We start from the raw sequence: 138,035 nt of genomic DNA on the forward strand, positions 1-138,035 counted from the left end.
TACATTTATGTGCTGTTCTTGTATTTATTAATTAACTAAAGCTTTAAGGTTACTCTTTACTTAAGGCGGCTCTAAACGATTGGATTTTTCATGTATTTAGACCAATATGCTGGCGAAAAATAAGCATACTTCTAATAGTCCAATTTAAATTTTGAATACTAATTTGAATTCGTTAGATTCTTTTACATGATCTGTAGGAAAAACTTTTTCATTTTTTTGTCTTTTTATCACTTTAAAGTACAAGTTAATTATGAGAAATTAAGTAAAGTAATTTAGAACTGTACCACGTAAAATATCCAAAATTTCTAAAATCTGTTTACTACAAATCACAGAAAAGAAGCTGACGAATTCAAATAATTTTTCAAAATTGAAATTGGATTATTAGAAGTATGTTAATTTTTCGCCAGCTTATTAGCGTTATTCATTGTCGGGAGTATCCGAAAATATTTTTCGAAATTGCACATGTTGACTTGTGCATGCGCGTACGTGTGCTATGGAACATGGTCGAGACGTTCGCCTGCGTTCGGGCGATATGAAATCTATTGTTATCGAGTTTGAATTTCTTCGAAATTCTAATTTCATATCTTACATATTAAATTTAGTAATAGTATTGATTATAAATACTAGTATTTATGTGGAAAATAAATTTAAAAACAAATGATAATTACTATTATCTAATACAAGGACAACTACACATAACACAACGATATTACTGTTATTTCGTCGTGTGGTCATCCAAAGGTACGAAATTATGCTTATAGTTTTATAGCCTTATAGGTATCCCGTCAAAATGTTGCGTAGAATTAATATTTTATTTTTTGAAGAATGAGTTAATGTTGTTGAACGTAAATGATAGTTAGTATACTGCAATATTATTGTAGGTATAAGGTATTTTTTATTACAATCGGGTAACGATATTTGCGATTCCAAGTGAAATAATATTTTGTACCAAGTATTCTGAAGTAGCTAATAACTACGTGAACATTTCAAGCTACAGTTATTCATTTTTTAATTACAATCTACAACATTATTAATACATTATTGCCGTCACATTTTGTTGAGGATTTTGTTTTATGCGCAATATTGTTTGATTTAATAAATATTTCATTTATTGTTCTCATTTACGTTTTCAGGCATGTTGTACCAAAAGATTTTAAGAGATGACGTTTTTTTCGAACAACGAGTGCAGCAACAATTAATTTCATTTTACCATGACCATATGTTACTTGAAATATTAGATTCTTGTTTTAGTCGTGGTTTACCTATCAGGGATTAGTTTTTAGCTTTTTTTGTAGCTATAATTTGCTGAAAAAAATGTGATTTTAAATATTCAAATTTTTAAAATGTTTAACTCTACATAGGTATTTCTATTTCTTGTATTACCCGGTACGTATATATAATAAAAAATATAAACTAAATATATAAATCATAATTGATCCCAATATAAATTATTATCTGGTAAATTATAATTGTAAAATTCCAACAATGGTTTTACAATAATGACGCGATAGCGACACCCGTAGTACCTGTACTATCTGATAATGGAGCGGAAGGTGGAGGTGTACATATTGAACCTCACTCACACTAATAATCATTTACGACTAACACAAACAGTACGTGCGGTGACAACAAGATTAGATATTGCCTAAATGTTTCCCCTTAAATAATAGCCACTTAGAGCCTCCTTAAAAGACAAATTCTGATTTTTTATTACACTTTTTTAGATATTTGCCTCCAAATATGATTTATGTGTGTTTGTAAGTCAACTGTGAAATATTTCTCGATAAAATCATGATAGTTAGTATCAAATAAGCTGAATTTAGTACGAAATATCTTCGAATTAAATTTGCTTCAGTTCCACGAAATCTATTGCCTTTCTATAACAATAATAATAATATAATTTACAATTTAAAAAATACAATTCTTAATGTGTATCCAAGTACCTAAAATTCTTCTTAGTTATTGAAAATTAATCTTGAATGTTATAGATTATATTCATAATTATATTAATAAATAAATATTTGCTTGTTTAATTTCCTAGCTTCTAAATATAAACCCAGTATTGAGCAATCATCATACAATTATATGGGAAATGTATATATTATGTAAACATTAAATTCAGAGAGAGAATTTTATTCATTCAATTTATCAAAAGATTCTGTCCAAATTTAATTTGGGGTATTATATCCCCAATTTTATAATCATTTTTCAAATACATGAATACCCATACATAATATTGGACACAATTAATGGAATTCCGCCAGACATTGAGGTTAGAGCACTAAGGTTTGTGCCCAAAATTGGTAAATGAAAAGAGAGTGGTCAATAGTATGATAAACAAAGATGACATATCTAGCTACTAAGTTTATAGCTGATTGAGGCAAAGAATGACTCTAATTCTAATAAATATAATGATAACCAGACGCAATAAAAATATTGCATTTATAAAATATACTTTAAATTATGCTGAACAAATGTTAAATTTATTTAAAATATATTATTGACAAAATAAATAGGTGGTTACAATATAAAATAAATAATTAATGATTAGTTCTTATATTTATCTATCACTATTATTTAAATTAACCTATGTGTTTACTGATTATAAAATGTAATAAATGTATTAATTAATCAATCAACTACGCCTACCATTGGGTAAGAACAAGATTAAAATAGGCAATAGGCAATAGCTAGACCACCCAGGTATCTTAAACCTGTGGCCTAGCTAGTTTGTCATTATTTGCGGCCCGTGACGTATTGATCGAAAATTTGTAGTGACTCAACACAAAAACACTGAAAAACATAAACTAACGACTATTAGGAAAAACGAAAAAACACAAATTCTGAAATTCAACAGCTAGTAACTAATACTCCAAAAAAGTGTTTACTCTCGTCTCTCACACAATTTGTGTAAGACATTATTGTCAGTAAACATACTGCTTAACAAAATAAGTCATCCTCAATTAAAATCATTATTAGAAAAGTATACACCAAGAGAAATTCTTAGTGACTCGGCACTACGCAAAACTGATTATTATTATTATTATTAATTAATTTACGGAATAAAATTTCCTTATTTAGTACAGCACACAACAATAATCATTAATTTAACATAATTAATATATACAAAGGGCTATGGCCCAAAAATACAGCAAAATTACAGGTACAATAAATATAAATTATAATAATTAGGACACAAGTAAAATTACATACACGATATAACAAAATAATAAAAAAGATACTACAAGATCAATATAACATAAAATTAAGGTGAACTAAGAAAGGTTGGGTCCTCGTTACCGTTACCCAACCACATCATGCGGTAAATTGGCTTGTTTCTACCGTAATTGGTGCAATGGAAAGGTATAGTAAAAGGAACTCGAGACCTTGTGGTACAATGCGGAACTTTAAAGTTTGCTTGCGCGAGCAGTGAAGAGGCATTTATAGAACCATCGATTAACTTTTCCAAAAAGCCTAGATTAGCTTTAACGGGTCTGTCTGCTAAGAATGTAAGGTTAAGTGCGTGCAATACTGGAGTATAGTCATGAGGATGATGGACAATTTTTAGCACGTAAGCTGTGGACGACAAAAGCGCCTTTGAACTCGCTCTAAGTGGCATGAATCAATTACCACAAATGAGTCCTAGAGCACAGACGCATACTATAGTAAGCTTCGGACTAAGAAGCAATAGACAATCTTGAGAGATCTAGACAGCTTGAACTCTTCCGTGGATGTCAACGATATGACGATATATACAAAGTAACTATGAAAAATATAAGAGAAAAAATTTAAGGAAATAAAATATGGGTGTCGATCGACTCTAAGTGAAGATATTTAGCTAACGTTATAATGAGAACTTTAAATACTGACGTATCGGGAAAAACTTATTTGCTAACAACCGAAGTTCTGGAAAACCCAAATTATTCAATGATAGTAAAACTTTTTGATCATTCAATATTCGTTATCTGGCCAAACGGAATTTGTCATGATGACGTCTTATTGTTTGTGACTGAGAGCGGCACAGCACATGTATGACACAATACATGGTGAAAGCTTGGCAAACACTTCAATCTCTGTACTCTAAAATAATACACTTAACACTTAACATGTCTAACACGCGATATCCAAAGAGTAGCCACAAATATAAGGGAAAAGTTTAAGAAAGTTTATAAACTTATCTCCAGGGTTAAACAGGTGTTCTTAAAGGCTCCTTCATGTGTTTTAGTATTTAAAAGTGAAGCCCAACCATAAAACTTCCGCCAGAGCCAATATTAACTAGATGGGGTACATTGATAATGGCAGCTTCATATTACTGCAAATATTACAAGGATCTACGTAGAGTATTTGTAAAGAAGCTCAACAACTAATTCATGAACCCGAAATGGAATGTTACCAGTGATAACCTAACAATCACAGATTCACCAGTAAGAGCAGAGTATTGTATGCAAGTCTTGTAGTCCTTTACCAACATCTAGAGGTTTTGTCCGATGAAGTAGATGGAAGCTCTTAGGTAATAGAGTAATTGACATCAGATCCAACCCAAGGATTTATAATCGCTGAAAATAAACATATACGGATAGTTCCGAGAGAAAAACAAGATAATTGTTAAAAAGGTGTATAACATGAAAGAACGTGTATTTTTTTGAACCAAGTATATCCTACAGTGACTTAAACTAATAGAATTTGTGTAGAAAAAGGTTTTGCGCAGAATTTTCTTAGACTATCGCAGTTTCAACCCGCAGACGGAATCGAACGCTCATCTAATGCCGGATCTCCATGCATTGCCCAATCTATTCCACCCCAAAATTGGTAATTATATAGTGACACATAGTGATTGGTCACTAAAATGTACATTACCTAAAGTCACATGTGTCTTACCCAGAAGATACGTCCACTGCTGTCGTTTAGGGCCCAAAGAAAAATATTTTAGTTTAAGATATGCCTTTTTTTACTTAGAAATGAATCACCGGTAAGTACACTTTTATTTACTTTGACTTACCCATACTACCCCCATCACACCTCTCGTTCTGAAACTTGCAAAAAAAAAATCCCCGTGGTTTGCACGTGTTTCGCAGGCTATAACGGAAAATCTGGCGTTACGTGACATAGCCTTGAAGTAAGCAACGACGTTTTCCACGCTGCACGACTTACGGACGCACTTACTTCACCACGCGCGACGCTCCACCACACACACCTATGTGGAACAATAGTCTACGCTAATACCGTACGATGAAGTACGCGCAGTGAGATACTCATCGCTACCGAAGTCCCACGGAACCACACCCGAGGATCCGATACGGTTTATACACAAGACAGAATCAGTATTGAACCAAACACTCATAGAGAGGCTGGCATGGATGAATATTATCGACCAGCATCTAAAGGATGCAGCCGGTACATGGTGGAACGCCATCAAACTACTGCACCTCAACTGGAATGAGTTCCGCATCGAATTTTTGGAAAAATTCGACAACGCGGACATACAATCATGGCTGGGATCCGAGATAGTATCCATCCGACAGACACTTACACAGTCGCTAATGGAGTTTGTTATTTAAAAAAACCAATTTGGCACACTCCACCACGGCAACCCACCCACGTACGAATGGCGGATGGACACACCACAATAACAGGCGGTACCGCCACATTCGAATAGGAGACTTGACGGTCACTTTCATCGCAGCCATTCTGGAAAACTTATACTGCGACATGCTCCTAGGGCACGACTTCCTCGTAGACAACGAAGTCACCTGGGACTACACCACGAGCACAATACACCTAGGTTCACATAGAAGAACAACGACATGCTGGAAGGGACGGACTTCCAACCCTCGCCCCAAACCAAATATCGATATTTTGGTAATACACGGCGACCCACACACGTGCGCGCAAAAATCACCAAAGTAATTCACAACTATCCGGACGTTTTCAACGGATTCTGTAGGTCGCACCAGATTAATAGAACATGACATACTCCTTAAGAACCAAAAATCAATAGCACTCACACCTTGAATGTTGTATTGTTTGTTCTGACATAGTTTTTTATACTAGACCATGCGAGCTTAATAGGATTGAGCTCACAATGATACGGTGGTAATCGAAGTACATCTTTATTATAAGTCTCGACCATTCCATCTATCACATATTTATTGAACATTGGCTTCAATCTATTGACAACTGGGATTAGTTCTCAAATAACCATTGAAGGATCTATAATCTCTCTTTTGCTCTCGGCTTTCTTTAAATTTGTAGTTTGGGCCTTGTCCTGTTTTACGGAGTGACAAGGAGCGTTATCCATAACAATCACCGCATTGTCTTTGAGTCTAGGCAAAACACTTTCCAACCATTCACGAAAACATTCACCATTCTTTTCATCATCATAGTTTTGAGTATTTTTTTTTTTTACTCAAAGCACAACAAACTGTCAGGGACGAATCCATATTTTGGAACCTATATGATGAACGATAAGACATTTCCCCTTACTGATTGGTTTTACTGCACCAGTTAAATTAATTAATTTTATTGATTTTATTAATTAAATTAATTAACTTTCCTTCGAAGTCACATCTCTATCTGATTTAACCGATTTATCACACCAAACTTTGTGTGGAACGTCACCAGCATTGACCCAAGTTTTATCCAAATAATTAATAGGCCGACCCTCGTCTCGATATCGACGTATTGCCCTTAAATATCTCCTCCACCATCTAATTATTTTCATTTTTTTCTACTAAAGCGATATTACGACCTTGTTTTACATATTCAAATTCTATAGATTTTCATATACCTACGAGTACGAGAGAAATAGGGTATGTCATCATCTTCATTAACAACTTGGAGTTTTTGTCTAACGTTGGATACTTACAGTCATGCCAAAACCTTCCGTCTTATTATATATTTATCAAAATTATCTACCTTCTCCTTCACATTTTTTAAATTTCTTGGTTCCATTAGGAGATGAAATTGTTTTGGACCGTTTGTACTCTAAGACCGTTTGATATAAATAGTTCCAACTACAATCCCCAGTTCTTCTGACAACTTTTTTTAAGGTGAACCATTTGAGCCTCAGGGTTTCGAATAAGATGGTGTTTGGATACATTTATATCCTGTTTTTTTAGTTATACGACACAAGCTGAAATTATAAAAAGTGGGTAACTAATAGTATATTTCTAAAATTGTATTTATTATTAAAATTAATAAAACATGATAAAAATATGCAAGCAAATGTCAATTATTCACATAACAAAATCTTACAATATTAATGAAAGTATTTATATTTTTTTTAATAGACAGAATATAATTGTATACCTTTTTTTAAATTTCCATTGAATATGCAATATATTTTAAATTTTTTAAAATAAGCAAAAATATGCAAAAAAAATCATTAATAACTTCGAGCTATTATGTTTTGAAATAATTACTGACAAAAAATAAAAAATCTGAGAAGGAAAATAATATGTACAATCGCATAGGAACCCGAGCTCTACTTGTAATAAATGTTATATTATATTTTAAAGTTTTTTGACAGAGCAAACATTTTTTCTTTGAAATTAATTAAAAATAGCTAATGAAAATCGAAAATGTCATAATATACTTATTTACTTTATTACATATTCTTTCCTGTCATTATTAAGATAGTCATATTTAACTATTTCATTGTACAAATTACATATTCACTATAAAAGGGCTCCTGTCCGTTTATTTAATAAAAATAAAACAGAATATAAATAGTTTAAAATGAGAGCATATTTTGAAAATTGAGTATAGAAAATGCTAAGATGACAAAAAATTAAAAATCTTAAAAATAAAAAAATTTTAATAGCGTGAGAAAAAAAAACAAGGAAAAACAGGAATTTTGACTAAAAATTAGTTCGAAATTTTCAACATATGTTTATATTATATACATGGTTTAACTCAAAATATTTTATGAAGGTATTTTTAAATTATTTACACAGTTAACATTTTCAATTTTTTTCTATAAATATCGATAAATACAATTATCAAAATATTTTGAAAATTTAATAGAAAATTGTATTATTAGTAGTGTTCGCACTAGAACACTATTATTATTATTATTATTCTGATATTATATTTGATATTAGGTTGGTGGCAGTGAGAATTGTCAGCAATATCTGTTCGGGCACCTCAGTCTAGAAACACGGCCTACGTTCCTTGGCCGTCTGTTCATTTTTATATTTTGTTTCTATTTTATTGCAACTACCAAAAAGTCAATACTCAACACGCATACTTTCAAACTTTTTGAAGCTGTATCTTTTGTACTTCGTCGCAGCCGAGTCTGGAAAAAGCACATGGTTTTTTTTTTGTACTTTTGTTAATTTCTTTTCACAGCCGAGTCTGGGCAAGCCTCATTTGTTCTTTATATTATATTTACTGGTTGCGTCCACTGAAAAAACATCTGGTAACATTGTTCCATTATACCTTCATGTTATATATTTGTATTTATATTATTTTTCCTAATTAGGACACTTATTATTGTTGGTGCATGGTTGTTAAGAGTAGAGCACAGCATTCAATTGGAATTAGTGATATTGGGTTTTGATCTCAGAGTGTGTCTAGTTGTTGTGTGGTTAGCGGTGTTGAAGCACATGTGCGGGATCACATCTGTTTTTCTTGGGTGCCAATTAAAATCGCGAAAAAAACCGCGAAAGTAAAAATCGCGAAAATAAAAATCGCGAAATGTTTTAACAGCGAAAACATAAATAGCGAAAAGTAAGAAATTATTTTCGTTAGTGGGTAGGTATACCTTTATAATATAATAAGTAATAATAATACTAGATAATCAATAATGTTAGAAACACTTATTTTCTACTTTGAGGATACATGAATCGGTCGTCCAAATAGACAAAGGAGAAGGAACCCCAGATTTCCTATTTCACTGTGGAACTGCTTTACGTCTACTATAACTGGTTTATCTAGAACAAATAATTATGTTGAAGAGTGGCATAGAGGCTTTAATAATTTATTGAGTTCATGTCATCCAACAATATGGAAATTTATTGAAGCAATTCAAAAGGAACAGAGTTTAAACGACATGAAAATAAATCAATACATAGCGGGTACGATCGAACCATTCAGAAAACGAAAAAGGGATACACTTAAACAATTAGTCAATTACTACGAAAATAGGGACAGACTTGAATACCTAAGAGGTGTTGCCTATAATTTATCATATCAAATTTAAATTTAATTGTGTATAGTATTTTGTTTTTAATGTTTTTAATTTAATTTTTCAATTTTTTTTTCCTATTGCGAACATAGCATTTTAATTTATACAGTATTTTGATTTTATTTGTATTTTAATGTTTATTATTACTTATTAATTATTATATTATAAAGGTATACCCACTAACAAAAATAATTTCTTACTTTTCGCTATTTATGCTTTCGCTGTTAAACATTTCGCGATTTTTATTTTCGCGATTTTTACTTTCGCGTTTTCTTTTTCGCGATTTTCACATGGACTCGTTTTTCTTATATTGTATAATAATTGTTCAACTTGAACTGCGGATCCCGACATTGCTCAACCCATAACTATACCTAGGTAGGTGGTACACCACTATTATTTACTAATATATATTATATTTATTATTTATTAATTTGTATTGTTACCTATATGGTTAAATTTATGTTAGTTGCATCTACTAAATTATTTTATATTATTCATAGCAGATATCTAACTAAAATGTGTAGTTGGTTATATGTCAAAGGTTTTGCAGCAATGTAAACCAATAGTGTGGGACGAATGTACGATGGCGCATAAAAAATCTTTAGAGGCTTTAGATAGAACCTTAAAAAATCTACGGAACAACCAAAACAATTTTGGTGGCGCAATGATTTTATTATCTAGTGATTTTCACCAAACATTGCCAGTGGTTCCACATTCAATGCAAGCTGATGATCTGAATGCATGTTTAAAGTTCTCCAATTGTGGAAACATTTCGAGATATTACATTTAAGCAGGCCCGTAGCCAGACCAAGTTTTCAGGAGGGGCAAAGCAATTTATTTTTTTTCGGGGGGGGGGGGGGGGGATTACGTATATATAAAAACAATATTAATACAATTTTTAATTTATTTACATTTTGCACTGACATCTCATTAAATTAACACAACTATAATTTTCCATCTAATATAGTAATATCCATTTATAATAGAATATTTTGGGAATTTACAAAGAAACATTTATTTTAAAAATACAAAACGAATAATAATAAATAATAAAAATTAAAATTAAATTAAAGTTTACGTAGATAATTATAATATTCATAATATTCACTGATCATATTTGCATATGGTTAAATGTGGAACATTTTAATATTAATTAATACAGCTTCAATTTTCTATTCTTCTGCTTGTTGAAGTTCATTAATAATAAGTCCAAGTTTCAGTTTTTTGTCCGTTTGGACTCAAATGCCAATAAAGTTAAGTTGGAAAGCCGGTTATGTGACATTTATTGCCTTTGATGATTGTCAACTCTGGTTAAGCAGGAAAATGTCGATTCACAAACTGCTGAGCTACATCCAAATACTTCAACAGCTGCTATCATTTCATATGTAGGTAGCTTTAAATGCTACATGCTTTATCAACAACGTACAGCATTTAAAGCTACCTACATATGAAATGATAGCCTCTATTAGCTCTCTTTTCCGTTAATTGATGACCTAATAATTAAAGCTAGAAACTGTAAATATTTTACATCACTGGACATCAATTCAGCATTTTGGTCAATACCATTACGAATAGAAGATAGAAGTAAAACAGGCTTTATAACTCAAAAAGGACATTACCAATGGACTTGTCTACCATTAGGTCTAAAAACAGCACCAGCAATTTTTCAAAGAATTTTATCTAGTATACTAAGAAAAAATAATCTTAAAAACTTCACAGAAAATTATATAGATGACATATTAATATTTTCAGAAACTTTTGAAGATCATATCAGTCATATAAAACAAGTCTTAGAGGCCATAATAAAAGAAGGTTTTAGATTGAAATTAAGAAAATGCATGTTCGCAACCGAGTCAATCAAATATCTTAGACATATAATAGAAAATAATACAGTAAAACCAACCAAGGACAACTTGGTATCAATATACAATTTTCCTACCCCGAAAACACAAAAGAATATCAGACAGTTTCTAGGTAAAATAAACTTTTATCACGAATACATTCCGAAAATCTCAACAGTACTAGAACCATTATATAGACTGTTGAGAAAAGATATAAAATTTAATTGGTCTCTGGATTGTGAAAAATCATTTACAGAAATTAAAAAACTATTATGTTCTCAACCAGTGCTACAAATATTTGATAAATATTTACCAATTAAGATATTTACAGATGCTTCAATAGAAGGTATGGGTGCAATACTAAAACAGACACAACAAAATGGAGAGGAAAAACCAGTGGCTTATTTTTCAAGAAAATTAAACGAGACACACCCAAAAAAAAAAGCTATTTATTTAGAATGTCTAGCAATAAAAGAAGCGGTTAAATATTGGGAATACTGGTTAATTGGAAGAAAATTCGAAGTGTATTCAGACCATAAGCCTTTAGAAAATCTAAACATAAAAGCTAGAACAGACGAAGAGTTAGGAGACCTAACATATTACCTATCCCAATTTGATTTCAATATTAAATACATACCAGGTAAACTCAATACTGAAGCAGACTGTCTTAGTAGGAACCCAGTATTGGAATCAGTAGATAATACTGAAGAAACATTAAGGATAGTAAATACAATCAGAATTCAAGGAATAAAAAAAAAACCAAGATGAAAATATTGCATTAAAAGAACTTGAGAAAAAAATAATAGACAGACATGGTATAATTTATATAGATATGTTTATTATAGATAAACTAAAACAATGTAGCAATTAGCCAATTACTTAATTTTATGAATTAGGTTACCTAATATTGATCGTCTCCATGGCAATGTAATCACTGATCAAGAACATCATCTATGGGGGTCGATTTTTTGTGAGCTCTCTGTTAATGAACGATTAAAATTATAATGATTTGGTAGATGAACAATTTACAATGCCATTACATTTTTTATTCATTATTCGGGTATGTATATTGTTTAAAGACGTACCTACATTTTTACTAAAAAAGTTGAAAATTGAAACATCAACAAACTGTTTATACGACGAAGCAGTTTAGATAAAAAAACCCGAAACGCTACAAACCAAGGTAATTACCGATCTAACCAAAGTGCACAAGAACGTGACGACCGAAAAGAACGTGAAAGAATTCGGATACCTATCACAAACGTGAGAAGTGCGAGCGCGACATTCAACTAATAATCGCGCAAGTTTGAATCGAGCTGCTTTCAGTTACGATGTGTCAATTGTCTACCTACAGTAACTACGACTGTGTTGTTATTGGTTCTATGAACTCGGTTTGCTCATATTGTAAGGCTCTGAAATACAAAAACGAAGCCAATGGATTGGGTTGCGCAAATGGTAAAGTGAAATTGACACCATTGGATCTACCACCAGAGCCATTGTACTCATTGGTTTCAGGAATAGGAACAGATTCCATACACTTTTTGACAAATATCCAACAATAATATTAATCTGGAAAACCCATGTTTCTCACATGGTCAATATTGTATGTGCCTGTTCCCGTGTTGGGAAACCATCAGATTTGATTGTCTATGCGTTAGGTAATCAAACAAAAAACATCATATATCACAAAGCACTATACAATGAAAATAAAACTGATTTTTGTTAATAATTATGATTGACATGAGTAACAATAAAGCGATTACTTGCTTTTAAATGCTTATATATGTTTTATTTAATTATTTTTTATTCACAACGCCCTATCACCAGGGTGACGGTTCTGTTCAGGAAAATGTTTTGCCACGACAGAACGAGTACGGTGACGGGGAGGTGATACATGCAAATTAAAATAAATAACAAATAACAAATAAAATTGAATAAAGTTTGAGTTATATGGAGATGGTACATTTAACAGGCAACGAAGTGCACGGGATCAGCTAGTTATATAATAAAACTAATATTCAAGGCATATTTTACACTGCCTAATATAGAATATTCACCATAAAAACGGCCAACACAATTTAATCATACATCACTCATAGCACACAATTATATTCAAATGTTAACCCCCCAAGGTTGGCCAGACTGCTGTCGGTAACATTTGGCCCTGTACGGTGACAGGCCTGCTAGTTAGTTACTAGTTATAAAAGTTGTGAGCCAGACGTTGTCTGTGCTGTGCGTCTCTCTGTCGGTTGTGCGAAGTGCGAGGCCGAAGAGTGACCATTATTTTAATAAAAGTTATTAATTCCAGATGAAGAGTGTTGTTCTTATTTATTTAACTAGTAAGTGTTTGGCGATTGAAGAAGAGGCGATAACACGTGAGACTCGATCCTAGGTCAGCATATCGTAGGAGGTGGCAAATTGTTGAATGTTATTTTAATTTTATGAACAAAAATAAAAGAAAAAGATAATGGCATTCAAATGGCTACTTGTTTCTTGTTATAACTTGCATTATTACACAATAAGCAGCCGCTAAATAAGAACAAGGCAATTAATATAAACTGATCGACATAGGCGATTCCGCGAGTAAATATAAATAAATTTATCCGTGGAAATGTTTGAATGTTTGACGAAAAGATAAGATTATTTTCAACCCGTATTATACATTATACATATTCTGTACTTGACACGGCGACGGTCGTAATCGTTACGACATTATTTGGGTTTATTATTATGACTATTAATTCATTAAGTGTTAAAAGGTTAAAACACAGCTAAAAGTACCCATCATATTATTTTTCAATTTATTTTACTGTGAACGTAGTAACAAGGACAACATTACTTCGTCGAGATCCATTAAATTATTCGTAAGTATAAAATATTATAATGCTATTGTAATTAACCTATATTGTATTGTATTATATTTTATACCAATTAGATACCTTTAACTTTTAAGTAATAATTAAAATAAAATATAGGTAAATTATAAAAATAATGATGTATACTATATTTTACTGTATATTTATACGTAGGAAGTGGCATACAATGGGGGAGGGGTTTGGGATAAATCATATATAAAATATATTATCCAGTTTTGAAATGGTTAGAATAATAGAATTAAAAATGTATAGGTACACGTCATGAAAATAATACATTTTATACAATTTGTGAGTGAATATGGCTTTTTACTTAAAATAATTGATTTTTCTTACATTATGAAACTATAATTTTACTTATAGTTTTACGCGTATAATTTTACATTTACATAACGAATTTCTTAGTAAGAAAATGAAAATAAAACAATATAAGTTTTGGAGGATAATGAAAATTGCCTTCTTGTGGTTTCGGCTCGGTAGTGCTAAATGGTACTCAAAAATATTATAAGAAAATTATTAATTAGATACAAGAAGATCTTGGCATAATATTTTTATTGGGCCTAGGTAAGTTTATCATTTTTACCTGAAAAAAACCGGGCCGAGTTGTGCACATCAATAAGTATTGAAAAAAAACAAGGCCTAGTTTACAATAGACCTTATGAAATTTCTTTTACAATTGCCCATAAACATATTATGTATATAATTTAATCTCCCCCACAAAAAAAAAATTGAATGTATGCCACTATACGTAGATATAAGCATAATAAATGTTTTAATTTTAAAATTTATATTATTTTTAATTTGCATACATACACCTTATTTTGTTGTGTATTATATTTTTGTTCTTTTGAAAAAATGACCAACTTCAAATTTAAGTTCTGAATCCACGCCTGGTTGTGAATTTTTTTTTTAAAAGAGTAGGTAATATTCCAACTACTCAAAAAAATTACGTGACGCTGTGTACCGAAAAGAAGCGAAAGAAGAAGAAGTTTTCAAATTATGATTTTTGGATAGTATTAAACAAAGGGGGGGTGGTAAACACTGAGCGTGCCTATGGGCGCCGAGAAGGTTAATCCGCCACTGGCTACAGCACGTAAATATGGATGCTTGGTTTCGAACTGGGTCTTATCGTAAGACGAAGATGTCAAATAATGAAGGAACTAGTAGTAATGCAACTACTGGTAGTGAGATTGTTGATGTATCAAGTTTGAATATAACAAAGAAAACTAAAATATATTTTCGTAAGTATAATCCTGACTTTTTAAAAATCATGTTTGTATTTTTTGGTACTGAGGAGCCTATGCCGCAGTGTGTGATTTTTTTCGAAACGCTATTCAACAAATGTATAAAATTTGAAGAGGAAATCCAATGGATCAGAAATCCTTTTCATGAATAATACTTGAAAAAATTTAAAATATCAGCAAGTGAAGAAGATTCGTTGATTGAAATGTCATGTGATCAGACTTTAAAATCATACTCTAAAAGAACACAATTAGTGCCATTCTAGTTAAATGTTCGGAAAGACCATCAGCAATCGCTAAAATTGCACTGACAAACTTAATGGGCTTTTCGACAACTTATCTATGTGAACGTGCTTTTTCTACTTTAATTTATTTAAAAAATAAATATAGGTGTAAACTGAATGTTGAGAGTGATTTAAGACTAATTTTTTTTTTCCAGCAAGTTATGATACTGAGTTGTGGATGAAGGTAAATTGTATGAACATACAATATACATAAATACGATAGGTGATATTTCTATAGAAATAAGTGCACTAGGTATTGTATTTAATTCCTTTTAAATAATATTTGATATTAGAAATACTTATAATATACAACTTATTGAAAATTGGTAAAGATGGTTTTACAAACAATTATAGATTGGTTTGACAAAGTTTACTTAATGTCTATTATACCAAAATACAACAATAATTATAAAAATACTAATAATAAATAAATTTAGATCAATGTTTAATTTGCATTTTTTTTTTTTGTGTGTGTGTAAAATACTTCACTAAAAACATTTTGAACACATTATAATAGTATAATATTTTATTATATATACAAATACACACACACACACATACATATATATATTAGTATATGTAATTCAGTTTAACATTTATACTAAATCTTAAAATAATATTTATACACTTTGCACTAATGAAATAGAGAATTGTTTTGATTTTATACGCTTGAAGTCATCAAAATGCTAGATTAAGTATACAAGTACAGATAAATGCAACAATATAACTTTTTCATATGGACACATAATTAATCAGATACAAGTTAGTGAGATCTAAGAGATTTTAATATAACTAAGATAAGTACAGTATTTTAACAGTCAAATTTTACTGCGATGGTTATTTAAAGAAGAATAATTTTTTTTTATAATAAAACATACTAAAATTTTTTTTTCAACAATATGTCATAAATCAATATCAGAAACATATAAAAAAGTTATACCTCTAAGATAAAATTATTGTGGAACTGTTAAAATACTGTACATGCATTATTGATTACTAATCGACAGCAATGTGAGGGAAAATATGAAATTATACCATCAGTGTACAATAATCAGACCATAAATACATTTAATAGAAAAAGTTGTTATCTAAAATAAATATAATACAAGTATAAATACAATGTAAAATTATTGGAAAACAATTATAAAAAAGCTAGATTTTGACAACATACATGAATTAAATGAAGCAACAAAAGCAGAACAATATGAATTGAATGGAAACTGAACTTATTTAACACAACCGGCTAAACATTGACAATAATATAAAAAAAAAATATACATATACTTAACTTAAATAAATTTAATCAGAAATAATAAGTAGTAACTTAAAAATAACAAGTTTATGTTAATTAATATAAAAATTCAATCATAGACAGCAAAGACAATTTGCTCATTATGATTTGATGTATTTAATAAAACAACTTCTTTTAGAATATAATCTTTTTAGTTAAATGTTTTTGCACTGTTTTTGACATGTTTATCAGGACGGAATTAGAGAAAAAAAACTATTAAAATTTCATGTAAAATCTATTTGACCACGCAAAAACATATTTTAACTTTATTATTAAAAAATTATTTAGTTTATATTAGTAGTACAAAAGTAAAAACAAAAATTATCATAGTGTTTTACTAAAGAATAATAATAGCAAAAATATTAGTTATAATAACAATATTGTGTACACCAATTTGTACTTCTCTCATTTAGAATTTGTCTTCTATTAAATAAATCAAAATGTACGAAAAACTTGAGATTATAAAACGAAAAATTCAGATTTAGTAATAACAGTGTTATATGATATAAAAAGAAAATATGTATTAACCTCAAAATAATTTGATTTAAGTGTCAATGTAATATATAGCATTTATTTGAAATATTAAAATAATCATGATTATAACTAACAAAAGTAACACACATATAGTAAAATTTTCTAAAAAAAATAAGGGAATATTAAAAAAGAAGTTGTGTTATCTAATTTATCAGCCTAAAAATTCAAAAATGTATATAAGCCAAGGTCGGTTCCTAGTGTCTTAGTGAAAAAAATTCTTTTGATCAGCTCAACAATAAAATAACTAAAATATTAATTTAACAACCTAGAAAGTATTAAGTCGTAAATATTTTGGTGGTCAATCGTAACTTAAGTTTTCCTAATATAGCAAGTAATATTAAAAACATTATGTGTCTATATATAATATATGTATACTGTATATAAATATTATTAAAAAAGTCAATATAATTTCTACATAATCTGTACACATTAAAACATCTTTATCACAGGATAGAGTCGCAAGTAAATAATCAGTCTACTGTCAGCATATGGCCGCTTCATCACCTTCAAGTGTCCCAGCCACCTTATTTAACTTATGACTGAGATTAATCTTTTGACAATAAGGATCCATTTCTAATGAATCTAAAATCTAGATAACAAAATAATAAATTAATAACATTGTTATAGTTTACTTTTTCCACAAAAGTATGTTTGTAGTAAATTAATGTAAATAATAGAGCACACAACCCAATATTTAATTAATTGAAATGATATGTTTTCAATTATTGTTGTTAAAAAAATGTACATACCATCAGTATTATCTATAAAAACAGCATTAAATTATAATTAATTATAATTTAAAATAAAAAATTATAACGAAATATCAGGTAATATACAACATAGAAATTGGACACCAAGTATATATGTTTAAATAAATCAAACAAGATTTAATATAATGACCTATTTTTAAGTTTCTTGGCTATTTTTATAGATAATACCTATTACACTTTAATTTTATAGAAGCGTAAATAATTTATTTCTTATATGAAATAGGGTACTTATTATTCTTAATTTAAGGTTGAATAATAATTTATTAGACCTGAAAACCTATAGACAAGTTAATGACTGTAACATATTGAAATGAAGCAATTATTTTAATAAAACTTACTGCATCATTATATTTAGAAGCATAAATATACAGTTCTTTCAAAGCAGAAACTATGTGGAATTGGCCAAAATGTGAAACAGATAGCTGTTGCATAGTTGTGCTTAGTTCTTGATCAGTTATTTGAGGTAATTTTTGAATGTCACTATAAAATCTGAAAACAAAACAATAATAATAATGACACTAACATTTAGTGTAAAATATAAAGAAGGCGTTAGTATTAAAAATAAGTAAAATAAGTTAAAGATAACATAACTAATAACATAATACATAATCTACGTACAATTATAATTTATAATATCATTTAGTTTATATTTTCAAAAATTATTTGTACATAATATAATAATAAAAAAAATTATACACACCTTAAAACAGTCTCTCTGTACTGGGGTATATCTTTTGCAAACAGAAGTTTGTTTGATGGCGAATCTTTGCCTAATCTATGATCAGATGTTGAACATGAATCCATAAATGTTTGAGCAATAACAGACAAACAAGAGTCTACAGTAGGAGTTTTGTCAATATCAAATATGAAATCTGGGTTTTTTATGAAATTCACCCAAAACCTCAATGGAAGACTGTAAATTTGACATTTAACAAAAAAATCATATAAATTAAATCAAATTAAAATTACAAAAATTCACATTGCTTTCAAACAAAAATGATATTGTTTAAAAAACTATCAAACAGTTAAAAAACTATTATTACCTATTGGACTTCCAAGAATGAACAACTTCTGGATCAATTATATTATATTTTTTTGCAGCATCATCAAACAAATCAAACAACCACTTGACAGCTGGCGGAAGAGTTTCATTGGCTGCTAAAATTGTTGAGAAAAAATCATCAACAAATTTCTGTATTGTTCCTTTTGTTGATAATAATCTAGTTAAAAATATCTCTGGAATTGCTTTATGGGTTCTTTCAGGCATTTTATTTGTATGATATTGTTGCTGTGTATCAGTGGATCTAACTAAATGATACACAGTACCATTGGAACTAGAATCGGTTTCAATGCCTCCATTAGTTGTTGATATTATGGCACCAGAATAATAACCAGATGTACCTAAATGACAATTATTTTAATACGTTTTAAAATTATAATCAGACTATATCTAATTAATTACAATTATGGCATGATTGCATACAAGATTTATTGTATGTGTCATGTTGGCGTGGAATAAGCGTCATTACAGCTGTTTCTTTTACACCATAATGTGCAAGAGTGTTTAACTTTTTCCATCCACACAAGTTTTTAGTAGTAACATCATAATCTTGAAGAGTAAGGTGACCTCCCCTCCCATGACGCCATTCTAAAAATAACATATAATATTATTAATAAAACAGTAAGTAAACATCAAATTTAAATTATTCTCACCTAAATCAACGCCATAAACAGATGGTCTAAGAGAGAATGCTGTATTTTTATAGACAGCATCAAGAATTTTAGATTTCACTTGACTAATTGTATCACAATCTAAAACTTTACATTGCACTTTATCATCTAATTCATCTTGCATAACATATAAATTCTGGAATAAAAATGTAAGTTATTTATTCAGTTATAATAAATAATTGAATAAATCAAAAAAAAAAAGAAAAAGATTATTTAAGTTGTACTCACAACAACACGATGATCTATTTGTTCTCGAAGTAAACGATCTTCAGACAAACTATACCTAGCATCATATGTCAATGCATCAACTGGGCCTTTTTCCACTTGATGTTTAATGGCTTTATAAAGTAAAAACAAAGATGACCCTGCATAATCTTTAAGATATTTATACATGTTGAGTGCCATCCAGTTGGTTAACATTTTTTCAACAACAGATTCAGTTCTTCGTAACATTAAATGTGGATGCTTTGACATAACTGATTTATCAATTAGTCTAAGCAATAAACTCCTTAAAATATCAGTCGCATATTCCATTTTGTTCATTAAAACAACCATAAGTAAAGAAGCAACATTGACTCTAAAAATGAAAAATTTAAATTAAGTTAAAAACAAAAATGTGTAGGTAAGAAAATATAAAACTAAAACACTCACTTATCACGAATGCTAAAAGTTTTTTGAGATTCAAGAGTATCAATAAATGATAATACAAAATGTTTATTATTTATTAGCTGCTCAAATTGCATCATGGCAGCATCATAATTTGTTGTTGATCCAGCAATAACAACCTATAATAATTATACAACAGATTAATAATAAAATATATTTTTTAATACTTATAAGAATGTTTTTTATTCTCCTACCTTTGATTCATTTAAAATTGGATGATCTCGAACTCCAGGGAAAAACACTTTCAAAATATATTCATTGTGATCTAATGTTGGTATACCAGAAGATTCTAAATCTGCAGTTAAATCAGTCATATCGGTTTGCAATTCAGCAAAAGCTAAAATTTAAATAATACAATCATAAAATAAAAAAACTTTTTTCGATTAAAACCAATTACATGCAAAATTCTTATTTATATTTTGGAAAATAAAATTAAAACAAATATGGAAATGTGATAGAACCTTGTTTACACTCAGACCGGACATTGCTTTCTAATGTATCCATTTGAATTTGAATACGTTTATACTCTCTTTCAGCTTGTGTAGATTTTCTTCGGTATAAAAATAATATAATGAAAAAAATTATAATTATACATAAGGCACTAGTTACAGCACCAGCAATTGCCTCAGGTGAAAATGAATATGTCGATAACACATCATATTGTAAGTATCCCACATTGAATCTTAGTTTTTTACCCACACGAACCTATATATAAAATAAAAATATATTAGTACATGTTTTAGTGAAAATAATAAGGCTACACAGATTAATGTTAATAATTTTATACTTATGAGTAAAAAGTTATTGTATTATATAAATTATACATTTTTATTAAAGCTAAGTCAGAGCTAAGAATATCAATTTTTTATATAATTGTTTATATATGTATATCATTCAAAATTTTATATAAATTAAATATTTAGAATTTGATATGTATAAACAGTCTATGAGTTTCAAAACAGGTATTTATTAACATGATGTTTCCAAATTTATATGGTACTTTGATAATACATTAAGATTCTGAACTCTAACCATAATACAAAAATTAATTTAAAATTAAACTCACCACAACTAAAGGTAATCCTGTTTTGGTAGGTGAACCAAAATCATCAATAGATTGTGGTTGATATTGAGGGGGAATACAAACTAGTTGTGTATTAGCCAATGAAGTAACATTGCATACTTCCATTCCAATAGTTACATTAACATCAGATTCATCACAAGCCAAATTCAAGTTTTCACCCTAATTATTAATGATAACAAATTATAAACATATTTACATAAGATAAGAAATTAAATTTCAGTAAAATAGATAAGAAACAAAAAATAGCAGATAATTCAATTTTATAAAAATGATTTGGTATAGATGCTAAAATACACCCCACAAGAATAAAGGAAATAAAGAATATAGATATGCGTATTATTATAATTTTATCAGATGATATTATTTCTATAATAATATATGTTTACTAACCTCTATAACTAATGTATCACCTTTATATGACTTAATAGTATTCGAGAATTGGAAATATTTTGGATCTTGCACATATACAATTTGAGACTGTAAGACTTTCAAATGTTTTTCTAAATCTTTTACAGCAGCAACATTGTCCATGATAAAACCAATTTTCAAAGTTAAATAAGAATCTAAGTATTTTCCATTGGTAGCATGTCTTCTTCTCTTTCGATAACTTTTAATATTTTTTAAGAACTGACCGTTAGCAGAAGGCGACGGACATTCCATTTGAGCTGAATTAAGGACTATACATTCCTGAAAAAAAATCGAAGAACATCAATAAGTACATACTTTTATAATTGTATATAATTATTAATAAAATATACTCACAGTTTTATTAATGGGATGCATGAAATCAGAATCAACATAGATGACCATTTCTGGCTTTTGGATAATGTCAAAATTAGTACCATGAACTGTTATCATTCTTCCTCCAGATAAAAAGCTAATTAGTGGTTTAATTTCAGCAACAGTTGGATCACTTCTATAGGTGAAAGGTTTAGCCAATGTCCTATTGGAACCATCAATGATTAAATGCATTGAATTTACAGTCAGGGGTCTATTCGCAGCCGAAGTCACACAAGTAAGTCTTGTGCTTGAAGCATGAGTTGTATTGACTGTACATGGAAAATTATCGAGAAATGCAGTCACTGAGCTTCCAATGTTTAAATTATGTCCACTAATGGCTAACAGTGTACCACCACTCTGAGGTCCCATGCTAGGTGTCACTTTATCAAGCTTAACACTCTGTAAAATATATGTAATAAGTATTGTTCAAATTAATATAAATTATATTTATTAAGTACTATACCTTATAACTGAAATGCACAGATGATTCAGTAAGGCCAGCATTATTTCCAACCACAATAGAAGCAAACTTTTCAACATTTGAAGGTCCAGTTTTACAAACTATCTTAACAGATACTTCATAATCAACCAGATGACACAAAATACCACCTATATGGATTTTTCCCCAAACATCTTCTCTATTTAGACCTAAATTACTTCCTTCAATAGTGACCATAGTACCACCTTCAATTGGTCCACTAAGAGGTTTTATCTAAAAAATAATTTAACAATTAAACACATTTTATAAATAATTCTACAATTTTTATACCATGTCTATTCTCGGTTTTGGACATTCATTGCTAGATGCTTCTGAGCAGGTTTCTGAATACACACAAGTACTTAAGCACCAAGTACAGTGATATTTGCGATTTCGAGTAACACATAATGAACAATCAGGGTGTTCTCTATGAGACCCAAGAATATCACACTTATATAATGTCACATTTATTGTATCAACATGATGGTTTCTGTTCCAAACCATACTGACCATTGCATCATATTCTCCTGAATTAGTTTCATATGAGTACTGGATAATACAACATAAATAATAAATATTGTTAATAAATTTCATATAAAAACAATATCTTAAATAATAAATAAGATATAAATTTACAGTAGTTTTATCACAGACGATATACTTTTCTTCTACCCTCGCGGGGACCATAAGTTTGGCTCCTTCAATGTTAATTATACATTGAAAACCTGTATGTCCAACTTGAGGGTTAGGTAAATTTTCTACTTGTAAAACTATTTCTTTAGGAACACCATTAGGTAATAATATTTTTTGAGCTGGTTGAACAAACCGTGGACAAAACATCGCACCATGGCTTTTAAGACGAGTAGGGTTCTAAAACAAAAAATGTGGGTAATTAGTAAAAAATAAATAAATCAAATGTTGAAGATTTTAACTTACATTTTCACCACTGATAATAATACGCTGGCAACTGGATACATTATTTGTACATTTATTCTCGTAGACACACCAATTACAGGCCCATTGGGATTTAACACACTCCATACATCTGGTATGAGCTGAACAATCATAGTAAGCAAAATTCCTGCTTACAAAGTCTTTATTTGTTTCAGAGGACCTCACTGATAAAGAAACATAAATATGATCTTGGTTTTTTGGAATTTTTGGACGTGATTGAATGGAAGGAGTTGAGCACTGCAATCCAAATTGAGTAACAACTGCATCTAATGGATCACTTTTGCCAAAAACACAACGATATTTTGCTCCAACAGGTAATTCTGGTAATGTTTTGATTACAAGTTGTAACTGCAAAGAATAACATAAAATAAACAATTAACACATTTTATCATACAATATATTTATATCATTATTAAAATAATGAAAACACTTATTAAATTTAATATTTTATTTTTAATCAACAAGAAATAGATAATACCTTTGACATTTGATGAATTGGAATTCGATCAGGGTTTATTTGTTCGAAATCAATACATTGTTGACCAGTACCAAGAGATAACCATCTAGGTGAACTATGGCTAGCTTTTTGACAAGTACTTCTAACAGTACACCTAATAGTTTAATTCATAAAATATAAATAAATAATTGAATTAGTTAGGGTTAATAATACTATTTAAAATTATTGGACTGTGCTTGTGATCATGGGCTCAAGTCAGTTTTGTAAAAATGTTATACTATATTTTTGTTTTGTAGATAATGTAATGCCGGATTAACTGATGGCACTGAAATATGGATATCTTAATAGACAATATTATTAATAATGAAATACCTAAATATAAATGTCACCAGTCGATATGATGTAAAATTATATATTAGATATTATAAAATATACATACATAAAACCAACTTAATGATAATTGTATTGTGTGTATATAATTTTTTAGTTTTTTCAAATAGTAGTAAAATAATGAACATTATAATTTTTCTTTTATGAATTAAGCTATACATATAATATAAAATTATAGTAATTATTCATGCACTTTTCTTTAATAAGGGTCAGGTTCTCAAACCACAAATTTAATACTAATACAACTTTTTATATTTAAAAAAAACATTACTATACCTTCTTTCAAGTGAACACCAACCACAGTAAGGGTCATTTGCTTCCAAACATGAAGAACAATTATTAAAACTGTAACAATGCTCTACTCTTACTTTCAATACCTTAAAATCAACAATAAGAATAAAACTTCTGTTAAACTTTTTAGAATTTTTTTAATTCAAAACTTACATTGCTTCGTGTTAACACATATAAATGTTCTCCATTAGTAGAAAGTGATGTATCTGGTAATATGGCATTTCCATTGTCCAAGATCAATTCTTCATAATTTACAGCATGCGTTGCAGATGATAATAACACCTTTTAAATATTATTTATTGAACAATTAATTTGAACAATTTAATATAGGTACCTAAGTCCCATAGATGGTTAATTTTTAAATAAAAATAATTTGATTATACCTTTTTAAGAATTCCTGTCGAAGTTCCCAAAAAAATAATGGTGTTTTTTTCTGTTGTTGCTAAAGTTATTGAAGTTATAAGATGATCTGGAAAATTAATTGCTGCTTGCGTAGTAATTGGTTCTGTTCCCGATATTTTTAAGCCAATTTCACAAAAGTTTAATATATTTCCAGTCGACTAAAAAAAATTTAATAATGTAAACATATAATAAATATAAGATAGAATTAATTTGTATAAACATTATACATATTCATGACTACTCACCCCTGCAGTAGGACAATTTCCTTGTAATATTAGACCAGAAACATATGGCATATTACGATATTTAATCGTGCCATTAAAACACATATGAATGTTTTCATTAAACTTAGATTCAATATATTGCATACTAAATGCACAAATAGCTGATTTTGGCATTGGTTCATTAGTAATGCCTTGACTTGGTGAAAAAGATCCAACTAAAACTTGGTCATCAGTATCAATACCAAGACTAGCTGCTAAGTCTTCACCAGCATTACTTAACTTTAGATCTTGAGCTAGTTTATAATTCACTAAATCATCAGAGTTTGATGTTTCTTTTACCATGCATTGCAATGTAACTTCAGTATAACTATCATAATTGGCATCATCTATACAAACTCGGGCTAATCTAGTAACATATCCTAGTTCTTCCTGTCCTGGCAACGGTGAATGTTTTTGAACAACAACGAAATATGCATAATCACTAGAGTTGAATCCATATATATATTTAACAAGGAAACGATCACGATAATTTACGTTAATGTTAAGCGAAGATTGTTTTAAAAATGAAGTTTCCGCTAAATTTAAATTATAAAGGCTACGACTTGAAATTGCTGGTACAGCATGTCTATAATCTCCATTGTTAGTAAAAGTGGTTCCAACATACAATACATTTGAATAACCCCAATTATTATAGTGTTCTGGTCCAATAAAAGCATATGTAGAAGCTTGTTCTGTATTGGCAGCAATACTCATAGGAATAAATTGTGCTGGTAATGACACATTTGACATCTTATATTTGTTACAAGCCCCTTGAAAAATAGAACCACATACTATTAACATTCGAGATTCTAGGTCAATGATAAGAATTTTGTTGTAGTTATCAGTTAATGATGTTTCAATAGGTGGAGATGTTGGACAACCACTTGCAGGACATTGTGGACTATCTGAGAGTGGACCGGTGTTGGCACATGTTTCCACAGTTAAATTAGACCCTTCTAGTTGTATTAGTTTGTTTACTGCACCAATGTAAACTCGACCCCCTAAACTCTTGTCCACAGCCATGTGAAGAAGATGGTTTGAAAAACATTCTGACTGTATATTCTGTGGGTATTTAGCTATAACTGACATTGCTGAACTGCATTTTAATGTTGTAGTTATTAGCAATAATACCAACACAAAACATAGTTTGGATTTCGGCATCACCAACTTTCCTAAGATAATATAATTATAATACATTTATTATTTAATATAGGTGCTTACAATTCCATAACTGTATTCAACCAAATTATTTGTTACTTACCCACAGTAATAAATTTCCAATCCATTTAAATGATATCGGCATTTTCAAGAAATCAAAAATATTAATTTTATGTTTGTAAACATGGTCTTATATAAAGAGCATTCATTTATCTATTAGTAGAAGATCCATATTGTTTGTATTTATACATTCTATAACAAAAAAATAAATATTTCCATTAGACAATAACAAAACCTATATAAAATATATGAACTATCTAGTTTACTAGCCGTACAACCAGACTTTGCCTGGGAAAAATAATTAATATAATTAGGCAGTGTTGGGTAAGTTACTTTTTAAAAGCAACAAAGTTACATTACAAGTTACAAAATAAAATAGGTAACTAGATTACTTAGACACTCAAGTACAAAATTATAGCGTAACATTACATTTTTTACTCAAAAACTATATACTAAACTAGTTACAATGACGTTAATCTTATGTTATTAAGTTTCATAAAAGAAGTCATTGAATACCCAACGTTGGCTTTGGTAAAGCGTTGATCTACTGGGCATTTAAAGGTTTAATGTGTGATCTAACGAGAAAACAGTAAATAACTAGTTAAATACCTAAAAATTATGAATAAATATGTAATATTATGTAACAAAAATGTAATTCAATTAAAAAAATTACTTTACATAATATATTTAAGTTTTTTGTGTCTACAAAATGAATGATACAATTAGTATTAGTCAACATTTTTATGAAACAAAACTTTTTCTACATCTTCCAAAAAATGTATGAATAAATAATTCTGATTCTTTATTGAGCGATACCAACATTCAATTAAATGGCATGGTAATAGATTTTCATTAGTCTTGCACATTTTTCTTAGTATTTTAGATTAATTAATAGTAGATCATGGCAAATCCGGTAGATCACACTCTTTCTCAATGCCCCCAATGTCATATAATTGAAAAGAAATTACATAAATATCTATAAATGGCACAAAAAATACAGAAATATTTTAAAAATGTTTTCATGTTTAGTACCTATTTATATAAATTAATATTTGATAATAACTTCAAATATCCACAATTTGATATTTATTTTTGAGTAAAAAAAAACCAAAAAAAATGATTTTAGCAGACTGGTGTACGTAGAATTCAAACTTTTTCCAAATTGTTTTCCTGATTCTTCTTAAAATATAAATAAATAATTATAGATTCAATTTGCTACAAAGAAGTATTGAAATAGGAGTGTTAACTTTCACTAGAGCAATTACCAACAGCCAATTTACTGAGACACCTACCACCTTGAGTAAACTTAAATTTAATTATTTATACCTATGTTTAGACCAGTGGTGGTCTAAACAAAATTATCAATGTGCTAGGTATTTTCTTATATATAGATGGTTCACAAGAAAAACACAATTTTTTTACTCATCCTAATACTAAATCCAAAATAAATAAAATATGAAGAAAACATATATTATTTCTTTTACTATTCATAGGTAATCATAAGGGCTCGGATTTTAAAGCAAATGCTTCTTTTAATATAATGTATATAAGATAAAAATCTAATTTTTATATATAAATTTGTTTCACGTCATTCTGATTCTAAATAAACGGATTTATTTTGGCTTTTTTGCTTTTTTATAGCTTTTTATAGTTCTTCTAGCTGTGGAACTTTTATGTTTCTTATGCTATAATAATAAAATTATGTTTATTTAATTAATAAGAAATATGAAAACCTGCAATAATAATTTATAATATATTATATTTATATATAATGGAGATATTGCAACTGCAATTTCAGGTAAGCTAAATCATGGTCTTTTGAAAAACAAAGGCTAGAAACAATTATTGCACATAAATACTATACAGTACTATACTGTGTGGTGTTCATCAAACGAAATTAATTATCATGAGTTTGATCTAAACCAGGGGTCTTCAACCCGCAGCCCGCCCTATCATAATATGTGGCCCGATCACATTTTAAATTTAGCATATTGTACATTTTCTAGTTAAATAAAATTATAACAGTTAAGCTATCGCTAGCGGAAATATGCGATAAGATAAATTGAATTACCTACCAAGATATAATTAATATTGTCTATTAGTTTGTAATCGATTGTGGAACAAGCACAATATTCGCATTTATGTGTAAAAGTTTCAATTTCATACTTTTTCTTCATAATATTTGTACAATATGTCGGTGAGTAAAAACGTAAAATCTCGGATGAAAGTCGCGTTTTTCAAGAAAAATGGTTCAATAGCTACTTTTTTATTCGAGTTAAAGAAAAGGCAATATGTTTGATTTGTCAAGAATCGATTGCAGTGATGAAAGAGTACAATTTAAAACGACATTATACTACCAAGCATGCAGCAAAATATGATATGATACAAGGAGAACTTCAAATTGATAAACTTGCATTATTAATGAAAAATATACAAGGTCAGTCTTCAAGTATAAAGAAATGTCATAAAGACTCAGAAGCCAGTGTCAAAGCTAGTTAAATCATAGCCCCACAAATTGCAGCTTAATCAAACCCGTTCACTGATGGTGAATTTATAAAAGAGTGTATGGAGGCCGCCTCTGAAATTTTTATGGCCAGCACAAAAACAACTTTTTTCCAAATAGAGTTAGAATAATCCAAATAGAGTATAGAAGAACTAGGAACTGATTAAAGAACATATTTCTAAATTTATTTTTTATTCGCTGGCCCTTGACAAAAGTACAGACTTGACAGATACTGTGCAATTAAAAATTTTTATTCGAGGTATCGATTTTAATTTTAATATCACTGAAGAATTAGCCGCGCTTTTTCCAATGAAAGGCACTACAAAAAGTTGTGATATTTTTAATGCATTAAATTTGACACTTAACCGTTATGACGTTAAATTAAATAACCTTTCTGGAGTTAACAGAGCCCCACATCAATGGTTGGAAAAAATGAAGGGATCGGAGCGCTAATTAAAAAAGAAATGAGTACATGTGGTGCTATACAACTGATGCAATATCACTGCATTATCCACCAAGAAAATGTATGTGCAAAATCTGTTGGTTTTCAAACTATTATGAAAGATGTTGTAAAACTAGAAAATTTTATCAGATCAAGAGCATTGAATCATAGAGAATTTAAAAAAATTTTAAGTGAAATAGATGTTGAACAAGGTGATGTAATCTATTTTACAGATGTCCGTTGGCTCAGCTGAGGTAAAGTATTGAAAAGGGTTTTTGATTTTAAAAACGAAATTTTTGAATTTGCTGCAAGTAAAGGAAAAAAATTTGGACGACTTAATGATTCAGAATGGAAAACTGATTTTGTCTATCTCACAGATATTACATGGCACTTGAATATGAACTGAATTTACACTTACAGCGTCAAAACCAATTAATACATAATTTATTTGACCATATTAAATCTTTTGAAAATAAACTTCTGCTGTGGGAAATCCTGCTAAGAAAAAATAACACTACTCACTTCCCATGTTTGTGTAAGTACAATGTTACTTCAACGGAAAAATACGCAGAAGCAATTTCTGATTTAAAAATCCAATTTGATTTGAGATTTTAAAGCTAATGAAAAATTGTTTAATTTGTTTTCAATTCCATTTTCATTATCAGTTGAAGACGTCCCAGAAAATATGCAAATGGAGATCATTGATTTACAGAACAATACAATATTAAAAGAAAAGTACAATAATGTTGAACTTTCAATTTTTTATTCGAATTATATTGACACGGAGACATATCCTAATCTTCGAAACAATGCATTAAGAATGATGTATCTTTTTGGTAGTACTTACACTTGTGAACACATTTTTTCATGAATGAAAATTGTCAAATCTAAAACTAGAGCTCAATTAACTAACAATCACATGGAAAATTCAATCAGAATCGGCATCGTCTCAGATCCAACCAAATATTGAAAAATTAGTTAGTGAAAAACATTGTCAGTTTTCACATTAAAAATAAAATAAAAAATTTGTAATTAAAAAAAAAATATTTATCTATATATGTTTTAATAATAATAATAATTTGTAATTTTGTAATGATAAAACTGAATTTTTATATAAAATACATGTTTTTACTACGAATTTACTACGGCCAGCAAGATTTAAAACAAATAATAATATGTGGCCCGCTGCATAAAAAGGTTAAAGACCCCTGATCTAAACAAAACCTCTTGCATGAAATATGCACTTATTACTTCAGTGGATGTAGAGTGTTCGTTTTTATGTATAAAAAATTAATTTCTTAATTCAGTTTTATAAAATGATAACTAATTAATGTTAATTTTTAATCATGCTTTTTTTTTTTTAAATAAAAATGCTTTTTTTTTGATTTTTTACAAAAATTTTGTGCTTTTTTTGTTATTTATTAACCTCTAAAATCCAAACCCTAGTAATCATTATTCATTATATTATTAAATTCAATAGTTACCAGGTATATTTTGTTTAATGATCATCTGTTTTTATTTTTAAAATGTATGAATAAATAAGTCTATCATTAGCATGTTGGAACAAATAGTTTAAACTATGTTTTTTAAACGGTATTCTAGGATTATCTTTGAGTAGTGGGTAACGTTAATCAGAATTAAGAGTTAGATGTCAAAATGTATCTGTTTATAATTTAAGACCTTAAATTATAAGTTATCGGCTCAAAACAAATATTATCTATATTATTTATCAGGGGCGTGCCTAAAAAATTTTTAGGAGTGGGGACACTCCCCCCCCCCCTGTAGGCATGCTCCAGTTGTACATCATTATTTATACTTCAATGCAATTATTATTTTTATTATAATTAAATAGTTAAAGTGCTCTATCATGAAAATATTGCTACTCTCAAGGGGTCATCTAGGGGGAAATGGGCTTTAGGCGGCAGTGGCAGCAAAACATTAAATGGCAGCAAAAAAAGTCAATGATATTGTTTGTAATATAATAAAAACAAAATATTTAATAGAATACATATTAATTATTTTAGTTACTAGTCAGAATATCTAATCTATTCTGTGTAATGCCTATATGTTATTTTTAGTATTATCACTACATATATTGACATATTAAAGTAGCCCCGCTGCCTGTATACAATATTACTAAGCAGGTACCTACTGGCTACTAACTTCTACTACGGGGTATTGACCAACTGTCCCCCACGGCTAGGTTAGGTTATTGGAATTTTAAAAATATTTACCAGTTACCCTCAACCAAATGTACCAGTTGCCCCCAACCGAATGTACCAATTGCCCTCCATGTTACTACACATATACACAATTACAATATATGTATAGCCTGTAAAATCGGGGAGGTAAATATACAAATAATTAATGAAAATAAAGTAAAATAGTATAAAATGGTAGAATCAAATTTTGATATTTGCAATTATACATGATATTGTATTTTGTTAGAAATTGGAAAATGGCTTCACTTAATTTTCAGTATCTCATTATTACCATCTAGTGAAGTAGATGGTTGTTTTGTCGAATATCTAATGTCAATTCACCCTTTATCAGAAAAATTAGTAAAATTTTCTGACTATTTAGTTGACACATGGTTTATTTTTTTTTTACATTTTCTTAAAGTTGACTTTTCGTCCTACACTGTGGGCTATGAATTTAATTGATTCAGAGAAAACTACCAATGCATGCAAATTATTTAAATCGTAATTTTTGAAGAACTTCAGTAGTGCACATCCTGATATTTTTATTTTTGTAAATGTTAGTACAAACAAATACATACATTGCTATAATAAATACAAAAGCAAAAATATAAGTAGATTAGATTTTGTAAAATCTGTTAGCAATTATTGTATCAAAACATTATACGGAAGAAAATCCACAAAAAAAAACCAATGGAAAAAAAATCTACCTAAATGATAATTTTATCAGATAATTAAATATTAATATAATCTATTTGCTGTTATCAATATTACAAATTATAGTATGTCTCACGAAAGAACGGGACCGTTTCGTGCATGTAGAAAGAGCTCACCGTTTACTCCTCACCACGACCGCCGACAACCACCAGCGACGACCGTCGTCGTCGTTGTAGTGCTGTGGTGCGGTGCGGCGTGGGGATGCGCAAGAATGACCGATTTTGGTCGAGACACGGTCCCGTTCTTTCGTGAGACAGAGTATATGTATATAGATTTATTATGCCTAAATTTAAATATAATACAATTATACAGAGTGTAACACAACTATTTGAAAAATATAGTAATATTTGTAATGGAAATTTGTTAAATAGTCCTGTTACACTTCATATATTATTTTTTTTGTCCAATTTATTACAATTATATTTATTTTTCCAATTTATAAAGCTAATAGAGGTTTTATAATATTATATATAATTAAAGGAATATTATAAGATCATATAAAAATACACTGCCTGTTGTAGATCATTATGCTCACTGTGACTTTACTACATTACATTCTTATGTTTTGATTCTTACAAAGTTCTAAATTTAATATATTATAATGGAAATTGTTAAATCAAATAAGGGTTCAGATAAAATTTATCACAAAGGTTAAATGTATACTTTAACAAATATGGAGATGTACCTAAAAAAGTTCACTCAATTTTCCTGCTATTCAGAGAACTTAAATTCTTTAAACTAATCCTGTGGTTACAACTTCACAATATGAGCATCTAGCTGAACCATTACAAGTAAAAGTGACTAAATTTATTGCTCAAATTTAAATTAAAGCTGCTCATTCGAGTGAGATCCGTCTCAGATTTATGTATAAATTATATTCCGTGATTAAACATTATCATTTTGGTTTTTTTTTTAAGGATTCCATATAATACTCGTACATACCTAATAATATTATATTTAGTATATATTGTTTTTGTAAGAAAGATATTTGTTCGAACATAATGTTTTATAATTTTATCCAATATCCAAAAAATATCATTATACCTATGGGTAACACTTTCTTTTTTTTAAGACCCCTTTTTGGTTTGAAAAATTATATCTATATAAAAGTAAGCTTATTAGGTATTTAGGTACCTAGTTTTAATAAACAATTTTATAGAAAAAGATGAGCTGGAAAAATAAATGTACTTAAAGAATGTCAGTGTACAATATCCCTATAAACCTTAAATGTATAATTATTTGTTTTAATTATTATTAAAATTTTATTTTTGAGCTCTTTTTTATTAAAACACATTCGAGACGATCTGTATTTAAATATAAATTAAGTTCAAGACAAACCACGTGTCTGGCGCGTTACAATATTTTACTCATGAAAGACAAATCATACGTCTTGCATGTAATATGTCTTCTATCGATTTTCAAAAATTGATATAAAATCATATATTGATTCTATCTTTTTTGTAATTATTTCAATCGATAGAAAATGTTGTATCGATTATTTACATACAGGGTGATTGATTTATCATAAAACAATCATTATATCAAAAAGTATTGACTTTTTTCAAAATATTTTTTACATGGTTTTAAGTTGTTAAAAAACCAATGTTTTTATTAAAAAATTATATTTTTAAATATTTTTATCCTTATCATTTTTAAGTTTTTACTTTTTTGAATGACAAAATAGAGTTTTAATTTCATATTCCAAAGCAGAATATTTTTCTAAGTATTTTGATACATAGAAATCGAATTTGAGGTTAGTAGTTTATGAGTTATAAGTATTTAAAGTTAGAAAAATATTCTGCTTTGGAATATGAATTAATTAAAACTATGTTGTCATTCAAAAAAGTAAAAAACTTAAAAAATTATAAGGATAAAAAATATTTAAAAAATATAATTTTTTAATAAAAACATTGGTTTTTTAACAACTTGAAACCAAGTCAAAAAATATTTTGAAAAAGTCAATACTTTTTGAAATAATGAGTGTTTTATGATAAATCAATCATCCTGTATAAAATATAAATATTATGCTCTGCGAATTATTTGTAGCGCCCATTGATTTTATATTGTAAACAATACGGAAATATTTTTCTCAAGATTGTTGTAAAAACAAGCTATTTTCCACTCGTATTTATCATTTTCTTGGATTTTCGCCTTTCATTTTGACGTTGTTTGCTGTTGATGGATAAAGGTAATAATATAATGTTATTATTATTTTTATATTTCCCCACTGTGTCGTTATAGTTTTATCGTATCTTCAACCATTTTTTAGCAAGTAAGAAAAATGGGTAATATAAATTTATTTTATAAAAATTATTTTCGTATCAAAAGAAAATGCAAATTCTAAATTATAGAATGTCACAAAAATCGGTCAGATTACCTATACAATTTTTATAATTTAATGAAAAATAGTAAAAACCGCTAGCCCGTAGAGTAATAATAAAGTGAAAATATTCAGTCTTCTATAATTAATATGGTATCATGCTATAACACATGATTCGTATCAAATGTGTTAATTAATGATTTTTTTTTTACTATACTATATATTGTAATTATTCTTCATTTAGCTGTTTACTATTACTAGGGCACAGATGTTTATGTATTTAAAACTACTGTAATATGCCTGCAATAATGCACTAAAAAATTACAATTTATGCAACCAAAATATGTGCAAAAAATTATAAAATATGCATTTTTAGCCAATAAAAACACAAAAATATGTACAAAAAAATTATTATAATTCATAAAACATAAATATTTTATTTTTATTTATTATTTCATTTTAATACAATTTAAAATTTATATATAATACATGTTTTGACCAACACGACAATTTAAGTCATACCAATATGTTGTCCAGTTGTTGCCATATACAAAATTCTATTCTATTCTATTTTATTATTATATATATTAGATATCTAATAAAGTAGGTACCGTAATCCGGAACAAACACAATGAAACGTTTATATTTTACGTGAATGTGTGGTAGATTGTAGTTAGATATACAAATTGTGAAATTAATTATATAGTTTTTTAATTTAAATTGTGTTTTAAAAAGAATGAATTGAAATAGAAATTTATATTTTTAAAATCTCAAAATATACAATTAAAATAGAAAACCATTAAATACGCAAAATAAAAATAGCATTACATATTTGATTCAGTTGAACATTAATTAAATTTGTACCTATCAAGGTTAGCATTAAATTGGATAAATAGAAAAAAATATACAATTTCATAAACATCCGAGCCCTAACTATTACCATTTGTACTACTAATTTTTTACTTTGTTTTTGTATCCAAAATTTGTTAAAAGATAAGAACAGTACCTATGAATTTTCAAATTGCTAAAACGTATGCCCGTTTGTTATACATAAATAAGTAAAATCTAATTAATATCTTAGTAAGCTACCCTGTAAACTATGAGTAACGAGATGAGCAAGCAATGAAATTAATATTACTCATTGTAAAAAGTAAAAATCATTTCAATAGCATAGTCATACAATATTGAATTCCAAAGGTTCATGATGTAGCTTATACAATGCAATGCATATTGGAATTTTCAGAATCAACTGCACGATTATTAGCTTAAATTTATATGCAAATTTATTATATATTTTTTTTAATTTAAGAAAGTATTTTAAGTATGTTTTAATTGGGTTTTAATATTTTTATTTAAAAAAACCTACAATTTATTAGGTAAAATGAGGATTGATAAGTGACAAATAAAAATAAATAACATGAATCGTGATTAGGGAGGATACCCAGTGGTAACACCCTATAAAGCAGTGGTCCTCACAAGGATTTTAGAAAGGGCCAAATATAATTTTTGAAAATCACTTGTAGGCTGTTTACATTTTTTATTTTTTCATTATTAATATTTTTATACTAAGCACAATACCTAGATGAAGGGATACATGAGAAGGCTTGGTTGGCTTGATTGAAAAAAACTATTCAATAATTGTAGTGATGGTACTTAATTTATTTTACATTTTTAATGATAAGAATTATCAATATAAAAATGTACAACTGCAGTTCATTGAATTTAGTGAATAATTTTAAAAAAAAAACAATAATAAAATAAGACAGGATATTTTGTGTTGTAAATGCAAAGAACCCCTGGTCACTTATTATATGTAAAATGTATGTTATTGCTTTATTAGTATACTCCACACCACGAGAGAAGGAACCAGTTTCGCGCATGCAGACTGACGAACTAGTGGTATTGGACTCAGTTTCCCCACTTTGTCCTCTACAGTTGGTGCTGTGGCTAGCATACATACACGAATTTGATCGCGTTTTGGTCTGGATACTGGTTCCTTCTCTCATGGCACGGAGAATAGTAGTAGTATTGTACACTATCGCTGGACTAAACGGAATGTGCTGAGCAAATCCTTATGGCCGGACAGTGCCAGGACTCGCTGTGTTATAACTTATAACACATGTGAGTCAGTTTTTGTTTATAGTCAGGGCCTTATGATTGTCAGAACCTTTCATAACAGTCGGAACATTTTATATAAATTATATTAATTTCTAAGCATCTGTCGTATTTCAAACATTTCATAAACTACTTTCTTTTCAATTTGTGTTGTGGCTAAATTTATTTGTGACTTAAAACCTAAGTGTGTGCAGAACATTTGTTAGGAGAAGGTATTGTGGGTAAAGTTTATGAATGACAAAAACGTTTTTCTGGGACTTGGGATTTTATATTTTAGAATGTACAATTTAATTTTAGTGCAGACCATATTAAATTTGTTAAAAGACAGCATGTGGCCGCTGGACCACGTAGTGAGACCACTGCTATAAAGTGACAGTAATAACAATGATGATTTTAAAATTTTGAAAGGTGTTATCTGGTAGCAACATCCACCACTTAGTTAGCATGTTTAGTGAAGAATAAGATCTCTACACCATTCCTAAGTCTATGGCGTGGATTACCAGGCAGTGTGTGCGTTGATAATTTAGAGATTAGTGGATTTGTGTGTTGTTGAAAATTATTATGGAATCTGGTGTAATACAATTTGGAGATTTGGTTAATATTTTGTATTTTAAGATATTTATGGATATTTTTGTTGGTTAGGTACCAAGGTGCAAATGAAACTAGCCGAAGACATATTGACGTTTTTCTGGGACTTGGGATTTTATATTTTAGAATGTACAATTTAATTTTAGTGCAGACCATATTAAATTTGTTAAAAGACAGCATGTGACTCCTGGACCACATAGTGAAGACCACTGCTATAAAGTGACAGTAATAACAATGATAATTTTAAAATTTTGAAAGGTGTTATCTGGTAGCAACATCCACCACTTATTTAGCATGTTTAGTGAAGAATAAGATCTCTACACCATTCCTAAGTCTATGGCGTGGGTTACCAGGCAGTGTGTTCGTTGATAATTTAGAGATTAGTGGATTTGTGTGTTGTTGAAAATTATTATGGAATCAACATTAAAATGTTGTTGTTTTGGCGAAAATAAAGATAGCAACATGTCAATTTACATAGTATCAACTAGCGACTGCCGAGTAACAGGCATTTCACGACGCACACGATATCATATGCAAATCTATAATATTTTGTTATGGTGTTGGTGTGCCTACCTGAAACACGGGGTGGTGGTGTCGGCGATCATAACGATGTTGTGCGTATCCAGCGACGTACGACTGCGAATCAGACGAGTGGGCTGAGTAGCCAACGTACAAAATCAGCGGCGGGCGAACGGGTCGGCGTCGGTTGAGTTTCGCCGCCACAACAAGAACCTTGCGGGTTCAGCCAACTTTGTCCTATGTGCCGAGTGCACTGTGTAACGGTGCACACCGATAATCGTTGTCCGTCCGTCGTCGGCGGCAGCGGCAAAGCGGTTTCGACAAGACGGCGGCGGACGTTGTATAACCGACGGGCGGGCGGGCGGGCGGACGGAGTTTCGTGTGACGAACGGAAAATCAAACACAAAAACAATACATTTTCTATACCATTATGTTGTGTGCGAGTGAAATATTGTTAAGAATTTATGTTATTATCAATTGTATCAAACAAATTTCGATTTTGTTAGACACGGAGGGAGCGTTTGGCTTCCATCTTGGAACCTTAGACGCGGTCAGTTTTACGAGATGACCGTACCGAGGCTCCTCCTACCCGTCGGCCGTCGGTTGCGGCAATCCCGTGGATAAGTGGTAACTGGCAATTAATCTCGACATCCTGCCGCGCCGCTACTGCTATATTTTTTTCGGCTTTCAGCGCACTTTTTTCTTCTTTTTTTCGGACATTTCCGAAATGTGTTTATCTTTATAATTTAAGGAACGTACTGAGTTATACTGGTGTTATATATAAAGAAATATGCGATTCTAACAATAATAGCCTACCTGTCTACTGGTGGCCAGTACACATAGGTACATACCAGTTGCGTTTGAAGGTTTTTTAATAGGTTTGCCAAAATTAAAGCGCTCCTGTCTCTGACGTTACGTAACTCTACCTTACCTCCATAAATATGTATTATAACTTGGATACCTACTGGAGTTAGAATGAAAAATCTATTTAAGGTGTGAAGTGGTTAGTATTCTAGCGTCAACAACAGTGGACACAACTAGAGCAAAAATATTCTGGGGCTGTAACCCTCAACTGATATTACATGAAAAGTAACCCATGAATGTGTTGCCTCCACACCCCTATCTACATCCAGTATATTCAATTAAAAACATACAAAAATTATACGAAAAAAAAATATTAATTTACTTAGGTTTCATTGTTTACAATTATAAAAAAAAATACTATCTATACATAATACATATATTCTAGTTCAGTGCATATACTATATAATTATGTGTAATAATTGTACATTAGTGCCCATAAAATAAATCGTTTCCTTAAAAACAAATACAGGCATACAGCTCATATTAATTATCATATTTATCATAGGAATTATAAATTAATAATTATACACTTTAAATATCAATTAAATAATACTATTCTTTTATTAGAATTAACTTAAAAAAAAATTTTAAAAATGATTTATTAATTTTTATCCATTTTTAAAGATCAAATTAAAAAAATTATCGAAGTTTAATTATAATTTATTGAGTTAGAACTGGTTGTAATTTTGGGAAAAAATATTATTTTCATGAAAACAAAAATTAAACATTCTCAAACTTTTTTAGTTCAATCTTTACTAATTGATATACGAGTATATATATATATATATTTTTTTTTAAAAGGTTAATATAATATTTTTTTCAAATTTTCAAAAGTTAATTTTTGAATTTTTGAAAAAAAAAATAAAGTCAGTCATTAAAATTCTAATTTGGTAATTTGATAGATATTTAGCGTAATACAGGGCAAATAATAATTTATAATACATCTATAATACTCACAGTAGATTTTTAAATGTTAAAAAAATAGTGAACATAAACTTTTAACTTAGATTTATCTAATATAATATAATCGCCATGATATTAGCACCAGAACAAAATTACTAAAAGTAGAGGAGCTGAAAATTCAGATTCTTCGAATAAATATACGGAGCATTGTAGTTGGATACAAGTGCTCCAGCACTTCCGAGACAATAATTTAAATCACATAATTTTTGGCAAGATTGTTGAGTATGTTCTATGCTTGCCTCGAATGCACCAGTCGAACGAATTTTTTCACTGATAAACAACTTATGGACAGCCGATAAAACTAAAAACACAGATGCAAGTTCCAGTTGTAAAATCAATGTTGTTAACAAAAGTTAACTTTCAAATGCCGTGCCCTGAATTTTATTCTTTCCTAAAGTCATCGCCAGAATTATTAAAACAAATTTGTTCGAGTGAAAAATATACAAGTAAATAATTTTTCTTTATAAATTATTCTTAAATGAAAAAATTTTGTTTATTATAAAAATAAGTTACTTATTAATAAATGTAAAATAAATTAAATTTGTTTGTATTCTATAAATAAAACATTACATAATTTTTCTAATGATTAATACATTTAAAAAAGTTTGTTATAATAAAAATAATAATAATTTGAATTTTTTTTGTCCCGTTCTGAATAAAAAAATATATGGTCACCTTATTTATACCAGATGGCAGATACTATCACGATTAATCACGGAAATTATACATAATTATGTAAATTTATTAAAAAGTTAATAAATATATTAAATAATAATTTGAACAAAACATAGCCTATGCCCTATTGCATCCTGGAGTCTAGGAAATAGGAATATTTAAAAGAAAAATTCATCAAAATCCGATGGATAACAACAAAGTTAAACCCGTTATAATACCCAACAACTTGGTTTGTACCGACTACCGGATGCGCCTCGGGAAGTCGGGACCATCGGCCAGCAACTACACTACTATTACAGCCCAGCCCAGTCAGCCCACAACTTACTAGTTAGTACTTAGTAGTTACTATACACTACAACAGTGGCCGGGCGGCGCAACGTGAATTCATAACCAGTAACCGCGTCTAGGCGGATTTATAGGTAACGACAAAAATCAGGGGAACCATGAAAAGTGCGTCACGGACCACCGTGAGCGATACAATCGATTGTCAACGGCAGCTCTGCGCAAACCACACTGTGTGTAATACCATAGACAAGTAAGAGCGAAGGCCGAAGGTCACTTAAAAGCGGAAGTATGCATACACACCAACACACCATAGGCCATAGGGTAATATAGTAATTGGTAATAACTAATATTACTCTTTGCCCTTTGGTGCAAACGAGCGTCGTTTCCGTCTATCACATAATACCCATTATGTGGTTACGATTAATACGAACAATAGACCGAACAGTGAACAATGAACATGGGTATATCACTTGCCCCTCGTCACCAGCTGACCATTCATTTGACGTCCATGGAAATGGTCTGTTATCATGTCACCGTCGACCTTATCAGTCCACACACAATATTTTTTATCAACTGGGATTATCAGTTCTCTTCGAACACAAATAAGTAAAAAAAAATATTATTTTAATGTATTCACTACAATATATTATTATTTGCACAATACACATACGACATACTACATGGCCGTATTAGTACCACCTACGTTTAACATTATTTGTGTGTCGTTCAACAGTCGGTAGTCATCGCAATATATTAATATATTAATATTGTAATCGTTTTAGATTAACATATTTTATTGTTTTGAATTGCGTATCTATTTGTTATCCAATCTCGACACTCCGTCACTTACCTAGTCAAGTTCACCACGGTTTTAATATTCGAAATTGTTAATTTTTTCCCGTCAATTGATTGAGTGTTTTTTCATTATTTTTTTTACCAATATATTATATACCTATATTGATTTCAACATGACGGTTTTATCGAAAAAAAAGGCTCAAGCTCTATCAGAAGAATGTGAACCTTCGTCGAGTGCACACAGTCATGCCTTACCTCTTTCTACAACCCAAGCTCATTCTCAGGTAAACAATAATTTGAGGAGTTATATTGATGAGAAATTCATTTTTCTGCTTAGTAACAAAATAAAATGGTTTGTCTAATAGGTATTACCGTACCTACTGAATTTATATTTTAATTTAGCTCCATTAGTTAGTTATCATAGGCAGTCAGATTAAAAAAGGTACCTACATTGTATGTATAAAAAGATGTGAAAAAAAACAAATAGGTAGTATAGACAAATTTTGAATAGTAGGTACTTTAATATTAAAAACATTGTGATACTCAAATTTAGTTGCATACAATTAAGTTCAGGTTTTTTCAATTTTGTAAAAATATATTTAGAACTAGAAGGTTATGGTTAGATTTGGTTGGCACATACATTCTTGAAACAAATCACATTTCTATTTGATTTTAAAATTCAAAAGTTGATAACTTATTTGTGGTTTTGTAAATATTTTTATAATGCCTTTAAGAAAATTATATCTAAAATTTTTTGGACTATTTTTAAAGTGTAAAATTCATATAGGAACTTTATTAAATAATAAATAATTATCAAGAAAAAATAAGCTGCATGAATTTTTTTATACACTGCTGATTTATTTTTATGAACAATTATGTTATTAAATTGATTTGAAATTAAGTACTTAATTGTATTTTATTGAAACTATTCAGTTATATATAGCTAATTTCCCATATTGTTATTGGTACTTAAAACTCTTTACATGTGCATGTAAGCAGTAAGAACCTACCTACTACTATTTTTATTTATTTATCTACTTAGCTTGGATTATACCTACATAATATACTTTATAAGTAGAATGGGGGCTTATATTCATTTGCATATTTATTTTAATTTATTGTATGATATTCTAAGTGAGCATAACATTTGATTTATGGCATAAAAATTTAAAGAATGAAGTACCTATAATATAGTTTTGCGTATTTTAACATTTACATATTCATTTTTTTTTTTATTTAAAGGCTTTTTTTACGATTTTAATTGTATATTTAATTTTTGGTGTATATTTTAATGTTTTTTTTAGAAAATTTTTAAATATTATATACTATTGTAAAAACTATAAGAAAAAAATATTATATTTTTTTTATAATTACAATTAATATCAAAATAAATTAATATGTATAAACTATTTTCCCAAAACTCTTAGACCTTAGATCAGTGGTTCTTAACTTTTTTCAAATTACGGAACACTTAACTTTTTATAAGATTTTCCCAGAACATAGCCGTAAAATACAACAAATGTTATACATCTTTAAAATTTTATAATATATTATAATTATAAAATTAAAATATATAGACTGGAGTATTTAGATGAAAATTGCCGTTTTAATTTCTTTGATGCCTCTGGTACTATTAGAAAGCTTTCCTCTCAAACCAAGCGAGGGAGAATTTTACAGTCATTTTCTTTTAACATTTAAATAGTTATTGCCGAGATTATTGCAATATTGTTTACTTTATCAACTCCAATATTATGTTTTTGTTTAGAAATGTATCAATTTTGTTATTAAAAAAAACCGCTACATATCTTGTAGATACACCATAAAAGTCAGTGTTTAAACAATGAAACTTATTTTTTGAATCTTTTCCCACTGATTTTAAAATTATGATGGAGCAATTATACTCAATTATACCAAGTCTATGGAAAATCTGTGTTCCGCGGAATACTGGTTAAGAACCACTGCCTTAGATCAATAATCGGTGAAATAACATACTTATACCAAGATTAGAAAATATTGATTAGGGTTATTCATCATGAACATTATTTCAGAAAAATATGTAGAAAAATATTCATGGTAGGGTTCTATAATTTAAAAAATTTTGTTCTAATTTATTTTTCATGTATATTTCAACATTTTAGTGCTTATATGCTTTACATATTTTAGATTTTTAGAGCATATTTGATTGGTTTTTAACGCATATAAATCCACACTCTACTTATTAGTTTATTAGCTTACATTTTGTTAATGAATCATCTACTGACAGAAATGTATTTAGTATTTACCTACTTTCTAGATTTTTGCTTTATAGTTATTTATATAATTTTTCTATTTTATGCCATTTTGTAACATATAATATGTATACTTTCATTTCATTATTTATATTTTATATCACATTGTATAATATAAAAAATGGTAAGTACAAGTACATTTATTTTAAATTGAAAAATAGTTTTGAATTTTAATATTGGCTTACAATAATAGATAATTAAAAATTAACAGTTATATTGTATAGACTATAGTAATACGCTATGCTTGATTTGGAAAAAATTTAGAAGGGGAACCGGGAGGGGAACTCTGCGGATGTTTGATGTACAACCATTTCACACAAAACTGTCGCATTACTGTGGGGGCTTTGTCTCCACGCCTTCCTCTAGCAACAACCGCGCCAAAACAAATAAATTTTTTCTACAGATATTTATTTAATAAAGTAGAAAATCATTTATATTTATGAATTATTTTGAAAAAAAAAAACATAAAATTAGTCAATTAATAATAAATTATGCATTAAAACAATGACTATAAATATTGATATGAACTATCTTGCATAATACAATTTCTTATTGCTGTATTATGTATTTTATAGTTATAAGAAATTTTAACAATTAATATTTTAATTGTTAGTTACTACATTTAATGATGAGAAATTACATATGATGGCGTTGAAATAGTTTGAAATTAAATCGGTTTTAAATTCTTAAACTACATAGTGCGAGCGTTTCAGCCCCATCATATAAATGTAGTATTTTATATAAATTATAGTATAATATAATATTTGTGTTCTCTATTTAAAATAAGAAACGCTTGCGGCGGCCAGCTACTGTGCATGGGCATGGCAGTACAACACTTATAGTTGACTGGGTTAGGTGACAAGGGGGTTGTTGCCTGACCGCCTCCTGATGCAATTTGGTTGCCACCGCAGGCGTTTCTTATTTTGAACAAAGTATAGGTACAATGTAAAAAAATTAAAGCTATTATATTTTGTATCAGAAAAATTTACAGTTTACTAGTTCACTACTAAATGTTGTGTTCCTAGCATTCAAAAGAATAGCAGGGATATGCTTAAAAAAAAATATGGACCCCACCTATCTGTATTCCCACTCAAATTAAGTACTCCTAATAAGTCTTATATAAATATAACTTTGTTTTGAGAACTCCTATAAAGATCAGATACTGATGTGTTATAAATTGCAATAGTGTAGCCACTTCAGGCAATAGTAAATAATATAAATAAAAATTAAGTATACTAAACAAACAAAGTTGTAAACTTTTTTTTTGAAACCACAATTAATTATTGCACTAATAATTATGAACAAAGTTCGAGCAGTTTGCCAGGTTCCTGCACTAAATTACAACATATATTTATTCTTAAATAGTTAAAAAATTTGTAAATTAATTTATTACTAATTAACTTTTTTATATTTTAGATAAACACATTAGATGATCGAATCAAGTCTCCACAAAGATGGTCCGTAGAAAATATTGAAAATGTTTTAGGTTCAAAACAAGCCAAACGCAGGATTCACCGTAGTCCTCACAGGTACTTTTATTTCAGTAGTACATATTTATGTAAAACAAGAAAGTTCTATGTTGTGAAAAATATTTGTATTGCATATCTTGTCCATTATTGCATGTTTATAGCTTAAATTATTGTACCTGATTATAATATTTAATATCCACAATACCTTCTTTCTTAAGTGTTGTTTTAATAAGTTGTTTACAATTTTAAGAAATACAAGAAATAGTAAAGGACGTGATAGAGACAATAGATCATCTCAAATTTCTGGTACTTGTCAGTGTGGAGCCACTGACTTGAATGGTCACTGTAGTTCAGATAAATGTGGATATAATAGTGAAGATGAATACGGCGAAATTCCAAAGCAATTTAATGATATGGAATGGGCTGAAGTAATTATAAATTAATTTAATATTTTAAATAGAAATAAATATAACTTATTTACAAGCATTAATTATGTTCTATATTTAGTTATAATATATTTATATTATGGATTATGAATACTTAAATATATTTTACATATATATATTTTTGATTTACACATTAAACATTATTACCATAAACCAAATTAATTATTTATGCAGAGTTAGGTATCTACTATAATATTCCCGCATAAGTTGTAAAATTACATTTAGTATAGTCTTACTTAATTATAAAAATGTCCTAAAGGTTTCTGTGTGAATGTTTTCTCTAAATTTTCAATCAAAATTTAGTGACGGTTTAATTTGTGAATACTTAACAACATACATTTTATAAATTTCAGCAAGATCGTATTTTTGAGAAAAAGTTGAAAAAATGTGATCTTATTTTAAAACAAATGAAAGATGATGGTGCATGTCTTTTTAGAGCTGTATCAGATCAATTATATGGTGACCAAGATATGCACGATATAGTTCGCAAACAATGCATGGATTATGTTGTGAGTAATTTGTATAGTTGAACAAATATGTTTTACTTATTTATTGATTTTGTTGTATTAAATTAATTAAATTCTTTTGAATTTAATTTTTTGTATTTTTCATACTGATTGTATAATTTCAATTTTATTTTTGAAAATTTCATCACCATGAGATTTTTTATCATAAATATTCTGCTTGATTAAGAAATTAAATTAGTCATCTTCAATTATTTTTAATCTCTTGAATTCAGTTTTTAAATTCAATTAAAATCTATATCTCCTATTTGTTTAACATACATTTAATTGTACTTAAAAACTATATCTAATTAATGTTAAATATTTTTTAGTCAAGCAATAAAGATTACTATATGCAGTATGTTACTGAAGATTTCAATACATATATTGCTCGAAAAAGACTAGAAGGAACTCATGGAAACCATGTTGAAATACATGCTATGTCTGAGTTATATAACCGTCCAATTGAAGTTTATTGTTATGATATTGGTAAATTAATTTAACTTTAAAATTTTAAAATTTATGTTTTAAATATTATTTTAATTTTTTTAGAACCAATAAACATTTTTAATAGTGGTAATATATCAGAGTCTTCTAATCCACCAATAAGATTATCTTATCAAAGAGGAAGTCATTATAATAGTATTGTAGATCCACATAAGGCAACAATTGGTATAGGATTAGGATTACCAAGTTTTTCCCCTGGTTCAGCTGATAAAAAATTGTTAACTGATGCTGTTCGTCAAAGTGAAGATTACATGTTAGAACAGGTATATTGTACATAAAAATTTACAGATATAAGTAGTGATAGGAATAATCAAATGATTCGACTATTTAAAAAATCAATACAATAATAAAAAGTAATGATTTACATGAATATTATATTATTATGTATTATGTGATGTATACAGGGTGATTTTTTTTATCATGAACCACTAATTATGTTTCCATAATATGTTTTTCATATCAATGTTTTTGAAAATATTTTTTTACAAAGTTTCATGTTGTTAAAAAACAACGTTTTTATGAAAAAATTATGTTTTTAAATATTTTTTATCCTTATAATTTTTTTTTAAGTTTTTACTTTTTTGAATGACAACCTAGAGTTTTAATTTCATATTCCAAAGCAGAATATTTTTCTAAGTATTTTGATACGTAAAAATTGAATTTTGGACGAGTAGTTTATGAGTTATAAGTATTTAAAGTTTAGATTGGTAGAGTGGAGTGGTACGGGGTTACCCCGCAAAATGTTTTTCCACTACTACACTTCTCTAAACTTTAAATACTTATAACTCATAAACTACTCGTCCAAAATTCAATTTTTACGTATCAAAATACTTAGAAAAATATTCTGCTTTGGAATATGAAATTAAAACTCTAGGTTGTCATTCAAAAAAGTAAAAAACTTAAAAAAAATATAAGGATAAAAAATATTAAAAACATAATTTTTTAATAAAAACGTCGTTTTTTAACAACATAAAATTTTGTAAAAAAATATTTTTAAAAACATTGATACTTTTTGAAATAATGAGTGGTTCATGATAAAAAAAATCACCCTGTATAAGTATGTTGTACTGTATGTTAAAATTTAAAATGTATAGTATTACAATTATTAATATATGCAAATTAAACAAAAGTTATAAAACCAAATTTACTTTATAATTAAAATTCAATATTTGTGTTACTGTTTAAAAAAATAATAAAATTCAAGTTTTTTGGGTAAAGTCTATTCCTACAGTTGTTAGTTATTTGACTTGCCTTAGAAAACAAGTGTTCTGATTGAACAGATGTTGTGGGAAACTGGGAACACTTAAGTATTTCATTTGCAATCTATATATAATTCTAGAAAAGTATTTTTGTCGTTTTTCCTAAAATCCAGTGGAGTTTGTTTACGGTTTAAATATGTAAATATGGCATTTCTAAATACAGTAGAACCTAGATTATCCGTCCCTCTATTAACCATTTTCGAGTTTAATTGTCAGGCGCCACACTTGCATAGACTACTTGCACATTGTAATAAATATTATCTCTTTGTGTCTGAGTAGGTTTCCCAAATTTTTCCGGCAATATCCTCTAGATAAGCGATAGGTACATATGTATTTTATATACATTTTATGGGTGAGATAAAAACAGTTAATTTCGACAGTTATCGTATTTTGTTTTTGAAAATGTTTGTAATTATTGTAAATAATAAAAAATTTTAATAAATTAAAAAATTATAATAATAATGTACCGATGAGTAATAGTACCTACCTAATTATATCAATATGCATGTTATAATTATTAAAAAATAATAATAAATAATATTATAATATGTATGTTTAGACGCAGACTGGTAAAAAAATGGCAAGGATGCTATATAATTTAAAAGGCAAATAAAAAAAATTGTTTGGGGCAAATTTAAAATATGTAGTTATTTATAAAACATTAAAATATTTTATTTTAATTTAATAAATCATTAAATACATAAAAACTTAAAACGGTACTAAGTTACAAGAAACATTCAAACAAAATTGTACAATATAAAATTAAAAACAAATCAGATCAAATATACTTTAGAACAAGGGATGAGGGATGAGTATCTGAGATGATGAGTAGATGAGCATCCCAGCCAGTCCGTGCCTGAATATGGATTCGTAATTCTGTTTAGCTTATGAAAATCAAAATAATTCAATAATGAAATTTAATTCATTGAAAACTATTTCAGTTTATTCAATACACGCGTATCATCATTCGAATATTTGATTATATTTTTTTCGATTACTAATTGTTCTATTATTCTCATCATTAAATATAAGTATTTCAAATGTATACTATAGACAGTACTTGTTAGCAACTAATAATTATGCCAAAAATGTCCAAATAAAAAATATATATAATTATTCATTAACTAGTGTTACTATTAGGTAATAAATTGAGAAGCATGAAAAAAAGTATTAATATATTTTAATGATTATTTATGCGACCTAGCATTAATGTCTTGCATATTAAAAGTTGTAATAATATATATATATAGTTTATTTCATTATGGTAGTTTTTATTTAATTTTAACTAATTATATAGTAATTTCAATTAATTACTGTTAAAGTGTTTATGGTTTTAAATAATGGTTATTAATTACTAAGATTTTTTCAATAAATGCTTATAAATATTTATTTATTTTTCATGAAGAAGCCTTATGTTTCTACATTATTGTATGGTCATGCAATAATAATATAATTTTGATATGTACAGACAATGTTAGAAGATAAACTCAGAGCTACAGATTGGGAAGCCACAAATGATACAATTGAAGAACAAATAGCACGTGAAAGTTATTTACAATTTTTAAAAGATAATGAAAAACGAAATAAAGTAAGTTTTCAAATTTAAATGTTGATTATGGTTAATATTAAAAATTAATACTAAAAAAAAAAAACAAAAATATGTACAATATACTTATATTATTATAACTTTTAATAATTACAGAATGATAAAGAGTCATCAGCCACATCAACTGCCACTTCTGCATCTATCATTAAATCATATCAATCTCGAACTTCGCCTCAAAGATATTCAGTAGGACCTAAAACCCCACCTAATTTATCTCCTCGTAAGGATCGTTCAGAAATAGAAAATCAATCATTTGTCACATTACCTCCACATCTTTTTGGTAAATATATTTTAATTGCAAAAATTATTACTTTATCTTAAAATTTATCTTTATCACTAAGGAATGTCAAAATGGGAAGACTTTGATATCCTAACAAAAGTGTTGGCCACTTCACAACAAGAGTATCTTGACAATTTAAAAAGACAACGCGATGAACACAAAGAAGAAGGAGATAAGAAATATTTATATGATACAGAAAAACCATCTACTTCTCAATGAAATTAAAAAATAATGATGAAGTTGATAAGATACACATTATCATCAAAATTAACAATTTTTTTCTTGCCATTTCTTTTTTTCTTATAATTTTTATTTTAATCTACCATGAGCTTTAATATTTTGCCTGGATGGCCTCAAGCAGTATTTCATTGTTCACTTATTTTTCATTCAATCAAATTTGTATATTTATAAATCAAAATAATTTTTTTAATTTTAATTGTTTAGGTACTTGTTTGTGATTATATACTCCTAACTGCTTACAATTTATCATTCTGTCATTTGTAAACTTTATGTCAGGTTAGATTAGGTTAAACTTGAATAACTTTTTTTGTTGCTCTGGGCGTATGTAATTTGCGCCAAAATCAACCAAAAAAAAAAAAAATATATGTAATTTGCGCCACATCCAAAAATGTATTTTGGTAATTTGCGCCTAATAAAATTAAATAAAAAGGAATTATGTAATCTGTTCCCTAGAGTATACCTACTAAAATTGTAATTTGCGCCATTGTTCATCTTATTAAAATTGTAATTTGCGCCAGTTATATTATAATAATATAAATAACTCCATGTTTATTAAATATGTAAATTATCGTTAAGTAATAAAACCAGGGGCGTCATTTCAGGTTTTTTTTCGGGTGTGCGAAGTTTCAAGCAGGCCATTTTGAAATTTAACCAGGCCATATAAAAATAGATTAGATATACATACGTATATGTATATTATCCTGCCTTCAATTATTTCCATACATTATAGACCAGTTATTACAATTTGATTTTAATCATAAAAATGATTGTGCATTCGTGGCTCGCGCATTATTTTAGGCTTCAGCAAGGCGCAGGCCAATTGTAACATTCTAAAAGTAAGGGGTGCAACTGCACACCCTGCCGCCCCCAAATGACGCCCCTGAATAAAACATATTATAAAAATCAGTCATATTCAACTCGTAATTATAAATAAATGTATATAAAAAATCAAACTCCATGCATATTAAACATCTAAATTGTCGTTAATTAATAAAACATATAAAAATCAGTCATAATTAAAAATAATTCGACAATATTGAGACGATATTATGTGACACGCGTCGGACGCATCGGTACGCATCGGTACGTATTATTGTATATTCTATGCGATATCACTAAATTTATCTGCTAGTAAATTCCAACTGCTATTAAAGTTGAAAGTGTGGCGCAAATTACATATTCTATTTAGTTTTCTTTAGTGGCGCAAAATACATGTTATATTTTTATATTTTGGCGCAAATTACATACGTACTTAAATGTACCTATTCGTGGCGCAAATTACAAGTAATAAAAATGGCGCAAAATACCATCTCCCGTTGCTCTGATATCAACAAAAATATCAATGATATTTCTCATCCAAAATTCTGCTTTTTATGTGGTGGAAATTTCGTTTCTTAGTTATGTCTGTAGCCTTCTGGTTTCTTTTTCACGTAAAACATTCTATAGGAAATATTCAAATTTTCAATGTTTATTTATATTTAATATTTGGAATATTATTTATTAATTATATCACTATTAATCTTATACATTTTATTATGGTTATTTACTTTTAATTAAAAGTTGTGTAACATAAATATAAAAAAAAAATGTTATAGTGATAGATAAATTGTGTAGGTGACAAATTTTATAATGTGTGGTGGTAGGAAATAGCAAACAAGTACCATTGTTTAGGAAAAATTTAAATGATATATTCAATTGAAAATTGTTTAATCATTTTTATTAAGCTAAATTTCAGACTAATAATTGAATAAGAATAAATTTTAAAGAACTTGTGATTAACGATAACTAACAAACACATAATTTTCATTTATTATATAGACCAGGGGTGGCCAACAGGTCAACTACAAAATTATTTTGAGTTGATCGTGAGTCCCTTCATTCATTAAATATAAATTAATAAATTACTTTCATTTTTCATTTGTTATTTATTAAATCCTGGTAAATCAATGTTAATTGCAACAAACCAGAAAACTCAAGTATTATTACAAGTCCATTTAAGGTGGCCACCCTAAGTATAATAATAATATTGTAAAGTTATATTATTGTTATGATATAATATTACGTTTCATTGTTATTAATTGTCTAAATTAATGAAAATCAAATATTAAATGAAAGTTGCTCATGGTAGGTTAAAATATGTAGTCTTATTTAATTTAATTCATTTTTATCCACCTAAGTTATATAGTTTTTATTTTCTGCATTTTTAAAACATTTGCTGTACTTGATGACAAATAGTGCATAAGATAAATTAATTGAGGGTGGACTATAGCCATTTAGATTTTAGTAAAGTAAGATGTATTTAAGTTACATTATAATATTTAAATTTATTGATTTAAAATTAATTCTATTTAATACTTTATGAATAAGGCCCTCATTTTTGTGCATCAAATCTTTGAACTACCTACAGTTAAAATGTTAAAAGGAGCAGAATTAGGAAAGAGCAATTTTTTCAGTCTAGATATTTCAAATTATATTTCCATTCCTATTTACTTTATACTAGCTAACCCTGATCTGTGCACGTCATCAACATTGCAAAAAAAATAATAAATAATTGATTTTAAATTGGTGGATAGTAATAACTAGGGCATAGAACTTGGAACTCTAAATATGCCAGCACTTATGCACTTAAAAATTTTTTTAGTGAATTTATTTAAAATTATTAATAAAATTAATACCATGTAAAACAAATCAAAAAAAATACATAATTTAAATATATATTGTACCATAGCCATATGAACTAAATACATTTTTCTTCATTTTATATTTCTTCTTCTGTCACTAAAAAGAAAAAAAAATAATTAGGATAGTTTAATAAAAATCATTTCCCTCTGCAAGTGCTTCTAGGAAAAACGTGTGCCCGCGGAAAGGCAAAAACCATATTATGGGTACAATAAAAATTAAAAATAAACAATTTTTTTATCCTAACATTTCGATTGTATTTTTTGAAATAAAAACGCCAGTGTGGAAAATTTGATTTAAGTTAAATATGTCTTTAAAAGTGAAAAATTGCCTATAAAAGTGTAAAATATATCCTAAAAACAAAAATTACTCAAAATATGCATTTATATCCAAAATAAAATTTCAAAACTAGCTGAGTAAAAAAAGCTTGAAACGTTTTTGTTTAAATAAATATGGAAATGCTTCAAGTCCTCTGCCCTAGTTACTACTAATAAGTAACCCTTTTTTCCTACAGGTTGCCAACATAAATAAATAGGATTTATGTATGGTTTTAATAGAGCTGTCAAGCTAAAATAATTGATTTAATCTATTATCCAAAACAGAGATTAACAAATTATTTCTTTTGAGTACCCCTCGTGCTTATTTTTGATCTGTTATAAATATTCAAAATATCAATACATATTTACTTACAATAATGTATAAAACTAATAATTTAGTTGTATTTAATAGCATATTTAGTACCTATTCACAAGGCTGGGTACGTTCACTATTCTTTTTAAACTCCTTAAATGAATATAGAAAAATTTAAGTTAAGTTTAATGTTATAAGTTACTTTTCTTTTTTTTTAACTTGTAGAAGTTACAAGTTAATTACAAAATAAGACTTACTAGCTACTACTACTACTAACTTAACTTAGTTCTAAATTACTTTTAGATTCTGAGCGGAACAATAAATGTATTGATTTTAGAATGGAGTTTTTAAATAAAATAAAATTAAGGAAGTGAGAATTTTTAAGCAAAATTGGTTTTTGAGAACAACAATTTTAGATATTGGTATAACCTCTAAAAATATTTACTGCAGATACATGAAATTTCACTGAATGTTTAAACTGGCATTTCTATATTTAATTCAATTTTGAAATTACATATTTTAAATCTTTTTAAGTTATTTATAAACATTTGAAATGTTCATTTTTTTTTCTAAAAATGTCTGAAAACAAATTTTACTCGTTAAGTGAAAATGCTTCAAAATTTAAGACAAGGCTCCTAATTTTTGTTTCAGTGGTAGTTAAAAAATATTAAAAATACATTGGCATGTTTTTTTTATAACCGCTTAAAATGTTCAAATTTTGACAAAATTTACAAAATTGTAATTTACAGTTAATTTTTACTTGTAGTTGTTAAAAATGTATAAACCATTTAACTTTAATAGCTAAGGATTGAAAATGTAAAATAAAGTTTTACACTAGTAGTTAATTCTACAAAAAAAAATCTAAAAACTATGATATGAACACAGTTTTTTTCAGTTCAAATTTGGATGAAATTACATATTAAATAACCAAGAACAAAAATTTAAGTAATAATGCTATAATTTAAAAATATTATTTATTGGTACTTGAAATTTCTATAGTATACTTTTTATTCTAATTTTAATAGTTAATGTTGTTAATGACTTAAATTAATACTTTATTATAAATTTTATATATTATGAATAACTAAATGAGTTGGGCACATCATAAATTGATTAATTTGGAATTTATTTTATACCTATCTTTTTTTTTTTTCAAATAATAATATAATGAATATAGTATCATATATCCTAGACCAGCGGTTCCTAACCTTTTTGAGACTATTACCCATAAGTCAAGTTAGATATTAACAAATACCCCCGACCCAAAAAAAAGTATTGAGTAAAAAAAAAAAACAAAACAAAATATATATTAATACAATTTCATTTACAGTCATAATACACATGTGTAAATGTATAATAAGTACTTAAAATACAAATAAATAGTTTAACTTTCACCCCCCAAAAATTGTGTTTTTACCCCTTAGGGGGTATTTACCCCCAGGTTGGGAACCGCTGTCCTAGACTGACAAACCATCTCCATTCAGAATCGTTTTTCATATTATACAATGATGTTATATCATTGAATTCAAATTTAATATTATTAATTGCAGTAACCCACTTGTAACCTACTGTACAGTAGAATGATATACACGTATCCTTGTTTTTTCATATAAAAGTAAAATGTATACCTTTTTTTAATGCTAACATAACTTAGTAATTTATAGAGGTCTTACAGTTTTAAATAATTGTATTTATTAAAATGATTTGCTGTAAGTACATAATATTATATACTTAGATACTTTAATCAATTAAAATCCAATAAATTAATTATTTTTATGTATTTGTTTACCTATAGGTCACAACTACCTATACTAAATTGCAATTACCTAATTAATTATTATAATATAATTGTAATACTCATATATTGGCATATTGCCTACTTTTAAGTCTTAATATCAAATATTATTCAGCTCAGTTGTAATTCCATGAATGAATACAAATGTAATAAATATTAACCATTAATAATATAGTCTAAACGTCTAAAGAATATACAAACATGTATAAGATATTGATTAAATATTTAAATTGATATATTTTAATTTTCTTAATGAAGCATATATTCTACTAACATACTTCTAAATAAAAAGTAATTTGCTATGTAACTTATTTAAAAGTAACTTAACTCATCAAAATCCAGCCTTGCCTATTGACATAAAATAATAATAAAATAAATATAATTTGTTTCTAACTGCCTATCTATCGAAAGTACAGCCGGCACATCTTTGTCATCTTTTTTTGATTCATATTATGTTAAATTCCAATGGTATTGATAAAATAACACTAAAATTTTTATATCTATTATATCTGTAATAACTAGTAACTATTTATTAGAAAACTTAATAATCTCAATGAAATAAAATTGAAAATGTGCATGCTATTCAGTCTCCAAACGTGCAATTTTAATATAAATATAAATTTGTGTAAATTAATGTAATTCACCTTTTCACTTGATTTAAATTTTTAAGTTTCAGAAAGTGCACTAAAAAACAACAGTAATTTATAATATATGCAACTAAAATTGCTGTATTATAAATTCATTAAACTGCTCAAATATACAATAAAAAATCTTAAATTTTATAATAAAAACATATTTGTCAATAACCATTATTTTTATCGTCTTACTTTTTTATAAGATTTAGCCATATTGATAATTTTATAAAACTTAAAAATGAAACTTTTAAACTTTCAAATAACTTTTATTTTTGTCAACAAAAAAATTTGGTAGGTACTTCATAATTAACAAAAATTTAAGACTCTTGTTTATTCTAAAATATGCAATAATATAAAAAATAATATCCTATTACCATGTTGAACACTTTCAAAGAAGTGTTATTGAAGTTGAATAAATTATTTATTGCTTATTCATTTGATAATTTTATCACTTTATTCACCCACAAGAATTGTTTCACAGAGATATAAAAATCACTTATTTTAATTTCTGGTTGTAAATATCTTTTTAATGTACATTGTTTTTATGTGATTAAAATTTCAACAGTTTAAGCTATGTATGTACAATAACATTAGTATGCAGTGAATGTAAAATTGTAGCAATTTTACCGACAATGTGTTCACGTGGTTATGATTTAATCATATTACTATCAAGTAAATATAATTTTATATGTCGGGTCACATGAATAATTACTTATTAATTATTTATTATTCAATGCACCAATGAGCTAAGGGTCCCTTAAACATAAAACATGATTAAATCACTTAATAGCCCATATTCATTTTAGTAAAGCATTAATCTATTTTTTCTATTACTTGACATTAATGTATTTAATAAGAATGTAAATCTTATATTTGACACGTTTTCAATTTTGTGATATAAATTACACTTTATCATAGTATTAGAAATATTGTACAGATTATGCTATTATTTGTTCATCTGAAATGTATGAAACACAGTCATATTTCTATAATATTAAAAAAAAAATTATAATTTAGTACCTATTGTGATTGTAATAATTATTTGATTATAATATAAGTTAGTTTAATTGATACATTTTTATAGAGCACGTATTTTTGATAAATTTAATTTAACTCTTGTTTTATCATGCAATTATTGAGATATTTGTGTTGTGTTGATAGTTTGTGTATAATACTGAACATCACATTATTAACTATTATCAATTATACTTACAAATATACAATAGTATTTATATTTTTTAGTTAAATATTATATTTCTGCCCACATTGTATATGACATGCATTTATTATATGACCTGTACAAGAGTTCTTTAAGAACCTTTGCTATAGCCTTATAGGCTATAATTAGATCTGTGATTGACAAGTAGGTGTATTGCACTTGTACTGTATAGAAAAACTAAGGAAGAAAAGTATTTTTAAAAACTTTATTTTATTTTTTTGAATAAATGAATCACAAATATTAAAATATTTTTCATTATTATAAATTACAATATACTGTAAATTACATTAAGTCTCTGGCAGTATTTTATAAATTATTTGATCTGCTATATTTTAGGTATGTACAAAATATATAAATATGTATCAAAATAAACATTTGAAATAACAATTCAAAATGAAGTGTTTTTAAATAAACAATCAAGACTTGTGTTTCAGGTTGATTTATCCATTACCTACTAAAAATGTTTTTTCATAATTTTTACCTAACTACTAAGTACTAAGATGTAGAATTTAGTTCAATTTGAGTACATTTTTTATATAAAGATGTGCAGATGTGCCTACTAGTTATCTACAAATTAATTTTGTTTTTTTTTTTTTTTGTGAAATTTGAATATATTAATTTCAAATTCTGAGTGTCATGATAATAATATATTATGTATTTATTTTACAAATTTACAAAGAATAAAGTTTTTTTTTTGTCTGTTATCACCCTTTAGAATAATATAAATGCATAGATTTTCTATTAAAATATCTTTTCTGGTAGGATACTGAATATAGTAGTTGTTACATAGAATGGAGTTAAAAATAAAAATTACCTACATCTTATTAATGGCAAAAATTGGGATGATCGTAACATTTTTAAGCAAAAACCTATTGATCAAATTGATTTTCTTATTTTCTAGTAGTCACAAATAACTTGAAATACTAGGAATTTCCATAAAACGCTTGTATTAGCATTTTCTATGTATAGTATTATAATTTTAAAATTGGCCGGTTTGAATCTTTGAACAAGGTAATCGGTTATAATATATTTATATCTAAGTATATTATGTATGGGAAATTTGAAATTTTAGATTTTTTTTTTTACAAATACTAATTAAACAATTTCTGAATAATCAAAAAGTATGACAATTTAATACATATTTCTTCGTAAGTTGTTATTGCTGGAATAAAAAAAAAGTTGACGTAAATCCATAATTTATTTTTAATAGAGCGAAGTTCAAGTGTTGACAGGATTTGTCAAAATCATAACATATTAGAAACACTATTGTACTTAAAAATGGCAAAATATTCAATTTTTAAGTTTAATATCCTATTAAGTGCCTTATCTATATGTCTTAGGTACTGAAACTTAAAACTCAAATAAATATATAGGTAAGTATATTTTTTTTTCAGTTATTTGAATTTTAAATTTTGACCAAGTTGAATATAGAATGAAAGATAAACAGTTTTAATTATTTTGTAGTATTCTAATATAGGTTCAATGTTCTGAAATAGTTTCAAAATTCATGGAAGTTTTGAAATGTTAACACATTACATATATTATATTTTACTATACCTACATAATGTTATTTTTAAAATATTTAGATAAATTGTAAGCTATTTCTTATTTATTATAATGTAAACCGTATTATTGATAGTAAAATTCCCTAATTTCTATAACAGTTGATACCTTGAGTCCTAGATATCAAGGCAATAGCATTATATCAATATAAATATATAAAAATATTGACTGATATACCTCAATACTAATCACGGAAAAAAAAACTTGCTTTTAAATCGATAATAACTTATTTATTAGGTATCGTTTATTACTTACCTATTTTTTACTTGCAAAAATTACATTCGGCCTGTTAGTTAATAAAATTTACTAGCCACTGACATACTAGGTAAGCGTCCGAGCACTGGGGACCATAGTCATTTTAAAGTGATGTTATTTTTAATCATTACAATAATATTTAGTTAATAGTTAATAGTTACTTACTACTTAGTACTTTCTATATATATATCGATATCTACTAGGTATTTATTAATTATTATATATTATCTATATATGCATATGCATTATGCTAATACACTATAGCAAAATAGGTAGCTTTATGACTATTGACTGTAAGTAATAAATTCAGTATATTCAAGATCAAAGGTTTTTGGTATTAAGAAAAAAAGAATAGCAAACAATATTTTAAAAATTTGATAATAATATAATTAAAATAGAACAGGTAGGTATTTTATAAATTAATTTTAGTATTTAACAATAGCATTATTGTTGCTTATTAAAATATAAATATAGTTAGACTGTTAGAGTGCAGATAGGTACCTACTGTTTACTTACTCACTAAAATGAATAAACTGAAACTTGAATTGAATTTAAACATTTTGAATTGAAACTACAGTTCGTAGGTACCTACTAGCATTTACCTACATATCTTCGTAGCTTGCTTTAGTTATATCACGCATAGAATTACCAATATAATATGATGGACAAACTGCATGAAGTTTATAGGTAATAAATTAGCATGTACATAATATAATAAATATTTTAACTTTTATATTATTCAATTCAATAATTTATATTTGAAGCAAATTAAGCTTTATTAATTTTTGAACTAAAAGCGTCTCGCCAATAATCAGCCGATTTCTGAGGCACAATCCTGAAAAAAAATTATTTATTTATTTTTAATATTTTGTAATTTTGTATAGAGCATATTTGCCTATTATGTGGTCTAATAAAATTCGTAATATGTTAAGTTAGATATTTAAATACTTACAAGATAACATGTTTTTTATCAAATTTCATTAATGGCGATATATTACAAAATTTAAAAGTGGCTTGGTGTGGGCCGGGGTCTATACTCAGTAAAGTTGCGTACGCGCTCTGTGTGTACCTACTCATCGGCCGGAGTTGCTAGTTTCTGGATAGGTGACCACCCGGGATTTTAAGCGACAAAATCCTTGCCACACATAAAATACGTCTTCCAAATTATTAACACACAGTTTGAGATATTGAGAGGTAGGCTCTTTGATCGGCTACGAAGTGCACGCCGCACGGGTTCAGCTAGCATATATGTATATAAAATATTTAAATTGTTGATAGTATACTTATAGAACTCGTACTTAGTGTTTGAAGTATGAAATATTTAACAAAAACGTGAAACATTGAGACCCAATCACTTAAGAAACCCATCACTAATGAGTGATTTTTTCCTTAATATTATAAAATTGAAAAGATAAGTTATGACAATTATACACAAAAATATAAATTTTTTAAATATAAATTTTATATTTAAATAGTTATTATAATAATAATAATAACAAATTTAAATAGATATACATACCTATTACAATATAGGTACTGAAATATTTCACTAAATGTTTTATAATTTTAAACTTTGTGAAATTTTAAAACATTACCGCTTACCGAATGGTAGTTATTTTAATTAGTTTTTAATAAATAATATAATTTATAGATTAAGATGGTATATTTTAGTTTAGTTCCCCCTCGCCAATTTGAATTTGTTTATCTGAACTCAACGAATTAATAACGATGATGCAATTAAAATTTGTGTCTCGGACTTCGTATCGAAGTTAAAACGAATTGAAGTACCCATATAAGGATTTTGTGATTTTACATATATGTTGCGAATAGCATGATATATATCATGAATTTTAAGGGTCTTTTTTTAATCATATCTTTATTTTACGTTGAATTTGATGGAGCAATCAGATTTTGACAATCGTTTCAACTTTTTTAGTTTATTGACAAAATTGAAAAAAATTAAGTCTGAATAAAAAATAAATCATCCAATTGAAAGATACGCAGGACCTTTGGTTACTTATTATTTTTATAACTTATAATGTTGAAGAAATTCATGTTTTTAAAGCGACGTCGTAGTTCAAAGTTAGGGTCAATAATTAAATTTTTTAAACAAGCTTGGCGTTTGTATAATTTTTCAGCAATAGGTAATCAACGTAAAAAACAATGTCAAAGCTACTAACTCTTAGTTTTTCATTGTATTACAAATGACATTATGTGTTTAGCAGTAATTGATAATATGTTTATTCAATAATTATTCTGAATCATTTTTCCTATAATTTCTTAAGTAATAATAGTATATAAACTCTGAAAAAATTAAAAAATTTACATTTAATATTTTTAAACTAAAGCACCTATCAACACAGTTTTTTTGACAAATTCAAAATTAGTCAGTTTTTTCGCAATAGCTTCAAAACTAAATCCGAAAGAAAAATCTGATTGTGCCATTTCTCTTAACTCGACGAGTTACAATTGTTCCAATAAAAAAATTCGAAATGGTGAAGGACAAATAAACTGAAATTATGACATTAAGATAATAATGCATAGTTAGACAATACTTCATAAACCACATAGGTTTATAATAATTAATAACCAATAGAAACTCTATTAACAATCATACATTTTTTATTGAGGTAATTAATGAATGATGATTGTTAGGTACCATGATTTATTTTACTCGACCTATTGGGACTTATTGAGTATAAATAGTTTTGTAAAGCATCTATAATTATCATAAATGGAATAAAAATAAAATGTTATTTACCTAGGTGGTATGGCGTTAAATTTCTAGTTACAGTAATTTGTAGTTTTTTAAAACATTAAAAAAGTAAAATATTGCATGGTTAAACGAATCGCTTAGGTATTTTCTTTGGTGTTTATTACACAAATTAGAGAACTAAAATTTAATTTGTAATTTGGATACAAACCTACTGATATATAATAATATTACTATCCAGGGCTTTAGCTCGTATAATAGTCACTTATTTATAATCACTTACTTATTTATTTCGCATTAACTTATTATATTTTGTACCAATCATTTTTAAATCCAATGCGCTTACCATAGTATTTGCATGATCAGTCTCAATATTTCTGGAACTGTTACAATGACGTCTTCTCTTTTAATGCCTTGAATTGCTGCACGAGCAACTTGAGGAATCGAAACGATTGGCAACGTTGATCTGTTGAACAATACAAAATTAGGTTTGATTAGATTATTATTCTACCTAACGGAAATCACAAGTGTAGAAATGAAGACTATTATGAAAATCAATATTTAAAAAAACTAAAATAAAATTAGGTAAGTAGAAAATACCTAACTATTATTTATTAATCATTTGACATTTTGAAATCGCCAATACTATAGGTGAATAGGGTTATTAATATTAATTCGGGAATTAAAAAACGATGGCGTTGACAAATATTGAAATACCTAATAATTACTTCCGACGTTTTCCTCGATGATAATCAACATTATTCCAAGATATCTGGTGTAAATAATGTTTTTAGAACAAAAAATATATAGGTGCTAAATGTCTACAATAATCACCATTACCTATTCAAGTCACTTCGGTTTCTTCTGTTGTTGAATATTTTAACTATTCTATTCTTTTGAATACTGGTACACAATAAAAATAATTGTATTTTCTGTTACAATATTATCAGTTGCACCTATTGGGATTTGTCACAATTTTGGGTGTTTTTTAGGTATCGGGTTAATAAGAGTTCGAATTTCAAAGCCCTAAAAAAGAGTCGTTATATTTAAAATCATTGGGCAAGTCATCAATTAAGTCCGTACATATATTTTTTTTTTGTTTGAAGCACTTATTATACTATTTATAGCTGCAAGCATATCTATATATATAAAAATGGAGACAAAAAATTCGAAATTGCATCAGTTGAGAATGGGTGGGCCGATTTGGCTCAAATTTTTTTTAAATGATAGAGAATGTCGGGGAGCGGGTTTATAGCATAAATTATGGACCTAACTCCTGTGAGTTAGAGATTTAGAGACAAAAACTGAGTTACACCGGTGGTGCCCTCTAGAAGATAAAAATATAAATATAAATCTATATACATAAAAATGGAGACAAAAATGTATAACAATTCGTCAATTGAGAACGGCTGAACCGATTTCGCTCACTCTTTTTTCGTTTGGGTCGTAATTGCCAGGAGATGGTTCTTACGGATGAAAAATTTGAGAAAGTTATCGGGCTAAAGAAATATGATGAGGGTGTGATGAAATTAAAGTGGCGCAATCTACCCAGTGAAAAATAAAATAAATAATATTAATATGTTTTGGTAGTCAAAGGCAACCATTTAAACAAACAAGTACTCTCGAGAACAGCTGGACTTATTTTTAGGATGGACATTTTTGTTTATTTATAAATGGTTGCTTTAGTGACGGTTATTATTGTTCTGTGTTATTAGTGATGGTTATATATGTATTTATCTGTTAGTCCTATATATATATTTTTTTTTTTTTACTTACACAATAATATATACAATCTGTACAATTATGCATAATTAGCATATTTGATCAGGGTTACATATAATAGATGAGTACATGAGTAAGAAGCCACCCACTAATGGCACTTGACTGGAGGTTGTATAAAACTAGCTATGTTTATATGTACTGATTTTTTTTTTTTTGATATTAGTTCCCTAGCAAGTCACGGCACCAGCTCCTTTTTAATCGACGCTTGGGGTTGCCAGGTAATGTTAGGGTGAATAGGTTTTTAATGAGTGAGTTTTGGTGTGTTTGCAGCTGGGCATGAAAGATTTTGTATAAACGTATAGCTTCTTCTGTCACGGTTTTAATTGACAGGTTCATTATGTATAGTAATTATTTTATTTTATTATTTATTATTTTTAATTATTTTTTTCTAACAAAGGGTAGATCATTAGTAATTTTCCGAAGAGCAATATTCTGAAATTGTTGAATTTTGTTAGTATTGGACGCTTTTGCTGTACCCCATAGTTGAAGGCCATATGTCCATAGAGGTTTGAGTAATGTTTTATACATAAGAACTTTTATTTTTAAATTGGAGTGTTTGTTATTTGTGAGTAGCGTTCGTAGTCTGCGAAGACGGGCGTTTATGCTAAGTCTTTTTTATACGGATATGGCTATTCCAAGTGAGGCGCTTATCAAAGTTAAGTCCAAGATATCTAACTGAGTCAGATGTGGGGATAAGTCCTATATACATTCTTAAACAGCTGGACCGATTGCGACAAAATTTGGTACAGAATTTTATTAGACATATGGGCAGAAGTTATGGTAAGTTAGAAAGTGTTATGCCTAAATATCATTGAATTGAATATTTAAATTGTCAACATTATATTGAAAAAACGAAGAAAATTACATAATGATATAAGGAATTGAATATCGTTGTAAGATTATAATATATTTTAACCACTATCTATCATTATGTATAAAAATATACTAATAGCATCATCACATGAAATGAATTTAACACACAATATTAACTATATGGACCATAAAGGAGATAGAATTTTTAACGGGCTACGAAGTGCACGGGTTCAGCTAGTAAATATATAATAATTTATATCATATTTTAGGTACTCACTTGACATCCCAGTGTTTGACGTTTATCGGGGCAGAATCCAAAAAGAACGGATGAATGGTAGTGGTTTTTATGTTGTTCATCGGGTTGGCCCTGAGTTCTTCTCTGAGGCTGGCCATCAGACCTATACAGAGACGGCAACAAAACGTAAATTATTTGCAATATAATATAATAATATAGAATAGGAACGTATGGCTTCTTTGTTTTATATTATTAAATGCTATAATATATATGTATTGTATATACATATATATATAACGTGATTTCTTTTAAAGGTAATACTAAATAATTTTGTCCAGTGATTGTTGGATTAAGGTGTGGTGTTAAAATAGTTTGGGACTATCATACATCCAAATACTCATTGGAAATGTTATCGTATCATATAAATGTATGGATAGGTAGTTCTTTAACAATTTCAGACATATATGATTAACGTCTTACCTGTTACACCGTATTTGGTAGCCGCATAAGGCACGATGTTGGCCGCACATGTGAACGCCGCTACCGAGGACGTGGCAACGATGTGGCCTTCGTTGCGCTTCTGCATGGCCGGTAAAAAGGCGCGTAACATCTGTGAATGTTGAAAAGAGTAAATTAGATATCTATGTTATTGCCTAAGTAAAACGATCGCGCAATTATCAAAACACTATAAAATAACATGGCTAACACTGTTAACAGGTATAAATAACGGAGGAAAAGGGTAGGTATATAGTTCAAACGGTCGAACAGCAATAGGGGTGTGGTGTGAGATGTATATATATATAGACACATCATCAGTGGCATACCGATAGGATGGTAAGACTATAAATAGTCATGAGCCCATGACTTTAGAGGCCTCATCAAGGAATGTGGAAAATCCAAAAAAGACCACCATTATTAAAATTTTAAAAATTCGATGATCTTTGGAAGAAAAAAAATGTGTTCCAGTAAAATAAAATTACTTCAAAATAAAATAAATTTACTTTGTAGAAAAAATGATTGATTCATTCTTATGGACTATAGATTATTTTATGTACAGCGTTTACTTGTCGACGCGCGCGGTGTCTGCGATATTAATTTAATATAATATAAATGTAATTTTGGTATAGAATTAACAAGGAAACTCTCTATATTTTTTTTACACGATTCCCCGTAAAATAAGTGATGTTATAATTAATAATTTTAATACCAAGGTTAATATTGAGTTGAGTCAATTATGGAACTTAGTACTTCTAAAAGTGAAACAAGTGAAAATGAAATCTTCTGATATTTTACTATGTGTTTCATCTAAAGGAATGGTTAAAAATAAATCTTCTTATGTTGTTTTTAAACATATTATTGAAACTTCTTTTGATCCTATAGGTCGTAGATATTGTATGGAATTCGTATGCTCAAATTAAACAGTTCATAATTGAAAATGGGCGTAATAGACCTAAATCTAAAGGATCTTAACCCTTTGACGAGTATAGACGGAAATTGCCGTCATTCAATAAAGTAGCTGTATAGAGGAATGACGTATATTTCCGTCATGTTGGAGTTTCCGACTTCTTTGATTTTTAATATTTACAGGAGTGCTCTTAACAATAATATACTTATCATGAAATATTTAGCACCATATCTTGACTAAATTGATAACTAAAATCCCACTTTTTATCAGTGTTGCTTACTAAAATATAAATTATTTTAAAAAGCGTATAGAATCTTTGTTTATATGTTGCCTATACTGTACAATCTGTAATAATAATAATAATAATAATCATAATATTGTGAAGACACACACTATAAAAAAACAAAACACACGCGGTGTTGTTGTTTACTATGCATGTGATTACTGAATACTGATTTAATTTTATTATTATCGAATGCTGCATTGTGCCTACCATCATTGTTTCACTTGGGTGCTCTGTTAGACATTAGTCAGTTACAATTTAGTGATTTACAAATACATAATCTGTTATATATTATAGTTGCCTATTTTATATTATTTAATTCGTCGTCGGTTGTCTTAACTTATTAGATTTAACATGAATAAACTAACTTGCGATCAAATAGCTGAAATCATAACAAATGATGAATCAGCCGACGAACTGAGTGATTTTGATAGTAGTTCTGACGAATCGGACGTCGAAGACTTGGGAAAGAGTTTAATGGAAATTATATATTTTCTCTATAGTACCTAAGCATATTTAGTATATTAGTATATATCATTATATGATATTAAAGTCTCCTTTTATAAACCTATATAGTAAATATTATATTTGGGAATACATTTTAAATAGTGTTTTATTTCTAAATTGTACAGGTAATTAATATATTTATTAATAACTTAAAGTTTCATTACACATACACTACACGGAAATTAATGTCATTCCACTTTGAGTTATAATTTTTCTTAGGACGTCTATTTCCGTCTTTACTCTTTTGATAAAAATTAACAGGACGTATTTATCCGTCTTTACTCTTTTGCGTAACAATGATTGTGACGTAAATTTCCGTCATTACTTTGATAAAAACTACAGTATTTTGGTAAAAACAATTCACTCTCTGGATGTACAACTATGAAAAATAATTTACTCGTCAAAGGGTTAAACAAAAAATTCAGATGGTAGATCTCTTTCGGAAAAAAATTATTTTACAGTATCTATTCAAACCGGGTTTAAAAATCAAAGGTTCGTGGCTTTATTTTAGTATACTTACAAAAAGCAATAGGTATTGTAGGTCGTGCTGGCTATTCGGAGATCGAAAATCTACTGGTTAATGGCTTTCAAATAATTTGGACTACGGGTTTTAGTCATTTAAAACATAATATAATAGAAATCATTAAAATAAGACATAAATAATTACACATTCTCTACATTATTTTTGTTTAGTATATGAATAATAATTTTTCTATAAAATATAAACTGAAGAATAGAGCTCAGTACAAAAAATAAAATTATTTTGACGTCAAATTTTAGAACGAAATCAAGAGCTGATCGGTTAAATTATGTGTATTTGTGTTACAGAAAAAGAAGAGTATGGCAACCCAAGAAATGTTTAGTAAATGAAACTTTTACAGATAGATAATGAACTTAAACATATTGCAAACATTTACAAGTTGATTTTAGCTGTAAGATCAAATCTCAAAAATGAAATGTGTAAACTTATTTAAAAAAGAGACCTTGCTCAGCTTTTGATGGCCATAGCATCATTCTTTAGCTTTAAGTTTCCCAGAAGTATAATATTATGATCTTTTATTATTTTTGACAATTATGTTACATTTTCAAGTGTGGAACCAGTGGCGTATCCAGCATTTTTTTAACTTAGATACATAATTATGTAGGTAATTTTTATCTAAATTGTCTAACTTTAAATAGTTATAGAAATTATCACTAACTTACCCAGGCTCGTTAGCTACGTACGTACATAAAGAAACCCTAAAAGCTAAATCGCTAAATTCCTATCTATAATAGGTTTTAACAGCATGTCCCGGTGTCCCGGCCAGTCATTAATTTTGTCCCGGCTTATGGAAGACAAGGGAAAATAACTTAATATTATTTTGTTTAATAATAAAACATAAAATAATATTATACATAGAATTTGGGTTTAACTTGTAAAGAATTTAAAAATTAAAAGTAATACAACTGTATTGAAAACAATTCATTCAACAAAAAAGTATGGACATTTGGTTATTATACTAACAATTAATAAATGTAAATGCAGTAAATGTTGTTTATGTAAAAAATTGTATTGGTTAATACATTTTTCAATTAAAATATGGGATATTATTAATTTCCATATAATTATACAAAAAAAGGTTTTTACTATTTTTATTTTTTATTTTTATTAGCTTCTAGTATTAAATTATGATAGCTCAACAATTACAATTGAACATGATAATAAACAAATTATGCGAAAAAAAGCGGGTAAGTCGTGGATGTCGCTATGCTGTACAGTAGGTTACTGTAATGAATGGGATTAAATTTGAATGCAATGAAAGGTATCATTGTATACGAAAAACGATACTGAACGGAGATGATTTGTCAGTCTAGGATATATTATATTTTAATATTGTCATATATTCTATTTTGAAATAAATATTTTATTTTTCAATTAAGTCCGCATTTTGCATAAGGCATAGTTAATCAATTAGTGTAGTTATCATGTAGTCATCATAATTCATAATACCTTATATTATCATAGATATACGAATACCTGGTTTGAGGATAAATCGTTATCATTACGCGATTTCATAAAAATTTAAAACTCAAACGCTCAAAACATTTTTCCTATAATGACACTTCAAATTTTCTCTATAGCTATTTGAAGCAAAACTTATGGAAAACTTGGTGTTAAATTGTATAACCTTAGATATAAATACAAACAATATTATGAATTTTGAACTACAAAATAATTTGCAAATATTCATGGTTTTGACGAATTTTTGTCAATATTTGAAATTCAAATGCTAATAAAAATTTAATTTGAATTTCCGGTGGACATTTTTTTTGTGATAAAGATTGAAAAACTTGTAAGGGGCCTTGCATTAAATTTTCAAATCTTAGGTATAAAAGGAAAAATTTTTATGAATTTCTAGAATAAAATAATTTACGAATTTTCGTGATTTTTACGTATGTTGTCAAAAGTAAAATTTGAATGCATGTAAAAAAAAAATGTAGCTATATATTTCTTTTATTTTTCAAATAAATAAATTTCGATCTAAGATGATTTGAACATTGCCGTAATTTGTATGTATTTAATCAAAATTTGAACTGTAAATGCTTATAAAAAAATTTGTGGCTATACATTTATTTTATTTTTCAACTGCTATTGTAAAAATATATTATGAGCCTTGTATTAAATTCTCAAATCTTAGAATTAAAAAGAAAAACTTTTATGAATTTCGATCTAAGATAATTTGAAAATTGCCGTAATTTTTACGTATAAGTCAATATTTGAACTTCAAATACTAATAAAAAAAAATTGTGCATATGTATTCTTATAATTTTTTAATCACTATAATAATAACTCATGAGAAACTTTTTATTGAATTTTCAAGTATTTTGATAGGGCCAAAAAATTTTTATCGACACTTCAAACAAAAAAATTTCAGACAAATTGAAAATTTCAGTCGTCTATAAATATCTCAAAATATTTTGAAAATTAAATCATGTAAAGAAAATGCCAATCTAAATAATTGATAAAATTTTCACTTATACTTTTTGAATAATAACAAATGTTTAAAATCATTTGAGGATAAATCGTTATCGTTATACGCTATTTCGTAAAAATTTAAAATTCAAACGCACTTAAAATTTTTCCTATAATGATGCTTCGAGTTTTCTCTAAAGCTACTTGAAGGAAAACTTATAGAAAACTTAGTGTTGAATTTTCAATTCTTAGTTATAAACGCAAAAAATTTTATGATTTTTCAACTTCAAAATTACTTGCAAATTTTCGCGTTTTCGACAGATTTCGTAAAATTTTGAACTGTAAACGCTTAATAAAAAAATTGTGACTTACGTTTTTTTAATTTTTTTTTAGCTACAATAATAAACTCATAAGGAACCTTGTATTAAATTTTCAAGTTTTTTTGGTCGTCTAACATTTTTTGACCGACACTTCAAAAAAAATTCTCAAAAAAAGTCAAAAATGTTTGAAAATTAAACTGTATATAGATATCACTAGCATTAACATTTGGTGAAAATTTCAAGTATTTACAGTGATTAGTTTTTGAATAACAACCATATAAAAATATCGATTTGGTCGAAAACGGGTTTTGCGTAAAAATTCCCGTTTTTCTGTCATTTTTTTTTTGTTTTTCTCGATTTTTTTGAAAACTGTTGGAAAATGTTTACTTTTGACCTCTATAATACACCAAGGATTTTCACTTTTACATCGGAAACCACCCCCAAAGTTTGAAATCGAAGCATTATTTCGACTAGTTATGCTCTACACAGACACAAAAAAAAAAACAAAAAACACATCATTGTAAAATCAATACATTCATCACTTCGTTCAGAATCTAAAAGGTTATTCAATATGATGTCCCGATTTGGCGTTTTTAAAATCTGGCAACCCTAATCTATACACTCCACTGCTCCACTATACTGGCACATAATTATTTAAGAAGTTATTGTGCCTACCTAATTTTATATTATTATTTACTAGTCACTACCAATATAATTTTATTGCCGTGAGGGGTGTCATATAGGGGAATGACAAATAGTGCATATAGGTATCCATAACTTCATCATCAAAGAAAAACGTCTAATAAAAAAGTACCTATTTTAGGAACGCTCGAATAGCTATATCTACTTACCTATATGCTGTATATACTCACTAATAATTTTTAATTTATGACACGCATTTGCTCGCAATACAGTGACTTTAAACGGTGTCGGGTGTAACGCGTCGCCGAGATTAATTCACTCGTACCTTCAATAAAATCATGGGCGCCGTAGTTTGGGGGAAGTATACCAGAACCTATAATAACCAATTACTAGACTATACACATAGGTAGGTACTAATAATTTTATTCGTATCCACACGTGTGGACGAAGTCGAATCGTTTTGCGCTCATAATAGGTATTTTAACGACGGCCATAAACGCGCGTTTTAATATAATAGGTATATGAGGTACCTCTGTATATACATATTATAGCATTTCGTTCCGAAAGTCGTGTCCGAAAGTTATCGCACCGGAGACGCGTGGTTTTATTTTACGACCTCATATTCAAAATTACGGGAAACCGTATACTTTTATGAGCAATGTCGAGACTTATTCGCCGAGTGTGTTTCGAATACGACCATTGGGATTTAAATACACCCGGATGATACCTGTATATTATTATATATATAATATATAGTGGTTTTGTTTCTACGGCAATGAGTTCGTAAGCGTTTCCGTTTCGCGAGCTTTTATCATATTCCTGTGGGTACGTTTTTACTGCAGTTGCGGGAGTTTTACATATTATTATTATGTTTTGGACGTCACGTGTTACATCCGAAATGTAAATTTAATGGAACGCCCCATGTATATTTATCGCGTTCCAGGTAATGTTCCGAGATAATATAATGTCATTTTTTTTTTTAAGTATATACGTCGATTTTCTTTTCTATCCGTTCACATTACTTCCTGTATATATTAAAATATGTGTATATGTATAAATATAAGCAAAGGTTGCAAGGTTATACCTAAATGTATAAATATAGATTATACTTCTTCTTGTGCGGTGGTATGTGTGTACCTATATATATATATATATATATATATATGTTTACTCCTCCAAAAGCGCGCGTGCTATTAAACTTTATACGAGCCCGTTAGGATTAAACACTTCCCGGATACATAATACATATTACATTATTACTACAGTTTCCTCTCTATAGCGGACACCAAAGCGGTTGGTCCGTAAACAGAAGTTTCATACACTGCGGAATTACGGTAGGGGATTAAGGTGTCGTTTTCCCCTGCTTAATAATTAATATAGTCTATATTTTATAGAAATAATAAAAAACTGAATCCCCTTATGCTAGATGTACAAAAAGCACTAAGCATCTAAGTATAATATCTATTTATTCATTATTCTATTATTAAAATTAATATTTTTAATTATTTGTTTCCGTGTCACATTCATACATAAATTTTTTGCACTGAAAGGAAATGCTTATTATAAAATATAAATACAATAAATTATTTTTATTTTTTTTTTTTTTGGAGGGGAGGTAAGGGCTAAAATGTTTATTAAATATTCACCCCCCCCCCCCGTGCCACAAATATGACCAAATTACGCCACTGTGTAGTATACATCGTTATTATTATTGTATATTATATTATTAGACATTAATATCGGGACACGCTGTGTATTGCAGCGTGTACCGAATAGGTGCATTTGACTTTTGCGTAAAATATGTTTAATTGAATTCGTGAACCAATGACCGTGGCTCGTTTAATGGCTTGCAATCTTTAGACTGAGGCCAAAAATACGAGTTTGTAAAATATACCTATTATAGCTACATAGGTAACCGGCGTGTGCGGTACATCCATGATCGACAAGACTATGGATGATAACTATCATATATGCTAAAGCTTACACGTATTCATAAGTAATCAAATCGAAACAGAAATTTCATCGAACGTTAGCATTAAGCATCGCGAATAATTATTATATTATATTATTATCACAGCGGATTTTTTTTTATATAGGAGCATGCGTGTGGTTTTCAATTTAAAATAATTGCCCGTCATCGCATAAAAAACTAAGTGCGAGTATTACTATTTTATCCACCATCTACAATAATTGCAACCACAATGTGTGTGCTATTATATCGCCGTACAATTACTGACGATGGATCATAATAATAATTATGATATGATATTGTGTGCGTTTAAACGTACAGTGGACGTTTCGACATATTGTAGAATCCGTGTTGGTTTTGTGGAATACGATTTTATTAAAATGATATAATAGTATTAGTTTATATGGTGTTAAAAATATATGCGATAGGCATCTATTTGCGGACGAAAATTATTGTATCGATAGAGCTATACGGCTATACCTACATGCGATTTGTTATCAACGTAATTTGTTGATGAGCTTATAAAAGTTTATTTTTTAACTATTGATGACTATAGGATGTAGGAGAGATGATATTATATGTTTATTTAGTTGAATACCAGATTGCGATTCAGAGAAAAAATATGTAGTCATATAGAACATACCTAGATAGGTATAGTTAAACATTGTTTGGTTTTAAAAGTATCGGTGAAAAATGATCCAGGGTCAACGCAATTGCAAAGGGCAATATAGAATAATGAGCCTTTGAACCTTGCTTATCACACACGATATTACGTATAGGTACCCTAATATAAGTAATGGCCCATGAAACTATTATCTAGTTGTACTAGCCTATATAACTGCATGGACTGACGTATTACATACACACATTCTATATATTATGTTCACTCTGCCATTTGTGAAACGACTCGCATTAAAACGATTTAATTTAACAGGTTCGTGCGACTCGGCAATAATAATAATAAAATTGTCTTTGCGCACTAATGATAAATATAATTACCGAACTAGGAAATACATACCTATACTACAACTAGGTCCACAACAATATTATTGCATTTAATGTAATTGCTGCGTTCTCAACGTAATTAATTGTGAATTTTTCATTTTTCATTTAATTTTGCACGCTATAGGTACCCACCAATATATTATGTAAAGACATTATGTCGTTGTACCTCACCGTATCTGAACGAAAAGTTTTTTATTTTTAAATAATGTTTATTGTTTATATTTACAACCTATACCTTCAAACGGAAAATGTAGTTAAATTTGAGAGAAGATTAACAAAGATTGGGCGAGGTCGTGGGGAGAAAAAAGCTATAAATAACGAATGAGTACATTCGAAATTAAAGAAAGGTTACAGAATATAATATCTGTCTGAATGTTTAATTATATTATAATATATACATTATATATTTATAAATAGTTTAATTAATATAATTGATTAATTACAGTGATCTACAAGGTGACATAAAAATCAATTATGGTCGTACCTAGTTGTAGGTAGATATTAGGTTAGGTTATATCATGGTTGAACAGAAATCAATTTTGTGAAAGAGCATCTACAATCGAATATTAATTTATAATTATCATACCTATATTTCAAATTGTATGATATTTACACAATATATTAAAAAATAACATTGAATTATTTGGTTTGGATTTTTGGGGATTAAAATATGTATTGAATGGTTAATTTTTTATCTTATGTGGTGACTGATGAGTACTTATCACTAGATTTTTTTTAGGTCTGATATTTTTTTTTTATTACAACAAAAAAAATATATCCATACCATAAACTGTAATAAACATGTATACAATAGCAGGTAACATGAGTGTGGTACAAGTATATAGAACTGGACGGCATTATAGAAGACCTTATTTCATAATTCTAGGTTTTTTTTTTTAATGTCGATGAGGTCTTTGGGCCAATTTCGTTTAAGAAGGCGTTAACAGGAAATGTAAGGTAGGAGAAGTTTGAAATTAGAGTGTTTTAGTGGTATAATTGTGAAATGGTTTATAATGGTGGAAGGCTATTCACTATACTTGTATGCCATTATTAATATTGTTGCGACACTCACCCAAAAGTGTGAAACCAGGTTGACGTCGATCATACGCTTGATTTGTTCATCAGTGGTGTCCATCAACGGTGCGCTGGCCACAATGCCCGCGTTGTTGATCAGCACGTCCACCTTGCCCCATTTCTCTTCCACCGCCTTGGCCAATTCATTCACCTGGCTCGGTTCAGCCACGTTGGTTGTGTAAAAGTCAGCTCCAGCGTCCACGCCTGTCCGGCCGCCGTTGATCACGTCGGCCGTTTCCTTGACGCCTTCTGCGTTTATGTCCACACACACCACTTTAGCGCCCTCCTTGGCCAGCTGGTAGCTCATCTCCCGACCAAGTCCTCTGCCGGCACCCGTCACCTGGTGGGGCACGTTTTAATACGTTTTTTCAATCATGAAGTAATCAAAATTACTATTAAAAGCAGGTAAGTATAGGCATGCGTACGAGTTACTAGTATTAACATTAGGTTATCTAATATCTATATAAGTTAAAATTTAGAATAAATAATTGGAATAAAATGTTAATCTACCTAAGGTAGACTACCTTACTATATCATAACTTATAAGTATTAAAAGTCACAAACTACTGAGCTTATAATTATTAATATTATCGAGTTTCGAATTATATATACTTACGAGCACCACTTTATCTTTTAAAGATTTTTCTTCTGGATATATGCTGAGAAATGCTAGGTTGATGAATGCGTATATTGAATGAAGAATTCCTATTACAACTTTCGTGACCATTGGTAAATAGTCCAATACAATGTTTAAAGGTTTCTGTTGTCCTGAAAAACAACATCTTTTATAATATGTTGTCTATATTCAATGTCGATATAAGACTGAAGGTTATGATATCTGATCCTTTATAAGTGTTGAATATTAAATTGTTAGGTTATTTTAATATAAAAATAATGAACAGATACAGGTGGTATAGTACTAGTTGTTTTATACTTGTTTGATTGTGTGAGTACCTACTACTAATTATGTTTAAAAATGTTTTTAAGCAAGTGCATTTGAACAGACCAATTTAACTATATTCTGTTTAAATGCTCGTATTACCTAATGAATGAATCTTTTTTTTTTTTTTTGAAAATTACCCATAAGAAACTTTTTATTTAAATTTAATATTAAGTATCGATACTATGTAGTGGAATTATCCAATCATGTATGATGTATCCCTTATATACATACTACACATATCAATAAGCTATCATATTATATATACTTGTGTGTATTTTCATTTTCGTTTTACATTATTAGAAATGACACATATAACTTACAGGGTTGAGTCGGGAGAAAAGTTTTAAGACTTTTATACATGAAGGAAATCTGAATAGAGGGTTTGTTGCAATACGATTGGGGATAAAAAGACGTCCATCTCCCCCGTTAGAATTCACAGAACGTCATCGAGTATGCGAGCATCCATTCCAAACAATAATATATGAATATATATTTCTCGATAACCCCGCGGGAATCGTTTTTTATTCGTTTCAACGATATTGTGAAAAGAAAAATTAGAATAGTGTATTTTGAACACTTACTGGTTACTACCACATTTATATAGTTTAGACCAGAGCCAGAGCCGGTTACTGTTTGAAAATTAAAAGTTAGTCTCTCGGGATAAGCCTCGAGGGGGACATACTGATGGTCTTAAATGTGTATATATACTTCCTTCTTATACGATTGGCGATCTATCTAACGGCATTGGACCCAATCCTCCGGGATCCGACCTTTCACAAAAAAAAAAAAAAAAAAACACCACATAATACGTAGGTACCTAACATTTTAAAAATAAATGAGAACTAAATTTACTTTTTCTCTAATCGAATTGCTTATACTTAATAACTATTGTAATGTTTATATATTTATAACTTACTTATTTATGCGTTTTCAATACTCAATGCAGTAGCATCAACATCACGCACTGCTATTGTACATTTAGATACCTACCATGGCTATATACATATCTATTTTATGATTGAGCTAACTTTAAATGGCAATTAATAAATACCAATTTAAAACGATTACTATTGGTAATAAAAACGCAATAATAGTTACATTCATAAAAGCGATGGTAAAAAATGTGACTTGAGAGCTCGTGAACCGCAGTATAGTGTACCTGTTGTTAATTAATGATAGTTCGAACAAATATAATATTAAATGATGTACACATAAGAATTAAACGCAGTACACTACATTTTTAACGTAATTTTTAAAATAATAAATACCTCAATGAAAATGTATTATAAAAGTTTAAAAGTGCTATTGCGCATGAAGTAGGTATATAGTTGAGTTAATTAATTTCTATAAGGTTTATATACAGAAAATATTTGTATTCACCTACTTGAATATTTTTTTTTTAACTGACTCTTTTTAAATTTTACGTCATTATACAATATGTATATTATTTATAGACACCTGCATATAATATATACATATTAAAATATATTAGTTATATCTATTAATATGATAAAATTATATAGCAATAAATTCCACCATTTACTGCGTCACATCATCAATAACATCTATTTTATATTTTCGTTTCAAATATTTTAGAATACATTTTTCAGCAATTTTATTTTTTTAAATTTGAATAATGTAAATTCAACTAAGTTGTACTATATAAATTAGCACGACGAAACACATAATCTATTAGTCAAGGTATAGAATCAATAACCGTGTTATATATTGTTATACGTCATGTTGTTTAAATTTTTTTCACATGGTGTTTATTTGAATTAAATAAAAATTATTAAACGTTTTGAATCGTACAAAAAATAAACTTCTATACTAGGAAAAAATATAATTGTATTGACTGTAGTTGATAATGTTGGTACCACATAACATACCTATTATCCATGTGCATTAAAACTTTTTACTGTTATATAATGCATGTATGATAAATAATGTTTGTTAAACGACTTTATTACTAATGTTTTAGATGCTGAGTGGTGCAAAACTTTTTGGATCTATATACATACCTAATTACCTATGGAAACTTTTTAGATGTAAGAAATGTCAACTAGGTAGTTAGAAACTTAAAACAAATAATTGTTAACTTTTTTATAACTTTTCTTAATCCTAAAAACTGTACTACAAATCCAAGAAAAAAAAAATTATACGTGAACATCTCAGATGCTTGTTAATTTCACAACTATTATAGCCATTTTAAAAAGTTAAAAATTATACTTTCAAAGAAAAGATAATTTAATCAACTGTATGATACATATATACTGCGTTAAGTATAGTATATTAATATGTATGTATACAATTATTAAAATGATGTCATTATATCTATATGAAATACTATTGACGATATTTTTAGAAGTAATGTGGTATATCGTTGTGCTTAATAAATAATAATATTGTTATTTGTATCATAATTATTTTATTGATGACGAATTAAATATTATTATGGTTTTATTTTTGTCATAATTGTAAAATATTTCTAGTTTGCATTCCCATCTCCCAGGGTAAACAAGATAATCAAAGTTTATAACTAGTTCAACAATCAACATTCAACAACTTTCATTATACCTATTATAACATAATATCTAATAATATACGTAACAATGTAAGTAATTAGTATTTAGTTATTTCCTACATAGTTCGTTTTATAATTTAATCAAGTGTTCGTCCATTGGACTAAATTTATTACGACTTAGGCACGGTACCGATATACAACTACTGAAATACACGGTTTTCACATTTCATAAGTATAGAGATATATCTCAATATTTGTTTGAATTAATCAAGTAATTTTCTACTGAATTTACTTGAATTACATTACACAATTAGCTTAAAATATTCAGTTTATAATTTATTTAATTGAAATATTAAAATTTGTAAGCAGTTTGATACTTTAAAAATTAGTTAATACATAGTTTATAAATAAATTGACGTTATAATAGGCCTGCGCGATTATTATTTGACACAATCGATTATCAATTATAAGTTTTAATCGATGTTACCGGTTAATCGTGGATATCCGATTAATCAAATAATCGATTTCTAAATAATACATTAATTTCATAATTCAACAATAAATTGAGCTAAAAATAACCGATTTATTCGAAAATAAATAACATGATAGAAAATTATATTGCCCTAATATAATTGGATATTGGATAGTCAAAATTACAATTTTTATTATTATCTTTATTTATTATACTCTGTTAACTGGTTGTACCTTGTACATGACAAAACAAATAAATAATATATCGATATATCGATTAAATATAAATAAAAATCGATATTAATCGATTTAATCGTAAAATCAATTAATCAGTGTTTTAAACTATTGTAAAATCACCGATATATAACCAATTAATTATATGGATAATCGATTAATTGTTATAACCGCGCAGGCCTACGTTATAACCTATGGTCTATTGGTGGGTACCTACCTATTGGCTATTTATCTACTTTTTTATGATAAAATATCTTTCTTTGATTTAATACACATTATAAATTCATTATGAAATATTTCATTTCATCAATATTAGAGAAATATATCTACGAAATGTTGGTTAGGTAATGATAACATATTTTAAATACCTATATAAATCTGTGTTACTTATTAGTAATAAACCCTAGTTATAACCGATTGAATTTTAATAAGTTTACTTATTACTATATAAATTTAAACATTATATGTCTATGATTATTACATAATAATGTTTAGTGATACACTGATACCTATAAAATATTGGATTTTTCCGTTTTCTCAAAACAAAGATTGTAACGAGTGGTAAAATAATTCATGTTGTATTATAAATGTTCGTATGAAAATCAAATATATATATTATTGTCCATGGAAAAAATGTATTGCATCTAAGCTAATAATATTATAATAATATGTGAGGTTGATGATGATGTTACTTTTTTAAAATCACGTCAAGACGATCAGGCATCAGCTATTATATCGAAAGAAATATGCTCATATATCAATTTATGGTATGAATTGAAATCCTATAGTAAACGTATCTAATTATATCGTATTTTTACGTATGATATTATATCGATAACAATTTTCCATAATACAATAATTATCAACAATTTGAAATAAAAATCAAAACAATACTGCAAGGAGACACCAAATTCAACGGCTTGCTAAAATTATGTTTAAATATAACATGCCCATCTATTGTTATCCATATAAATATATAATATATATATATTATGTTGGCAGTTACCTATTGATTAAATGTTACTAAAATATCAGAACAATTTGTTATTATTGTCATACCAGTAACATATCAATAAACAATATGAATCTATAATAATATTGTAGGTAGATGCCTACTCGTTATAAATGGAGTCAAATAATATTATAATATTGTGCGCTTACCGTTTGACGAGGATCTGTTGCCGGGCCTTTGTTCTGCTTCCATTTCGATGGTTAGTTTTATCCAAAAGGTTGGCGATGTGTTTTATTGTTTCGATCAGTTTTCGTGCAGCCGCGTGACAATGTTGACGGCGGTGTTTCGATGACTGCGATACGACCGATGTTTGACAACCACGGTACCTACGGTTACAGTGAAAATGACATGATGGACTGTTCAAGAACGTCTGGTATCATACAAGCTATGTGTGTCACAGTAGTAGCGTATTAACCTCTATTCTCGCGGAAGATCACCTTGGCGCATTCAGGTCTTATAAGCTACAGATGCTATATCGGCGGAGTGTTTTCGTTAGATTTATGGCCACACGTTATAATTATTATTGTACTCCCCCGTCAAACCGAGTTATCATCGAGTGTTTGGTGCGTGGGTACAGTTGCGAAAACTTAAAACGAGTAGACGTGAAAAATATTATGTCTTCTACGACGACAACAGAATGAATAACAACAGCGCTGTTAAAAATGTGTATGTTATATCATTCAACAAAATTAAACATAAATAATGATAGAACGTTATGATGATAAAAAAAAAATTGTAAAATTAATATTTTAAAAGGAGTTAAAATTTTTTGAAGTAACGAATGTAATTACTTAAGTTGTTGTGTATTATATATACCCAGGTCTATTTTTTATTTTTTAGGAGATTATGTATGGCTCTACTATATAATATTTAGGTACCCATAATGTGTTATGAATGTTATGATGTACCCATCATAGAAATTGAAAAATCGGTTGTTAAGTCATCATTAATAATTCAAATATATTTTTAATATTATATTTAGTTAGCGTAAAAAACATATACGGGAAGTGTAATACAATATAGGTTAGTAATATTAGTAGCAGGTTTGTTCAGTCGTGCAGGTAGTATTGATTCATAAACGTAGAAGTAGATATAAGTAGATATACAATTACATTTTACTGCATTGGACAATTTTTTTTTTTGTATAGGTACAGGGATATAGCAATTACATCATACTAGTTACTTTACCTTCAATGTGTGAATAAATGTCCCATCACAATGATATTTTTAAGTGAATATTATGTTATATGATGGGTAGTAGTGTTTGAATCACCGACAAAATATCGCAGGTAAAACATCGCAACTAAAATATCGCGAAACCATTGTATCGCATGGAATAAATATCGCCAGTATGTAAAAATATAGCAGTAATTTCATTATAAATAAATAATATATTTCAAGCATATAATATTGTTATATTAATATATAGTAGAATTGATAAAAATGGCAATTGACAATTGATTAAGTATGTATAATTTAATAAAATTGATATTAAATTTTTGCCTTTTGCAAAGTTTTAAAAAAATTAACTCCATTTAAAATTAAAATAAATTTTAAAAAAACTCTGTAAAACTGTATAAAATTGTGAAACTGTAAAAGCGTCAGTCACAGTGTCACAGTGACAGTACAAAGTATTACTAAATGGAAATTATAAAATGAAAAACCAGTATACTTGAATGTATTGCTAGCTAAAATATGAGGTGAATACGATTAGATAAGATTAAGTCAAATGCAATATACAGACGCGATAATAATGTACGGCAGTATTATTTCTTTGCGATATTTTAGTTGCGATATTTTGGTCCGCGATATTTTACCGGCGATATTTTGTCGGCGTACCGTAGTGTTAACACTTATTTCAATGCTCAAAATTGTAAATCTTCGTGTGACATTTTTGTGTTTTACAATCTTGGTATGACATCGTGTGTATAGCCTCTATTCCATATATCCTAAAGAATATTATTTTAAATAATTAAAAATTAAAATTATTTATTTGAGTAGGTAGCAATTATAACATCGTAATGCGCTAATCTGCTTAGCACTTTTGAATATTGACATGTTTGTTATTCATCATTTTTCTATTCCACATTTTACAGGTTATACCTATTTTCAGTTATAAGTTTCATTGAACAATGTTGTCAATGACTAACTATAGTCATTCATACACCAAACAATTCTGTGCGTTAATAATGTAAACACTAAACACAGTATTCACAATAGGTACCTATTACCGCTTCTAATACAAATGTATTGCAGCCTATATTAAATTTTCGGTAACGCATATCATCCATATATGGCTTAATGAAGGTAGTACTAGGTAATACTCATTATTCATCGCCAATAACTTATAAATAAGTAATATTCTTATAATGTAGTTAGTATAAAGTTCTGAATTCGACGAAATTGCAGGATATTCACTTGTAAACAAACGATTTCTTCTCGATAGTTTTTTGTTGTTTTATTATAATCAAAAAATATTAATCTCAGAAACTTGAAACATTTAACATTAATTATTACACACATTTGATGTTTATATTTTCTACACACGAGGAAGTGTTAAAAATATTTAGACTCATTTTAAGCTATTTAGAGACATTTCAAATTTCAGGTCTTTTAGTTTATTTTTGTTTAGTCAATAAGGAAAAATGTACGTATAAAGCTTCTTTTTTAAGCGTTTTTGATAATCAAATTGGTTAAAATCACAAAAATGTGTAAATTATTTTGTAGCCAATTGATAAAATTTTTAATAGCTGAAGTTTGGAAATGTAATTCAAAATATATCTTAGACATCTTTTAGATAGAAATATTAATACTCAAAATACAGGGGCATAATTTTTTTTTTATAAGTATACTCGTTATACATGTTTCAAAATAAATGCAATTTTTCATAGTGATATAATTACATATAAGTACGTATACCTAACCTAGGTATGTAACAAAATATCCTCAAAAATATAAACCAACAGACAATCAGAATCGTGTTTAACCGAATGCAATGTTTATCATTGAATTAAAATTGAATTCATAAGATACTGCTACCTATACCAGGCCTATACTCAATGACGCGTGGTACGCAATAGTAAACCTCGTACACCTACTAGACAACACATAGTCACATAGAGTTTTTTTTTTTTTACTCATTTTTAATTACAACTATAATACCTACTTCAAATATATTTTTCCAGTGATAGCGACTTGATTACTATCAGCAAATTAACAGCTATTAAGTGTTAAGCGAACCTAACACTAGAATTTGTTGTCTTCGTCTTACAAGCACGTAACAGCAAATTTATGCTCAGCAAGTCACGTGTAGTTTCATTAGTTTAAAAAGCGGGTAAGTGCATTTCACTCTGCCATACAGTAGCCAGTAGGTTAAAAGTGGGTCACTGTAATGGATGATATTAAATTCGAATTCAATGACATAATACTATTGTGTACGAATAATGATTATGATCGGAGATGGTTGGTTAGTCTAGGATATTTTATCTTAAATTTTGTTAATATTTGAACTTTAAACAGTTATAAAAAAAACACTATGCCTATGTATTTTTGATATTTTTCAACTGATATTATATCAACTTATAGGGAACCACGCATTCAAGCTTTTAAACCAACAAATAAAATTTTATTGACATCAATAGAATAAAAAACTAAAAAAAATTGAAAATGTTTATAAATAACTTAAAGATTTTTGAAATATCCTGAAAATTTTATCAAATATAGGAATTGATAAAATAAACATATGGTGTAAATTTCAAGTTTTTACAGTTATTCGTTTTTGAATAACAACCAAATAACAATAACGGTAGGTACAAGAGGAAGATTTTTTTTTTTTCCCCCGGCACTTTTGAAAATTACTGAGACTTTTAAATTTTTGACCTCCTCAATACACCGACTAGATTCACTTACCCATCAGAAGGTAAACTAAATTTTAAAATCAATTTATTGTTACCGCAATGTCATTCTCTCGTTCTTGCTTCTTATAATTTATTTATTTTTGGAACACCACATAATATTATATAGTCATTATTATTTTTTAATATTATATACCCTTATAATAAACGATTCAAAAAACTAATGTTAAATAAATGAGTCTGAAGTGAAAACAATGTTTTGTCTGAATCATAAATTAACATTAAAAAATATAATACTAAGTAAATTCCCAATATTTTAATTTTGTGTTTACAGGCTAGAGTTATTGTGTATGGTGGTACCTACTCATGATAAGCAGTTTAAACACAGCATTTTAGAAAAGATTTGATAAATTATGTGGAAATGTGGTATAAAGATATCAACGTCACAACATAATAACACACGTTCATTTAAATGTTTTCATATTTTTTATTTTTTTGAACAGTTTATACTTTATGAACGGTCTCAATAATTAAATTATCTATGATCCTGGACACGCGTGTTGTACACACTCGGTTGTTTAACCACTTAACTGCAAGTTTATAAGTAATAACTGATAAGTGATAACGTATAAAACACTTAGTCATATAAATTATAATATTGTGTTGTTATACATTTAATCAAATTTATTAAAAATTCTAATTCACTATGAATGTGGTGTTCAGGCGTGAAATGGACAAAATATAGGTACCTACAGATTTTTTCGAATCTTATATAAACATTTTACAGTACATACATTTGTGTATAATATTTTATATTCTCTGCGAGAACTCGGATATAAGCATTTTTACACAAGTCAAGTAATATTAACTCCTGCAATGTTATTAATTTGTCGTAAGTGCAGCTATATAAAGATATTATATATAAAACCGGTCTCCACTCCCCATTCGTGTTCCGTGAAAATAAAGAGGACATTTTTTCTTCAATGTTGCCGTAGTCATTAATATATTTAAACACGACGACCTCCTGTTTCTGCCGACTAGGCATGTTTAAACAATATGTTGTACCTACATATAAACAGTACGGAAAGGAAAAAAACACTTAAGTTCCTACACATAATAAGTATACAAAATATTTCCGTTTCGTTCTATTTAAAGCATCTCATAAATAAAATTCCACGAGAGATGATTTTTTACCTATTCTAACCAAAATCAACACTTTAACCAATTGAAAATAAATATAGAAATTTTTTATATGTCAACACCGTATAAGCGGGTGTGAAGAGATTCGTAGTATAAATATTAAATAGCTACTAAAATTATTCGTCTAAATATTTTAAAAGATGTATTACCTGCTATGTAAAGAAATTAATATTACACGTATAATAAGAAGGTATAAGGATTTAAGACCTAAGCTACCTAAGTTATAAGTTGCAAGCTTTAATTATGTATTTATATTTTTATTTACAATTAAAGTAATTCATTTTCATTAGAAGTAAATCGTTATCTTTTGTATAAATGTCAAAATTTAAAAAAATTCTTTCAATGTATTTTAGGCGTGCTCTAATTGCTATAAAAAAAACTTATAAAGAATCATTATCAAACATTTTTTTATCAACATAAATGAAATAATAAAATTAAAAAAGTATCAACATTTAATATTCTATAAATAGCCAAAACAAAAGAAAAAATACATTGAAAATTATTATGTGTCTAAAATTGCTAATATACATATTTTGTATAAAATTCCGGTTTTAATTAATAAATTACTCCATTCTGATTAACAAAAAAAATTTAAAAAAATATTTTGTTTGAAACAAAACTAGTGTTGCTTAAATATTAACATTTGTCCATTAAATTTCCGAGTTTTTAAATTTTTTCAGAATTCTAACTGATTAGAAAGTACTAAAACAAATTAGATACCACAAATCACCCTCAAAGTTACATGTTTATTGAAAAATGTTTTTCTGTTTTAAAAGTTTCGTCTGGCCGAAAAAACAAACATATTATCATTGTTCAACTAATAATTATTTTTAATTTATTTTTATATCATATTTAATGTTTAATATTATTGTATTTTTCTCGTATTTCCAACTGAGTAGAAAATATTTAAATATTTGTATACACTTCAGCACTTTGTATTTTGTTATTCTGTTATTAAAATTTTCAGAAGAATTTAAACTTAAACAAAAATCCTCATCAATCCCAATAAAATGAAAATAGCAAGCATAAACATAGGTAAGAACGATGTATTTTAATAGTCAATACAGTTACAAAGCGTAACAAAATCTCAATTCGATTAAGTTTATTAGGTAACAATTTGTTTTATCTTTCGTATAGCTCTTTATGTTTATGGTCTTTTTTATTATTTAGGTGTTTTAAAGAGTGTTTCTTGAGATTTATTATCTTTGGATTGGATTTTATTACAACGTGTTTATTGCTAATAGCAGGTATACAAGTTTACTTAAAAAGTATTTTCACTAATCATACGTTTTTTTTCAACGAAACTTTTGAAAGCTATTGACAAAAACAGCTCATATTAGCAAACGAAACAAACATTTTTCTCACACTTTACACACCATAACTACGCTTTTGTATATTAAATTATTAAAAATGAAAATAAATATACACAACACAAGATTTGGTGTTTCGAGAAAAAATACCAACCATAAACAAGAGATATATCTATTATTTATGAATAATAAGAATATAAATAAATAGCATTAACATTCTTTCAATCTTCCCCAGTTTAATTTGATCGAAAATATCGTTATTGGCTTGGTAGTAGGTACTAATGTTAATTCTTTAATTTACATCTTTGACGGTATCTAACACACACAATATTATAAAAACATATTTTACACATAAAGCGCAATACAAAATATAACCCTACAACAGTCACTACGACGAATCTCATTGCAATAATTAATAAACATTTTCTAAAAATTACCAGCATAATGAGCATGATAAAAGCTATTACACCACCTCTCGACAAGCATTAATACTTACACTTTTCATGTAATTTTTAAAATTATAACGGTATTGATATAGTTATCATTACTTAGTTATTATCAACATTTAAAATAATAATAAATAAGTGTCACAAAATATTTACAGGCATTATAATGTTACCATAATTTAGTTGATGTTAAAGTATCAAAAATATTTGAAGTAGATACTTTCGGAACGGATAAATTTGCTTATGAATGTAAATATGATTTTTTTAAAGTATTTTTTTACTATACTGTAATGAAATATAACTAATAATTAATATCATTCTAATATTCTATTAAATTTGTATTGTTATAAATAAATTATGATAGATTATAAAAAGCATCAAATATTTATTGAATAGATTATGATTTATAAATCTAAAACAACTGTTGGATAAGTATTTTTTTGTCCATTTAGAATAGGCTGCAGTCATTAAACTGTACATAGACTAAAAACTTAAGAACTAGCATTTCACCATCAACTCTAGTTCAACGTAGTAGTGTGATTGATGATCATCATTGGTGATATTAAATTAGCTACTGTGGATTACTATTCAGCTAGTATTCAGTCATTCGGTGTACTCAAAGGGTGCTCCTATAGTGAGCAAAACCATATGCAACCAAACAAAGTGATCCATTATAGTGTCTATGATTGTTGTTATTTAAAAGTTTAACATTTTTTTTTAAAGTAAAATTTTACATGATTCGACGATATTGGAAAACAAAATACTGTGTGATTCGTGGATTTTTGAAAAGCATTTATAACTGATAAACTTTAACGGAAGTCTTTGATACTTGATCAATTCTTTTGGAATTGTTATTATTGGCTTTTCACGTATTCATTTTCTACGTTTAATAACAGTATGAATTTTTTGCAATTATTTTTTTATCCATCATTGTCTTCATCGTGTTGGTGGTCTTTAATATTACTGCAAACTAAAACTGTAGTTTGCATTGTTGGGAACAATAGTTTCATTTATTGTTTAGTGCATACTTCGCCAAGCAATATCACTCGAACTTTGATTGTTTCTAAAATAATGAAAGTTATAGTTCTCGGATGGGACTATCTATAATATTATTTGTAAAAAGTGTAAACATTATATTGATTTTATTTAACGTCACGCCTTATGGTTCAAAGACTGAAAGCCGACTGAAAACTCACTACAATTGGGTATATTGTGGATACAAGATAAAGCTTAATAATGTCGTTATAGATTTCTCCATTGCTTTTTGTGTACACAGAAGAAACAAATATAAAATAAACTTCAATGGTAAAGAAATCAATACATTTATCACTCTCCTCTCACTGCATAGGCGTAATCTGGGGGGGGGGGGCAAGAGGGGGCAACTACCCCTCCAGATATTTTATTGAGGGGGCAATAGTATCGTTTTGCCCCCCTTTAAAAGTTATAAGTTATAATTCAATTTCTATTTTATCATATCAAAATTAAACAGCATAATGGTTTGTTTAGTAATTACCTAATAATAATAGATTTATCTTTTCGACTTTTTGAGTGCCTTTTGAGATTATTATTTATTAATAGTATCATTATAAACCGAGCGCCTTCATATCGTAATACAAGGAATTGCAGATAGATGACAGTGATGGCATGGCGGGTTATTATTTATTACCACAATAGCACAATGCGAACTAAGATTAGTTATATATATGCATTTTTAGTTTAACTACTGCTTCCCCCCCCCCCAATATTGACTCCAAGTTACGCCACTGCCTCTCAGAACCTAAAGACTAAAATAAGTACAAATTTAATTGCATTCATTTAAAAAAAAAAAAAATAATTTTTGCTTAGCAAATTTTTCAATCAATGGTGGCCACGTTGTATATAATACCGAGTGTTCACCAATTTAGGGAACACTGAATTTCTCGACCGGATTATGTTGGAATAAATCGAATTTTTTTACAAGCTAGTGGTATATAAATACTCATTTTCAGATAAAATTCAAATTTTTAATCCTCTCGGTATGCAAATGCGTAACGCAACTTATTTTTGATATTTTGTAACTGGTATTTTTGGTACCAAATTCGGATAGTCTGAATTTTTTTAAGTCATTTTGACCAATTAACCATGGCTCTAAAACCAAAATTGTCTGAATGAGAGCCATTTAAATTATAAATAATACATTTTTACAATTTATTAGGTATAAAATGCATAAAACCATTTATAATTATTTTTTATTGGTTAGTGGTTACTTTTTGAATATTTTTACGTATTTTTTTTTTTTTATACATGTTATACTACTAAATAAGATTAACATATTATGGATATAAAACTATTTAATTAAAATTGATTACAATTGTATACGTAAAAATATTCAAAAAGTAACCAATAATAAATAATTATAAAATTATTTAATGGTCTTATGCATATTTATAATGAATTGTACAAATGTATTATTTATTAAAATTTGAATGGCTCTTATGCAGTCAATTTTGGTTTTAGAGTCATGGTTAATAGGTCAAATTTTTTTTTAATCATATATTACTATACACACAATCTATAAATATTATTTCACAATAAGAGTATGTGATGGATGTGACATGGCTTGAGTCTCCACTCAGGAGATAAGAAGCCCATTGGAGACACTTAAAGTTAGGATGTTAGGCTAGGATTTTAATGTGCTAGTAAGAGACAGTATACAAGATTAATGGGAGGTAGATGCTGTTTTTAATCATTTTCATTTTCGTTATTTTTGCGGGATTTAATGAAATTTAAATCTATATTATAATCATTTTAAATGTTTATATTTTGTAAAATTGTGCGGTATCACACTATTTGTTGTGTATGGAATCAGGCTGTACCTTTTTACAAATCTTATGTGGTATACTGATGTCGTAATATTTTTGTGTGCAATTTTGAGTTATACATTTTGTACGGTAATGGAAAGCACTAGCCCATACTATAACCAAAAAATTTAAAAATAAATAAACACAAATTTTTTACGAGTGTTTTAAGTTCAAATTAAGATGACATTTTAGATATTTAAACAAAGCATACCTAACAATTTTATACTTATTTCGTTGTCGTTCAAATATATTATTATTCGTGGATACTTGAAAGTTTTTGAGAATGTTATTATATTTAATACATACAATAGCATTATCAAATTGTATGGCAAAAATTATAATTCAGTCTAATATATTATTATTATTAAAATAAACTAATACTATACTAGCATAACTCTAATTTAGCACATCCATTACAGTGACCAACTCGACACCTCTGCATGACTGCACAGCAATGTGGTATGCACTTTCCTACCTTTAAATTTTATTTTTTATGTTAACTTTCCATTTTACATTTATCTTGCGGGGTATCTCTATGACACTATTCTCAGCTCATTTATATTCATATATAATCTAATCACGTATAATTAGATTAGTATGTATAAAAATACTCCTAAATATTATAGGAATATGAAATTAAATATATTATTGTCATTTAAAAAAATTAAAATAATGCGTGTAGAGTATAGAGATTTGATCGGATTACCTTGTATATAATATATTTGTCTACAGTTTTATGATAATACCAAAATGTAGTTAACTTATAGAAATATAACTAGTATATAGTAATAATATTAACTATATTGTGTTCTAGTTATAAAAAATATATATTTTAATTAATTTTATGCAAATATTCTGAAATTAAAAAAAATATAATATGATAAAATACATTTTGTTTTTTTCTGATATAATTATTGTATTGCATGCCATCTTGAAATATCCAACTCACATTTGAATGTACCTAACGGCTACCGTTTCTACTTATAATTAACATAAAATACCTATGTTATAAATTTGTAATATTTGACAGAATTATATGTACATGATGGTTTCATTTATAATATTATCTAAAAATCAACTTTTATTTTTATTTTCTTATGCTTATGCGTTTTGTCGTGAGTTTTCATATATGAGTACCTATATATTTATAGAAGTTGTAGCAACGACACAATTGAATTAAATTGTTATTAGAAAATTGGGCACTTGTAGCACCTACCTATATGTTATAGTATACTTCTATACGAAATACAAATACCTATATTATTTATTCGAATGACATTATGGCAACCTGCAGATTTCATTTGTATCTGATTATCACGGCGTATTCACAGGTATTATACATAAACGTGTCAATTGTTTCAAAAAATGAAAATTTAGCAAAAACCACGAATACACATATCTAAATTAAATACTCCATTATTTAGCATTTGATACGTAAATTTTAATTCCTTCCCAAAATTGTTGTTTGATTCTCGTGAATTACTAGCACATTCTCCAGAATTTTCATCAAGTTTTGATTTCTGGTATTATCCGTTTCTATTTCCTACTAGCTCTAGCTAGATAGATGTCTGCTTTAGATTCATCGTACATAATATTATAGTTATGAAATTATACCTGTACTGACTACTGACCTATATATAAGCCTGAATAGTGATATGCCACATACGGTTGCAGATTATGGAGGATGGAGATTTTATTTTTTCGATAACATATATATATATATATATATATATATATATATATATACCGGGTGATCCATTTAAGTCACTAATTATTTCGAAAAGTATTAACTTTTTTTGAATTTTTTCTCCCTTATATTTACTGGTAAAACCACTATCAACTTTTGATTTTCAAATGTTAATATATAATTAAAATATCATGAATTAATAAAACCACTTTTTTCATGAATTTACGTGTCAATATATTTATTTTTCGTTGATTAGTTTGTGAGATACAGCACATCAAAGTATTGGTGGTTTTTACTATTTTTCCAATAATTTTAAAGACCAGAAGCTAGTGATAAATTCGATATCGCTGAATCCAAGGTAACAAAATAAATAACAATTAATTAAAGATTACTATTGTACTTTGAACCCTAATCATTTACTAAATTATCGACTAATTGGACTAATTAGATTTATTTTGTTACTTAAATGGATCATCCTGCATATAATATAAGCTCTCAATATAACGTCGATTACAATATCATGGTACCAAATCATAAACATAATTGTATTGGTACCTGAACTTTAGATTGTATATAATTGATAATTTATATAAATGATAGATCTAATAAAATATGGTAATAATAATATTCCTTTTTTTTAAAGATTGTTGAATTCTTTTAAATTTTATTAATTATACCATATATTTATACAATTCAAAAGTATCAATACAAGTTCGTTATTATTCAGTACCTAAATGTATTATACTATATTATAAAATATTATTATATATGATAAAGTCTAAAAAAATTTTCATTTTATATAGTTGATTAGAACATTTTGTTTACCTAACTTCATTTCTAAACATGATAATAATATTATGTTTGTTTTTTTTTAATGTGAACAAATTTTGTTCTTTTTTAAGGTTAGATTTAAGTTTTTTTAGATCTATAAGCATCAAAAGTTAATAAGATGCTGAACAGAAAAAAAAATGAAGAATATTATATCGATAATAATAATTCACTTTGAATAAACGCAGTTTATATTCATTTACCTATAATATACCTATAAAGTATATATTATATTAACTATAATTTATTATTAAGTTAATATGTTAAATAGGGCGTATAGATAGAACGCCTCCTCGTGGTACAACTTAGGCAACGTTATATAACGGCAAAAGATCTATCAAATTGGCGGCCGAACTGTCCTCATGGATCTCCTGGCCCCCAGCACTAATAACAACAACAACAGCAACAACAGTATCAACATCTCCTCTATATCAGAAAACGGCTCTTCTCAGAGCCAGCAGACCCGGGATCTAGGCTCTCAGTTTAGAATCCTACAATTAAATGTAGAAGGCATTAGTCGGGACAAAAGCGAGTATCTCGCCAAACTTGCACGGGAAAATAACATTTCGGTCCTACTACTACAGGAAACACATACTGCTAATACTGACCAACAGCGACAAAGAGGATCTATCTCCGGATACTCTCTAACGACCGCCACATACAGCAGAAGCTACGGTACCTCCAACTATATACGTAATGACATACCTAATTGGGAACACATATCCACTTATGAACGCAGCAACATCACAGCCATCCCTTTAAAAATTAATGAACTAAGTATCATTAACACATACAAACCACCAAATGAAAACTGGCTCAACACCGACCTCATGCCCATAGCCCACCCTGGAATAATTGCCGGTGATTTTAACAGCCATCACCAATTTTGGGGCTATGATAATAATGACAATAATGGAGATACTCTCAATGAATTGGCTGAACGAGAAAATATAAAACTTGTATTCGACGCAAAAGACAAAGGTACATTTAGATCAGGGAGATGGCAACGAGACTACAATCCGGACCTATGCTTCATAACAAAAGACCATAAAGGCCATACCATACCAATTAGTAGTAGTCAATTAGTAGAAGTCTATAATGATTTCCCTCATAGCCAACACCGGCCTGTAGTTGTGAATATCGGTATACAGATCCCAGTTATGAAATCACTCCCGAAACCCAGATGGAATTTTAATAAAGCCAACTGGAACGGATTTACTAAGCAGCTTGACGACTGTATCAGATGGATAAGTCCAGAAGCCAAAAACTACAACCGTTTTACAGGACTTCTGACTGGGATAGCTAAGAAACATATACCCAGAGGATACAGAAAAGAATATATACCTGGTTGGAGCCAAAAAAGCGAGGACCTTTACAATGAGTACCAAGAAACTAATGATAACCTTATAGCTGACGAACTTCTCTCCTCCCTCTCTAAAACCCGTAAGGAAAAATGTATAAAGACAGTAGAAAATATCGATTTCAAAAAGTCGAGTAGAAAAGCATGGAATCTCCTAAGGAAAATAGACCCAAACTCTAAACGAAAACATAGTGCTGTGAAAATCAAGACAAATAATTTCGCGAACCGCATTCTCGAGCTAACCAGGGCAAAAGTTGACAAAAACGCAACAAGAAATACTAAAAAGGAATTGAAAGAACTGAAAACGAACGCTTAAATAACATCAAACTTTGCGAACGATTTCACTGAACCTGAAATTCAAATAGGCAATTAAAACTGGTAAAGCAGCGGGATTCGACGAAGTATACCCAGAATTCCTAAAGAACTGTGGACCTAAGACTCGCCAATGGCTAGCAACGTTCTTCACAAATATATTAAGGTCTGGGAGGTTCCCTAAGCAATTCAAGAAGGCAAAAATCCTGGCTATTTTAAAACCGGGGAAACCAGATAATGACATCAAAAGCTATCAGCCGATTTCCCTATTGAGTGTTAATTACAAAATTTTTGAAAGACTTATTTACAACCGTATCGCAGAAACTGTGAATAAAACTATTCCAATAGAACAGGCCGGATTCAGACCACATAGGAATTGCTGCGACCAAGTTCTGTCTCTGACCGCAAACACCGAAGACGGCTTTGAGAAAGATTTAAAATCGGCTGCAGTCTTTATTGACCTCACAGCAGCATATGACACGGTATGGCGCGATGGGCTTATCACTAAACTCCTACGGATTATACTTTATACCATGCAAAACAATAAGTAGTATCATAAATAATATGTTGAGCAATAGACTTATCACAGTAGTTATAGGTGATAGAAAAAGTAAACAAAAAACCCTAAACAACGGGCTGACACAAGGCTCTGTTTTAGCTCCCCTACTGTTTAACTTATACACTAGTGATCTACCCAATACCAAGTCAAATAAATTTATTTACGCAGACGATATCGCCCTCTTGTGCCAAGAAAAGACATATGAACTCTGCGAAAAACACCTCACGGAAGACCTGAGTGAAATAAATAAGTACTGTTACAACTGGAGGCTCACACCAAACCCAACTAAAACTGAGGTCAAACTGTTCCACCTCAACAACAGAAAGGCAAGACAGGAAATAAAGGTAATCTTTAACAAACAACAAGTAAGAAATAATCCTAACCAAACATATTTAGGAATAACACTGGACAAAACATTGACATACAGAGAACATCTAACCAAGGTGGCAGCAAAGATTAAAACTCGAAACTGTTTAATAAATAAGCTGGCCCAAACTACCTGGGGCTCAGATGCTAACACGATTAGAATATCTGCACTTGCCCTCACCTACTCGGTAGCCGAGTACTGTGCACCAGTATGGCTTAACAGCTCACATACAAACAAAATAGACATTCAGCTTAATTCAACAATGAGGACAATATCCGGAACAATTAAGTCAACACCAGTCCCTTGGCTATCAGTACTGAGCAACATAGCGCCACCTCACCTCCGAAGATACAGTTCCTTAGTCCGAGAATATAAAAATCATGATTCAAATAAAAGCTTACCTATACACAGATACATAAATAATAATCCCAAACAAAGGTTAAAATCCCGTAAACCTCCATGGAAGCTGGCACAGCAATTAAGTAAGGAAACCTATAACCTTAACTCTAAATGGACTGATGAATAGAGACTAGATAACTCTGACAAATTTAGTATCATTGAACAACCTACGGAAAGGCCCCCGGGGTTCCAACTACCTCGAAAAGAATGGGTGACTTTAAATAGACTTAGGACTGGCCACGGAAAAACGGGAAATATGCTGCATAAATGGGGACTTAAGGATACTCCACAATGCGACTGCGGACACGACAATCAGACAGCCAATCACATCGTGGAAGAATGTCCAGTACGCAACTTACCAGGCGGAATGAAACACCTCCATAAGGTAACAGCAGCAGCAACAGAATGGTTGACCAACCTGGACATTAGAGTCTAAGACCACACAAATAATATCCCGACCCACCATCCGGTTGCTATTATATATATTTTTATATTATCTTATATTTAACTAACAAACTACTACTTCTACTGTTTTATGTTTCCCTATCAAAATTTTATATCTATATTTTATATTTCTTATTGTGATATTTATTGTTGTTGCTATAATAGTATTAACTAATTTTTTAATAAGTGTTAGTGTTGGATTAAACCATACGAGAAATAATAATAATATGTTCAATAAGCACAAAAAAATTTTTCTAGGTATAAATATGACTATTAATTATATTATATAGTTTATAGGTATGTCATATAGTTTTTGGATCAGTTAATAATCTATAGGCATCCATTCAAGGTGATCCACTGAGGTCTATAGGTGCTATTAATACTTAATAGGCATATCAAATAATAAAAGTGTTACAATTAATGCAGGAAATATATATATGTATATAATGTATTTTTTGACGTTTATAAGTATCAAAGATATTATACACAAGGTTAAATGCTGAAATCAAAAGTTTTATTGCGATACGCATCAGTTAGGACTGTTAGGAGGTACATAAAGGTTATTATTTAAAAAACTGGATTTCAAAATTTATCGGATTTATAAGCTATTGGCGTTAAAATATTTACTCTTCTTCTATTATCCGGTACAATTTTGTTATTCGTGTTTTGTACATAAATAGGTGGGTATTTAAAGTTAATAATTTATTTTTCTCTTTGTTCGATACGACGTGAGCCCTCCGTTTATATTCTCCGGGGAATGAGCGATGACTGTAACCAATAATACAGAGGAGGGAAGCTTCGACAAACTTTTTTTTCTAGATTCACATTATAACCATTTGCTTGGAAAAACGTTCCTGACATTTATCGGACCCCATAATAAATTTAACGAATGAGTATGACCGGCGGCCTTGAGTTAAATAGTTGCAAACAGTTCTACATTCTAAGTTCTAACAAATTTTTCTTATTGATTTTCGATAATGTATAAATGGGTTTTTTTCTTAAACGTTTTTATCAGATATTATTGAATTATACAGCTACGGCCTCTGTCTAAAAATGATACTTGATGTTTATTCTACAATCTGTTAAATATAAGATAGCTCTAGCTGTGTTTTGCGCTTCGTACATAATATTTTTATCGAAGCAATATTACAGGAATTTGTATCTAATAAATTCGGTTGATGTTTAAAACTTTTTTTGTAAGTATCTTTATCTGTGCAACTTTTAAAAGAGTAGACTGCAAATAAAGCTAAATAGTTTGAGCTTTATATTCGACAATGATGTATAAGTATGAAATAAAATCTGTCTGCGAACATAGCAGTATTTTTGGCAACGATTTTTAAAAGAAAAGTTTTCTTGAAACGATTTGTTGATTTTTAAATTTAATTGTTAAACTTCTCCAAGATTCTGGTGATATCTATAAAGCACTATTATACTTAACTATAAAACTTAAAATGTTCACAGCCATATTATGTCATAATACATTCCTTGGTAGTTTATACCATATATCAAGAATAATAAATCAAATAGTGCGTTACACGATCCATAATATTGATCAACCATCGATACCTATTCATGATATAATTTGTCATAATAATATATTGATTGTATTGCATTCAAAATATTGAAAATATCAAAACTATTTTGATTGTGATTACGTATTCATTGGTTATATTATTATGATCAAATAAAATTGCTCGTGTATAGCGCGATTTAATAAAGGGCGTGAAGACGTGACCAGTGCCGTCTATCGACAATACTACCTTTTTGGGAACTTTTTAGAAACAGTTTCTTAAATATTTTTATAGTGATAAAAAAATATTATGTTTGGCTTATCAATATTTATTACACGAGTTAAATACACTCATCATTATCATATAGTCTTGCATCGTGTTAATTCGTATAAACAGTGCGCTTTATAATAACATAACTTCAAACCATTTTGAAATGTTGAATTTTTAATCTTCATAAATTAGGTATCGTTAATCTTTGCTACGCTAACCATACATTTTTATAACATTTTTCTGGACTACTTTATGTTAATTTAATATGTGATAAATTATTAATTATCAACTATCACATAATTTACGATGAACGGACATTGAATAAATTAAACTCTTTATTAAACTCAACCAAATGTCATTATGTCGACCACTGTTGTCAAATTTTGTTGTTAACGAGAACGTCTAACTCTTAATACATCTTGATAATATATGATATGTACTTTTTATATAAATATTCAATAATTAATATTTAACTATAATTATATTATAAATATCGATATTATCAATTTATAATAACCTCAAGGTTGTCCTTATTTCTACATTATAATTACACCAATATCACTATAATAGATATCTGCTCATAATCTAAAAAGAAAATCCAATTGACGTTTGTCCAACACGTTGCGTATAACAGCTATAGAGTACAACAACAGTGATAAAATTGTTTATGTGACATTAACACACAGTTGTTACTTTATACTAAATATAACTAAAATTGTGCGGTCTCTAAGGTAAATCCGAAAATGATAATTGAACTTTGCAAAATATCATAATATCAAGGAAGGGTAAGGTGTCAGAATAACACAACTACGTATTAGTTATTTATAGGTAGATAGTAGGTAATAATAATGATAGTAAAAAATGTAGTTGAGTGATTTAATCAAACTAAAATAACCAATATTGAAAATTATTAAGTTATGAGAAATGAGAATACCTTAAAATTGCGTATAATATAACATTCTAAAAAAAAAGAAAAAAAAAAGAATATAATATTCTCAATTAATAATAATAATATCATTATTTGTTAATGGATAATTTTTACCCGATATAAGAGATAAGACGTAAGTATGCAATTTGTTTTTAAATATTTACTGAATATTGAATGTACGTACTTAAAGTACTTACCCGTCACCGGATGATCAGGAGAACATTTATTACTGGTCCCCTTCAGCTTCGTTACCAGATAACAAGTTTCTCTATACTCTGTGTATTTATTATTTATATTAAATCGTTATTATAAGATATTATTGTCGTCAATGAGCTGGAAGCGGCGTTTTCCTCGGGGACCGTGACCACCGCGGTACACTATTAATACCTAAAGTCGGGTACCTATCTATATATGTATTATACATAACATAAAATATACACCGTTGTCCCATTTCAGTATCGGTCGAGACGACATAATAACGCGCGTGCGAACGGTACATTTTGGCGTTCGACGGCTTGCGGGGGGAGTAAAGGGTAGATCTGGGGTAGGGGGGTGCGTTTGGTCATGGCATGTGTGTGCGCGGGTGGGGGGGGGAGACGAATAAAAATAAATTCGAAGCTTTTGCAGCTCGCGTACACACAAATCTTGTTTAAAAATTCAATTAAACGCCAGACGGTTATATATATACGTGGAGGCGGGGGTGGAAAAAAATGCTGGCGATGTGTGTGTGTGTGTGTGTGTGTGTGCTCGCGCGTGCGCGCGCACGTATATAATTTCCCCCTGGGCATAGCGTGTCGAAGGTTACGGGCACACTTAGCGCGGGAAACTCGTCCGCTGGGAGTATCGGCGGCGGCGTTGGCGCACACTGCAAGGTCCGTTGTTGGCCGTATAACTAATATCATATATAATATAGGTCCGGCTTCTCGTGTTCGGTATACATTGTATAAAACTGCGCATATGTGTAATAATATACAGAGCGATTCATGCGTGAGCGTCATCCACACGTCATCATGCACAACGGTTTTTTTTCACATTTCGTTTGCAATAACGATGAGTTATTTGTTCGAATTCTGGATTTCGAAATTTTCAAGCAAACACGAAGGAGGTCTGGCGTGTTTTCAATCCAAAAATGTTTCACATATTTTAATGAGATCCCTGTGCGGCTGTGTGGTTGATACAAACTTCTTTTTGATTAACCGATATAAACACTTTTTAATTGAAAATTATTATTATGCAGATCAATTTTTTGAAAATGTTGGTCAGGTAGTTTTTGAATCATTAAAATGCGCGTACAGAGGAATAAAGGATAATATTCCTTGAAAATGGGTCTAGAATTACTTCAAATAGAAAAGACGTAATACATAATTCAATATTTATTTAATCCGGAAAACTACAAAGTATAACTTGATATTAGTACAGGTGCAATTTTATTATTTATGCTGCAGCATCAATAAATAATATTAAATAAGAATAACTACAATTTTCAAACCACCATAACTCTCATTTTATCTATTACATATCTTAGTACACAAAGTAAAATAACTTATAAACCACTCGTTCAAAAATTGGCTTGAATCCATCAACATTAAAAAAATATATATTTATAACGATTCTTATATTATTATGAAAAAAAGAATTCGTCAACGGGACACTCCTAAAATAGTAAAAAAAAGTATGCATTTCTTTGACATCACAGCGATTAAGTATAACATAAAAATTCCAAAATCATAATTTTAATAAATTCAGTACCAAAGAAAAACATGGCATGGAGATGGTCATGTTTGATTAATCACTCTGTATGCGTGTATTGTACGCGTTATCCACAACTTTGGGCCCGTTATACTCGCCGTATAGGCCCCTTCACTTTAATCGCTCTGTATACACACATCACACGCCACTATCCGTCCGTTCTGCTTTTGTCGGAATTCCAACAGTTGTTAGCATCGTTTTCGACGGTGGAAACCATACTCACACACACACACACACACACACATAGGTACATAAATATACATCCCATGGGACGTATAATCAGTGGCCGCGCCGCGAGGGCAGAGGGTCGAAATTGTATATTATATCGAACCGCGTATTGATCATGTCGTGTATCTATCAAATGGCCGACGAAAAGCAATGCAATTTTAAAACAAATACATGTATACATAATATGCATATACATAAATATATATATATATCCATATTTGTATTATACTGCAATATATAATATATTGCAATGCATTATTTATAGTAGTAAGGAGGACGATCTACGTGAAAATATGTTTGGTAGTGAAACCGTGGCATAAATGATTTAAGGGTGCACGGAGGGTGAGGAAATATGTATACAAAATTAATTTAAGAAAAACTAATATAATTTGATTAAAAGTGTCTAAACATTCTAATAATAATAATAATATATTATGGATAAATGCTATGTATATAAAATAAAAACAAAGGTGGATGCCGCTCTATGTACAATAGGTTACAAGCGTAGTTCACTATATAATTTATGTCGTTAAATTTGTATTAAATGATAAAATATCATTGTAGTACCTATACGAAAAACGATTTTGAGCAGAGACGGCCTGTCAGTCACATTACAACATAATAATTTATTAACATCGTTATTTTTAACTAGTTAAAATATCTAATTTCGTTCAAATCTGAACTTAAAAATAGCAATTTAAAAAAAAAAAACTGTTTATATGTTTTTTTTTTTGGTTATTCTGAAAATTTTAGTCTTTAGCAATATAAATTGAACATTTTATAAATCTGTAACTGTACAAAATAAATTCCAAATATTCAAGATTTCGACGCATTTTGTCAAATTTCAAACTGAATGCGCTTATAAAAAAAAAAAAAAAAAATGTTGTGTATCTATTGAGGAACCCAATCCCATTTTGTTGTTTTTGACCCAGTGAAAAAAAAATACTTTACATTTACAGAAAAAATAAAAATCCAAATTTCAAAAACCTATAAATTCTATAAATCGCTTAAAATCAAAAATATTGTAAAAACTATTTTGTAAAGAAAATGACAAAATAAATATTTGATGAGTATTGGTACCTATAGTATCGTATAAAGTATCCACTACCGCCATTAAATCAGTAATTTCCTTTATATTGGATGCTGGCATTGCTATATAATATTAAAATGTATTGTATTATGTATAATTTGTAAATGATGAGTTATCATAGTTATATACTAATAGCTAATAATAATAATAATAAATATTTGATGAATATTTTAACTATCTTCGTTAGGTATTCGTTATTGAATTAGGTACAAAAAATTAAGAAAATCATTTTAAAATTCATTAACCTGCTAAAGATTCAATGTCAACCAGATTTAAACTTCAAACGCTGATCAAAAATTAGTTTAACTTTCTAGTAAACTTTTCGTGTTGTAAAAGGTAGAAAAACTTATGAGAAATTTTGTATTACATTTTTAAATTTTAAATATAAATATAAATTTTTATAAATTTCTAACTAAAGAATTGGAAAATTTTCGTTTAAGACACTCATAAAAATTATTGTGAGTTAACGCTCGACTTTTTATTAATTTCCATTTACAACATTTTATGGGAAGTCTAAATTTTTAAGTATTTTGACAGAGAAAAAAATTTTTATTGAAAATAATTTTAAAAAAAACTAATGAAAATTGAAATTTTCTTATACATAAACAGTTTAAAAAGGGTCAAAATATTTTGAAATTGAATGGTGTGTAAGAAATGGTAATGTTACCATCCGATAAAAATTAAGAATTCCTACGGTGTTATTAGTTTTTTAATTATATCAAAAAAACTAAATAGATTTTTGACAAAAATATATTTCGCTTAGAAAATCACCGTTTTACCTTAATATTTTGTTGTTGTTTTTCCCAACATTTTTTAAAACTATAACAAACTATTCAATAGGACCTCTTGAAAGTACCAACTAGATTCACTCTCTCACCAGAAAAGGTGAAAAATGTGTACAATTAGGAAAAACACATACACATTATTGTAAAATCAATACATTCATTGTTCCTCTCAAAATCTAAAACAATAAAATATATAAATGCTCTTGAATATTTTTTCTTTAGTTTAGATCACATATTATAAGTATTAATGTGTTATAATACCTGTAACTTGTGTTATTAGATACTGTTTATTTCTTTTACACATGGTTTTGATAGGTGTCAAGTAGGTACCAAGCACGTATCCAGGATCAATTTTCGGGAGGGGAGGGGGGTTAAAACATTTTAAGTCCGTCTTCCGACGATCGTATGCGATAACACATTATTATAAATAATAAATATATAACTACTTTAAAAATTTCTGGGGGGGTTGAACCCCTAAATCCCCCCTGTATACGGGCCTGGTATAGGTACTAAACATTTATATTATAAACACACATGCCTATAGGTATACAACAACTGTTATGAAATCTGAGTCGTATGGCAATGAAAATCTTCAAAACCAAAATCCATCGTATAGGTTAGGTCATATTTTAAATTTTGGTAAGATATATCTATAGTAGGTAGGTAATATACTTGAATTAAAATTGGTCTGAATATTATACGCATGGTAGTAAAATAGAAGATCATGAAATATCATTTTTACAAAATTATGTAAAAACAGATATAACAGAGATTTTATTAAAATAAAAGTTGTGTTTAATTATTATTAGGGTTGCAAAACATTACCATTGTAAACCTAACTTCTAGATTTTTAACGTAACACACGATAATAATAATAATTTATTGGTGATCAGAAATCGGACTAAAATCTTGTTCTCGTATAATATAAGTTAAGAATAAACCCCGTGTTTACTATTAAACGAAAAACCTTGGGTACATATTTTGCATAAATATTTATGTGTACACTTTAAAATATTGCTGTTTAAAAACGATTTTTGAGTATCGTACTACCATATTCAATAGACCCATATAAAGTTGCCCTTTTCGACACTCGGCCTCACTTGTTATTAAATAGCAAATACGTGACTTTGAGCTGTATTTTATATTTCATACGTCGGAAACAGCATAAAAGCAATATAGCCTCCTGTTCGATATTGATTCAAAATAAATACAGAACAATTTTAAAAAAGAAAATTGTTTGAGTTGACTCGTTTTTATAACACGTGTTACTACATAAATTGGTTTATATCATATGATATAATTGCTTGTACAAACCATTGAATTTAATTCAAATGATTGGCTAAATCGTTCACTGCTATAATATTTAAATAAAATTGTTACCGATTGTTTTGTTTTATAAAAATCAATTTTTTATTATTATATGCATAATCATAAAGACCATAATTGAAAGTGATAAGCAACTATTACAATACATAATATATTATTTAATATATTTACCTATGTATATTTGTCGAGAAATTATTTTCCAATTAGTAAAAAGAACGATTTATATTATACCCACCGATATTATTAGTTAATTAAATATCACAAGTGGAAAAAAAAATGTCTCATACTTCTGAATACGTCAGTGGTTAATATTATTACAATTATGTAAATGAAACACTGAAGTATTGTACACGTTTATAATAATGGAAAACTGTGTTAGCTGAAAAATAAAATAAAATAATCATGATGTACATTTTTTCATAATAATAATAATAATAATAATATTAAATTCAAAAAAGTTAATCAACAACTTTCCACGTGGACCCAGTGCAAGGCACCCCATAACTCTCGTTTAATAGAGTTTTTCTTTATTTCTCTCTCGTTCGCTCCCTCTCTTTTTCCATCGAAACGAACGTTAACGTTTATTTAAGATATTCAAATATCACGTTTATGGTTCGGATATTGAGTACGGCGTTGACCCTGTCAAACGACGAGGGAAACTGACGTTTAAGAATGCTCGCGGAACAGGAACACGCGAGATAGGCGTAAAAAGACCAAAGAAAAAAAATGAAAAATTGGGCAATCTATTTGACATCTAAGTGATTCCTCACAAAATGCATTTTAACAGTGGCTTTTTTTCCGATGTTTTTTTCAGTTTTGTTTTCGGTCGCTCACTTTTTTCCCTCCAGGGTGAAAACATTAAAAAAGTGATGTATCGGTCCGTGTCATTTTGCGTGCAAAGACAAATTTCTCCGCTCCGAATGCTAAACTCGGCTTGTTCCTTTTCCGCCTCGTACGTGACAACGTTATATTTTTTTGCAATTTGTTCCCCAGTTTTTGTTATGAGTTCACACATCGGCGTCATGCATTTTTCTCCGTAATCTGTTCAAATTTCTATCTGACAACATACCAAAAACGCGTCGTAAATAAAATATATCGGCCGAGACGATAAGACACTGAATATATATTACACGCATAATATTATAGAGCTCCACATGTAGGTATTATATCATAATACAGTCTCCAAAAAGCCATACAAATCGGTAACACACCGGTAATATACTTGGTACCATAATGCTACCATGCATACATTTTTAAAACTATAATTATTTTTGTTTTTTTCGAGGTACATATCATCTATTATAGGCATCGTCTAGAGTTTCGGAAGATGAATATCAATACTACCTAGGTATGCAAAATTTCAAGCGAATCGGTTGTCACCAAATCGGAATAATGTACGTTATTAAAATAAAATTTTAAACGAGTACTTATAGCTAGTTAAAAGTCATCTTTTATGATGAGTGCGGAATGGACGGAAATGTTGGTCCACTCGTCAAGCGTTATAAATTCAATTTTTATGTTTACCTATTGTACCTATATAATAACTTATAGTTCTTTAAATAATCTTTTTTTTATACTAATCAATTTTTTGTGAATGTTTATATTTTCAACACTATTATTAACTATAAGAAATGTATAAACATTGGGTAAATCAAACAATGATAATAAAAATAAAAAAATCCTCATAGAAAAGTATTCTGCACTGGAATATGAAATTAAAAATATAAGAAACTTAAAAAATAACAATACAAATGGTAAAAATTAAATTTTTTTCTCAAAGATGTAAATTTGTATTTTGTAATGAGTCATTACTAATGACCATGTGTACAACGTACTGAACATAGTACGGTCAGTGTTTGCGTTTATGATATTACTATTTAGAGGTAACCTATTATTTATTGGCGATTGAAGTATAATAGTACCGATAAAACGAATTAACAAACTACGTAAGTACTTATTCTGTAAAATGAAAACTTCAGTGATAAATCTAGAAATAATTTAAATCATATTAACATAATACCTATGCCGCTATAATATCTATGTATTATTATTATACGTTTTTCAAAGTGTATGTAATATAAATGCATATTTGTAGATGACATAATATCTCCTTCTCAAAAATTAATCTTTTGAGTTAGTAAAATTTATAAATTGTATATACGTTATACCTACCTACCTACCTGTATTTCTGCACATTGCTTGATTACATAATAATTTTAAAAGTATTTTTTTTAAGTTTTAATATACCACGTAATATGTGTTTTCAGCTTTAATACTTGAGACTTATCATTTTATCAATAATTATTTTTTTCCTTATAGGATATAATATACAACATCGTATAAATATTGTTATTATTATATTTTTATTAGATATTATGAACAAACTACATTAATTAGTCATCAAAATGACATAATATTTTTTGGAGAATTTTATTTAATACAATAGTTTAAAAAAATTATCTTTAATTTCATTGAATTACTTATATACATTAGTATTTATTAAATTTTGCTTATATTTACTTTTAATTTTTAATTGGAAAATAATATGTTGTTCCTATTTTATAAATTATTGAAACAATGATATGTGACTTGGAGTCACCTATTTTCCAAGTACAAACAAAAATAATACACTAAAGTGTCTTAAGTCATATGAACTTATATTGGTTTTCATAATTACAAATATAGTTTCATTAAATTATAAAGTTGTAAATATTTATACTTTGATAATGAAAAAAAAAAGCATATAATAATATAATGTACCTAAACTCCTAAAAAAGTAAAAACACCAAAGTGAGTATTATTAATTCTTTAACGTATTTTAAGTTGCGTTTTGTACGGCGTACATTTAGTTTTATTAAAACTTATGTTAGGTATTTTAAACGTTAGTAAATGTTACATAGTAAAAAGTAAGTGTTATGATAAATACAACTTACTAATTTAAACTAATTTTTGTAATGAAGCATTTTGCTAATTTTAAATATTTTCATAACAAATATATTATTATTGTAATAGTAAATATTTTTAAGTGTGTATTTAAATAAATCAAAATTAAAAAAAAAAAAAAATTAATAAAATAGACGTAGGTACTTATGTTGAGTTGGCGAAAAATTTGTCATATTTTGACTTCTAAATCAGGCATTGTGTACCTATATAAACCATCTAAGTTATTCCCGAGTTCATCCGCCAATCTCCAGGATAAAACGTGGTAGCCAACGAACAAATTCATAAAAATAAATAAATATTAAAGTTAAATATTAGTAACAACAAATATAATTTGTAAGCAAACTCTTAACAATTATTAATATCATATAAATATTAGAAAAGAAACATATTTTCAGCTAAAACTTATTTTTCATACAATATGATTTCTATTTTTGAATATTCATTGTGATATTTTAATTTTTTTTTTATTTTCACAAGCCATATAAAATCTGTATAATTTGATACATTATAAGGCTAAAAGTAACAAATATGACTTATTTACATTATTTTGATGAGAGAAGCTACTGATCCACTAATGACACTGCCTATAGCTACTTAATTATTACAGTATATATTATTATATACATATATTTTTTTTTTTATAACAGATCACGACACCACTTGCGCTTTGGGCGTTTTGGGGGATTACCAGATATAGTAGCGGAGGCTAATTTTTTTTAATGGGATTCAAATGTGTACTTATGTGGTTGTGGAATCTTTTGTAGAAACATTTAACTTCATCATTTATATTTTTTAGTTTCAAGTCTAAATGTAGAGAAAAATTAGAGACTTCGGGAGGTGCACTTGTTAATTTCATTGTGTTCTGAGATGAGATATTTAAAAAGTCATAATATTTAAGTTAAAACCTAAGCCATTTCACTTGAATAAATATAAATTGGACGTTATTAATCTTGAAATTTAAAAGCAAATATTTGTACAACAATATTATATTGAATTAAATTAAATATTGTTGTTTCTATCCGAGTATACAAATTTAATATTGTTTGAGTGTTAGGTACTGCTAACAGCTGTCAATAACCCCGTCAACGATTACTCACCCTAACGATGAACGACTAATTAAGTATTTTCGTTGTATTCATTAATAGTTAATACATCTACAATGCGGGTTAGTTACACATGATAGGTCATGCAACGAAGTAACGTATCTGCTACTAAATTACTCGATGTGCATCTAAAAAAATAAGAATACAAATAATACAACGTATTTTTAATGTTATTAATTATTATTTTACGAAATTCATTAAAAATCATAAGAATGATTATAATTTATAATGGTATAGTATAGGTAATGCCATATTAAAATATATACTATAACAATTACGATATGATAATATTATAATATGAATGTAGTAATCATTATAATCTTTAAAAAAAATAATAATAATAATAATAATAGTAATAATTTTTCATTTTTGCTAATGCGTTTTGCTGATTTTGAGTCACATTGTATTTAGGTATTTGTATCTTATTTTCAGACTAACAATAAAAAATAAAATAAAAAAGATTATCAATCACAAAAATTGATAGTTTTTTCCCACTTTCTTCGACGCTGTTAATATTAGCCACAACCGCACTAGTTTCTGGTTTTAAGACCATTTAAGCACCGATATTTTAAATAATATCCTAGAACTATAAAACTAACCCACAATTTCTAACGTTCAGTTAAGTTTACAAGATCCAGAAAACTATCGAAGTACTTCTAAAAAAATTTTTCTTCACATGATATTGGTAATGCTATTGGAAAAATCTATTTTACCTACCTATTTTTCAATCATTGTAAACCAACAAAAAAACTATCAATCCCCATACTCTTAGCATCATAAAATAAACGTACCTATACTTAATGTTGTTAAATTAAATATTATTTGAAAAAATGACAAATAGATAGTTGGAACATAGCAAACAAAACGTTAGATCTTTCATAATATACTGTAAAAAACCATTTATTCAGTTATAGACCTTCTTTCGAAAATATGTATACATATATAATATACATATATTTATTTATTATTTATTTATATGTATGCATATTACTTATATCTATACATTAAGTGTTGAAAAAATTGGTTCCGCCTTAGGTGGTCTTAAAACTTGGTTAAGGTCCACTATGATTGAGAAAAGATGAAGTGATCTCGCCTTTATGCATACTTTTGCAAAAATAGAATACATTAACATACAAATATAATTGAAAAATTTACAAATTAAGGAAACCATTGTTTGGAATTTATTCTTTAATTTTAATACTAATCATAATACATAGTATACACACCTATTAACTGTAGTTTTTTTAACAGCAATGTATTAATATTGACTTAAAACAGACGAGTTGTATTATTGAATTATTCACTGTCAATTCAATAGTAAAAAAAATTATCTAAAAAACTTAAAATTTTATGTTTATTACTTGATCTATATATATTCATATATTCGCAATTAAAAATTTAGCCCGTGACTGGGATCACATAAGAATTATCCTATTGATTATTTCCGTAAGTTTATACTCACTTTCAGCGTAGAAAAGCTGTTTTATCAAAACCCGTCGATAATTTTGTTTGTTTTGTCACATCGCATGACACATTATAATATGATACGCAATATAAATACGCATTTAATATTTTACAACATTATACCTAAATATTAATATAGTTTACGTCTAATATAGGTAATAGCTGAATAATGAAAACAAAAACTTATAATATATTGATTTCCCAACGAATAAATATCGGAGCATTCCTGAAACCGTGCATACACACGATGACGGCGATCCATTCTATACAAAATTATTATTATATTATAATAGTGACCACTGAAAGCTGTCGTCAGAGGTTTTTCGCATAACATTATACACTCAGATATATATAAGACGTATATAATATACTTTTTTTTTTATTGCTAACCCTCATAAATATTCCCACTCACACACACTTGCACGCGCATGCATATATATTATAACTTATAATATAATATTTATTATGTATATGTAGAAATACACTTTTCCGACATAGCTGTATGTAAAACACAACACATACAGCGACACAGGGTCACAGCAAACGGAAAACTGTGTATAGCTCATAAACCATACACACATGTATATATAAAGTGTGATCGCGGCTCTCGGTCCCCGGATCATAATAACTCTTCGTCGACGAAGACGAGAGCGTCTATATTGAGACACACACGCGACCCATAACTCTTGCGGAATATATGTTTTTTCGCGTCGGATCTCGCGTATTTTTTTTTTTTTTTTGCCTTTACGTGACTTTATTTTATGGCCACCCCTTTTTACATGTAAACGCGTTTTTGTATATTATTATATTATATTATATACGTACATGATGTTGTAATGTTGGCGAGTGTATGCGTGTGAGAGTGCGCGCACATATACGCTTTTCACATTTTATTTTAAACCCCTTAGCTCCTGTTTTTCTCGTCAAACACACGGTGTCCCCCGATCACGAATAATATATTTCATCTCTATGCACGGTGCGTGTCCCAACCACCGGTGCAGCAGCCTCCATGAATTTAACATGACGAATCGCGCCGAATTTCATTCCTCTCAAACGAATGCACCATCATATAGTATCAGAGACTTATGCACGTGTACTCACCACGGTAGCTGTGCGATTTGTACTTATGTAAACCATATTATATAAGAAGTAATAATTATCGGCTTTGCGTTGGATGTAGAACCTAAATTTTTTCGAATACCTAAATAATAAGTGAACGGCAGTAGTGTCCACTGTCCACAGCAACTGCAGGTGGACTACTAAGAGCTTATGAAATTATTATAAAATTAATAAATGATTATACACAATATTATAATATGTAGGTATTATTAGTAATTATTACCTTATGTAGTTCTCGATTTTGATTTAAAGTCAACAGGAATATTCTTAAGACATATTATGTTTCTATTAAAAATGCACCAGTATATAATTAATGATGAGTAGAAATTATATATACAAGGTGATTCACCAATCATGCTCACCCCTTTTTTTCATTAATAATAAAATTATTAAGATCTGATTTTTTCAAACTTTAAATATACTCAAAGACCATATTTTCAAATTTTTTTAGATTTTTTGTATCACTTAAAGAGTGTCCCGTGGCGTTACAAACTTTTCTTTTTTAAAAGAGAACCCCAATTTTTTATTGTAAATTATTTTGTGTGTAATTTTTTTGTGAATTTGGGTGTATCTAAATCAAAAATTGAACGAGTAGTTTATTAATTATTAAAATGTTTTTACTAAAGATAGTATAGTCCTTGAAAATCGTTTTATAAAAGTATAAAATACACGTACTATTGGAACTATAGTATTTATGATACATAGGTCGTTTTTACAAATTATTTTATGTTGAAATATTTATATTATGGCTAATATTTTCAAATCCACCATAGACCACATCATATCATACAATACTAAACCATGGACATTTTATCCTTAGAACAAAAAGTTAAATAACTCAAAAACTATTCATTACAATTTTGATTTAAATACATCGAAATTCTCAAAAAAATTATCTGCTAAATAATTTATTTTAGAAAATTGGGTTTTTCGTTTGAAAAACAAAAGTTTGTATCATCACACGACACTCCTGAAATGTTACAAAAATCTCGAAAATTTTAAATTATGGCTTTTATGTACTTTAAAACCCAAATTTTGAATATCTTCATTATTAAAGAAAAAAATGGGATGAGTATGCTTGGTGAATCGCCCTGTATATAATATACATAAAACTTATGTCATAAATCATGATTATATTGTATTCGCATATTTATTATAATATATGAATATATTATATCTTATGAATTTTAGAACTCCTTCCGATAGTCTATAGTGTTATACCTTCTCTATTAGATAAATGAGAATGGGCTTATATAATATTTTATTATTGGTTATTACGATTATTAATATAATAGTATTTATATAATATTTATAGCATATGATTAGTTTTGAATTATTCAGTTACTCTACAAACGAATAGTATACCTAACTGTAAAATCAATAATCATATAATACCAATTTGTATACACAAGTTCAAAAAAAGAAAGAAGAAATATACTTACATACCTACATTATCAAAATTTCCTAATATTAATACCAATTAAAAATCATTAATTGGTATTACATTTTGACGTGTTCACTAATATATATTTTACATTGATTTAAATAAACTTTAACTACCTACATACTATAAATGTTTAATAAGTACGAGCTGTTCTGCGAAAGAGCCTTCAAGACTTGGGAGAGTTAAAAGCTAATTGAGAACTTGAATTTTCTTTAGTCACCTTCACACGAAAGAAAACTTAACAGAACCCATGATGTTGGTGTCGGAAAATTATATTTTACAATCAATAAATGTAGACAATACAATACAATAATTTGTTCCAAAAAAATTTTAATTATCTATTCATACGAGTTATATTTTAAATAAAATTATAGGAATTTTTTTTTATTACATGTATATCACGGGACCTTAACAATCTGAATCAGGTGATCAGGTTCATTATTGACTATACTTTCTTTGCCAAGCTACTTATGTAGGTCGTTTATCAGCAATTTACAATATTCCCCGTCTTCCCGATTCCCAAGTTATATAGATTTGTCGTAATTGGATGAAGACTTTCGAATCACTCTGTTTCAGTAAATACATGTCTAATTTATTACTATACTTATTAGTTATTATTTAGTGATTATATTATATAATAAAATATTATTTATTAATTATTAAAAATCAGTTTAAAAATATTATAATGTTGTGTGAAAGGTGTATAATAATAGAATAGGTAATGCCTTGGTATATTTAATCAATAAAAGTTTGAGAATTAATTTTTAATCCCTCGAAGAGGTGGAGTTTGGATTTGTTTTATTGTTAAAAATTAATTAATTCGCGATCGGCTTGGATTTAAAACGTTAATTTGGTTCGACTCACGAATTAATATAATTTTTAAAAGGTTCTCTAGGCTTACCCATACCGTTTAAAAACGTGACGACTTTCCATGACTTTTATAATAATCACGAGACAACTCAAACATTTTTTTCTTTATAACTAGACGAAATTCGCAGCTATATTATAGTATAATCATCATTATTATTATTATTATTATATTATTTTTATTACAGGAGGTAAACGTACGTTCGAAAACCGTGACAGACTGCGGCATCACGAGGAAATCGGTGATGTCGACAAGAGACTATCGCAACAATGATAAAATATATTGTGTGATATATACGCGCTTCCCTATTATTGTCATTATTATTATTATTATTGTTATTGTTTGTGCGATGAGTGTTGGTTCTCGACGAAGACGCGCGTATAGTGTTCCAGTGGATTTTTTTTTTACACATCGATAAAACAACACGGCGAATGACGCTAATAATCACGGTGGTCCACGCGCAGAAAGGGTGTGTTCCCCGACAAATTGGACGAGAAGCAGAGTAGGAGGAACAGGATGACTATATTATACTGTTTGCGTGGAGAAAATTATTATCGAATAAACTTCGGGCACGATAACGCGCGGACCATGCGGCTGAAATGTGTTTTAGTAGGCGAGAGCGTGTACCTACACTCACATCACATGCTTGTAAAGATAGATAGATAGGAAGAGAGTGCATGTGTGTATGTGTGTGTGAGAGAGAGAGAAAGAGAGACCGAATGAGAGAGATTGAAGAAGAGAAAAAAATTGATAATGCACTGACACGTGCCGCATATGGTGTTCGTTACGCCCGGAACAATGACGTTAGTGGTCCCTCGATGTGTTACAGTGCAAAGTTTTCGTACGCGTTCTCCATTATACATGATGCTGTTCTTATTTTTTTTTATTATTGGTCTTTTTTTCTGCGTTTACATTTCACATTTTAATAAGCTAATGGCACACCAGTCTTTGATAGGTCGTTCGATTCGTAAAGTATAATAATTTATTATATTATAATGTTACAATAATAATATTGTTATACAACAATCACATCAGAACAATAATATTATGTATTAGGGCATGTATACGTGAGCAGTACTCCTAACTGCTTTACACTTTTGCACTGATTGGACTTGGTTACACGTGTTGCAAGTAACCGCAGTCGCAGACTATACAGGGTTATTTTTCAAGCATGCTCACTCCCATTTTCCCCTTATAAATAGTATATTTATTCGAATTCTAATTTTTAGAATTTTTAAGTAGACTTAACAGCATATTTTCGAATTTATGATATTTTTTGTACTACTTAAGAAATATCCTGTGGCCAACTTCCATTTATCGAATGAAAATCCCCTTATTTATTTATTATTTAGGTGGATATTTTTATTGAAAATTTTGACACACCTAAATCAAAATTCTAATGAGTAGTTTCTGAGTTAGTAAAATTTTTATACTAAATAGATAATATTCCTTAAAAATAGATTTATAAAAATAAAAAATATGTGTAATGTTAGATGAAGTGTTTATTATACTTGAATCATTTTTATAAATTATTTATATTGATAAACTTATATATAGTAATTGATAACTTTTTCAAATCATCTAAGCTTGAATTTCGATTGAGATACATCAAATCTAGGTACTTATTAACAACAATAAATAAAAAGGGAGGTTCCTATTCGAAAAACTGAAGTTTGTATTGTCACAGGATCAGGGGCGTACTCAGGAATTTTCAATGGGGGGGGGGGAGGTTGAACATTTTGTTTTTTATCATGGGGACTTTGTCACCTTCTTTTTAAAAATATTAAATATAAACATAGTAATGTACTCTACAGAAAATAAATTTCAAAAATGAAAAATGTTTATTTAAAGAACAAAATTAAGTTTTCTTGGTTTTTTAGCCAATTCATAATACATTATTTTGGATTGCTTCATTTTCCGATTGATTAACGTGTTCATGTTTTCTTTTAAGATTATTGGAGGGTTCAATGTACTTAGAACTTCCAGGCACACTAGTAAAAAATGTTGTTATTTTATTTATATTGTTTTGTGACATCTTTATTAATTATTGTAACATTTCACATTTGTAACTTGTAACAAAAATTCTAAAACTTGAGTCCGCACATAAAGTTTCAATTTTGAAACGATAATCAGTAACGACAGTAACACACATACGATAACCACTTTACACAATAGATAGTACTGATAAGAGAATACTAACCAGTAATCACTAACGGTGAACCGTGAACATTTATGTTTGATTTAAATGTTATCTGGTTATCATAATACAGTTGTTAACAGATAATGCTTGTAATCGTTGTATAATGCATGTTGATATAAAATTGAAAATAAATATATTTGTTTATTTTTTCCCTTAAAAATTTTTTTAGAAAATTGCTCCTGTGAATTATATTATGTATACGCAAGAACGCACAAGAGTGTATCGGTTAGTGAGGTAATGAGGGGGGGTTCAAACCCCACGAACCCCCCCCCCCCCCCCCTTGAGTACGCCCCTGCACAGGATCATCCTTAAGTGGTACAAAAAATGTCAATAATTTTAAAATGGTCTTCATGGGTATTTAAAAATTCAAAAAATCTGAATTTTAATGTATACAAATATGCATATAATTTAACCGTAAAAATAAGATAAGCATGCTTAAACAATTAAACTACACGTTATTATTGCACCCGCGATAAAAATATTATCCATCAGATGACCTGCGATGTATGCATCATGTATAGTAGGAACAACGGGTGGATGAAATCGTCGTGCCTTACAATATACACATTCCGTTAATGAAATTATATTATCATCGTCGCGAAATGTTGTTCATTTTTCACCGGAGGGGTCGCGACAACGATGATCATTATCACGACGTTTATTATTAAGTTGACGCGTCTCCGAGCTTCAACGTCGCGAAAAAAAACCTCTATGTTAAGAGCGTGACTCGTTGTCAAATTAATAATGAAAAATATGTAAAATAATATACAAGCGAATCGATATTCTTATATTATTATAAAAGAATTGAATTGTTTGACCATAAAAATGTTTACATAAATTAAGTATGATATTAAACTTAGTTAACTTGATTACATCACTACCTACAGATATCGATTGATTCTATTATTCAGTTAATTTTCAAATTTAGCACATGATACTTATTTCAGAATACCAATATTAGTACCTATTATCGATTTTGCAGGAAATGCAATTAATATAATTTTCATTTGTAACTGTTAGAACTAAAATAATATCGCTGAAGTTTTACTACAATTCACAAAGTAACAATCCTACATTACCCAACACTAATACAATATTACACATTACAATATTAACGGCATATTATTTTAATTTAGTTTCATATGGCATCACTTTCACCTTTTATAATATGACTTAAATTATAAAATAGAATTAACAAATACTAAATATATTGTATCCATAAAAAATATATATAGAGATGGTTATGTGTTTTACATTTTGTTATTGTCGTCATTTTGAACATGATATTATTGTATTTTGATCTCGACTTTGAATTTTGATAGACATCTGCAATATTACGTAATTCATTTTTTCAATTTGGTATAGACTCTCAAGATATGTGTAGGTTTACGAGTTTATCCTTGCTCCAATTCATTTTGCGAAATCACATGTCAAATTAAATTGAAAAGAAATAAGGAATAAATATAATATTGAATTGGATTTCACTGTTGAATCTACCGAAATCCGCGCTGTTTGTCAATAAAATCCAATATAAAATATCCAATAAAACACAATAATAATATTAATATTTTTAATACGACACGAAAAATCATAACAGGAGTTCAGCGTTATAAGATATCACAATAGTAAGGAACGCATTTGAATAATAGAGATGGAACATGTGTAGATATTGAAAATCAAATCACGGGGTATAAATAAATAAATTTATCTACATCGTGTCGAAAATATATAAATATATTGTAATAATAATAAGCTGTTATCTAAATGTATATACAATCGAAAACAAGTAAAAATGGAAATGTTTGCAGTTACGGGTTGGCTTTGAAACTTATTCAATCTTCTATTTTTAAATTAAAGTAGACACCCCAGAGCAGGTTTTAGGAATGTGCGATGGTTATGAAATGACAATGGCCCATCAAAAATAAACTAAATAATAATACATTTTTGTCTATTATAGGTTGCCGTTGGTTAATCGGGTATGTTTTTTTTTATTTGTTTTATCGTTTTGATTTATTTTGTTTATCGCAGTTAGATGGGAGTACATTTTTTTTATTTTTAGTAAAATTTGGATCTTCAAAATGGCATCAATTAAATGTACCGATTAATGTCACAGAATTCGTAATACTGCAAATCAAGAATACATACGAGCAAGTCATAAATAAATAAACATTAACAGACTATATTAATGATATATATATATATATATTATAATATAATGTTCTAAGTGATTCATCATCGCCTAGCTGGAATCGTTGAAGCTATAAGTATTCAATTTAATCATTAGTTTCATTTTATGATAAAAAAAAAACCTAATAAAGAATTTTTCAAAATGTAACTCCTACCTACAACGGTTAGAAAGGTTTATCTAGACTATATTATACGAAGAGGAGATGTTTGAGACGTTGTTAGAAAATAATCTCTGGATTTACTGAACCGATTTTGAAAATTAATTTCCCAGTAGAAAGCCATATTCTTTATGTGTTCTTTGTTATTAAGGCCTATATATATATTTCAAAATTCAACTCCTAAAGGTGTTAAATGGGTTACAGAATGTAAAAAAGAAAAAATTTTCCGTTTGTTTGGTTTAATTTCTGTAACTACTTATCTGATTTTAAAATTTGTTATCATCAGAAAGCTACAGATCCTATGGATCTATAGGCTAAATATTATCTTTATAAGTGGCTCTTATTTTTTTATTGTAAACTTGAAATGTTTTATAGAAATAATGGATTTAATAACAATAACGATAATAATCATAATAATAAATACAAATATATTTTTGTTTATTATATAGGGTTGCTATTGGTCATAAAATTTAGTATGAATGAATAAGTAATTAGCATTTTGTCATTAGGTACTTACCAATTTTAAAAATCGTTCCACCTTTACAAAGCCAAATATTTGAGAAAACACTATGATTGAATATAATTTTAGTCCTGTATTTTATATGACTGTGTTTAAAATCTTTAATGGAGATTAAGATATGGTAAATCTACAGGAATTTGACACGAGAAGTTTTGAACTTGACTAGCAGCGGGTATTATAGAAGCTAAAATTCTTTCTAGCTCAGCTCAAGGTCAAGGAAACCGATGATTACCAATGAATACCAGTTTGAATTTAAACGAGTCTAATTCCTTACAATGCTTTGTTTTTCTGTGTCCATGAATAAGGCACTTATTAAATAGGCCTTAACATCTCGAATCCCTGTTTTCCTATACCTAACAATTATTTTATGTTGCTTGTTCAGTGTATGCGCCTCACTAAAGAACAAAAAATATTGTTAGCATAGAAGCATTTTAATCTTAATCGAATCATGTACAGATATTAAATTATTTATAAATTAAAAATATATAATAAGAGATTAAAAAAAAAAACAGTAGTTTTTTCAAATTCATTTTTATTTATATGATAGTCATATCTCGGAGCGAAACTGGGTAATTTAGTAACTGTATGTGTATATACATATATATATATATATATATATAAGTATTTTACATTTGTATATTATCTGAGCATGGTTTAAGATGATTAATATTTTATCCATATTCCAAACATAGTAAAAATGTATTAATAAGTTCGATGAATTTTTGCGTTTGTAAATCGTGAAAATTTCACACTATTATAATATAATTGATCAATTGTATTTTGACGATATTATAATATATCTTTGAATAGTATATATTATAATACAACAAAAACTTGCTTAAAAAATATGATAAAGTCAATAAATATTGAATACATGTTGCTATGAGCACAAAACGATTAAGTTGCTTATTGTTGTAATTACCTGTGCAATATGATGACAGTATACTTACCTAAAATTTATCTCTAATATTATACGCTTTATTACGTATTAGTGATTTGGGTTTTAAAATTCTAAACAGAATGATTGACCTGGTTGTAGTCCAACGAAGATATAGACTATAAAGAAGGGGCCTGACGACGCGTCAACGGACGAATGTTTTACAAGTCGAACGATCAAAAACGCCATTTGACGGTTCATCAACGCATGTACGTGGGCGAGAAAAGCTTGCGATATGATATGCGACGAGTCGTTTGCTAAGGTTGGTCAATTGGCGATTCATCGACGCACGCTGCACAGAGGCTAGAAACCATAAGCCAGAAACCACGCACTAATTATGCGACAATATATACATCGCAAATCGCAAGTAGACGGTTTCTTTTTTAATGGTTTATCGTCACTGTGCGTCCATCGATGAATCGCTAATGGACAAGTCTTAGCAGACGTCTTGTGACATAATGCATCGCAGTCGTTTGATGCAATCGACACATCGACGAGTCGTCAACGCCTGTTCATGGACAAGAACCATTCACCGATGCGATGCATGATGTATTAACTATATTTTTCTAAATAAAATAAACAACTTTAAATCGCCGTTGTTATTATTATAGCTATAGTAAAACCTCTCTATAACGGGCCCACTATTAAACGGAATCCTCCTTATAACTGAAAATGTCAATAGTCCAGTGCATATGATATACGCAATTTCTACCTCTCTATGACGGAAAACTCTTTATTATGGAAAAATGTTTGGTCCCATGCGATTCCGTTACCGAGAGATTTCGCTGTAATATTCTAAAATTAACAAATAGGTAATGTATTATTGTTGGACACAATGACGTGACGACAGGTACATGGATAAACGAAACAACACCTTAGCGTTCCACTGCGACTGCGTCCACTATAAAAATTAAAAACTGTCTGTCACGACATTTGCCTAACCTTTTCCTTGGTGTGCGGTGTCGCTATCTAAAGGTCGTCAGATAAATAATTAACACACCATTAGGTTTATACATAATAAATAAAGGTAACACACGCGACCAGTCTTTTAGACCAGGTATAGCAATTTGACGACTCATCGATGGACATAAACACCGTTTTTTAGAACTGAAAAAAAATAATAATACTTGTAATAATAAATAATGATTATCACACGTATCGCATAATCGCACACACCGCGTAGGAATTATACCGCGATGACAATATCCCATGAGCGGAGGGCCTAATATAGTGCGGACAACAGAGATTATTTAAATGATCAGAAAAAATATCTTACTACCTACACTTTTGTACAATGAACTTGGAACGTTAGAAAAGATCGAAAGTCTAGTGTCTACTTGCACACGAGGAAGTGTCTATTATAACATAACGTATCATCAGATTCTGTACCTACTGTATTTCCGACTTTTTTAATATCATTAATATTGAAAATACAAATTAATGTTCTAAGGGATACATGAACTAATGGATGAGACGTATTATATTTATATTAAATGATGCAGACTGTACGTACAAATATTATAATGTAGTATGGTCCAAATCGATGGTCAATTTTGTTGGATTGATCATATGTATGTCTGCTAATGTTGCGCTGTCAAGTTCACAAGGGTCAATTTTGTTTGAACAAGTGAGTGGGTGACGGCCAACGGGTGGTATATAGTAATTATTCGTCTCTGCAGGCATCAAATAGTTTATTAATAAATTACAGAATTATATTACATTAATAAATTATTTTATTTAACGAAAGTTTCAGTTTTACTATATTACATAATATATTGTAGTTAAATTGTATAAAACGTGTTTGAAAACATCGATAGATACCATAGTTAAATTTTTCAAAAATTTATATTTATTTGGAAAATAGTATTATTGCACAAAATATAGATATTAATAGTTATAACCCAAATGGTTTAAGGTCTGAAATAAAATATTATTATTATATTCAAAAACAAAAAATTATGATACTTATTACTTTCATTGAATTTTGAATACTGAAAACATAAACAACCATTTTAAATACTATATAGACACTGTTTAATAGAACAATGCAACTTTACAATGATTTATATAATAAATTATTACAATAACGATAAAACGCAAGATACTAGAATAGGTAATTCTTTTGTTTATCTTGTTATGTATGATAATTAATAGTATTTATTTAAAATAATCGTTTGACTTTTGCTGTAGGCAATCAACTTGAGTCAATACGTCTTCAAATTACAACAGCAAATTAAAAAAAAAAATGTACCTATACCTATAGCTGGTTTTGGCACGTGCAACAATTATTTTTTTAAACTCTTTTAGCACTTAAATTAAAAATTACTAAATTGTTTTCAATTGTTTAAGTGACAAATTACTGTTAAGATTAATGAAGTTTAATTTTATAAATTTAATTAAAAGGGGATCTGTAATTTAAAAAAAACCTTTGTGATTCCGAATGTCTCGGTCCTAAGAAAAAAAAATCATAGTGATATTTATAAATTCCCAAGGCGTGAATGGGTTAAACAGTGTTGATGCTATAGTTATATGTGAAATAACAATTTATTGTGGAGTTAGTTAATCTGCGCCAAAAAATGACTAAAAATAAAAAAGGGTGGTTTGAAATTCTGCAGCTACAATTATCGGTATTATAAACTATAAAGGCCTATTGTATTAATTCAAGCTTTATTTTCAGGTCAAAATCCAAACTTCTGTATACATCACAAGAAAGTGATTGTCATTAATCCACAAAAATAATTTGCTTTTTGATTTTATCAAAATGTATGGAAATAATTATATATCTATGTATATAATATATAAAATATTTTTTTTAACATCTATTTTTTAGTAGTAAGCCATGGTTCTATTCATTAATTGATATTTCATTATTTTTCATATTTTAGAAGCATGATTTTATTTTAGATTTAGAGCGGAGTGATGTATAATGAACTGATTTTATAATGATCGTGATTATTATTATTATTTTTAAATTTTGCTACAATTTTCAACTTCAGTGCCTTTGCCTGTGGGAAAGTGAATCTAGTTGGTGTATTCAAAAGGCCAAAATTCGAAAAGAAGACTTCAAAAGCGTCTGGAACAACATAATACAAATTAAGTAAAAGCAGGAATTTTTATGCATAATAGGTAGGTTTTTGATTTTGAAAATATCGATTATATTTATATATTAAATGTATCTAGATACAAAAAAACATGGTGCGTAATATAGAAAAGATACAAGGTATAAGATATAAGTATCAAAGATACAATATGATACTTTATATTTTAATTTCGAATTTATTGAATTTTATTACGTATACACTATACAGTTGTATAATATTAGACAATAAACATTATACATGTATAACAAATACATCATTGTTAATTATTAATTATTAATTGCATAATTTAAATCATAAAATCGTAACTCATAATAATCTTCATGAGTTATGACTCTTTTGATTTGTTTTTCTGTTTTATATGAAAAACTCTACACGGTTACACTCATATCTAAGTCTTGGATTCATATTTTATCAGAAGATAAATCCAGTTTATTTCTTATTTATATTACCTATATACTGTAAAGAATAGATATCAGGTATATGGCAGAACAGGCACCTTAATTTAATTTTAAGTTTTTCAAATTATCTTATTACAAGTACCTACCTATTATAACATTTTTACATTTATTTTAGGTTTTGACTGTTTTGAGTGTCTTGCAGGCTGCAATCAATTTTTTTGGTACTATCAAGCAAACATTTTACATTAGTAGTTTCTTTGATACTTCTCAACTCTCGTCGATGTCTTTTGAATTAAAACTATTATACTAACAAGTCTAGTTTTGGCAAAAATCAGTTCAATATAATGTTATTGTGGGAAATACTAAAAGAAAAATAAATTTTGAATATAGTAGAATAAATAAATCATCAAATATCTTTAGAGATATGTGTTTTCGATTATTTTATCACATTACCTTCAGAACCTGCGGTGTCAAATTATGTCATAGTAATATATTTAAATTGTATATACAAATGCAATCATTTAAATGATAAGTGATCACTACTCGTTAGTGATAGATATAGAATTTTTTTTTATGGTGGGAGTTATTTCGATTATACCTAAAATTCCTCAGATACTTACTTATTACGAACAATTTCCAAAAGAAAAAAATTTAACTTCATCTGTAGAAGAACACCGAACGGTCTAAAATTAGGTAATGCGTTGTACCTATGTGATTACTGATTTCTTAGTAATTTATAATTTTAAAAAATACAATATACGATACGGTGGGTACTTCAGCTTCCAAGCACCTCCTTCGCTCTCTACCTATATCCACCACTACTGCACACTGCAATGGTTAATAGAGGATGGTCTGTAATATTTTTTGTCCCGGGAAATATAAGACTTAACGGCCCTCAATGTTTTAATTCTTAATTATTTAATAAAATAAAAAAAATGTTCTTTGGTACTATTTTATGAAGCAATACTTGTTCTTTTATATACCTAATTAAAAATATCATTTGTAGTACAACTGTACGAAGTTACATGTAAATCATAAATTAATTCAATTAGTACGTTTACTTTTAAAATATCCAAAACTTAATAGCTATGTTTACAAGTGAGAAGCAATTTGCCTTTACCTATCAATTATTTAACTTAAATTTGTATTAGTATTATTTAATATTTTCTCGTTGGATGCCATGAGTGTAAAGCGTTTATTTTATCTATACGAATTTCGCATACGAGTTTTAATAACTTTTAAAATCAAAAATGAGCATGCCCTCTATATTATTCTTAAAATAAATATTAAAGCTAGTAGAAAATAAACAATGGGAAAATACAAAATAAAATACGCTTCATAAAGGACGTATATTCAGTGATGAAATACGCATAGACATCCATGAAACGTGTGATAAAAGTAAGCATTAACTGTACCTACCGATAATATTATGTGAATTTTTAATGAATTAACATCAACCTTTATTGTCATTATATAGTTCCTTTGTTGAAAATTAAATTATACTTACGATACTAGCTGTAGCATCTTATATGGTCAAAATATTGTGAACAACTCACCCATGTTCCTGACATTATATTATGCTTTACCAGAAATTTTATTGATTTTCAAACCACTTCTTATTAAAGGATATACGTATTATCGTAAGACTTGTCCTGGGTGATTCATCATCACCTAGCCGGAACAGCTGAAGCTATGAGTATGAAATTTAGGCAGTAGTTTTTTTTAAGGTGTATATCAGGCATGTCAAACACGCGGTCAGCGGGCGGCATGCGGCCTTCAGCTCAATTTTTTGTGGCCGGCGTCTACCAATATTAATGAACAAAAACATAATATAATAATAAAAAAATAAAATATTAATGAGGTATGACTACCTTATATTCTTAAATAATGGTTTATTTAATATACATTATTATACTGCCTTATCTTCTGATAGACTACTTTCAAATGGAACCCTACTTTTTACAGTATAACCTATTTAATGGATACATTTTCTGGAAAAGTTAAGGTATTAAATTCAAAATTCGAACGAATAATTTTCCAGTTATTAAAATGTTTAGATCAAAGATAATAGTCCTTAAAAATGGTGTTATAAAATTAAGGTAGATGTAATTATGGATCTAATTTATTTTACTTGGACCATTTTTCCAAATTAATAATGTTAATATAGATCAATATTAATCACTAACATTTTTTATTAAACATAGCCCCCATACCTTTCAAACACTTTATCATGGACCTAAATTATATATAGTACACAAAGATAAGTTAACAACTTACAGTAATAGAAGAGGGGGAGTTCTCATTTGTAAAACAGAAGTCTGTATCTGAGCAGCAGGACACACCTTAAAGTAGTGCCCCCCAAAAAAAATCTCAATAATTTAAAACTACGGTCTTTAAGCACCAATATATTTTAATCATTCCAAAAAACAGATTTCGAATAACTGCATTATTGACAGGAAAAAATGTTTGAGCGCGCTCAGTGATTCACTCTGAACAATAAACGCTTACAGGGCGATTCGTTAATCATGTGCAGTGTAAAATCACCTTACTTACATGCATATACACACACACACACACACACACACATATATATATATATATAGCACGAATACATAGTACACGTAGTGTGCATTATGTGGGTAGACATATCGCATTATATAATATACGACGGCGGCCCCGGGGAGGAGTGATTAACCGCTCGAAATCAGTCCCGAAATTAAATCCAACCCTCCCCGCAGAAGTTGGCGTACGCGCATACTTTCGCGTTAATAAATATCGCGGGCTCGCGCGACATTCGCAACGGACGTCTGCTCACGTATATATACGCCGACCGTGGTGGTGTGTTGAATTGCCGGTTGAAATCCTCAGCGAGACATTAATCAGCCTCCGTCTACATATTATACGGTGTTCTATAATAGTAATTAATATTACACGGTATACAGGGTGGGCACCGTTAGATACCGTGAACGTAGTAGCGTGATTCACCGAGCACACCTCAACCCTCCTTTTCTCAAACACCTAATAATGTATAATTATTAATTGGTAATTTAAAATTTGATTGTTGCAATTTTTAAATACCTAAAGTTAAAGACAATATTATTTTCAAATTCTCGAGATTTTTTGTACAGGTACCTGCAATTACTTAAAGATTAAAGAGATACAAACTTATGTTTTTATTTTTTAAATGAGAATTTCTGATGGAAACTGTCAATATTTAACTATTATTCTTATCATAAGTAGGTACTTTAATAAGTGAACAACTGCTGGTTAAAATTTTTAATTAGGTGTCTGCATCAACATTTTCAAAAACATGATCCACTTAATAATTTACGGTAAATAGGGTGATTATCATTTGTAAAACAAGATTTTGTGTCAACACAGGACACTCCTTGAGTAGGACAAAAAATCTTGAGAGGTTAAAATTTTGGTTTTTATGGATATATTTAAGAATTCTAAACATCATAGCTTTAATAAATTCATTTATAAATGAAAAAAATTTGGGTAAACGGTATGTTTAATGTGGCTTGATGTATGTGTATGTGTGAGTAACACACACACTTTGTATAATAACAGCCATGGTGTGCATCAAAATGTCAAATGCAAAATATATGATAATCATAAGAGTATATAATTATCCCCATAAATTGAGTTTATCTGCGAGTTTAGAACAAAATACATAATTAGTGACCCGGAGGTTGATTAAAAAGTCATACTCTTAATACCCTTAATATTCCCCATGTGAAAATGTATAAAATATCACATTTTTAAAATACAATATAGGTATACCTATCAGGTAAAAAAATTGCATACGAACATGAAACAATTAATATCCTTTATATCTAAATATAAAATCACAAATAAGTACCTAGGTATAAAAAGTTAGTTGTACCAATATTAATGTTAGATAGTCGTATTTCATAATCATAATTTTTTAATTAGAGTTAGGTTGTGGTGAGTGAAAAATTTAGAAATATAGTGTTACAGTTGATTTGATAATACTGGCATGCACTGAATTGGGGTCGAAAGAGTGATGCTGTAAGTTGGCATTTTAGTAATTTTTATGATTTATTTTCGTTAATAGTGTTGCTGATTTTAACTATCATTTGTTCTGTTGTTCAACATTTGTATACATTTATTTTTATTAATAATATTTATATTTATCATTATTATAAATAATTTTTGTTAAATACTAATAAACATTATTTTTTATTGATTTTTGAAAAAATCAAGTTTAGGTATTTATGATTTTTAAGAAAAATATCTAAAAAATTATACGAGTAATTAATTAATAGGTACTAGGTATTAAAATAAAAATTAATTAACAAAATTGTATATAAATTATATTGATCAATAAAATATATTATACATTAAGTTGTTAATTTATGTACATAAAGTTAGTCTCCTTTTTTTTTTGTCAATTAGAAAATCATTTCGATATTTTACAAATTAATTTTAAGTAATTCCGAATTGTTTTTAGATAAATAAATCTAATTTGAATAAAAGAAATTTTATTTCAAAAGAAAAATCTAAATTCAAAGGTTTTTAATTTAAATAGCAAGTTGAATGTAAAATCTAATTTGAATAAAAAAGACGTTGAATAAAAAAAAGACAAAATGAAAAAGTTATATTTAAGTAGATTTTTTATGCAACTTGGACTTTTATTTTGACTAACTTGTTCAAATTTGCTTTTTTATACATTTTAGATTTTATTTGCTATTAATTTGTATAATTTTGAAATATTTTTCGAATTGATCAAATAAAGTCATGGGACCTTCACATAGGTACATTGTTTTTTTCTTAAAAAATATAAATGAAAATAGTATTCATGCATAAAAAGCTATATAGAAATAAATTTGTATAAATTCTTAAGTATTTCTGAAAACATTAAATTAAATGTGAATCAAATCATGTTACTGTTGTTTGTCAGATGTAACATAAACTTCAAGCACAGTAAAAACCAAATATTACATCGCTTGACCTAAGGTTAAATTTACACCATACAATTGTATAGATTTTTATTTTTACCTACAATTTCACATTTTTCGTATGTTAGCTACATTTCTATGTATAAATATAAATATCAACCAATTAATAAATAAAATGATGAAAATTGTGTATGTTACGGTCAATGACGAAATTTGAAAATTTACGTCATTAACCGGTCATTAAAGTTATAAGGCAAGTTGCTAGGTTACTTTCGTAAACTACCGGTCAATGGCGTCAATTTCCAAGATAATAGTTTATTTTTGTAAATTACAAAACAAAATAAAACAATTTTACCTCAATGACCGAATATTAACATTATTAACCATTGACTGTTGGTCAATTACGTGAATGACTGAAAATATACATAGTTTATTTTATAATTATTTACATTTTATTATTTTTTTTTAAATATTAATTATACAATATATTAGTTATTGTTTATTAATTATTTATTTTCGCAAAGCATGCTGTTGTGACATTTCAATATCTACATTCATACTTAATATTTTATGTAAATAAAAAGTAAATATTTAAAAATTAAATGAAACGTGAACTGGCGAACTGCGAAATTTTGAATCAGTGAACTGTCGAACTGCGAATCAAACGATGTCAAACCAATACGATGACCACAACGATGCTAAAATATCTAAAATACTATATGGGAAAGAATCCAATAAAGTAAATTATTTACCTTTAATAATTTGTTAGATAATCACAAATCACGGCATTATTTGATTTAACCATCACTCTATCAGTTATGGATAGATACCTGATAGTGACCCCGGGTCACTGACCCGTATGTTATAAAAGTATTTATAAATGTATAATTTACAATAACGTCTAACAGGAGTTGGGAATTTACGTTAATAGTAAAATAATACTCGTGTTTACAACATTAACCATTAAGTTTTTGTTGAGCTAGATTTATAATAAAAAGGTAATTAAAAAAAAAAAAACCATTATGTTTCGCCACTTACGAAAATTACCGGTCATTTACGTAAATTTGTATTTTACAACTTTACAAGGTCATTTTCAATTTTTCATTGGCCGGGCTTTAACTTAAATATCATAATTTTCGTCATTGTCCGTAACATGTACATTGTATACCTACTATTGGTACAAATACCAAAAAATTTCGCACATTTCATGTAAAGCAATACTTACTAATTAAAAAACAAACTTTCGTTTTAAAATCTAAAATGGCTATTTGTTTGGTACAATAAAATATCATTACATTAAAATAATAATACAATTTTTTGGGAGGGAGGGAAAAAAATTCGTTTGCTAGGAACAAAAATCTAACTAATTATTTTTATCATGCCAATGTACCTATACCTTACTAATACGCAACTAAATAATTAATACGCAATTTATTATACTAAAATGTATTTTAATACAACTGGGATGAAATATCAATAATGTCATTTAATTCAATTTATTATGTTAAAATGAACTAATGTCATTTTATGGTTTTCTTTTTAGTTAAAATGTATATATTAAAAGTTGATTTTTATCATTCATTACAAAATTATACATTCAAGTGTTGTAGCATACATTTATATTTTATATTTTAATGATGTTATTATTATTATTTTTTTTTTTGTCGGAAATAAAGTGTTTAATACCTATGAAGGAAGAATTCACTATATATATATATATCTTTTCAGGACTGAATATTTGTCTCGTCTTATTGATGAATAAATTTACATAAATTATTTACTTGCGGAAATAGTTGACAAAGACGACTTAAAACCCTTATAAGTTTCACCCTAAATCATTACTCGGTAATAATACATTCTTATTTTAATTTTTGGAAAATTAATGGTCTAGACTTCTAGAGGTTAATCGAATTCCAGTGGATTTCTTTAAATACTGAACGACTAATATCTTAAATAATTTTATATTTTTGTATATTAGTTTGTACACCATTCAATTAATATTTATGTACACACAATATTATTATACACTCACTAAAATCAAAACTTTGAATGTTGGTGCTAATCATACATAAAAATATTTTATTAGATACTTAATTTATTTCTTGAATAATTGTATCATCATTCATCACTTTAATAGGTAAATTCGAAGAGTGATGGTAGAGTGTTCATCATATTGAATAAAGAATAATAAAATATTTTTAGTAATCACTCAAGTACTATTTAAATCAAGTAAGAAATAAGACTACTTTTAATTGAATTACCTTTTTTATTGAAAATAGAAAAATATTTACAATCTGAATATCTACGCAATAAGCAAATTTTTTCAAGATGAATAATATGATATCATGATGTAATAGTGTATTCGTGAAACTTTCACGGTTGAACACCTAATATATGCTATTGCCGTAAATTCGGAAGTCCACAGCCAATCAACATAGAAAAATTAATTTATTTAAAATTAACTAAACTATACCAACTAATATAATCAAGATATACTTCAATCTCATTTTTTTATACTATTATTATTGTTATGTACCTATATATTATTATTAAAGCTTCATACTTGTGTTAACAAATATTAATGTTTATAGCCAATAACCTTTGTTTTTGAGTCATGACACTAGTTCAAAGATACGATCTCAGGGTTTGATTATGCGAATTTAATATAAATATATTATAAAATATTTTTTTCATCGTAAAATTTGCTTATATATTCGCTTTATAGTCTTAAATTATAAATACAATGGTCATTGATTGCTTATAATAAATTTCCGCCTCAACAATAATATCTTATACTCGTAGGTAAATGATACATAAAAATTGTCTAGTAAATGTCATATTAACAATGTTTTTAAATAATTACAATAATTTTGATAATTATTATAATTGTTAGTATTACTATTATTACTATCATAATTTATAGTATAATCGCTAAATTTAAATGCATTTATTCTGATCAATTATTTTATCTGATTTTTTTTAAAATGTTTTTTCAATAATTATACAATATTAATAAAATTACGAATAATTTGTTATTGTGGTAAGAGTTCACACGTCGTGCTCTGTATATGCTGTTTCACAATGTTGCAGTTAAATTTACCGGTGACACAAAGTAAATAAATTAAATTAAAGTAAATAAAGTTAATAAAATAAAGTATTAGAGGTATTACTCTAGCTACTTTTAAAATGTAGCGTCCCTAGCATTTTAATAAAACTTACATAATCATGGTGGTGGGGGGGTTAAAAGTTTACATAACAATCCGTCCCATGCGTTTCCCTTTAAAAAAGAAGTAGGGGTACGCTAGCGTATCCAAAAAATTAGTTGAGGTACTCAGTCCCCCCCGCGTCCCCCCCCACTAAATCAACCACTGGTGACACATATAATAGGTAATTATTATGATATTAAACACTCGTATGTTGTTTATTTCGACTTATTTGAAGTTAGCGATCTAAATTGTTTAGGTCAAATACATACAAGTATAAGGAAGACGTGTCCGTAGAAATGATTTCGCGAGTCTGTTTCGTTGTTTCACTATTTAGACTTGCTTCTGCCCAGCGCATGATTGCGGCATTTCATTTCAAGTCTGATTCCTACTAATATTATTGATATAATATCTATAAACTATATCTGTAACGATTGTAGCGTATAACAAACTTTATGAAAACTCGTACGAAATACTTTTAACAGGAGTATTACTCTATTATAACTTGTCGACTTGGCTCGTTATTTTATGTACATTAGTTCAACGTTTTTGACTCATAAATCATTCATGTCGTCCGCATGATTGACGTTTTACTGTATAAGATACACACAAACTGATGTCGTATAAATTATAATGATATAACGGTAAATGGCTGTCAGCTTTTCTGTGGCTGTGGGGGAAGAAAAATAATCAAACCGTTTGGACGGTAAATGATAATAATAGTAATAGTTATGATATAAATAATAATATTAATATTTTTATTCAAATTGCTCCCTTTCCACGGGGCGTGTGAAGAGAACGGGGCAGGATGGCATTCGGTCCTGGAATATTATTATGATGGTGTCGGATGATCAGATCAAAATGTAATCTCGCTGAATGGTGAACGATTCCCAAGGCAACAATTTATCGTTCCACCCGCCGCCAAACAACATTTAGACGTTTGCCAATAAAAGCACACGCGCACGAGGATGAATATGAATTTATGTTCCACGAAAATATTAGGTGCATTATAATATTATTGTGAGTAACGTCGAAATGTTATGCACAAAATCTAAAAGCATATACACGATATATCTCCAGAATTTTTTATTGGTTTACACCGCAGTAACTGCAGGTATACCTTTTGCTTGTTTCGATTCTGGTTGTATATTATCTTTTAAAAAGGGCATAAAGCGTAAAGCGTTGTTTTTCTGTGGCAACGGATATTCATTTCAAATAAAATTTATTTTGATTATAACTTTGATAATACATAAAAAACTTGTTATTTCTAACTTATTATGTGCCACATACTTTTACATATTTTAAATAAATAAATTTACATTTAGAAAATAAAAAAATCTAACTTGAAATGCGCATCCCAATCATCGTCTTCATTTCTTCAATAATTTATATTTTTAACTCGGTTACACTAATTGGATGGTTTGTCCATAGATTCACTCCATCACTTTCTGGCCTTTCTGTTATTATACACTCATTCTCAACGGTTTTCACGTACGTTTATCAAGTTCACAAACAACCTTTATATGTGATACCCTTACCTAACACCATATATAATTTTCACACATAACTTCCTTGGTTACACCTCAAAGACCTACATTCCATGACTCCACAAATAACCAAGGAATCATTTATTATTATTATTATTATTATTATTATATTCAATTTATCGCGAACAACTTTAATTCAAGCACTTTGGCCTTCACAGATGGACCAGTTATTTAAACAAGTATGAATTACGCTTATTTTATTCCCGGACTCCATCTACAATCTACCTCCAACTTAGCTCCGTACGTCTCTTCCACCAAGTCCGAATGCAGAATTATCTCATAAGCTCTTATATACATTAGCCCTCCTCCCCCAGCATTTACCTGGAGGGGAATTCTAAAGCCATTTTATTAACAATTGATAACAACCCCTTGTCAAGTGCTCTGCTGTCATCTTAAGAGTTCACGCTTTTCTGTTTTCGCTCAACGTCAGATCTTACATCATATCTTTCTTTCTTATAGGCTCCCGGGCACATAAATATTAATGGCAACCTACGCGCTAGCTTCACTGTTAATCACTTTTATGTTGGTCTTAAATTGTACCATTATACGGACTTGATCACCCTGCACCGCAATTTATTCAAGAAATGAAGAAGCTGGAATGGATTAATCCCCCACATTCCTACGCATCTGGATGTAGAACTATATATCTATAAACTTACGCACCCGACTATGGTTTCAATCACTTAATAATTATTCTGCCATAATTAAATACACGAGATTACGAACTGAGCACAATCTTTTACCACGACACAATTCGTTCAAATTGGGACTCAACAATACCACGTATGGTGGATTTTTTTGCGATTTCCGACATTTATTACTTAATTGCTCATCACTCCCCCAGAAATTCATTCAATTAAAGATATTTTATCATTTTTTGGTATTATCTTTTCTCCCATTACTGCTTTTTTAGCCAATAATATAAGCATTTTCAAATATATACTTAAGTTTATATTAGAATCGGGTTTAAAAATTTTAGTTGTGTGAGCTTTACAAAAGTAGTTTTCCTGTAGTCTGTACCAAATTCTACATTGCTATACAAAATAAGTTTTGAGATATAATAATTTTAATATTAAAATCTTAACAAAGAGAAAAAACTTGACATTTAGGTAATGTGACAAAACTGCAGCTGTTTAAATGAAGAAAGTTTAAAAAATTTTGATTTTAAAACAAAAACAACGGTGATAGTTTATATTAAAATACCTATAATTATATCTGTGATAACGAAGCATTTTTTCCAGCGTGCTCTCCATATTGAATTAGTGTATCAAAATAATTATTTATTTCATAGTCAATAATATATTTGGTCGAGTAATGGATGTATGCATTATTTTACCAGTATGATATTTAGGTGTGTTTTTGAATATAATAATATTATATTTATGATAAAAATACCACTACCTGAACATTTTCGGCACTGATACACACGTAGCAGTCCGTGACGTGCACGTAATATATTCTACGGCGATGGTTGATTGATTACGAGAGAATTTAAAAATCTGTATTTACTCGGTATTAAATTTGGATTTCAATGAAGATTTCGTGTCTACTCTGCAAAACACATAATATACTCCCCCGACAGGGAGGAATATTCTCACAAGGACTGATTGATGATGTGAATGGTTTTCGTAGAATAATATAATATAATAAATAATAATAATGTACCTACTCATAATGTTGGTGGTGGAGCACAGTGACCCGCTGTAGTTTACCATTGTAATGTATGGAATGACAAATTTGCATTCAAAACACTTAAAATAACATTTATATCCCCGGTTCGTAGTAGATAAGTGTATAAAAAAAATTTAATTAAACCAATAACATTTAATATAATATTATGATACCTTCATTTTTTTTTCCTTTTATATAGGTACCGGGAACGGGTGGGAACTGTTTAGCACAATACTGCACAATATCGTTTATTCACCATAACAAATAACAACATACATAAAACATAACAGCTATACATACGTGGGGGCCTCTAACCACCCTAGGTATATGGCCTTCAGCCCACAAATTCAGTCACCATACTAATCGCGCCTGCCTGGCCCGCTCTGCATTCTCCTTCCGCCCGAGAATCACCCCCACCATTCTGCCAAACGCCAACCTCTGTTCCTCCGCAATATATTATGATACCTAGCTAAACTATTGTTTAGGTAAATACTCGTAAAGCATTTTTGAATCCGATCAATGGTGAAAATATATAACTCCCGCAATGTACAAGTAAGTATATGTGGGAAAAATATCGTTTTATATTCAAAACGAATTCTTATGATTACTCGGATTTACGCAAAAAATGTGAATCTTCCGTACTATCAGAATGGCGAAGTACAAACGTCGTGTCCTTATACAAAATATTATCATAATGGTAATATATATGATAATTTGGTTTCGGGCTGATGTAGTGAAATATACGCCCATATGTTTTATGTAGGTAAGCTACCAAAACATTACGTGCATAATATACCTAACTGTGTACTGTTACAACAATAATATTACAAATAACAAAAATGCATTTCAATTAATATAACAACTATTATAGGCAGGTACTATATAATATTATAATATTATGCGAAACGTTTGAGCGCGATTCGTCAGCGTTGGGATGACGTGCGTGATGACTGACGGTTCGAATCGATTAAATTATTATTAGATTATCCTCGACAATGACCTCAATCGCCCTCGGCTGCAGTACATCAGCTATTGGCGGTGGCTGCGCGTCCAGCTGCAGTGCAGAAAATCGCACCGTTCTCGGGGTGGGTAAAATCAACGCTCGGTTCATTTAAATTACTTCAAAAGAATGACCGCCGAGATCCTTTAAATCCAGGACACGCGCTTTCTGCGACGGGTTTTTCATACACAATATTGTGAACGCTCACAGACACACACTGACACATTTATAAGCAACGGAAGAGCGAAATTGAATTCACCACATTTTCGGGTCTGGCGAAAGATTCCACTACGTGTGTGCGTGTGTTTATATATATATATATATATATACGTGGTGTATACGGCCAGTTTGTGTGAGACCTTATTATTGCAAGGATTTTGTTTCGGCCCAGGATTTCTCTGGGGACCGGACTCGCCGTGCCAATTGTTTCACACAACACCGCATCATCCCTTTATATTCTCTCGCTTACACGCGGGAATGTCTATGGACATACATATACATATATATCCGTGTGAGTTTTCATGAAACGTTTCGACCGTCCGGCTGAGCTGCCGTAAATCTCCTTTATGATTGGAAAAACCTGTCGATTTGTATATAGATATATAAACACACACACATACATGGGGTCCGGTCTCGCAGTTTGATTGACCATTGGTCGTGTCCCATTTCATCTCCAGCTCACTCTTATCCCGGTATACGCCATAAACGAGTGGGCGATGGTGTAAAATCGAAATTGCACATAGTCAAAAGTTCCACACGTGCACAATTATATGACATAATATCTAAAAATAATATTATATGCATATATTATATCATATAATACATACCTATGTGATACGGTATATTTTTATATTACGTTTAATATTGGCCCAGCTGTATGTACCGGAAGCGAACGCGGTAGAGTGTATACCGTATATGGTACCTATACGTGTTTCTGCAATATAATATATATTATGATTTATAAATTTTAATATATAGATACTTCGATGGATTTCGTATTATGACGTTATTTAAATTGATACGTTCCTATATTATTGTAGGATATCATTCGCTTGCGCGTTTCTCGAAAGATTTCATAACGTTATACGTACGTACCTATACGATATGTTTTGCACTCTATAGACGCAATTCAGCCTCGTATGTATTCCGAAAGAGTTTGATATAGAACAAAACACGCATACACACACCGGAGCCCACCGAACTTTGGTAGAATAAAATGTAAATTCGTTGTATAAACGGAGTATCCAACGAGCTTTCTTAAAGCGTTACAACAGCAGTAGTGCGCGAGTAATACAGAAATGTTAAATTACCATAATACAATTGTATATATATATGTATAAAAAAGTATCTAAACTTTTAGATGTTCAACTTAAAAGTAAACTGTATATTATATACGGGAAGGGTGACTATATACATATATAATATTTAAAAGACGCGTGAGGCGTAAAGCAATCGAATAAATAAACGACCGTATACCTACAGCGCTCGTTAAAAATCTGAATGTGAACCCGAACGTAGTAATAATATGCGTGTATTACACAGTGAGAATAAAACAGTTTAAAAAGTTATTATCAGCTCAACTCGACTCAGCGGAGCCGTCCCTGGGGCGAGACGAGTGTCTGGGAAATGTGTTCGACTGCTCTTCGTTGGTTATTAGTGTAAACGTTGTTAAAAGTACGTATATATTATATATTCTTTACCTGTGTCAGGCGCATATCAAAGATACCTTTTACCCGAAAGCTCGTGGTTTTTTGGGTTTTTGTATAGTGGTTAAGTATGCGATACACTCAAGTTCAACTTGGTTATAATGTAATATTGTAGTTATGGGTTGAAAATATTTAACGAATTTCGTGGCAGTAACTTTGAAATCTCGAGAAACACAGCTAGCATACAGTAATTAATATCTTACCTATCAAATAATAACATTCCACGATCATTTAAATCATTCAGAAACTTATATGTATAATTTATATGTGTGTGTGTGGGATAAAAATGTGGACCTTTTATAGCATAGTTAATGAATAATTCATTATTTATCTATCTATTTTTAATATTTACGGGCATTATTCTCAATTACAACAAGTAGTACTAAATTTAAACATACAAAAAAGAGAAAAAAATGATCTAATAATAATAGTATAACACATATTTTATGATAAAAAAAAAAATATATATATATACATATATGCATCTATACTAAACAATAATACAGTTGGTGGTAAATTAAGCCTGTAAATTAATTAAGTGAAAATTGAGAAAGAAACTATTTGGAGTTAGCAAGTGACATTATACAATGCACAAGAGGTTTGTTTGAACCGTATAGCGCATAGAAAATGGAAAAATATGAAATGAATAGGTATGTGTAGCGTGTCCAATGGGGAGTACCATTTTGAATGGTATAGATGAAAGAAAATACAAAAATGATAATTATTCCTACGTGGATATAATCGTCATGATCGTATTTATTTATCGTATTATTCATATTGTGTCTATATACATGTGTGTGAGTACATGTTTGTCTGTCGGACAAACTGTGATAGACCTAGTGGTAGATCGGGTGTGGGTGGAGAGCAACATTTCTCTGCGGGATCCGTTAGGCGTGCGAGCGGAAGCAAAATCGAGCGTAAAAAGAAAAAAAAATGTCAGCAAAGACCGTTCAACATTCGAGAGCACGAACAAGAGGAAAAAAGTGCGTTCATATATAGTTGTATAATATTATGTCCGTGAAATCTTCTCGATGGCAAACCTGCACGTATATATATTATATATGGGTATATACGTATACATTGGCGCTCGTCCCAAAGTGCACCCCTCATACGGTACCTACCCACACACACACACACACACACACACACACATATATATATATATATGTATTATATATATGTATATACAATATAATATAATATACGAACAAATATAAAATGATTGAAAAGGTGGAGGCGGTGGAGGTCAAGCGGGATGAAATCCTTGGGCATCGGCCTAATAAAAAGGAAATAAAAGTGTTTTCGACGCGTTTGGGTTTATTAAAAAAAAATCGTTTATTCAGCAAATGTTATATTACCACAGAAAGTATATAGAACATGCACATTTTTGAATCGATATAATATAGATACATACCTACATATATAATATACACTCTTGGAGTGAGTTATGCGCGCAGTTCCATAATCCATATTATATTATATTACACCTGTTTTCGCGATAATTAAAAAAAAAAAATGTAATAGTATATTTTTATGCAAACCTGCAGCTTACCTTATCTCGTGTGAATATGATATTTTATTATACTACTATAGCGCATATAACAAATTGCAATATCGATCCAGAGTTGAACCACAACAGATATGTATATATATATATTTTTTTTTTTTTTTATCACAACAGGTCGTTTGCGTTTGGTGTGTGAAAACTTTATGAGTTTTATTATAACATTTCTATCGATATTGAACATCGCCATTGCTAGTGGTGCCTATGTTCGCATTTGTATGCAAATATTACACTTTACCACAGTGAATAATAGCTGATATTATCGCAGGACAGATATTAGTATTATTATTATTATTATTATTATTATATATCAAAATATTATTGGGTATATTATATTTTATAACTGTACATAGCTTTATTCGATTTTAGTTATAGCTACATAATATAATGTAAATTATATATTTAGGGTGTCTCAAAAAATAACGTTAGATTTCAAAAAGACGCCGCCATTTTTGGTGATCTTTCGAATTGAAACTGAGTTTTTTTTCTTATTGGAATACACTAAA

At 28.5% G+C, this 138,035-nt stretch overlaps 3 protein-coding genes and 1 long non-coding RNA gene across 7 annotated transcripts; 2 read left to right on the plus strand and 2 right to left on the minus strand.

The window, feature by feature from the left end:
- Positions 1–15,682: 15,682 nt before the first annotated feature.
- Positions 15,683–38,505, minus strand: PlexB (plexin B). Of its 2 annotated transcripts, none has more exons than XM_089215769.1 (24): positions 38,192–38,505; positions 26,779–26,927; positions 25,500–26,689; positions 25,236–25,412; positions 25,006–25,134; positions 24,838–24,938; positions 24,193–24,325; positions 23,697–24,062; positions 23,397–23,630; positions 23,052–23,309; positions 22,746–22,994; positions 22,265–22,681; positions 21,893–22,189; positions 21,485–21,661; positions 20,880–21,123; positions 20,613–20,755; positions 20,404–20,537; positions 19,981–20,329; positions 19,735–19,888; positions 19,505–19,669; positions 19,065–19,422; positions 18,722–18,934; positions 18,360–18,510; positions 15,683–17,840 (listed from the first exon to the last, which is right to left on the minus strand). In XM_089215769.1, the coding sequence occupies exons 2-24, from the start codon at positions 26,801–26,803 to the stop codon at positions 17,733–17,735; spliced, it is 5,772 nt and encodes a 1,923-aa protein (XP_089071895.1). In that variant the 5' UTR covers positions 26,804–26,927; positions 38,192–38,505; the 3' UTR covers positions 15,683–17,732. The 2 variants fall into 2 exon arrangements, with proteins under 2 accessions (XP_089071895.1, XP_089071894.1); XM_089215768.1 differs by having other exon boundaries at positions 19,484–19,669.
- Positions 38,506–41,069: 2,564 nt separating this feature from the next.
- Positions 41,070–57,669, plus strand: LOC107161586 (OTU domain-containing protein 5-like). The gene is made up of 9 exons (XM_015508053.2): positions 41,070–42,003; positions 45,424–45,536; positions 45,727–45,904; positions 46,276–46,431; positions 46,758–46,914; positions 46,978–47,195; positions 49,660–49,779; positions 49,894–50,077; positions 50,139–57,669. The coding sequence occupies exons 1-9, from the start codon at positions 41,893–41,895 to the stop codon at positions 50,294–50,296; spliced, it is 1,395 nt and encodes a 464-aa protein (XP_015363539.1). The 5' UTR covers positions 41,070–41,892; the 3' UTR covers positions 50,297–57,669.
- A 2,136-nt stretch (positions 57,670–59,805) lies between these two features.
- On the minus strand, positions 59,806–98,506 carry LOC107161587 (17-beta-hydroxysteroid dehydrogenase 13-like). Of its 3 annotated transcripts, XM_089217547.1 has the most exons (9): positions 81,167–81,344; positions 80,128–80,304; positions 76,319–76,507; positions 75,411–75,562; positions 74,793–75,134; positions 65,117–65,246; positions 64,679–64,799; positions 62,153–62,272; positions 59,806–59,928 (listed from the first exon to the last, which is right to left on the minus strand). In XM_089217547.1, exons 4-9 carry the CDS (start codon positions 75,519–75,521, stop codon positions 59,862–59,864), a joined length of 891 nt encoding a protein of 296 aa, XP_089073673.1. In that variant the 5' UTR covers positions 75,522–75,562; positions 76,319–76,507; positions 80,128–80,304; positions 81,167–81,344; the 3' UTR covers positions 59,806–59,861. The 3 variants fall into 3 exon arrangements, with proteins under 3 accessions (XP_089073673.1, XP_089073672.1, XP_089073671.1); XM_089217546.1 differs by lacking the exons at positions 76,319–76,507; positions 81,167–81,344 and adding an exon at positions 98,491–98,506; XM_089217545.1 differs by lacking the exon at positions 76,319–76,507 and having other exon boundaries at positions 81,167–81,343.
- Positions 98,507–113,280: 14,774 nt separating this feature from the next.
- Positions 113,281–119,004, plus strand: LOC149060523 (uncharacterized). The gene is made up of 2 exons (XR_016189955.1): positions 113,281–113,384; positions 118,497–119,004. It is a non-coding gene; the product is annotated as an uncharacterized LOC149060523 (long non-coding RNA).
- Positions 119,005–138,035: the final 19,031 nt, after the last annotated feature.

This window comes from Diuraphis noxia, unplaced genomic scaffold (genome assembly GCF_037042655.1).
Source record: "Diuraphis noxia isolate RWA-SAM2 unplaced genomic scaffold, SU_Dnox_SAM2 contig0001, whole genome shotgun sequence".
NCBI classification, from domain to species: Eukaryota; Metazoa; Arthropoda; class Insecta; order Hemiptera; family Aphididae; genus Diuraphis; species Diuraphis noxia.

What these genes read in the sequence shown, in the direction of transcription:
- PlexB (XM_089215768.1), bottom strand. Translation starts at nt 26,803, where the DNA reads ATGGATTGGAAATTTATTACTGTGG. An exon ending in TCGTCTGTGATAAAACTACT is followed by an intron (nt 23,310 to 23,396) that starts GTAAATTTATAT and finishes TGTATTATCCAG; the next exon opens with TACTCATATGAAACTAATTC. An exon ending in TGCATCCCATTAATAAAACT is followed by an intron (nt 22,190 to 22,264) that starts GTGAGTATATTT and finishes ATTTTTTTTCAG; the next exon opens with GAATGTATAGTCCTTAATTC.
- LOC107161586 (XM_015508053.2), top strand. Translation starts at nt 41,893, where the DNA reads ATGACGGTTTTATCGAAAAAAAAGGCTCAAGCTCTATCAGAAGAATGT. An exon ending in CAACCCAAGCTCATTCTCAG is followed by an intron (nt 42,004 to 45,423) that starts GTAAACAATAAT and finishes TTTATATTTTAG; the next exon opens with ATAAACACATTAGATGATCG. An exon ending in AAGATTACATGTTAGAACAG is followed by an intron (nt 47,196 to 49,659) that starts GTATATTGTACA and finishes TGATATGTACAG; the next exon opens with ACAATGTTAGAAGATAAACT.
- LOC107161587 (XM_089217546.1), bottom strand. Translation starts at nt 80,170, where the DNA reads ATGGAAGCAGAACAAAGGCCCGGCAACAGATCCTCGTCAAACG. An exon ending in TAAAAGATAAAGTGGTGCTC is followed by an intron (nt 75,135 to 75,410) that starts GTAAGTATATAT and finishes GTGCCCCACCAG; the next exon opens with GTGACGGGTGCCGGCAGAGG. An exon ending in CTGATCATGCAAATACTATG is followed by an intron (nt 59,929 to 62,152) that starts GTAAGCGCATTG and finishes ATTTTTTTTCAG; the next exon opens with GATTGTGCCTCAGAAATCGG.